Here is a 144179-nt window from a genome sequence, read left to right as displayed (position 1 = left end):
TCTGGGCCCAGACTTCCTGCTGGAACCACGGGCTCAATTGGAGACGCTGACGGACCGCGGACGGAGGCAGGTAAGGGAGAGGAGGGCGGGGGGCGTTACCGGGCCCTGCTGCCGTCGCCGCATGGGCGACAGCGACAGCGGCAGGGCCCGGTAAACCCCACTTACCTTTCCGGCGGAGCTCCGGATCGAGGTGAAGGATCCGCCTTCACCTCGATCCTCTTCGCCATGCTCCGCCGGCCCCCCAATCCTCTTCGCCTCCGCCTTAAGGGCAGGCGAAGCCCCCCGCTCCGCTACTGCTTCTCCGGTCCGATTAGAAGCGGAGCACATCCCTAGTTCATAGCCCAAGTGGGGGCTAGAACCCAGATCTCCCAAGTCAGAGTCCAACACTCTAACCACTACACCACACTGGCTCTCTTTTTGTATAGAGGAATAGTCAGTCAAGTGAGTCTCCACCTCACAGTTCAAAATGGTACAGCCTAGAAACAGCTTTACCACCTTGGGCTGCCCTGGTTGCATTTTGCCGTAGTCTGCTTTGTTTTAACCATTTTCAAATCGGATTAGGTTGGGGGGGATGGGGGGGACGGCCGTGACTCTGACAGTCTGTACGCTCTCCCAGGGGAGAGGAATTGCCTTAAAAAGAAAGTGTCGAGTCCAATCAGTTGTCCAACATGTTTTCCAGATGCATTGAACAACCACCCTGAGGTCAATAACCCTCAAACCGTTGAGAAACCAAATTCCATCATTCGGGCAGAAGAGCCGGTACTTATCGGACTGTGCTGATGGCGAATAAATTGCTTGTTGATTTGCATCTGCAGCCGCTGCCAAAATCGTCATGATTTATGGCAACTAAGGCTCCATGTGACAAAAAGTGAAGGCAGACAGATCCCAGAAGATAGATTACTTACCACCTGCCAGGGCCAGATGCACATATGACGTTGGATGTATTTTGGGACCTCACTGTATTTCGGACATAGCAAAAGGGGTACTTACGGGGAAACTGACAACAGGTTGGAAACAAAGAGTGTCCACTCTACAGGAGCTGGCAAAGAAGGAGGAAGCTAGGACCCAGGACTGGGCCATCACCTGACTTCTCGGTGAGGGTGGAGCTATGGCATTGGATATAAAGGCTCTTTGTTAAAGGCCTTGCAGCCTGTGACTTGATGGGTGATGCAACTGCCATTTCTCTTCCACGATAGCCATTTCCTTTGCTTTCAGTTGGGGAACCATGAAGACGGGTGGCCTTTGGTTTCTCACATGAGTTTTACTAGGCATTACTCAAGGCCTAGTGGGTATGAATCCCTAACTATTGGGTATGAAAAGAGAGAAAGGCAAAATGAGTTGGTGGCCAAACTTAACATGCCAAGCTGGTAATACTGATTCTGTTCAGACAATATGCTAAGCCACAATGGTTAAGCATTCTGAGCTTTATTTATTTATTTATTACATTTATATACTGCCCCATAGCCCAAGCTCTCTGGCATGATGGCTTAGAGTGGTGTGTGAACCATTCCTAATCATGGTGGCTACAAAACCACGGTTTAAATACTCTCACTAACCATGTGCTATAATGGCATGGTGTCTGAACAGGCCCACTGTTAGGGTGACCATATGACTGGGAAAACAAGGATTTGTCGGGATTTTTTAGCAACAAATCTGGGAAGAGAAGGAATTATGAAATTTGAAGGAAAATCTGGATTTTTCCCATCCTCCCCAACGAAAGGGCAGCTCTACTTTAATGGGAATTAACAAAAATGCTTATATCTCCATCATTTTTAAAGATAAAGAGATGAAACTTGGCAGCACAATAGCTTTTATGTAGGGCTTTATTCATACCAGATTTGAATCAGATCCATTCTTCTGTTGATTTTTAGGATTTTTTTTTAAAGTTCAAGGTTTTAAAATTATTGTTTTCAAAAAAATCACTGGAGCCATATCCTTCAAACTCAGGTTGACAAACCTCCTCTTTGGGATCTTGCACCTTTAGCAGTTTCAGCATTGGCATCAAGGGGATCTCCAGTCTTTAGGGGAGCAGTTTCAGCCCTTGGCATCAAGGGGATCACCAGTTTTATGTCTCCAGCAGTTTTTTAAAACAATTTTAAAACCTCAATTTAAAAAAATATATCCTAAAAATCAATGGATGAATGGATCTGATTCAAATTTGGTATGGCTAAGGCCCTACCTAAAAGCTACTATGGTGCCAAGTTTCATCACTTTATCTTTTAAAAAGACAGTTTAAAAAATTAATAATTTTAAAACCATAAACTGCCATGGAGATTCAGACTGCTGAGTAAAAGCTGAGTTTTAGTTATGGTAAATTTCAAGTTGTCTATTTTTGAGGTATTTGTATTACTGTATATATGTATGGATGCTTTCTTCTGATGTATCTGTCATGGCCTTTGGCTAGTACAATAAACTTTGATTGATTCCTAAAAATCAATGAATGAACAGGTCTGATTCAAATTTGACATGACTAAAGAACTACCTAAGAGTTTTCATTGTGCCAAATTTCATTTCTTTATCATTAAAAATTTCAGAGATATAAGCATTTATGTTAATTCCCATTAAAGTACTGCCAGAGGAAGTAAGGCAGGTGGCTACTAGGAGGAGGGCTTTCTCCGCTGTGGCACCCCGGCTGTGGAACGAGCACCCCAGAGAGGTCCACCTGGCGCCTACACTGTATTCTTTTCGTCACCAGCTGAAGACCTTTTTCTTTTCTCAGTATTTTAACACCTAATTTAACAAATTTAAATTTTGCTGTTCTAACTCTGTATTTTAATCCTATATCAATTTCTCCTGTGTGATTTTATCCTGGTTGTGCTTTTTATATTGTATTTTGTATTTGGGTTTTTAGATTGTTGGTTGTTTTATTACAATCCTCATGGTTTCAATTTTTGTGAACCGCCCAGAGAGCTTCGGCTACTGGGCGGTATAAAAATGTAATAAATAAATAAATAAATAAATAAATAAAAAAAAAATAAATAAAGTAGAGCTACATACATACATACATTGTTATTTATTACAGTCACAGACCAGCAAAATCAACACCAAAACATGCAAAGGATAGATTAAAAAAAAAAAGTGACATAAAAATTCAGCTTGGTGAGTTGCTTCTCTCAGAAGGATTGCAGTTTTATTTTTCTAATTTGCATTGAGGTCGTGAGAAACTTAGAGACCCTTTCGGTAATTTGGGAGGACACATCCCTTAAACAGATTAATACCAACGTTGTGGGGCTACATCCAGAAAAGGCTGTTGATAAAGGAAAGATCGACTTTTTTCTGCAATCCTCATACATGTTACAATGCAAAATGACATGTTCAACAGATTCTATTGCTCCAGAACCACAGGGACATATCCATTCGTTAACCGGGATCTTACTAAATCATCCTTCTAGCAATGCTGATGGCAACACATTAAAGTGAGCGAGGGTAAATGCTCTCCTGTACTTGGGAATCATTAAAGCATACAGAAATGAAGCTGCATGAACCATAAACTAGAGCTGCCTTTTGGCTGGGGAGGATGGGGTAATCGGGATCCCCCCCTTCCCGGATTTGTTACCAAAAGTCCTGACAAATCTGGTGTTCCCCTCTCACGTGGTCACCCTAGAGGGGCTCTATGCACAGAGACCCATAGAGCTTCTTCACTCAAAGGGGAGGGTTAGCCCAATCAGAACCCGCTCTCACATAGAGCCCCTTCTCACATGCACTAAGCGCATGGGGCGTGGCTGCTAGGTGCTTCTGCAGTGTGAGAGAAGCTAGCTCATGTGGCCTCCACAACCCTTAGAATCATAGAATCATAGAATAGCAGAGTTGGAAGGGGCCTACAAGGCCATCAAGTCCAACCCGCTGCTCAATGCAGGAATCCACCCTAAAGCATCCCTGACAGAGGGTTGTCCAGCTGCCTCTTGAAGGCCTCTAGTGTGGGAGAGCCCACAACCTCCCTAGGTAACTGATTCCATTGTCGTACCGCTCTAACAGTCAGGACGTTTTTCCTGATGTCCAGCTGGAATCTGGCTTCCTGTCACTTGAGCTCGTTATTCCGTGTCCTGCACTCTGGGAGGATCGAGAAGAGATCCTGGCCCTCCTCTGTGTGACAACCTTTTAAGTCTTTGAAGAGTGCTAGCATGTCTCCCCTCGATCTTCTCTTCTCCAGGCTAAACATGCCCAGTCCTTTCCGTCTCTCTTCATAGGGCTTTGTTTCCAGACCCCTGATCATCCTGGTTGCTCTCCTCTGAACACACTCCAGCTTGTCTGCATCCTTCTTGAATTGTGGAGCCCAGAACTGGACGCAATACTCTAGATAAGCCTAACCAGGGCCGAATAGAGAGGAACCAGTACACCTCACATGATTTGGAAGCTATACTTCTATTAATGCAGCCCAAAATAGCATTTGCCTTTCTTGCAGCCATATTGCACTGTTGACCATATGAAAAGGAGGACCATTTTCTGGAGAGGTGCAGAGAGAGGAACATCAAATTGAATCAGGTTAAGGCCAGATTAAGACTGAAAGAAGTACCTTACATTGGCCACCTGCTGACTGCAGATGGGTTGAAGGTGGACCCTGGAAAAGTTAAGGCAATCCGAGAGATGCCACGACCCGAGGATTTGAAAGGTGTGCAACGATTCTTAGGCATGGTAAACTACCTGGCGAAGTTTTGTAAAGGGTTAGCAGCTGACTGTGAGCCACTCAGACAGTTGACACACAAAGAAGTAGAATGGGAATGGTCAGAGAGTCATCAGCAAGCATTTCATAAAATTAAGGATACTATATCCAAGACCCCTGTACTGAAGTACTACAGCCCAGGAGAACAGCTAGTCCTACAATGTGATGCCTCACAAAAGGGGCTTGGAGCGGCCCTTTTACAAAAACAACAACCAATTGCTTTTGCCAGTAGAGCACTGTCAGAAACAGAGAGAGCTTATGCACAAATTGAAAAAGAACTGTTAGCTGTCCTTTTTGGGATGGAACGCTTCCACCAGCTCACTTTTGGACAGACAGTACATGTCCAATCTGACCACAAGCCACTGGAAACCATTTTGCGGAAACCATTATTGAGTGCCCCAAAGAGGCTTCAAAGGATGTTGATGAGATTGCAAAAGTATGATGTACAGATCCAATATCATCCAGGCAAGCACCTGGTAATGGCAGACACATTAAGCAGAGCATATCTCTCAGAGCCCAGTGAAGATGGTTCAGTTGAAAAGGGCATAGAGTCAATAAATATGCTGCAATATCTACCCATTTCATGGCCACGCCTACAAGCAATACAGGAAGGCACAGAGCAGGATACCAACTTACAGATAGTTAAACGCATTGTCCTGGATGGTTGGCCAGAGACCAAACATCAGCTACCAGTGGAAGCTACACCCTATTTCTCAATGAGAGAGGAGCTCAGTGTGCAAGATGGAATTCTCTTTAGGGCAAACAGAGCTATCATCCCAGAGGCAATGCGCTTGAACATAATGAAAAGGATACACTCCTCACATATGGGAATTGAGAGCTGTCTGAGGAGAGCGAGAGAATGCGTATATTGGCCTGGCATGAATGATCAGCTGAAAACTTACATGGCACAATGTGAGATCTGCAATTCTCTAGGTGACAGACAGCAAAAAGAAACACTCCACCCATATGAGATTCCAAGGAGGCCTTGGGAAAAGGTAGGAGTAGACTTATTCAAGTTGCAAGACAAAGACTACCTCATAACGGTGGACTACTATTCCAATTTCTGGGAGATAGACTCCTTGCTAGATACCCGATCTCGAACAATTATCAGAAAGCTTAAGGGACACTTTGCCCATTATGGAATACCCGATGTTTTATTTTCAGACAATGGCCCTCAGTTTGTGTCTGAAGAATTTAGGGCCTTCAGAGCACAGTGGGAATTTGATCATCAGACATCGTCACCGGCCTATCCCCAGAGCAATGGGAAAGCTGAGTCAGCTGTCAAGACAGCAAAGCGTATTTTGGTCAAAGCCAAGAAAGCTGGGACAGATCCATATCTAGCTGTCTTAGACCACAGGAACATCCCATCACAAGGCTTGGATGCGAGTCCAGCTCAGAGTCTCATGGGTCGAAGAACTAAGACCTTACTTCCAATGCGAGGAAATTTGCTGCAGCCAGAAATCCATAACAGACGAGCTGACTCTATAGCAGAACAAAAATCTAGACAGGCCCATTATTATAATAAGTCGGCCAAAGATCTACCTGATCTACACAGTGGTGAGCAAGTCTGGATTCAGCCAGCAGGGCAAGAGAACAAGGAATGGCGAAAGGCAGAAGTACAAAGGCAAGTGAACACACGGTCATTTGAGGTGGTGACACCAGAGGGTCAAGTCTTCAGAAGAAACCGTAGACATCTGTGGAGGAGCAGCCAGCTAGTATCAAATGCAGGTGTGCAGAACCACAACCAAGAACAGCAATTCCAGGAGGAGAGAGCACCCACTTCACAGTCTGGCCTCCAGGCAAGAGGTCATTCGGAATCCCCTGCCAGAGAGACTGGGGAGATAGTTGAAATGTCCTCACATCCTAGGGATACCCATGATACCGCTTATCACCCCAGAGAAACTACATCTCCTATAGCAAAACAAGTAAGAACTCGAGCAGGTCGCCTGGTACAGAAGCCACACCATCTACAAGACTATGTTCAACTTTTTTGGGGGGTAAATGGAAGTTGTAATGTATTGTTGGTTAAAATAAAAAAAGGAAAGATGTATCAATAGGTAGAACTAAGTGAGACACACAGGAAGTCAGATGGAAGAGGAAGTCAGGGACACAGACTTTGATTGAAGGAATACTCGCCCAATCAGGAGGGGACACAGCAGTCGGTGACTCAGCACTCTCAGGAGTCAGTCAGGGCTGGAGAGAAGTTAGAAGCTATGTTTGTTTGAGGCAATAAAAGTTTTATTTTTATATAATACTGAATTCCTCATTTGCAACAAACCTATCTTTGAAACACTGTATCTTTAACAGTTGCATAGAAAAGGGAATTTCAGCAGGTGTCATTTCTTTATATGGAGAACCTGGTGAAATTCCCTCTTCATCACCACAGTTAAAGCTGCAGGAGCTATACTAGAGTGATCATTTTAAAAGAGGGCAGGACACCTTCAGCTTTACCTGTTGTGATGAAGAGGAAATTTCCCCAGGTTCCCCATATATACAAATGATACCTGCTGAAATTCCCTTGTCTATACAACTGTTAAAGATACAGGAGCCCTGTCCTCCTTTTCATATGGTCACCCTACTTTTGGCTCATATTCAGCTTGCGATCTACAACAATTCCAAGATCCTTCTCATTTGTAGTATTCCTCTCTGAACCTTGTCTGAACCTCCCACTGCTCTTGTTTGTTGGCAATTTGGGCCTTAGGGTGCTTCCATCCAGCCTGTTTCTGCGGTCTTTTAACAGGTGCATTTGGGGACCAGGCCGGAGCCTGCCTGGTGGTGATTTTACAAGGCTCTCTCGCTGCACTCTACACTTTCCCTACGTCTGCCCGTCTCCCACCTCCCCTCGCTCTGGGGATTGCTTGGGGACAGCCATAAATTGAGGCGACGTCATCGCCAGCGCTCTGAGCCGAAAGCAATATTCCCTCAGCGAGGCTTCATTAAGAGGAAATTCATGCCTTAAACACCTTGCTGGCTGGATTTTTGACAAGTCATCGCATTTTTGCCTGCCCTGTTTTATTTTAAAGTCTCTCCGACTGTGACATTGGTGACCTGAGCATGGGAAGAGGCAGAAGGAGGTAGAGCAGGCCTTCGCCGTCTAAGGGGGAGCTTTCCGCCAAGAAGCAGCTCTCCCGATCACCAAGTAAACAAATTTAGCAGCCCAACACTTGGCCAGGGCGAAGGAAGGGCGGTGTCACCTCACCTATGGTTGTGGTGTTGGGTACAACACACCTTTAGCTGCACCGGTTGACCTGTCCGTGAACCTAGAAAGCTACCTGTCCATGGTCCATGGAAAGCTGTATATGTTGATAAAGAGTAAAGCAACATCAGCAGAGATCTCCTATGAACAGTCAACGTAAGAGTATTTGGTGTGAGCTGCAGGTGTAGCCTCCGTAGACACCTGATGTCCCAGGTGCAGCCTAGATGTAACTTTTGCCTTTGAAGACCCTTATTCTAATTTTAGATGTTTTTGACTGGGGTAAGGGAAAGTACTTCATACATTCTCAGTGACAGGGCACCACTGGGTTGGGTCGGATGTTGTTTTTATTCTGTTATTGTTGTGTTTTTAATTACGTTTTCATGAATTTACTTCTTTTCTTGTTTTAATCAAGTTTTACCTGTATTTCTTCGATTGTAAGACACCATCGATTGTAAGACGCACACTAATTTCAGTACCACCAACAGATTAAAAAAAACTTAACACACACCCGCGATTCTAAGAAACACCACATTTTTATTGATCACGATCTTCTCTTAGATTCCCTCCATGACCTTGGACTCTGTGGCTCTGTCTATAACTGGTTCGCCTCCTATCTAGAGGGTCGCTCTTTCAGCGTGTCGGCTAAGGGCAGCTCGTCCTCCTCTTTTCCCCTTTCAGTAGGGGTTCCGCAAGGCTCGGTGCTTGGCCCGTTGTTGTTCTCTCTATACATGCTGCCCTTGGGTAAGCTTATTCAATCTCACAGCCTCCAATATCACCTGTATGCCGACGATACACAGTTATATCTCTCATCTCCGGAACTTTCTCCTGATGTTCATGATCGTATCTCGGCATGTCTTTCAGATATCTCAGCCTGGCTGCTTCATCGTCGTTTGAAACTTAACATGGCAAAGACTGAATTGCTTGTTTCTCCTCCTAAACCTTCTCCTCACCTCTCATTCTCTCTTACTGTAAACGATGTCACGCTTACTCCGGTCAAGGAAGCTCGTAGCCTTGGCTTTATATTTGACTCCTCGCTCTCCTTTACTCCTCACATCGAGGCAGTAGCTAAATCCTGTCGTTTCTTCCTGTATAATATTGCCAGGATTCGACCATTTTTGTCTGTTTCTTCTGCCAAGACTCTCGTTCACGCACTGGTTATCTCTCGGTTGGACTACTGCAACCTTCTTCTCTCTGGCCTTCCTTCGTCTCACATCAGTCCGCTGGTCTCTGTCCACCACTCTGCCGCTAAGATCATCTTCTTGGCCCGCCGCTCTGACCATGTCACTCCACTTCTGAAATCTCTTCATTGGCTTCCAACTCACTCCAGAATCCAATATAAACTTCTCCTGCTGACCTTCAAAGCTCTTCATGGTCTAGCTCCTGCCTATCTCTCCTCTCTCATCTCACACTATCGCCCCGCTCGTGCTCTCCGCTCCTCTGATGCCATGCTTCTCGCCTGCCCAAGGACCTCCACTTCCCTTACTCAGCTTCGTCCCTTTTCTTCTGCTGCCCCTTACACCTGGAACGCTCTTCCAGAACACTTGAGAACTACAAACTCAATCACTACTTTTAAAACTCAGCTAAAAACTTTTCTTTTCCCTATAGCCTTCAAATATTGAGTTTGTTCTGACTCTATACTGTTAGCTTCACCCTACCCGGTGCCTGTTTACACTTCCCTGTGCCTGTTTGCATTCTCCTTCGCTCCTTATTGTTTACTACAACTTATTAGATTGTAAGCCTATGCGGCAGGGTCTTGCTATTTACTGTGTGGTCTGTGCAGCACCATGTACATCGATGGTGCTATATAAATAAATAAATAATAATAATAATAATAATAATAATAATAATAATAATAATAATAATAATAATTTTAGAGATGTTTATATGGGGGGAAAAGTGTGTCTTAGAATCGAAGAAATAGGGTATTTATGATTGTAACCCACCTTGAGTGCCTTTTTTATTTTATTTTTTGTGATAGAGAGGTGGGGTACAAATCAACCAACCAACCAATCAATCAAAATCCCTTATGGGTCAGTTGTTGGGGGCTGCACATTTATTTATTTATTTATTTATTGTTTATTTATTTATCACATTTTTATACTGCCCAATAGCCGAAGCTCCCTGGGCAGTTCCCCAAAATTAAAACCATTCAAAGTATAAAACGAGCAGTATAAAAACATCATATAAAATACAATATAAAAGCACAACCAGGATAAAATCAGCAGCAGAGCAGAACTACAATTTTAAAATGCAAATTTAAAACAGCAAAGTTAAAATTAAATTTATAGACTGTTAAAATGCTGAGAGAATCAAAAGGTCTTTATCTGGCATCTGAAAGAATATAGTGTAGGTGCCAGGCGAACCTCCTTAGGGAGCTCATTCCACAGCCGGGGTGCCACAGCAGAGAAGGCCCTGCTCCTGGTAGCCACCTGCCTTACACATTGGTGGTGGTATGACTGGAACCAAAAGTGGGTAGGTCACCCATCTCTCTCTCTCTCTCTCTCAATTCCTTCCTGGCCAGGGGGCTGCCAGGAAAGGGACATATCACTATTTCCAGAGGTCTGAACTGATATTTATTTTATTTATTTATTTATATTCCATTTATTATTATTAATAATAATAATAATAATAATAATATATCACCCAATAGCTGAAGCTCTCTGGGTGGTTTACAAAGATTAAAACAACGAACATTAAAAACAAGTATATAAAATTTAAAAAGCATAAAAACAGACAATTCCAGTTAAAACGACTATTCTGGGGTCAGTTAAAAAAATATTGTTGTTTTTAACCATTTTATTTGCGAGTCACCTTGAGAGAACATGTCCTTAAAGACAGGATGTAAACAATTCAAAATAAAGTGATGTGAGGCCACTGGGTCTGAAAGGGAGCCAGTCCAGTTCCATTCCCCAGCATGCATAAGAGATTGGTCATGGGGTGGTGATGTCATCTCTGGAGATGGAGCAGAACCACTGATATGGGCACCATGGTTCCTGGAAGGCACAAGCCCAAAAGAGCTCAGAAGAGAATGGAGGAGCAATCTCAAACTCATGAAAGATCTAGCATTCCAAACTGTTTCTCCTGGAAGACACGGTCGTCTAGCCATTCCCTGGCAGAGACATTCATATACTGGGTTTTCCCGCCATGGACATGCAGATTGAGACTGAGGCCTTAGCTAGACCTAAGGTTTATCCTGGGATCATCCCAGGGTCATCCCTGTTCATGTAAATAACACACAGGGGATCCCGGGAGCAGGCAGGGACGACCCCGGGATAAACCTTAAGTCTAGCTAAGGCCTAACTTTCCAGACCAATGGGGTGAGTCTCTGCCCTGGGTCTGAAGAACTGAAGGACAGCCTGCTTTGTCCTTCTCCACTGACCAAAGGACCAAGGGTCCCTGGAAGCCTGCATCCCCAAGTGGGGAGACCAACCTGACCCATCTATTGGCCAGAAAAGGAGCTGCAAGGAGCTTGAATCACCCTTCATGGCCAGAAAGAACAAATACAGGGACTTTGAAACTAAGACCTACTGCCCAAGTTTGCTTTTTTCTTTAATCCCTCTCAAAGAGAGCTCCGGCTATTGGGCGGTATAGAAATGTAATAATTACATAAATAAATAAATAAATAAATAAATAAATAAATAAATAAATAAATAAATCTCCTTCATTTTGAAATAAATAAATAAATCTCCTTCATTTTGTGTTGTGCCTTTTAGATTGTAAGCCTAAGAGCAGGAGCTCTCTTAACCTTTGTAAGCCACTCTGGGGGATCTTTTTAGTCTGCTGAGCGGAGTAAAGACGATGATCATAGAATCATAGTTGAGTTGGAAGGGGCCTACAAGGCCATCGAGTCCAACCCCCTGCTCATTGCAGGAATCCACCTTAAAGCATCCCTGGCAGATGCTTGTCCAGCTGCCTCTTGAAAGCCTCTAGTGTAGAAGAACCCACAACCTCCATAGGTCATTGATTCCGTTGTCATACTGCTCTAACACTCAGGAAGGTTTTCCTGATGTCTAGATGGAATCTGGCTTCCTGTAACTTGAGTCCATTATTCTGTGTCTTGCACTCTGGGATGATCGAGAGTGCCTACCCTGTGCCTGCTTACCCTACCCTGTGCCTGTTGGCATTCTCTTCCCCTCCTTATTGTTTCACTATGATTTTATTAGATTGTAAGCCTATGCGGCAGGGCCTTGCTATTTACTGTTTTACTCTGTACAGCACCATGTACATTGATGGTGCTATATAAATAAATAAATAAATAATAATAATAATAATAATAATAATAATAATAATCATCATCATCATCATCGAGGAGAGATCCTGGCCCTGTGACAACCTTTCAAGTATTTGAAGAGTGTTATCATGTCTCCCCTCAATCTTCTCTTCCCAAAGCTAAACATGCCCAATTCTTTCAGTCGCTCCTCATAGGGCTTTGTTCCAGACCCCTGATCATCCTCGTTGCTTTTCTCTGAACCACCTCCATGACAAAAAACTTATATTAGGGTGACCATATGGAAAGGAGGACTGGGCTCCTGTATCTTTAACAGTTGCATAGAAAAGGGAATTTTGGCAAGTGTCATTTGTATGGATGCAGCACCTGGTGAAATACCTGCTTCGTCACCACAGTTAAAGCTGCAGGACCTGTACTAGAGTGACAAGATACTAAAGAGGACAGGGCTCCTGCAGCTTTATCTGTGGTGTTGAAGAGGGAATTTCACCAGGTGCTGCCTGCATACAAATGACACCTGCTGAATTTCCCTTTTCACTACAACTCTTAAAGTTACAACAGCCCTGTCCTCCTTTCCATATGGTCACCCTACCTTATTAGGGTGACCATATGAAAAGGAGGACAGGGCTCCTGTTTCTTTAACAGTTGTATTGGAAAGGGAATTTCAGCAGGTGTCATTTGTATATATGGAGAATCTGGTGAAATTCCCTCTTCATCACAACAGTTAAAGCTGCAAGTGCCCTGCCCTCTTTTAAATCTGGTCACTCTAGTATAGCTCCTGCAGCTTTAACTGTTGTGATGAAGAAGAAATTGCACCAGGTGCGACATGCATACAAATGACACCTGCTGAAATTTCCTTTTCTATGGAACTGTTAAAGTTACAACAGCCCTGTCCTCCTTTCCATATGGTCACCCTATACCTTATACCTGGGTGAGAAGGAGGTGCCAGAATCCCCTATTGGGCTCCCTCCCTGCCCCCCAACTAGGGCCTGACCATGTAGCTCCTTCACACTACGATGCCAGCAACCAACGTTTCTGCCTAATGGTTCCACTTCCGTTAAGACCTTTCTCTTTGATCCTCACCACTCTCTCCTCCCTGGCTTGATATCAGCTGTGGTCAAAAGGACACCCAAAATTAGCAGGCCACATTGGTGACCTCGGCTCATTAGCCCCTGCTCACTCTTAAGCTTATTAAGTCTATTCCTGGAACTCACTTTCGCTGCTCTCTCCAGTGGCTTTTCCTGTCCAGTTAACTTTGCAGTTTCCTTTCTTCTCATTAATTGGCTTTTCAAGAAGGGTTTGGGCAAACGCAGGGCAGTTGACTTCTGCTAATGAGCTGGCACCAACCACCCCCGTGTTGTGTGGATGTCTTGGGGAGTATTTGGCCCATGTCGCACGGAAAGAAGGGAAGGAAGCTTTAATTATAACCATCAGCTCGGTATAATGAGCCTGGGAGAGCGAGTTCAGTTAACTCCAGTGCTGCCATGCTGGCTAGAAATAAGCCTTCCAAGGTAGGGTTGGAGGAAGAACTTGGATCACGGCCTCTTCTTCTCTTTTTTTAATGTGAACTTACCTGATTTTGTACTTTTGAACCACTATGCAAACTGAAACAGTTATGTTTCGAAATGCACGATTCTGCAAATTTTGCAAATGCACACAGAAAATGCACATATTAGCAGAAAGTGCATATAAAAATATGTAGGTGACAATAATGTTCAATATTAGGAAAATGGCTTGCAAAAACACATAATTGGGCAAAATTGTGTACACAAATACATGTGTAAATGGACATAAAAATGCATATGAATTCTTGTGTGAACACACACACACACACTTATTTATTTATTACATTTTTATATCGCCCCATAGCTGAAGCTCTCTGAGCGGTTAGTAAGAACATAAGTACTCCTTGATCCATCATTGTACTCCTTGACCCATCATTGTCACTGGAGGCCCAGGTGGACTCTGTGGCACGGAGTACTTTGGGTCAGCTTTGGCTGATCCACCAGCTACGGCCTTTCCTGGACAGGGACAACCTAGCCATAGTAGTGCATGCACTGGTAACTTCCTGATTAGACTACTGCAATGCACTCTACGTGGGGCTGCCCTTGAAGACGACACAGAATTTGCAGCTAGTGCAAAATACAGCAGCTAGACTGCTGGCAGGTACATCTTACAGAGCCCACATAAAACCAGTCTTAAAGGAACTGCACTGGCTGCCTATACGCTTCCGGTCGGAATTCAAGGTGCTGGTAACAACATTTAAAGCCCTAAACAGCTTGGGACCTCGATACTTGAGAAAGCGCCTCTCCTTATATATGCCTGCCTGAGACCTTAGATCTGTTGGAGGAGCCCTTCTCGGCATCCCACCAATGCAACATATACGTTATGATGGGACAAGGGAGAGGGCTTTCTCTGTGGTGGCACCCCGACTGTGGAATGCCCTCCCCTTGGAAGCCCGATTGGCGCCAACATTGATTGCATTTCGACGCCAAGTAAAAACATGGCTTTTTAACAAAGCCTTTGATGGTTAAACTCACTGGCACATTGTTTTAACTGTTTTAACTGCATCTATTGCTTTTAAATTATATATTGTTTTAACTTGGATTATAGTTTAATTTGTTTTTAACTGTGTATATTTATTGTTTTATACTGTATGTTTTTATCTGTACGCCGCCCTGAGATATTAGTGATAAAGGGCGGGATATAAATATTATAAATAAATAAATAAATAAATAAATAAATAAATAAATAACATAAGAAGAGCCCTGATGCTGGATCAGACCAAGGGTCCATCTAGTCCAGCACTCTGTCCACACAGTGGCCAACCAGCCATCGGTCAGGGATGAACAAGCAGGACATGGTGCAACAGCATCCTCCCACCCATGTTCCCCAGCAACTGGTGCACAGACAATAACTACCTCGAATATTGGAGATAGCATACAACCATCAAGGCTAGTAGCCATTGATAGCTAGTAGCCATTGATATATATTGTTGTAAGCCACCTTCAGAGGGCTTCTTCCTTGAAAGGTGTCCAAGAGATATTTAAAAGAAATTAGTTCAGGATGGGCAGAACTCAAGATGGAGGGAAAATGAGATAGTGAGAGAAACTGAAATTGACAGATCTATCCATCTGTCTCCAAGCATTATCCCAATGGCAGAGATGTTGGCTTCCTGCACTCTACTTTGACGCTCATGGATGGCCTTAACCTTTTCATGGTCCAACTTCCCCTCAGTCATTGTACCCATACTCTGTGGATTGCCAAAACATGTGGGTAATTAAGATGTGCCGCCATATGCCTGGGCAAAGAGGAAAGTCTTAACCTGGCACCGGAAAGATAGCAATGTTGGTGCCAGGCGAGACTCGTCAGGGAGATCGTTCCATAGTCTGGGGGCCACCACCGAAAAGGCCCTGTCCCTCGTTGCCACACTCCGAGCCTCTCTCGGAGTAGGCACCCGGAGGAGGACCTTAGATGGTGAATGTAGTGACCGGGTATATTCATGTCGGGAGAGGCGTTCTATCAGGTATTGTGGTCCCAAGCCGTGTAAGGCTTCATAGGTCAAAACCAGCACCTTGAATTGGGCTCGGAAACATACAGGCAGCCAGTGCAAGCGGACCAGAGCAGGTGTTATATGGTTGAACCTTCTGGTTCCCGAATTCAATCTGGCCGCTGCATTTTGCATGAGCTGCAGCTTCCGAACCGTCTTCAAAGGCAGCCCTACGTAGAGCGCATTGCAGTAATCTAAGTTGGAGGTTACCAGAGCATGGACAACTGAAGCCAGGTTATCCCTGTCTAGATAGGGGCGTAGCTGGGCCACCAACCAAAGTTTGTAGAAGGCACTCCATGCCACTGAGGTCACCTGAGGCAGGGCATGTGCCTCCAAGTGGAAGCTAAGGCAAGGAATTGCCTAGGGCTAATCAACAGCTCTTGGATTAATCCACTTCATTGGGTTGTCAAGAAAAAAATAGATAGTGGTAATCCCCATATGTACCACCCTATCTTCATCATGGTAAGGAAACCTACACATGTGATAATATTATTTTTGTGAACCGCCCAAAGAGCTTTGGCTATGGGGTGGTATAGAAATATAATAAATGAAATGAAATGTCTGTAATGACTTCACAAGCAAGTCTGCTTGTGATGACTTCAGCTCGTTCTTACAAAAGTCCTGCCCACAATAAATTAGTCTTTAGTCTTCAGGATTTTCTTATTCATATTCATTACTCAGGCATTTTAGGAAGATGATGGAAGGCCTTCCCAGACCCTTGGTTTTGAAATGGTAAATCCACTTTCTTAGGGTGACCCTATGAAAAGGAGGACCGGGCTCCTGTATCTTTAACAGTTGCATAGAAAAGGAAATTTCAGCAGGTGTCCTTTGTATATATGGGGAACCTGGTGAAATTCCCTCTTCATCACAACAGTTAAAGCTGCAGGTGCCCTGCCCTCTTTTAAATCTGGTCACTCTAGTATAGCAAGTGCAAAAGCAAGGAAAACCCTGTGAGGGAGTAAAAAGAAGCCAAAGGCAAAGGTAGAACCAGGCAATCTTCAAAACGAAATATTTACAAAAGTTCGCACCTTGGCACTGTAAATAAACTTTTGTAAATATTTCATTTTGAAGATTGCCTGGTTCTACCTTTGCCTTTGGCTTCTTTTTACTCACTCTAGTATAGCTCCTGCAGCTTTAACTGTTGTGATGAAGAGGGAATTTCACCAGGTTCTGCACATATACAAAGGACACCTGCTGAAATTTCCTTTTCTATGCAACTGTTAAAGATACAGGAGCCCTGTCTTGCTTTTCATATGGTCACCCTAACTTTCTAAAATAGTTATTTTGAAGGATCCAGAAATTCAGACTATAGTTACAAGTGTGTCTTCAACACCTATTGGCTAGTGTCTATGACATCCCCAGTGAAAGATAACACAAGCTGCCTCCTCCTACCATTTTATTGCAACTATCTCCAATAGTTCAGAGGCGTAGTAACAGGCAGAATCAGAACACAGGCATAAAACGAGAAGCTTGGGGCTCTTCAAGGGAGACTGTTTTAAAAAGATAGGTTCACACCTCAGGAGGCATGTCAGCATGGGTCCAATCCAGTATTTGTTTTAGCTTTAAAGAGAGGGCTCATCTCTTGATGAGAACTACTAGAATTGCTACCAGGAAGAAGGAGTGATGGATTTTCTAGGTAGAACAGGATGGGTGAAATTTTACCTGCTGCACCTGTTTGGGACTGGCGGGCAGCAGAAATGATGGAGGCTCAACAAAGATCTTCATGACATGCACATAATGACTTACAAACCTCTCAAGTATCTGTGCAGTCACTGGTCAATCATGCTGTTGTTTGTGGTGGCAGCTTCGCTGGCAACCCGAGACTCAAAAGCTTCACGTTCCAGGCTCCTCATGTTCCTCAGCTGAAAAAGATGTACATGTTTTGGACTGTGTCGCTTCCCCCTCCCCCGGCAGGCTTCGTTTTCCCTTTTGCGTGGAAAACAGGAAATGAGTCAAGGATGTACACGAGGCAAATGGCAAAGAACCGACGTGCAAAACCTGAGAAGATCCAGACATTGGAGGTGTTTATGAACCTTGGAGAAAGATGGCAAGGCCGGGCATCCTCTTCTCTGATGACACGTGGGGAAATGGGTGGAGACAGGTGGAAAAAGCTGGTAGCTAAGGTTTGCCCATGTTTATCTTAGACACGATGGGTTTTGATGATGCCGCTAGCAAGTATGAATGTCCCTCTTGAGAAGCCCCAAGAAAAAGCATGGACCTGGGTCAAAAGTTGAAAGCCAGAAGAAAGTTGTCTAGCTAGATCCACCAGCTTCCTTCTATTTCCATCCTTAAGACATCATTTGCCCATCAAAGAGCTATCATGACATCATCTTTTCTTCCTTAAATATAGAGATGCCACCAAGCCCTTCTCTGGGTAGAACTGGGTGAAAAATACCAAGAAAACACACAGAGAGAATCAAACAAAGCACAAAATAAAATCAATTTTCAAATTAAGAAAACAATATCAATACCTTCCAGATACAGAAACGAGACAATTGATAGGTTGTTTGATAGAGTATATGAACTTGAGCACTAAAAGAGCAGTGCTGGGTAAACCCAAAGGGTAATCTATTCTAGACCAGCATTTTGTTCACACTGTGGCCAACCACATGCTTATGGGAGATCCACAAGCAGGACGTGGTGCAATAGCACCTTCCCACCCAGCAGGCTTACTTCCTCTGCAACTGGAGGTAGCACATAGCCATCAGGATTAGTAGCCATTGACAGCCTTCTCCTCCAGGAATTTATCCAATCCCCTTTTAAAGCCATCCAAATTGGTAGCCATCGCTACATCTTGTAGGAGTGAATTATAGGGCTGTGCAGGGACCACTCGATCCACTCTGGATCCCGATCCGGACCTTCCAGATTGGGTCCGAACTGCTCCGCATCAATCCGGACCTCTTCTGAACAGATCCGGATCTGAATCCGGAGCAAGATCCGGAGTTCCGGATTTTCCCTCATAGACTTACATTGGAAAAGAAAAACTTCTTTAGTTTTCAAGGCAGAATCATGAAAATGGGCACCATGATAGCTTCTAAATAGATCCTTAGTCTTGCCAGTTTTGAAGCAAAACGGAACATCTCCTGATTTTTAGGGATTTTTTAAAGTTTCCCCCCTTTTACAAAACTGCATTCATTTCCGTCATTTTTCAAGGTACACACACGTAACTGGGCAACGTGACAGGTTCCGCATAGGAATTTATACATGCCAACTTTGAAGCAAATTGGATCATCTGCTGATTTTTAGCAAATTTTTAAAGATTAGAGCATTCCCCCCATTTACAAAACTGCATTCATCTCCGTCATTTTTACAGTTAAAGACTGGGCACCATGATAGCTTCCACATAGGACCTCATGCATGCTGACTTTGAAGCAAATCGGATCATGCCCTGATTTTAGCGATTTTTTTAAAGTTAAACCTCAACCACATTCTCCATCAGAAATAAATATGTGTATTGGAAGGAGTGAAAGTGCATCTGAGGACAATATTAGCACTTCAAAGGGAACATTCAAATTCTCATACATCCCTAAAAATCCCAATTCTGACAATGGCACAAAAGACACCCAACAATCCAAGACATACAGATGGAACCCAATTAAACAAAATCCGTACCCCCCGACGCCCAACTGGCAGGTGCCGTCCAGTTGGTTTTCAATCATGTTCCCCCTTGGAACGATAGATACAATGAAAATACTAAAAAAATTAAACATTAAAATCTTAAAAATATGAAAGAGCCAGTTTTATAATCAGAGCTCCAGATTAGAGAAGAGAAAAGTCTTAACCCAGCAGCTAACCATGTACAGTGAGGTCGCCAGGTGGATCTCCCTGGGAACACCGTTCCAAGGGGTGACTATGGAGAGTTCAGAGAAGGGCAACCAGGATGATCAGGGGTCTGGAAACAAAGCCCTATGAAGAGAGACTGAAAGAACTGGGCATGTTTAGCCTGGAGAAGAGAAGATTGAGGGGAGACATGAGAGCACTCTTCAAATACTTGAAAGGTTGTCACACAGAGGAGGGCCAGGATCTCTTCTCGATCCTCCCAGAGTGCAGGACACGGAATAACGGGCTCAAGTTAAAAGAAGCCAGATTCCAGATGGACATCAGGAAAATCTTCCTGACTGTTAGAGCAGTACGACAATGGAATCAGTGACCTAGGGAGGTTGTGGCCTCTCCCACACTAGAGGCCTTCAAGAGGCAGCTGGACAACCATCTGTCAGGGATGCTTTAGGGTGGATTCCTGCATTGAGCAGGGGCTGGACTCGATGGCCTTGTAGGCCCCTTCCAACTCTGCTATTCTATGATTCTATGGAGAAGACTCTTTCCCTGCTAGCCACCCATCACATCATTGCGGGTGGCAGCAGCTAACAAAGAACCTCCAAATCTGATTTTAGCAATCAGGCTGGAATTAATGCCAGATGTGCAGCATGCAGAGTTGACAACACCTTTCAGTCCCTTCCTTTTGTCCCTTGCCCCACTTCAAAAAAAGCCCTATGGAAAAGCAGTCTTGGCATCACTATGTATATGATTGCCGCAAGATTATTTCGGCATGTGGTCTACTAACGCATCACCGCACTGCTGGGCTTATGGAAAACGCCCCACAGAAAGATCGTTGTACCTGATCAGACAACATTTCGTTTCTCCGGTGTTTTATGACTGTGCACCTGTGCACCAGCAGTGTAGAGAAGGAGGTGCTGAAGAAACTTCTCCGAGTCTGGTCTGATAGTTGAAGCTTTATTCAGATACAGAATGAAGCTTCCATGCAGAGGACAGACACAAGAGAACAGGTGGGGGTGAAAGCTACAGCACAGAGCATTTGCCGTGCTCTGCAACAAAATTAAGGAGCAAAGAAAAAGGCCCTAAGATATGGCTTCCACTTTGGAAATGAGAAAGCTATCAATGGATACTAGTCCTGGTGGCTATATACTACCTCCAGTATCAGAGGCAGTAAACCTATGAACACCGGTTGCTGGGGAACATGGGCAGGAGGGTTGTGTTGCACTCATGTCCTGCCTATGGTTTCCCATTGACAGCTGGCACGGCCACTGTGTGGACAGAGTGCTGGACAAGATAGACCCCTGGTCTGATCCAGCATCAGGGCACGTCTAAGTCCTTATGCCTGGTTAATGTATGGCTCCATGATTTGGGAAGCTCTCCTCCCCAATCTCCATAGGCTGAGGCCTGCGAGAGGGACGCACCGAGGGCTGCATCCATTTGTCATGGAGGTGGCATATAATGGGCAGAGTTCCAGACCTCCTGTCCACTGTCTCCCAGTGGAGAATCCTTTTTATAAAAATGACCTTGTAAACAGCTCAGCTTGCGGGATTACAAATCCATTTAGAAAAGAAAAAAAAACACACAACAACAACAGCAGGCCTTGATTTATGGCATGTTTCCTTTTGACACCTCAGGGCACAGCCACGTTCAACCCGAAGTCTGAGACCGCCTAATTCTTTGGCATTTATTAGCTGCATGGAGCAGATTCGGAAGGGATCACTTCATCATCCCCTTCCTTGCTGAAGCGACGGCCTGTATATCTATAACCCATTGGTGTTGACAGTTCTCATGCTGGTGACCTTCGGCCAAAAAACACTGCCAGGTGACCTTTGAAGCACGGCGGGGTGGGGGGGGGAGACCATGTAGAAATTAGATGCTGGAAAGTCCCTTGTCAGCCATCTGCTCAAAACTTTGATTGCTATTAAAACACAGTGGAGTAAAGTAGGGGTTTGCCAGGCCTGAGGTTTTAGGGTTCTCTCCCAGGACCTTCAGGTAGCGAGAGTGTTGGTTCAAATTTGCATTGTCTATAGCCAATGGCTAATATTTATTTATTTGTTTATTTATTTGTTACATTTATATACCGCCCAATAGCCAAAGCTCTCTGGGCAGTTTACAAAAGTTAAAAACAGTAAACATTAAAAGTATACAAAACTTAAAAACATAAAAACTAGAGTATAAAAACAACCGCATTCATTTAAAAACAGCAGTTCTGGGGGTCCGTTAAAAAACAAACTTAGCGTTGTTAAATGGTGTTAAATGCCTGGGAGAAGAGAAAAATCTTGACATTTATTTATTTATTTATTTATTTATTACATTTCTATACCGCCCAATAGCCGAAGCTCTCTGGGCGGTTCACAAAACTCTGGGCGGTTCATTACAAACCATGGTGCCTACAGGCCCAAACAGTGGCTGCACTTGGTCCTCCAAGTGCCTATTATATTACAATATAAACACAGGAAAACATATCTCGATCCTCCCAGAGGGCAACCAGGATGATCAGAGGTCTAGAAACAAAGCCCTATGAAGAGAGACTGAAAGAACTGGGCATGTTTAGCCTGGAGAAGAGAAGATTGAGGGGAGACATGAGAGCACTCTTCAAATACTTAAAAGGTTGTCACACAGAGGAGGGCCAGGATCTCTTCTTGATCCTCCCAGAGTGCAGGGCACGGAATAACAGGCTCAAGTTAAAGGAAGCCAGATTCCAGCTGGACATCAGGAAAAACTTCCTTACTGTTAGAGCAGTACGACAATGGAATCAGTGACCTAGGGAGGCTGTGGGCTCTCCCACACTAGAGGCCTTCAAGAGGCAGCTGGACAACCATCTGTCAGGGATGCTTCAGGGTGGATTCCTGCATTCAGCAAGGGGTTGGACTCGATGGCCTTGTAGGCCCCTTCCAACTCTGCTATTCTATGATTCTATGATATTTGCAAAACACTGAATAATCAAAATGGAAGGGCCCTAAAAATACAAGTAATAAAAATGTTAAGCATTTGTTTAAAACTGAACTCCACCTAGGTTTTGTCACTGGTATTGTTCAGAGGGGCCCCACCCTGATTTTGTTACAGCTGGTGCAAACAGAGGTACTCTGTAGCTTACAATTTTTTCTGCAACTGCCAGCAGCCATCCGATCTTAAGTAGGGTGTCCATATGGAAAGGAGGACAGGGCTCTTTGGATGCCTGCAGCACCTGGTGCTGCAGCACCTGGACAAAGGGTGCAGGTCAGGGCAGAAATGCACCGGGCTGCTCTTGAAGGCTATCCTGATGCTGGGCAGCTTCTCCTGGGCCTGTGAAAGTCAGACGTAGGAACATCCATTGCCCTCATGGGCCCAGGCAGGTTTTCACCCCAACGCTATTACCCTCTTCCATGTGAGAGCCCTGCAGGGATCTGAACTGTGTGATCATGTCTAGGGATGTGCAAAACTGGTTTTGCACAAAACTTGTGTCTGATTTTCATGCACTTCACACACCCCTCCAAAATGTACACACCCGGGGAGCATATTTTCTCCCATTGATGAAAGCGTGTTTGGGTGCTTTTTGGAAATGTATGCATTTTTCAAATGCAGTTGTTGTTGTTGTGCAAATTGCATTGCAACCTCAAACATGTATGGACTTCAACTGCAGGTTGTGTTCAGGTCGGCCTTTGGGTCTGGAAGGTGTGAACTGGCTAAATTCTGGTCAATAACAAATTGAAACTTCTTTCTTATGCCTCCCTAATTATGGTCTCCTTGAGTCTTCTTTTCTACAGGCTCAACATACCCAGTTCCTTCAATCTCTCCTCCTAGGACTTGTTAACCATACTCAAGACCACCTGCATTGCCTTCATAGAATCATAGAATAGCAGAGTTGGAAGGGGCCTAAAGGCCATCAAGTCCAACCCCCTGCTCAATGCAGGAATCCACCCTAAAGCATCCCTGACAGACGGTTGTCCAGCTGCCTCTTGAATGCCTCTAGGGTGGGAGAGCCCACCACCTCCCTATGTAACTGGTTCCATTGTTGTACTGCTCTAACAGTCAGGAAGTTTTTCCTGCTGGCTTCCTGTAACTTGAGCCTGTTATTCCGTGTCCTGCACTCTGGGAGGATCGAGAAGAGATCCTGGCCCTCCTCTGTGTGACAACCTTTTAAGTATTTGAAGAGTGCTATCATGTCTCCCCTCAATCTTCTCTTCTCCAGGCTAAACATGCCCTTCCTCTGAAGCCATTTCAATTTGTCTGTATTATTCTTGCAGTGTGCGGCCAGAATTGGACACGGTACTCCAGATGAGATCTCACTCGTGTAGAATGTTCTGCTTCCTAGCCCAGCATTCTCCAAAGCTCCGTTTGCTGCATTTTGCATTCAGCTTCCTGATTTTGTGTGACCTTCGAGGCCCCTCTGTAAAACCCCGAGTTATCTTTCACCCTTGGCTACTCCTCCTGGAGTGAAATCCTGTCGTGCACGCTGAGAGGATTTGTCAACCGTAGGACGTTTCCTGTTCCTTCTTATCGCCGACTTGCCCTCCACGCCATGTTCAGTGAAAGCAGATTGCACAAGGAAAGGAAGAGACATGGCTTGCCAAGAAGATTGTGGCTTCCCTTCCACGTGGCAATGTTGAATATTCATCATCATTAAATGGCCATCAGCCACCGTCAAGCCCACATACAAACTTTTGGAGAGGCCACCTTTGCTTGGTCCATCTCAAAGAGGATAGTGTACAGCTGGGAAAACATAGTATAAATGGCCAGGGAGTGGATTGTCTCCCTTCCAACGGATAGTTTAGGGGGAGGGAATGCAACACTCTAACCACTACATCACACTATCTCCCACTTTGGATAGCTCCTTTAGAGTTATAACTGGCTCTGACTAAAACCTCCAAATGGACTAAAACCCATCACTCTGCCTAGTGGTAGGACTAGCCTTGGAAAGAGGGGTCCATGCTAGAACCTCTCGCTATGCAGAGATGGCTTTTTCTAGATCAAGGCAATGATATTTCATCAACCCAGATCATGGTCAGGTATGAACTTGTTCATACCAATTGTGGGTTTTAATAAAGAGTTAAATGGGATGAGGCCCTTTCCTTTTGATGCCTCATACTTCCTGCGCTTCTCTTTCAGCAGTCTTAAATGGCAACATATTATTATTATTATTATTATTATTATTATTATTATTATTATTATTTATTTATTTATTTATATAGCACCATCAGTGTACATGGTGCTGTACAGAGTAAAACAGTAAATGGCAAGACCCTGCCGCATAGGCTTACAATCTAATAAAATCATAGTAAAACAATAAGGAGGGGAAGAGAATGCAAACAGGTACAGGGTAGGGTAAGCAGGCACAGGGTAGGGTAAAACTAACAGTAGAAAGTAACAGTAGAAGTCTGCACAACATCAAGTTTTAAAAGCTTTAGGAAAAAGAAAAGTTTTTAGTTGAGCTTTAAAAGCTGCGGTTGAACTTGTAGTTCTCAAATGTTCTGGAAGAGCGTTCCAGGCGTAAGGGGCAGCAGAAGAGAATGGACGAAGCCGAGAAAGGGAAGTAGAGGCCCTTGGGCAGGCGAGAAACATAGCATCAGAGGAGCGAAGAGCACGAGCGGGGCAATAGTGTGAGATGAGAGATGGGCATCTGCCATTGCCCATCTCTATTGTGGGTAGCAAGTGCTCAGTGCTCCCTCAAAGATGGAAGCCTGGGTGAAAACTCTCAGCCTCCACCTTCAACACAGCCAGCAAAACACAACAGGGAACACAGACCCTGAGCTCACATCTTGCTAGTGGGCCGGTCCGACTTGATTCCTTCTGTGCAAATATTTTGACTTGGCCCTTAGGGGATCTATAAACTACCCTTTATTGGGCTCCCCTCAGGCCCATGTTTATAGAATGGAGGCTGTAGTTAAAGGTGCCCCGGGACCTATTGCCTGGCTAACCACCATATTGCTAGAGTAAACACAAGCAACCCTTCATTATGATTCCACAGTCATCGCTTTGGTGAGATTCTTCTCTGTCTTTCCAGTACATTTACATTTTGATCTCATTGTGGGATTGATGTCATTGTGGGAAGAAAAGGGGAGGGCCCTTCTGATATTATCACTACGAAGGCTCTCTTTCTCACCGTGTTGAAAGGGGGAGGGAGATTTATGCACTGCTAGCGATGTATGGTTTCTGTGAAGTCCACCTTTTTGCCTTTGTCTTCTCATCAATAAAGTCAGATTTCTTTTTATTTTGCAAATTTGCAGCAAATTCGCACTTGCACAAAGTTGTGCAAATCCCCCCCCCCAATCTACAAATGGGAGAAATCCTCAGATGCTTTACAAAACATTTCATATTTATTTCATTACTTTGTTGTTTATTCGTTCAGTCGCTTCCGACTCTTCATGACTTCATGGACCAGCCCAAGCCAGAGCTTTCTGTCGGCCGTCGCTGTGGCGTTACACCCCACAAGTCAGTTCCCAAAGGTATGTCTGCAGTTTGTAAGTCTACAACATTGTAGAATGTTGGCCTGAGTGGGCGGAGTTAGAATGTCTTGGGAGGGGGGAGGAGTGATATATAAGGGAAGGACGGAGGGGATTGAGAGATTCTTTTGAAAAAAACTTTTCAGGGAGACTTGTTAGGTACTCTTAGAGTCTTTAGTGCTCTATTATTATTATTATTATTATTATTATTTATTATTATTATTATTATTATTTATTTATATAGCACCATCAATGTACATGGTGCTGTACAGATTACACAGTAAATAGCAAGACCCTGCCGCATAGGCTTACAATCTAATAAAGTTGTAGTAAACAATAAGGAGGGAAAGAGAATGCAAACAGGCACAGGGAAGTGTGGGTCAGTGTAGTGAGTGGTGTCTTTAGAGTGTGGTGTGCACATAGTTGAGGTATATCAATCAATACTGAGAATAAAGAAAGTTCAAGAGTGATTGTGTGAGAAAAAGGAAAGGGCGTATGTGAATGAGTGACCGGATTGTATGAAAGGTTTCAAAAAGGTTTTTAAATGTTGTTATTTGAAACAAAGCTTAGGAACTTTTAAAAATAAATTTTGATTGTTTTGTTTTTAAACTACCACAAAAGTCCCATGTGTCTGTTTGGCATTTATCATCTTACATTTACACATATAACACCCACTCTGACAATCATTCACCTAAGCAGATATAACTCACAGGGCATTATTATATATATTAAAAATCCTTCTCCATTTTAAACCCCTTTCTCCACATAGTTTGGAGGAAGGTGGTTTTTATCCCTTGCCTCAGGCGTATCTAACGGTGGTGCTCAGCTTGAGCAGGGAGTAGCCTCGGCCGAGTCTGTTGTTCAGAGCCTGTGTCGTGGCAGTCGCCACCCCTAACTCCCCCAAGGTCGAGTCCGCCACCTCCAGAATATCATCCATCCATCTTGCCCTTGGTCGGCCCCTTTTCCTTTTGCCTTCCACTTTCCAGGATGATCAGGGGTCTGGAAACAAAGCCCTATGAAGAGAGACTGAAAGAACTGGGCATGTTTAGCCTGGAGAAGAGAAGATTGAGGAGAGACATGATAGCATTCTTCAAACACTTGAAAGGTTGTCACACAGAGGAGGGCCAGGATCTCTTCTCGATCCTCCCAGAGTGCAGGACATGGAATAACGGGCTCAAGTTAAAGGAAGCCAGATTCCAGCTGGACATCAGGAAAAACGTCCTGACTGTTAGAGCAGTATGACAATGGAATCAGTTGCCTGGTGAGGTGGTGGGCTCTCCCACACTAGAGGCCTTCAAGAGGCAGCTGGACAACCATCTGTCAGGGATGCTTTAGGGTGGATTCCTGCATTGAGCAGGGGGTTGGACTCGATGGCCTTGTAGGGCCCTTCCAACTCTGCTATTCTATGATTCTATGATTCCCTAGCATCAGCATCTTCTCCAGGGTCTCCTGTCTTCTCATTATGGGGCTAAAGTACCTCAGTTTTGCCTTTAATACCATTCCCTCCAGTGAGCAGTCTGGCTTTATTTCCTGGAGTATGGACTGGTTTGATCTTCTTGCAGTCCAAGGCACTCTCAGAATTTTCCTCCAACACCACAGTTCAAAAGCATCTATCTTCCTTCGCTCAGCTTTCCTTATGGTCCAGCTCTCACAGCCATAGGTTACTACGGGGAATACCATTGCTTTAACTATGCAGACCTTTGTTGTCAGTGTGGTGTCTCTGCTCTTAACTATTTTATCAAGATTTGTCATTGCTCTCCTCCCAAGCAGTAAACGTCTTCTGATTTCCTGGCTGCAGTCAGCGTCTGCAGTAATCTTTGCGCCCAGAAATACAAAGTCTGTCACTGCCTCCACGTTTTCTCCCTCTATTTGCCAGTTATCAATGTGTGCCCCAGCTCACACTCGCACACACACACACACATACACACACACCTTTGGAGTTCTTCCAAAGGAACTGAAAGTGACTATCAACCAAACTGCCAGACTTGGCTGCCTCCTGCTCCATAAAGCTGAGCCGTGCAAAGCTACCAGTTGAAAATGAGGCACACGCCCATTTTTATAAGCAGGCCGTTTCATATCTGGCAGGCAGGAAAGGACCGTGGAGCAGCCAAAAGGCCTGATTGATGGAAAATTCCCCAACTCCCCGGCTGCATCAGCACTCCAGAGCTTAAACCGTGTCAGCTCATTTTCCCACACCGGCACCTACTTATCTGCCACCACCTCTCGGCATAAACACACATCTCCCTACACCCTCAGTCAGTCCACAAGCAACACCACCCAGGGAGAGAAGGTATGTTTCACAAAGGGGAAGAGCAGAACGGGGACTCCGCCTGGATACAATGCCTGCGCTGTGCAGTTTTCCCAGGGATCTTCCAGCACATCCAACCAGGATGATCAGGGGTCTGGAAACAAAGCCCTATGAAGAGAGACGGAAAGAACTGGGCATGTTTAGCCTGGAGAAGAAGAGATGGAGGGGAGACATGATAGCACTCTTCAAATACTTCCAAGGTTGTCACACAGAGGAGGGCCAGGATCTCTTCTCGATCCTCCCAGAGTGCAGGACACAGAATAACGGGCTGAAGTTAAAGGAAGCCAGATTCCGGCTGGACATCAGGAAAAACGTCCTGACTATTAGAACAGTGCGACGGTGGAATCAGTTCCCTAGGGAGGTTGTGGGCTCTCCCACACTTGAGGCCTTGAAGAGGCAGCTGGACAAGCATCTGTCAGGGATGCTTTAGGGTGGATTCCTGCCTTGATGGTGCTATACATTGATGGTGCTATATAAATAAATAAATAATTGAGCAGGGGGTTGGACTCGATGGCCTTGTAGGCCCCTTCCAACTCTGCTATTCTATGATTCTATGATTCTATTATTCTCTCCTTCGCATTTCGTGCTGATTTGAACAATTTGGCTTTTCTGAGAGTTTAGTTCTTTCACTACAGATCTTCAGAAGAAGCTCCAACCCTGTGAGCATTAGAGCTTTATCACACCAGCGTTATACTGTGCAATCACTGCGAATTGCGTGCAAAGGACTCCGAAGTTTTCCACCTTATAATCTGCTTTGATTGTGAAGTACTCCGAAGTTTTCCAGTTTACAGTCTGCTTTGACTGTGAAGTACACCCATGCATCCTGCTTGAATTGTGCTATAAAGGGAAAAGAATCAACGTATTTTGCTAGTAGTATTCGATCGAATCATTTGTTGTTTTCCGAGCGGCCACTGGGGCACAGGAGCAGGATTTGATATGTTTAAAGAAAATTTAAACAAATGCTTTCATCTGCGTAAGCTTTCAAGATAAAGACATCAAAACTGGCACAGTAATAGATATTAGAGAGAGCTTTAAGCATACCAAATTTGGATCAGATTGGGTCATCCGTTGATTTTTTATGATTTTTTTTACATTTCCCCCCTTAAACCCTTTGCAAAGGATCTTAGGAGCACTGCCACCCGGGATGTAATTTAGCAACAACCACCACACCAGCTTAGTGCTGTAGGGGATAAGTCGAGGGAAACAGGTACGTGGGATGACGCTTCTAGTTTGCACATGCACTCGTGCACATTAGTTAATGTGCATTAGCGCAGATCCTTCTCCAAAATGAAATACCAGTCTGCAAGACTGTGGAGTCCACAAGACTTGGAAAAAGCTGGCATGCTGTGGAACCCACAGGTCGGATTCATAGAAATCTGAACTCATTTGAATCTATTGCAGGTTTCTCTGAAGACCCTAGTCAGGGAACAAATGCTGACAGTGGGATAGGTGAAACCCATGGGTCGATGGGTGACCCACCCACTCTGGGCTTCGGCCCAGCCCATTTTTCCCTTTCTGTCACTCTCTATACCCTCTTTCCCTTTGCCACCCCATTTCCTCTGGCTGAGTTTGGATGACACACTAATCAATGGGGTGGCTGCTGGTGGTAAGAGGAACAGAACGGGAAACAACCGTTGATTAGAGTGTTGTCCGAACTCAGCCTTTCTCTTTCCCTTTCTTACCAGCGGGCTGCCAGGGGAGGGACCATTCCCTCTGGCCATAGGTCAAAACTGATTGCATGCAGATGGCTTTTGAAATTAGGCTGAGGGCCATGTAAATTTAGCTCACAGGAAATTTGGTCCTAAGGCAGGAAACCAGCCCTCTCTTAGGGCCAAAATCAACATCACATGGTAACTTCAAGAATCCTCATTATTTTTCATTCATTCATTCATTCATTCATTCATTCAATCTATCAATCAATCAACTGAGCTATGATACTGTCTGTGTGTTTCCCCAATCAAAATCACACAGCTGAGTAGCTACTACATTGCCCAGTCTCCCCACTGTCTTCTGCCAGGAGTTTTGTAATGACTCATTGGAGCAATTCAATGATTTGATGACTCATCTGTAGCAAATCAAAGAGTACTGTTGATGGAGGTCAAATTGAGAGGTCCTTTCAAACACAAAATTCTTTGACAAAAACTCATTTATTTTTGAAATTTCAACCACACATACATAGAGAGGAATGTTTGCTATTGTGCAAGTAATGGGTTAGGAAAGAAACTATATGAATGGAAGCATATGATGGAAATTGTTGAGATGGTTCTTCCACATTTCGCAGTCACATCTGACCTAAGCCTAACACACTTCCAGACTGTTTATATTCATGGTGAGAACATTTCACCCCCAGTCCTGTCAACAATTATTGTTCCTTGAAAGGGGTGCGGTGGTGGGGAAGTCAATGGTCATACCTGAAGTGATCTCTGTTCAAGGGCATTTTTTCACTTCCAAGGTTTTCTAGAGGTCTCCTCCTCCTGCTCCCATTCTACCCCTTCATGCCTGAGGGCAGAAAACCACAACTGACAACATCGTTGTGAAGATGGTGGACTGTTACAAGATGAGGGATACTTGGTTCAGCAATACTACAAATGAAAAGGATCTTGGAATTGTTGTAGATCACAAGCTGAATATGAGCCAACAGTGCGATATGGGTGCAAGAAAGGCAAATGCTATTTTGGGCTGCATTAACAGAAGTATAGCTTCCAAATCACGTGAGGTACTGGTTCCTCTCTATTCGGCCCTGGTTAGGCCTCATCTAGAGTATTGCATCCAGTTCTGGGCTCCACAATTCAAGAAGGACGCAGACAAGCTGGAGCGTGTTCAGAGGAAGGCAACCAGGATGATCAGGGGTCTGGAAACAAAGCCCTATGAAGAGAGACGGAAAGAACTGGGTATGTTTAGCCTGGAGAAGAGAAGATTGAGGGGAGACATGAGAGCACTCTTCAAATACTTAAAAGGTTGTCACACAGAGGAGGTCCAGGATCTTTTCTCGATCCTCCCAGAGTGCAGGACATGGAATAAAGGGCTCAAGTTAAAGGAAGCCAGATTCTGGCTGGACGTCAGGAAAAACTTCCTGACTGTTAGAGCAGTACGACAATGGAACCAGTGACCTAGGGAGGTTGTGGGCTCTCCCACACTAGAGGCCTTCAAGAGGCAGCTGGACAACCCTCTGTCAGGGATGCTTTAGGGTGGATTCCTGCATTGAGCAGGGGGTTGGACTTGATGGCCTTGTAGACCCCTTCCAACTCTGCTATTCTATGATTCTATGATCATATACTAGAGACAAACAACAGGTGAAGGACGTCACTTGATGCATTCATGGTCATCCAGAGGCATTTGGACCAGCAGGTATCAGAAACAAAATGCTGAAATATTGGCCCTTGGTCTTCTCCAACAAAGCACTTCATACATTCTGATAGAATATTTGGATCATGATTTGGAAATGTTGGAACGGCAGTCAAGGTAGGTAGATGGGGTCTCCATGTTTAGCTTTGAATCGGATTCCAGGTGTTTTGTGAAAATGAGGATTGACCAGTGTTTTAATTCCCAGCTTTGTGGGCTTCCTGAAAGCACCTGGCTAAAGCCTATTAGGTGGCAATTTTGGTGCAAAGTCTGTTTCTCTGTTTTTCCAATGGTGATGGCATCTGGAGGTGGCTGCTGCTTCTTCCCCTGGACCAGGGCGGGTGCTTAAGCTTCTCCGAATGCATGCTCTGTCCTTTCCTTTAGATCCTTCGGTATCCTGGCCAAATGATCTCACTCTGCAAATATCACACTCAACGTTAAAGCTTGAATTGAAGTCCGCCAACTTCATGGAGGTCTGCATTAGGCCAACGCATCAAGCTGTCACCTAGAAGAGGGCTCATTCTCTGCTGCCCCAAGGAGAGGATGGGCTTAAGTTACAAGAGGGCAGGTTTTGGTTGAACATTAGGAAAAAAACCATCTTGATGGAAAGAGAAGTTTGAAAATAGAACCATTGAAGTAGAGGGTGTGGGTGGTCTCTCCTTTCTGAGGTCTTCAAGTCGAGGATGGACATCCGTCAGCTGGGGGGGTTGTGGATAGCAAAGGGAGAGACATTTGTTCACTTCACATTTTAATGTGAATTTACCTAATTTCACTAAGGATGTATAAGAATGTTGTTTTTACTAACAAAACATGCAAGCATGCCCCGTTCTAAACTCCGAATTTCAGCATAAGCTCATGCCCACTGAACATATTTGCAAATTGTTGAACATGTACTCATGTTCATCTTTTCATGATTCTCAGTTTGATTTGTACAAATTTTCTAATTTGAGCAAATTTCGTCAGTAGACCGAATTGGCCCACGTTAGTATATGGAGTAAAGTTGTGCAGATTAGGAGATACATGGAAATTTGGGGAAAATTCTGCAAATTTCCCATTCTGTTGCTGCTGGATTTGAGCAAACTTCCCATCCAAATTGAGTGAGCTGTGATTGCAAGCGTGAATATGAATTGGGCCCAAGTCAAGGGGCGAGCTGTTCAGAAATTATTCAAGCGATCTCCAACATCGCTCCCTCTCCCATCCTAAGTTTCACACTTTCAAACCACTGTGTGAAACAGAAATCCATTATCCTTCAAATGTCCCAAACTCCAGATTTTGCAGTGGAGTCCTTCTGTCGAAATATGTGTTCAAAAATGTGTACATTAGGGGAAATTACGTTAAAAATGCACTATATTAGGGAAATTGCCTGGAATAGGGATGTACATTAGGCAACCATGTGTGCAAAAATTTATTTATTTATTTATTTATTTACTTATTACATTTTTATACCGCCCAATAGCCGAAGCTCTCTGGGCGGTTCACAAAAATTAAAACCACGAAGAGCATAAAAACAACCAACAAATTTAAAACACAAATACAAAATACAATATAAAAATCACAACCAGAATAAAACCACACAGCGTGTATTCAAACAAATGGTCACCAAAAATGCTTATGAATTTGTATGCCAACTTTAAAAAAAAGGAAGCCCAACATTTGGGATAAACTAAAATTAAGAGAAATTCTCAAAATTTGAGAAGAGCTGAGCGTAGGATTGGAAAAATGAGAAACAGATTCTTGATATCCTAGAAGAGAATCCAGGCTAGATTATACAGTAGATCCACACACACACCCTTACATATTTAGAAGTCTTTGTTCTGTGAAGCAATGGCCAATGTATCCGTTTGCTCTTCAGCTGAACCACTTTCCCTTTCTCCTATGTGATTCCACCCCACCCACCCCCGTTTGTTCTTCAGTCATAACATTGAGCAGAGGTGCTAGGAAGAGGCCCTGTCCTTTTGTGTAAACACTTCTGATGAATGACAGCAACTTTGCGTTTCTTGCAAGGGATGAGCAGAAGGAATGTCCCCAAGTCCATTAGCACTGATGGAGGACACATAACAGGAAACGCCACCACTGGCCATGGTGATTAGCGACTTTATCTCACCCTGCCCCACCCCACCCCATTTCCTTTCCTGCCCTCTGCAGTTGAATCGTCAAAGGAAGGTTTCTCCAATCTGCTTCAGTGCAGAGGTGGGGGAGGAATCTCCATTCTGCCCTCTCTTAAAAACACTGGGCTTTTCATCTTGCTATGCATTGAACAATTCTGTTAGATTGGCTTATGGAAGCTTCACATTGAGCCTTTTTCCCCCAGTAGTTTTTGGCCAGAAACTAGCATTCCGTCAGAATGATGTCCAATGTGGAAATTAAGGGAACTTTGGAAATTCCATATCAAACAATATGCATTCATTGGATACCTCTCTACCTGCAAGAATATAAGGGTGGTGTACATGGTTATCTCCCCCCCTTCTGACCCAGGATGTGTCCTCCAATGTAGACCCAGATGTCACAGAGTCTAAAGCCTCCATGACTCCAGTGTTACCCCGGACACCTCCAGAATCTCTGGAAAAGCTACACAAGGCTTTTGGTAGACATAGATCAAGTCAGATCACGCATTGGTAGACACAGACCAAGTCAGGCCTCCTTGTGGATTTTGGGGATCACCACCCTTAAATCAACATTAATGCAAGTTGCAACTGCAATTTACACAGTTAGCACAAATTGTGGCCGGAATTTGCTTAATTTATGCAAAATGCTTAATTTGTGCAAATTGCACATTAAGTTCCCAGATTTTGGGGGAAAGCCAAGCTGGAGGCTCCAGGGAAATTCAGTGAGCCTAAAAAGGGCCAGATTTCTCTGCGATGGCCATCCCTAGTTATCCATGGGAAGGGCGCTGCACAGATGGGATGGCACCCAGAGAAGAGCCTTCCAGGACGACCTTAGCAATCGGGCAGTAACATATGGAAGGAGGTGCTCCTTCAAGTAGACTGGTCCAAAGCCATTTAGAGTTTAAAAGTTCATCACTAACACAAGGGTGACCATATGAAAAGGAGGACAGGGCTCCTGAATCTTTAACAGTTGTATTGAAAAGGGAATTTCAGCAGGTGTCATTTGTATATATGGAGAATCTGGAGAAATTCCCTCTTCATCACAACAGTTAAAGCTGCAGGTGCTCTGCTCTCTTTTAAATCTAGTCTCTCTAGCATAGCTTCTGCAGCTTTAACTGTTGTGATGAAGAGGGAATTTCACCAGGTTCTCCATATATACAAAGGACACCTGCTGAAATTCCCTTTTCTATGCAACTGTTACAGATACAGGAGCCCAGTCCTCCTTTTCATAGGGTCACCCTAACTAACACTGAAGTAATATGTTCAAAATGGCCAGTGCTTGATCTCAGCTGCTCCTTCAAAACCAGGCCTAGACAGGACACCTCCATTTTAATCTCAAAATACCCCTGAGGGGTAGGTGGACAAGCTCAAGGTCACACCGTGAGCTTCATGGCTGAATGGGTGGATGAACTTGGGTGTTCTTATGTGTAGTTTGACAGCGTCTATCTTTTCTCCTAAGGTTGGTAGGTGGTTGTTGCTTGGCTGCTATTGCAATGGCAGCAACTGTGTTGGCAGCATGGCCACCATTTTGTGTACTCCACAATAACTTGGAGTCAGCAATGTTCCATGTGAACAGTGCTATCTCCAGGCTTTTGAGGGGCTTTGAGGGGCTCCTTCTCACTACCTTCGTTATCTGGGCCAGAGTGAGAGACAGGTGAGCAAGCACGTTCCAATGGTGGAGGAGTGTAACAAATCCAGGGGTTTTTTGTCAGTGAGGCCCCTGCTGCAGTGTCAGCTCTTGTCAAGTGCCCAACCATGCCTGGTTCTGGAGCATTCGGTTGTGTACGGCACCCACCACAAAATAATAATAATAATAATAATAATAATAATAATAATAATAATAATTGATGTAGAATTTTTGAGAAAATTCTGCAAAGTGTCCTTCTTTTCCTTGGGGGATGAAGGAAGGAAGGAAGGAAGGAAGAAAGAAAGAAAGAAAGAAAGAAAGAAAGAAAGAAAGAAAGAAAGAAAGAAAGAAAGAGCTCAAAGACTTTATCTGGAAAATGTCTTCTGAGAAGTTTTGGCTGAACTTTAATATTTACCACCTGAGTGGGCACTAGGCCTCTTAGCCCCAGTCCTACTAGCTCCTTTGATCAAAGAGAAATTCTCCCAAGAGAAATGCCTAATCGTCAGTCAAGAGTCCGTCTGCATTCAGCGACCATCCGCTATTCCCAAGTTCAAATGATTCTTCAAACTCTAAGGAAAGAGCTCCTTTTAAAGTAGTAGTTTCTCCTCGAAACAACTTTCCCTTCTTAATCAAGAGACCCGCTATTAGAGATAATCCTTTTACTTCGCCTTGATGACTTTTAGCTTTGAGGTTAACTGTTTAAAAGGCAAACATTCCCCCCTCCTTTCCCCTCACCCTTCACCTTCGCAAGGAAAAAGCACCAAGCGTCCGCTAATATTTATACAGCCTGCCCCAATTCTGACTTGAACAGGCACTAGGGACAGCTGGGGGTTAACCTCTGACCTGCTAACAGGTGTTTACTTCTTCACAGTCATAAAGGTGGCCAAGGAAATTCCCAGATTACAAATTAGAACAGCGGCCATTGTGTGCGTGTGCATGCGCAAAGTTTGATTTAGATATTGAATTCTTCAGAACTGGGGTAGATGGTTTTTTTTATGAAGCCACACCTTTTTTTAAAAAAGGTACATTTAAAATCCCAGGTGAACTCAGTTTGCGACATTTTCCTCTGGGCCTTTAGTTCTTACTGTAAAACCTTCCCGCTTACCCTCTGTTCAGTCTGGAGAAAAGAAGGCTGAGGGGAGACGTGTTATTTATGTATTTATTTATTTATGTATTTAGTTTATTGCATTTCTATACCGCCCAATAGCTGAAGCTCTCTGGGCGGTTTACAAAATTAAGACAATTCAAGTATAAAACAACAGTATAAAACCATAATATAAAATACAATATAAAAGCACAACCAAGATAAAAACAGCAGCAATGCAAAAATACAATTTTAAAATACAAATTTAAAACAGAAAGTTCAAATTAATTTATAGACTGTTAAAATACTGGAAGAATAAAAAGGTCTTCACCTGGCGTCGAAAAGAATATAATGTAGGTGCCAAGTGAACCTCCTTAGGGAGCTCATTCCACAGCTGGGGTGCCACAGCAGAGAAGGCCCTCCTTCTGGTAGCCACCTGCCTCACTTCCTTTGGCAGGGGCTCGTGGAGAAGGACCCCTGAGGATGACCTTAGGGTCTGGGCAGGTACATATGGGAGGAAGCGTTCCTTCAGATAGCCTGGCCCCAAGCCGTTTAGGGCTTTAAATGTTAATACCAGCAGTGTTCAAGTACATTAAAGCTAGGGTGACCATATGAAAAGGAGGACAGGGCTCCTGTATCTTTAACAGTTGCACAGAAAAGGGAATTTCAGCGGGTGTCATTTGTATATATGGGGAACCTGATGAAATTTCCTCTTCATCACACCAGTTAAAGCTGCAGGTGCCCTGTCCTCTTTTAAATCTGGTCACTCTAGTACAGGTCCTGCACCTTTAACTGTTGTGATGAGGAGGGAATTTCACCAGGTTCTCCATACATACAAATGAGACCAGCTGAAATTCCCTTTTCTGTGCAACTGTTACAGATACAGGAGCCCAGTTCTCCTTTTTATATGGTAGGGTGACCATATGACCAGATTTGCCCGGATTTGTCTGGGTTTTTGATGGCAAATCCAGGAGGGGGTGGGAAAAAAAATCTGGATTTTTTTTCCAAAGAGCAGCTCTAATGGGAATTAACAAAAATGCTTATAACTCCGTCATTTTTTAAGATAAAGACATGAAACTTGGCACAATGGTAGCTCTTAGGAAGGGCTTTAGTCATACCAAATTTGAAACAGATCTGGGGGCAGTAGCAAACCCTGTTAACAACAACAGCAGCTTGCAATGAGTGAAGATACAGTCAGAAAAGATATTTGAGGGAAGGGGAGAATGTAACACACAGAGTATAGCAAAAGCTTCAAAGTACAGCAAAACCTACAAAAGTAGGAGTGAGTGAAGTTAATTTCAGATACATGTTCTTTATTTCAGAGATTTTAACATTAAGATGTTATGTAGAACAGATTTGTCTTAAATGTGTGCCGTAAAATCAGACGTGACCAAGGCTATGTTCGGGTTGGCACGCCCCCTTGGTACTGGACATGCCCCCTTGGGGGCGACCATGTTGTCCTCCTTTTTGATTTCCAAAATATGGTCACCCTATTATATGGTCACCCTATGTTCTGGGAGATCAGATTAGCTCCTCTCCTTATTGTCTTCAGACACCTAACCCAAACATTTTTTATTTAAACAGGCCTATGACGGGCGTGGTATACCAAGGGTGGGACTGATGAAAAGAAACAATCCCAACTTCTTTTGGATTGGATCCAGATTCATGCTGGATCAACTGCACTGATGGGAGGTGGATTTTCCAAGCCCTTCTTCCTTTTCAATACAACTGTTAAAGATACAGGAGCCCTGTCCTCCTTTTCATATGGCCACCCTAATTAAAGGGTGCCACAGGGAAGGTGGTCAAGAACTGTTTTCCATGGCCACAGTAATTAGGACCCACAGACATGGGTATATGTTACAGCTACCTAGATTTCGATTAAATATAAGGAAAAACATCCTGTGGGTAACATCTGTTCAACAGTGGAACAGTGTACATACGGAGGTTGTGGGTTCTCCATCTCAGGAGGTTTTTAAGAAGAGGCTGGACAGCCACCACTCATGGATGGTTTAACTGGTTTTCTTGTTCATTACAAAGGTTGGGCAAGATTCTTGGCTCTGTGCTCTGACTTATATCCATCACCTCTCTTTAGTATTAAGCCTTGAGGAGGCTTAGGCCCTCTGGACTTCCTCAGAGGACCACACTCCCTTCCCTTTCCCTCCCAAGGGGTTTATCAGCCTTTTTGCAGAACTTCCCTCCCTCCCCCCATTTCAAAAGGTTGAAATGCCTCTCCTAAAGCTTAGGCCAGATCTACACTTTGTCTCAAGTCATTACAAATGTGGGATAAAAAGAAGGATATAAGTCGATGAAAGTGATCTATGGAATGTGGATTTTGCCCCAACAGTTATCAGTGCACTTCTGTTCTGCTATAAAGGAGTCATGTAGGGCCTAATCTTCACCAAGCAGGATATAGCAGTATGAAAGTGGTATGAAAGCGGTGAGCCAGTGTGGTGATGTGGCTACTAATCTCTCACCATATGAAGGAAACACGGCTTTTGTGTAGCATCCTGTTTCTTAAATTCAATGGCATAGAGAGCCAGTGTGGTGTAGTGGCTAAAGTGTTGGACTGGAGTTGGGAGATCCGGGTTCTAGTCCCCACTCGGCCATGGAAACCCACTGGGTGACTTTGGGCCACTCACAGACTCTCAGCCCAACCTACCTCACAGGGTTGTTGTTGTGAGGATAACATGGAGAGGAGGAGGATTATGTACGCTGCCTTAGGTTCCTTGGAGGAAAAAAGGCAGGATATAAATAATAAATAAATGTGTCAATGGGCACCAACAGTTGTCAGAGCACTTCAATACCACTATAATTCAGTAGTGTGGCTCCTGTCTCTTATATACCTTTTTCATAGTGCAATATCCTGCTTGGTGTAGATGAGGCTCAGATCTAGCCAAAGTCACCGGCAGCAAGAGCTTTAAACTGAAATGTGCTAGCATTCTTGGTATTTTGGGCCTTCCCCTTTTGCGTTTTGCCTTTGGCTCCGCCCACCACTGGAACATGGCTCCCAAATACCTCAAATACTTGAAAGGTTGTCACACAGAGGAGAGCCAGGATCTCTTCTCCATCCTCCCAGAGTGCAGGACACGGAATAACGGGCTCAAGTTAAAGGAAGCCAGATTCCAGCTGGACATCAGCAAAAACTCCCTGACTGTTAGAGCAGTGCGACAATGGAATTAGTTACCTAGGGAGGTGGTGGGCTCTCCCACACTAGAGGCCTTCAAGAGGAAGCTGGACAAGCATCTGTCAGGGATACTTTAGGGTGGATTCCTGCATTGAGCAGGGGGTTGGACTCAATGGCCTTGTAGGCCCCTTCCAACTCTACTATTCTATGATTCTAAGAGCTTCTCCAAAATGGAATTCGGCCCTCAGACTGAAAGAGGGCAGGCACCCCTTGTCACAAAATATATTAAAAGTAATTAATCGTTTTGGCTGGATCAGGAGGATGGTGGTGGGCCCTTGGTTTTTATTTGAATGTTATTTCTTATTATTTTGCAACAAAAATGTAAGACTTTGCTCTCCTTCTTCCCCCCCCCATCACTCGAGATCCTCTCCGAGCCGTCTGAGAGCAGCCAACGCTTTTCCCTACATGAAAGAATAAACATTTAATTTGCGCTGCAGGTTTAGGAGGAAGAATGCTAATCCTGTTAGCACTGGGATAGCAGAAATAGAGCCTAATGCTAGCTCTTCCGCAATGGCAGCCCGTGTGATAACTGTGGCGAGGATAATTCAATTGGGTAGGCCGATAGAGATTTTGCTCGTGGAAAAAGACATCGTAGAGGAGGAAAGAAAAAGGGGGAGGTTAACCCGTCATTGAGCAAACAGTGTTTAAAGTCACGCATAAGCTAGGGTGACCCTATGAAAAGGAGGAGAGGGCTCCTGTATCTTTAACAGTTGCATAGAAAAGAGAATTTCGGCAGGTGTCATTTGTAGGCATGCAGCACCTGGTGAAATTTGCTCTTCATCACAACAGTTAAAGCTGCAGCAGCCCTGACTTCTTTTGTATCTGGTCAAGAGGGCAGGTCTCCTGCAGCTTTAACTGTTGTGATGAAGAGGGAATTTCACCAAGTGCTGCATGCCTACAAATGGCACCTGCTGAAATTCCCTTTTCTATGCAGCCTTTAAAGATACAGGAGCCTGGTCCTCCTTTCCATACGGTCACCCTACAACCCGCTTCTTCGCCTGCCTCTCACTCTGGCCCCGGCAGTAGTGGTGATGTGAATGATGAGCAGAAGATTCCCCTGCCTACTTGCTCCCTGGATCTCTGCCTATCATGCAAGCAAGTGGTAGCCAGAAGGGGTGGGGGGGAGAGAGAGAGGGGGGGCAATAAGATGAGGGCCAATAAGAGCTGAGGACAAAGAGGGTGAGAAAGGACACTCACTGGGGTGATGGCCATGGAGAGTTTTTTTGCCCAGGGGTCCTCTAAGACCTGGAACCAGCTGGATACCTCTTATTGAAGTAAGAATAGTAGAGTTGGAAGGAGCCTGTAAGGTGGACTCAATGGTCTTATAGGCCCCTTCCAACTCTACTATTCTATTTCTATGAAGACCATTTTTCCAACCCCCAAAGATTGATTTGATCTTCAGATGGTTTTTGGGTCCCCGGCCACATGTTGGGGTACATGAGCTGTATACGTTGGCCCAGCACAAGTAAAACTGCTTTCAGTCAGTCAATAAGCCAGTCAATTCATTTATGATCACATCCTACTCCTCACCCAACTCCCAGACATAGGAATTTGACATCTCAGAGTGAACCAGGCCTTGGGGAGGGGTGGAGACACACCGAGTTTACAGAACAGTTCAAATAAGAACACAGGGCCAACCTGGCACCGTGGGAAGCGGCGGAAAGAATAAAGGGAGGTCAGCAGGCTCACGGAAGCAGGAAGAGCTGCCTGGGTTTTGAAGTGTGTGGCATTACTTCAAAGCTCCTGGCATGGGACGGGTGTTGCAAGCATGAATGGGAATGAGGAGGCAGCTCTGGAACAAGCGAAAGCCAAAGAACCCAAGAGCAACTAGGGTGGCCAAGTGAAGAAGAGGCCAGGGGCTCCTCCTGCACCTTCCGGAGTTGTGCAGAAGAGGACGTTTCAGCTTCACCACCTGACACTTCATATTCTACCTCCACATCTTCTACATTCACCTTGTCACCATAATAGCAACCTATGGTTAGACCCAGGATGGAGCTTTACAGCAGAAAGAGCTGGTAGGATCTGGAGGCAGTACAGAGAGCCGTACCACTTTTTGCCTGGGCACAGCAGCTAGCCGTTGCATAGGGTGACCCTATGGAAAGGAGGACGGGGCTCCTGTATCTTTTAACAGTCGCGTAGAAAAGGGGATTTCAGCAGGTGTCATTTGTATATATGGGGAACCTGGTGAAATTCCCTCTTCATCGCAACAGTTCAAGCTGCAGGGGCTATACTAGAGCCACCAAATACAAAAGAGGGCAGGGTTGACCCCGAGATGGAGAAGGGATTTCCTTCTCCATCTCAGGCAGCAAAATGTCTTCGGCCGGCCCTGGTGGTGGGGCGGGGGGCCGTCACGGGTATGGACCACGGGCAGGCCAGATGAGTGTGATTTCATGCGGTGTGCATGCTCACGTTGTGATTGAGTTTGCAATGAACGAATGACAAACCAATTGTTTGGTTTGAATAAAGTACATTAATTGGGTCATGAAGTGGAAGACAACATAAACTCTTACAGAAGGGTGTTTTGTTCAGTAACACTCCTACAGAGCAGTTACAGGATCAAATTTCCAGTAGTGTGTGGGGGGGGTGGGTTCTTGTGCCTCCCCATGATGAGAAATCCCAGACTAAGACTGAAGATTGGCACATTATTATTATTATTATTATTATTATTATTATTATTATTATTATTATTACATTTATATCCTGTCTTTTTTCCTCCAAGGAACCCAAGGAACATAATCCTCCTCCTCTACATTTTATCCTCACAACAACAACCCTGTGAGGAAGGTTGGGCTGAGTGTCTGTGACTGGCCCAAGGTCACCCAGTAACCTTCAAGGCCATGTAGGGACTAGAACCCAGACCTCCCCACTCCCAGTCCAATATTTTAGCCACTACACCATACTCACCTGGCATAAGTTCCATTGAACTCAATGGGTCGTCTTTTCCTGAACCGCACTTTAAATGAACCCAGTAAACTCTACAGCATAGGTTGTGCAAATCTAATTGGTTGTCATGCTGCAGAACGCCAATTGCCTGGGCGCGGAGATTTTTCAATGCCGACCACTGACACAGCCCTGCTTTGGGGACTCCTCTCTCTCCTTGCCCGCGCCACCCACCGCAGCAGGTTATGACATATTTTGAACTCTTGCCAGTGCCATCACACTGGGGATGACTTTTCTTTAACGCAACACGGCAGGATGCTGTTTTCATTTGAGCTGTTTCTAGGGCAACGGGCCTCAAGAAAGCAAATACCGACTACGGGGTGACAGAGGGCAGCAATGGGGAACGTTGACAGCTGAAGAAGTACAGGCCCAGCCATCTGCCCCAGGGACGTGGCTCTCTCGGCTCATGACAGGTGTATTAGAAAAATCCCGCAAAGGGTTGAAACTATGTTTTCTCTTGTCCACAAGATGTGTGTGTGTGTCATAGAATCAAGAGTGTTGGACTGGGAGTCAGGAGATCCGGGTTCTAGTCCCCACTTAGCCATGAAAGCTCACCTGGTGACTGGGCCAGTCACAGACTCTCAGCCCAACCCTACCTCACAGGATTGTTGTTGTGAGGATAAAGTGGAGAGGAGTAGGCTTAGAATCATAGAATAGTAGAGTTGGAAGGGGCCTACAAGGCCATCGAGTCCAGCCCCCTGCTCAATGCAGGAATCCACCCTAAAGCATCCTTGACAGAGGGCTGTCCAGCTGCCTCTTGAAGGCCTCTAGTGTGGGAGAGCCCACAACCTCCCTAGGTAACTGGTTCCATTGTCGTACTGCTCTAACAGTCAGGAAGTTTTCCCTGATGTCCAGCCACAATCTGGCTTCCTGGAACTTAAGCCCATTATTCTGTGTCCTGCACTCTGGGAGGATCGAGAAGAGATCCTGGCCCTCCTCTGTGTGACAACCTGTGTGACAACCTTTCAAGTATTTGAAGAGTGCTATCATGTGTGTGTGTTTGTGTGTTCCACTGCCAATATCCATTGTAAACAGTACGCCAATGCATGTGTGGGAGGTATCGGTCCTGCCTTTATTTTTCAAGGGGTTAGAGATGTACAGATTTTGTAAAATCTATTCCATCTGTGTTTCATGGATTGTCAGACGTCTTTAGTTCCCTCACCTATTCATTGACCAAATCGAATTTAAAAAAACGAAACGAGAAACTAGAGTTCTGTTCTGCTTACATTCATTTCCATTCATGCTAATGCAAATAAGTGCAACACCCTCCAAATGTAAAAGTGGTCTGTAAGTCAATAGAACCGGTGTGAGTCCCCCCCCCCCCCCGCAAAAAAAATGCATCTGCTGCAGACTCCCCAGGTTGGATTCACAAAAATCCATCCAATTTGGATCCACGGTGGATTTTTCCAACAACAGCTCTACCCATGGTAGATCCCTGGAGCATCGTGGATGGAATTGGGAAGAAAGAAACCGTAGAACAAATTTGTAGAGAGGATAACGGCCATCGAGATCAGTTTTGTGGTATGTTCCAAATTAGGGTGACCATATGAAAAGGAGGACAGGGCTCCTGTATCTTTAACACTTGAACTGAAAAGGAAATTTCACTAGGTGTCATTTGTATATACGGGGAACCTGGTGAAATTTCCTCTTCATCACAACAGTTAAAGGTGCAAGTGCCCTGCCGTTTTTTTAAATCTGGTGACTCTAGTATAGCTCCTGCAGCTTGAACTGCTGCGATGAAGAGGGAATTTCACCAGGTTCTCCATATATACAAATGACCTCTTCTGAAATTCCCTTTCCTATGCAACTGTTAAAGATACAGGAGCCCTGTCCTCCTTTTCATATGGTCACCCTATTCCAAATCATGTTGACACACATTTCAAAACTCAGAGATGTTGTTAGGGATATCCTTCTTTCACCTTCTGGATGAAAATTAGAGTCCCATGGGCCATGGCATGGAAAGGGCAATTTGGGGAAATGGATCATAGAATCATAGAATAGCAGAGTTGGAAGGGGCCTACAAGGCCATCGAGTCCAACCCCCTGCTCAATGCAGGAATCCACCCTAAAGCATCCCTGACAGATGGTTGTCCAGCTGCCTCTTGAAGGCCTCCAGTGTGGGAGAGCCCACAACCTCACCAGGCAACTGATTCCATTGTCGTACTGCTCTAACAGTCAGGAAGTTTTTCCTGATGTCCAGCTGGAATCTGGCTTCCTTTAACTTGAGCCCGTTATTCCGCGTCCTGCACTCTGGGAGGATGGAGAAGAGATCCTGGCCCTCCTCTGTGTGACAACCTTTTAAGTATTTGAAGAGTGCTCTCATGTCTCCCCTCAATCTTCTCTTCTCCAGGCTAAACATGCCCATTTGTTTCAGTCTCTCCTCATAGGGCTTTGTTCCCAGATCCCTGATCATCCTGGTTATTATTATTATTATTATTATTATTATTATTATTTATTTATTTATTTATTTATTTATTTATATAGCACCATCAATGTACATGGTGCTGTACAGGCGCTGTACAGAGTACAGGTTGCCCTCCTCTGAATACGCTCCATCTTGTCTGCATCCTTCTTGAATTGTGGAGCCCAAAACAGGACACAATACTCTAGATGAAGCCTAACCAGGGCCGAATAGAGAGGAACCAGTACCTCACGTGATTTGGAAGCTACACTTCTATTAATGCAGCCCAAAATAGCATTTGCCTTTCTTGCAGCCACATCGCACTGTTGGCTCATATTCAGCTTGCGATCTACAACAATTCCAAGATCCTTCTTGTTTGCAGTATTGCTGAGCCAAGTATGCCCCATCTTGTAACTGTGCCTTTGGTTTCGATTCCCTAGATGTAGAACTTGGCATTTATCCCTATTAAATGTCATTCTGTCGCTTTCAGCCCAGCACTCCAGCCTATCAAGATCACTTTGAAGTTTGTTTCTGTCTTCCAGGGTATTAGCTATCCCACCCAATTTTGTGTCATCTGCAAATTTGATCAGCGTTCCCAAATTTGATAAGGGGGCCCGTGGCTCCATCTTTTCCCACTGCCTCAAAGGGCAGTAAGGAACCTCAGGCAAAGACCTAGTACTGCTAACTCGGTGGTCTTCTGCTCTCTCTACATTAATGCTTAATGTGTTAAAGAGTTTGCATTTGTTGCCAAGAGAGGGTGGTCCTCCCTCTGCTTAAGCCATCATAGCCTCTGATGATGTATCCCTCCATGTGTCTGGAGAAATCCCCATCAGTGTGTGGAGCCAAACGCTGTCAGACCCATCCTCGTTCAACCCGTTCAACGAAGCCCACCCTGTTAAGTCTTGTCAGCAGTTACCATTGGGGTCGATCCCGGACCATTATTCCTCCTTTGATTGATGTGGCTGCCATTAACGGGCATTTTGTAGAGAAACCATCGACTCTCCAGGCACAACAGAGGTTTCCACCAGAGATCCGCACAGATCACATGGATGGACCTCCAGCAGTAGAAGGGAGGATGGGAGAAAAGGGAAATGGAGGCAAAAGGCCTCCCTGACTGCTCCTTCACAGCCTGTGCGTCAAATCCCAGCTGGTTCTGGGATATCATTTGTCATGGGTTGAGGAACAGCCATATGACAGACCCATCCCACCCTGGGTGGCCAATTGATCCATCTGTCAAACGGCCCTCGTTCTTCATCGTACTATGGGCCCGCCAGAGGCTGAAAGGGGGAAAAAAAATAACAACCATCTTGTTCACAGCTTGTTACTCTCTCCCGGCAGGAGATAAGGCTGTCAAGAGCATAACCCTTCATCATAAAACTATCTTTGGTGTTTTCTTTGGCACAGGCTGTGGATTGCTCAAGGGAATTAATTTCAGCCCAGATGTTGGAGCCAGGAAAGGTCTACTTCCCTCCATCCTTTTCTTTGTGTGTGTGTGGGGGGGGGACAGCCACACAGCCATCACACCTCCCATTGCCACTGCCAGCTGGTCTGATCCAGCACAGCTCCTCTTACGTTCGTATATCTGTCTCTACATGAATATAAAACATTTTCAGGCATTCTGTATCAAGGAACAGATTGATTTCGTTTCATTGAAAATCTGGAGCCTGTGGTCTTTGACACTGGGTGTGCTTTACCCCAGCCTTCTCCAACCTGGTGCCTCCAAGTTGTTTTGGATCACAACTCCCATCATAAGAACATCAGAAGTGCCCTGATGCTGGATCAGTCCAAGGGTCCATCTAGTCCAGCACTCTGTTCACACAGTGGTCAACGAGCCATCAGCCTGGGATGAACAAGCAGGACATGCTGCAACAGCACCCTCCCACCCATGTTCCCCAACAACTGGTGCACACAGGCTTATTGCCTCGAATACTGGAGGTAGCACACAACCATCAGGGCTAGTAGCTATTGATAGCCTTTCCCTCTAGGAATTTATCCACCCTACTTTTAAAGCCATCCAGATTGGTGGTCATCACTACATCTTGTGGTAGCAAGTTCCATAATTTAACTAGAATCATAGAATAGCAGAGTTGGAAGGGGCCTACAAGGCCATGGAGTCCAACCCCCTGCTCAATGCAGGAATCCACCCTAAAGCATCCCTGACAGATGCTTGTCCAGCTGCCTCTTGAAGGCCTCTAGTGTGGGAGAGCCCACCACCACCCTAGGTAACTATGCACTGTGTGAAGTCCTTCCTTTTATTTGTCCTGGATCTCCCACAGATCAGTTTCATGGGATGACCCCAGGTTCTAGTATTTTGAGAGAGGGAGAAAAATTGGCCCCTGCTGGCAGGGGACGATGGGAATTGCAGTCTTAAAGATATGGAGGTCACCAGGTTTGGCGAGGCTGCCTTACCATCTGACTCAGATTAAGTTCCTGAGTTAACACAGAGGAGGAGAAAGGCAGAACTTTTTAAAAAATGGATTAGAGTGTTTGCCCTCATGCCTCTGCTTCCCAGTGGCATCTGGTTGGCCTCTGCAAAATTGAAGATACTGGACTAGGTAGGCTTTGGTGGACCTTTGGCAGATGGGTCATTCATGCCTGCAATGTTGCATGAACGACCCCTTTACAGCTGCCATTGATGCATTATTAGATCCCCAGAAATCTCTGCACTACCATTGGCAAAAGTTATTTATTTATTTATTAAATGTATATGCCGCCCCATAGCTGAAGCTGTCTGTGCGGTTAACAAATGTTAAAAACAGTGAACATTAAAATAGTATACAAAATTTAAAACCATTAAAAAAAATATAAAAACTGTATCCATTTTAAACAACAACAGTTCTGGGGTCCATTAACAAACAAACGAACTTAGCATATGTTGTTAAATGTTGTTAAACGCCTGGGGGAAAAGAAAAATCTTGACCTGGCGCCGAAAAGATAACAATGTTGGCACCAGGCGAGCCTCATCGGGGAGATTATTCCATAATTGGGGGGGCACCACTGAAAAGGCCCTCTGCCTTGTTGCCATCCTCCGAGCTTCCCTCGGAGTAGGCACTCGGAGGAGGACCTTAGATGTTGAGCGTAGTGAGTGGGTAGGTTCCTGTTGGGAGAGGCTTCCGTCAGGTATTGTGGTCCCAAAATGGCGGCTCACTAAGAGGATGGGCAGCTGCCAAACCCATGTCATGGCTGCTCATTGAGCAACTCTGGGTGAACTTGGATGCTCTGCGAGGGGGGTCCAGGGAGAGCAAGGGGCAACAGAAGCAGCTTGGCAAAGCACCCGGTGAATCCGGACGGTGGTGAATCCACCCAGCCCTATCAACAGAAAAAGGAAATGCAGGCAAAAGACAGGATAAAATTCCACTGACCTTTGCCAACGTTGTGCCCTTCAGATGTGTTGTACTACAAGTTCCATCATCACAACCCAGTCCAACACATCTGGAGGGCAGGAGAGTGCAGAAGGACACACTGCAGCATTGTACACTTGAGGAAAACTACCTTAGTGGATACGTGCTCAAAAACTGGGGGGGGGGGGGCGCAGAGGATTGTTAGGGAGACGAGATGTTTGAGCTTTCCTAAATTCCCTCAGATCAGCTTGCTTCCATTTTTATTTGCAACCTGTTTGGTGGTGACCGGGGGGGGGGAGAGGGGGGAGTGTGCATTTCAAATGGGAAAAGTGCACATTTCTTCACACATTTTTTAAAAAAATGCAGTTTCCCCATTGACTAAAGCGAGAAAATGCATCCTTTTAATCATAGAATCATAGAATAGTAGATTCGGAAGGGGGCTAGAAGGCCATCGAGTCCAACCCCCTGCTCAAAGCAGGAATCCACCATAAAGCTTCTCTGACAGATGGTTGTCCAGCTGCCTCTTGAAGGCCTCTAGTGTGGGAGAGCCCACAACCTCCCTAGGTAACTGATTCCATTGCCGTACTGCTCTAACAGTCAGGAAGTTTTTCCTGATGTCCAGCTGGAATCTCTCTTCCTGTAACTGCAGCCTGTTATTCCGCGTCCTGCACTCTGGGAGGATCAAGAAGAGATCCTGGCCCTCCTCTGTGTGAAAACCTTTCAAGTATTTGAAGAGTGCTCTCATGTCTCCCCTCAATCTTCTCTTCTCCAGGCTCAATACTCTAGATGAGGCCTAACCAGGGCCGAATAGAGAGGAACCAGTACCTCCCGTGATTTGGAAGCTATACTTCTATTAATGCAGCCCAAAATAGCATTGGCCTTTCTTGCAGCCACATCACACTGTTGGCTCATATTCAGCTTGCGATCTACAACAATTCCAAGATCCTTCTCGTTTGTAGTATTGCTGAGCCAAGTATCCCCCATCTTGTAACTGTTCATTTGGTTTCTTTTTCCTAAGTGTAGAACTTGGCCTTTATCCCTATTAAATGTCATTCTCTGTGTGTGTGCATGCATTTCAAAGAGTACATTTTCCAAAAATATATATGCATTTTTTTTTATTGTGACCACACATTTGGTAAGTGCGAACATTCTTCCAAAAAATGTGCTCCCGGACGATACGCTAAGTGAAATTACATTCTCCTACCTCCCTAGGCTCTGGTTCCCGTACCTGAGTTTGGGGAGAATTTTGCTCTGTCAATCCCATTTCTGAAAAACCAAGAACCTTGAACTAAACAGTTGCGGCGCACTACCGTTTGTTCTGGTTACAGCATATCTAGATTGGGCTACATGTGGTAGCATTTTCTCCTGGCAAAACTTTCAGACGTGTCAAGTACAGCTGGAACTCCACTGGAGGAACGATTAAACTGCCATCTGCAACAAATCTTTCCCTGAATTGAAATTGTTCAGGTAGCATTGGGGAGGGGCTGTTGTTTCGTGGCAGAGACCCTGCTTTGGATGGACAAGGTCTGAGGTTTGATCCCCGGCTTCTCCAGGTAGGGAGCCTGGGGAAAACAAATATTGCCTGAAACCCTGGAGAGCCATTGCTGCCAGTCAGTGTTGACAATAGAATCATAGAATAGCAGAGTTGGAAGGGGCCTCCAAGGCCATCGAGTCCAACCCCCTGCTCAATGCAGGAATCCACCCTAAAGCATCCCTGACAGATGGTTGTCCAGCTGCCTCTGGAAGGCCTCTAGGGTGGGAGAGCCCACAACCTCCCTAGGTAACTGATTCCATTGTCGTACTGCTCTAACAGTCAGGAAGTTTTTCCTGCTGTCCAGCTGGAATCTGACTTCCTTTAACTTGAGCCTGTTATTCCATGTCCTGTACTCTGGGAGGATCGAGAAGAGATCCTGCCCCTCCTCTGTGTGACAACCTTTCACGTACTTGAAGAGTGCTATCATGTCTCCCCTCAATCTTCTCTTCTCCAGGCTAAACATTCCCAGTTCTTTCAGTCTCTCTTCATAGGGCTTTGTTTCCAGACCCCTGATCATCCTGGTTGCCCTCCTCTGAACACGCTCCAGCTTGTCTGCGTCCTTCTTGAATTGTGGAACCCAGAACTGGACACAATACTCTAGAGGAGGCCTAACCTAGGGTGACCATATTTGGGAAACCAAAAAAGAGGACACCTAGTGTGTGTGTGTGTGGGGGGGGAAGCAGCTTTCTGAGTCCTGCAGAAAGTACGTTATTCCCCCGCCACCTTAAAGAACCCGATTGGAGTGGAGGAGGGGAAAGGATTTCATTCTGCACCACCACCATCCACTCCAATGGGGGCCTTTTCTATAATGTCCACGAATGACCCACTTTCCCCTTTAAGACCTCAATTGGAGCTCGGGGTGGGGGAATGACGTGCCTCAAGAAAGCATGTCACTCCCTCCTGCCATGCTAATGGCAGCCTTAAAGAGGAAGGTGTGTGATTCCAGGACATTATTGAAAATTATAGAAAATCCCCCCTGACACCATGGAAAGAACAAAAACCAGGACAAATCCGGGGAAATCCTGACAGTTGGTCACCCTACCTAACCAGGGCCGAATAGAGAGGAACCACGACCTCACGTGATTTGGAAGCCATACTTCTATGAATGCAGCCCAAAATAATATTGGCCTATCTTGCAGCCTGAAAACAACAACATACTAGGCTACAACAACAACATACTACAACAACAAGAACAACATACTAGGCTAGATGGACCAGTGTTCTGACTCAGTATAATGGAGGTCCCTACGTGCTTATCTTATTTACCTAGTACATTTCTATCCTGCTTTTTGCCCCTCATGAATCCAGTGAGGCTGGCGACTCCATCTTTGGGATGGTGAATCCGCTCCGGGTTTCAGTCAGAACTCTAAAGGAGCTACCCAAGAGCTCCTTTAGAGTTCTGACTGAAACCCGGAGCGGATTCACCGCCCCACTGACATCAGAGCCACCGGCCTCCACTGCATGAAACTCAATGCCATGTACAGGAGGTTCCCGGGTGGTCTTCCCCTCCAGGCAATGACCAGACCCAGCTCTGCGTAGCTTCATCAAGGAGACTGCATCATTGCAAGGATGAATTGGGTGGGAAAGTACTTCCTACCATTCTCTAATGACAGATCATTTTACTGGGTTCTCAGTCAGGGCCATCATCAGCACCTGGCATCTATGGGCAGCTGCAAAGGCCCCACTGCCCTAGCAGACCCAATGGTTAAGAATGGTCCTGGGCCCTCCACATGAGAGGCTGGGTCTGCCAGCCAGCCACCGTCATCATTACCAACAATGCTTCTGATATAGAGTCATTCCAGGGCTGTGTGGGAAACAGCATCTCCCAATTGAGGGGAGACATGATAGCACTCTTCAAATACTTAAAAGGTTGTCACACAGAGGAGGGCCAGGATCTCTTCTCCATCCTCCCAGAGTGCAGGACACGGAATAACGGGCTCAAGTTAAAGGAAGCCAGATTCCAGCTGGACATCAGGAAAAACTTCCTGACTGTTAGAGCAGTACGACAATGGAATCAGTTGCCTGGTGAGGTTGTGTGCTCTCCCACCCTAGAGGCCTTCAAGAGGCAGCTGGACAACTATCTGTCAGGGATGCTTTAGGGTGGATTCCTGGATTGAGCAGGGGGTTGGACTCGATGGCCTTGTAGGCCCCTTCCAACTCTGCTATTCTATGATTCTATGCTGCTGCCACCACCACCACTGGCATAACCTACCAGCATGGCTCTTCTTATGGGTGCCTAGTGATGCACGATGGGGGAAGAGGGTGGCCATTTACGCCTCACCCACCCACCCAAATTAGAAAACACATACCAAAAAAAAAAAAGGGGGGGACACACAGATGTGTGTCAAATTTGTTTGTGTTAACGTGCATGTAGGGGTGCACATGTAGAAATCATGATTAGAACTTAAATAGATACACAACACATGTCACGCTAATAAGGAAAATTGTAGCCAGGTCCTGATGTTTACTGTGGGTAGACAATTTCAAGCCCACCTCCACCCACTCTCTGTTGTTACGGTTCTTTTCTTTAAACTGGACTTGTACTGGGCAGCCCTTCAAACAGAGGGCACCTTCAAAGAGAGGACTGTCCTCTGTAAACTAGGACACCTGGCCACCCTCGCTCGGGTGGCCAACCACAGTGCATTTTGCTAGGAACCCCCACAGATGTGGAGATGCTTGAATTTATGAGAGAGGGGACAATACTGTCTTCACATCCACTTCCTCCATCCTATGCACACTTTTATAAACCTGTCATGTCCACCTTTAGTCACCTTTTCCCTAACTTTTAAGCTGCCTTAAATGCCATTTTTTGTATAGAAAGGCAGGACCCAAATACAGTAAAACCCCAAATGTTCTCACCTTTCTTTGTGGGGAAAGGAAGACAAAACAACAAAAACTTCTCATTAGTAGTTTCTTATTCTCCTCCTCCCACCTTTCGAAGCTTCTCATGGTTTCAAACTTGCGTTCCCAGCCTTGTGAAGGAGAGATACACCACACAAAGCACATAAACTTGTTTGAATTTCAGGACGGGAAATAGCCGGCTGAGAAAAGCAGAGGCTGAGCCTTCAAGCCCAGTTATCTCTGCACAACAATGTCTCTATCTCCTGGAAAGCTCTCGGTTGACCTTCATCCACAGGTGTTCCCAGCGGTGAGAAGTTCTGAAGAGCACAGCTGTGTGAGGAGGCCCTCGGCCAACCATTGTTGATGGTCTGAAGACTTCACGATCTTCTGGAACATCCTGCCATTAAAACTCACACACAACTTCCTCACATAAAGAAGTGGGACAGAAATACGCAGTTCTTTGCTTGAGGTTGTTTAGGCTAGTGATCACCCTGGTTGCCCTCCTCTGGACACACTCCAGCTTGTCTGCATCCTTCTTGAATTGTGGAGCCCAGAACTGGACGCAATACCCTAGATGAGGCCTTGTCCTCCGATGATGATCATGATGATGATGGAAGACAGGCAGCAGAGCTATTCCTGAAGCTCCTTCGACTCTCCTGGTCTTAAACCATTTAGAGCAGAACCTGTTCTTCCTGGACAACAACTCCCATCATCCCCAATGATGTCTGGGGCTAATTAGAATTTGAAATCCAACAACATCCAGCTTCCCCACCCTGGATTTAGGTCTTTAACACCGCACACTTACACTTTCTTAGAAGTAAGCTCCACTGAAAACAGTGAGACTTACTTCTGAGTAGATATGTGTAGGCTTGTGCTGTAAATGTGATTATTACAAGTTATCTAGTCAGCTGTTGGTCTTGTCTTCAATGGCTATAACCAAGAACGATATTATTATTTAATTTAATAATATCTGAAGGCCTTCCCCAGGTGGACAGATTAAAAACACTTTGGCTAGCTTTCTTGAGCAAACAGGCTCACAAAGTCCACAGATCGGTGGCTGCTTTTTTACAGCACATTTCTGTTTGATTTCCTTTTGCAGCTACTATGCAAACTCTAGGTTGTGGGGGCCCAGGAGAAGGGAAGAATAAAAAGGAAAATATAGGGGCTTGCTGGCACCCCACCGCAAGGTGATAATGCTGAGTTTTAATCCCCAAAGAGGACTTTTTCTCCCTCTGGAAATTAAACCAGAGTGATTCGTCACTTGAATCATATAATCTGATTTTTTTTGTTTTGTTTTTAAAGATACATGCACACACACACTAATAGTTTTACATAGTGTGACCATATGGAAAGGAGGACAGGGCTCCTGTATCTTTAACAGTTGTATAGAAAAGGAGATTTGAGCAGGTGTAATTTGTATGCATGCAGCACCCGGTGAAATTCCCTCTTCATCACAACAGTTAAAGTCTAAGGAGCCCTGCCTTCTTTTGTAAAGCGACCAGATACAAATGAGGGCAGGGCTCCTGCAGCTTTAACTGATGTGATGAGGAGGGAATTTCACCAGGTGCTGCATGTATACAAATGACACCTCCTGAAATCCCCTTTTCTATGCCACTGTTAAAGATACAGGAGCCCTTTCCTCCTTTTCATAGGGTCACCCTATTTTACAGCAATTTTATTATTTGCTCTGTTTTAAATGTATATTTCCATTGTGAATCCCTCAGAGAGATTCTCCAGGGTGATAAAGACACTTAATAAATTAAATAATAATATCGTTCTTGGTTATAGCCATTGAAGACAAGACCAACAGCTGACTAGATAACTTGTAATTAGGGATGTGCTTCGCTCCGATTAGGAGCGTAGAAGCAGTAGCGGATTGGCCTGCTCCGCCTTACCCAGAGGCGGAGTAGGAGCGGACCGCGGACCCCCTAGAAGCAAGGCGAAGAGAAGCGGCCATTTTTCGGAGCTCCGAGTTCAGGCGGAGCGCTCCGGTCGCCATCTTGAAAACATTTCGCCATAGGATTGCATTGCGGCAAATAATCGTGCATAACTACGTTGTTTTTGAAGCTATCATTCTGAAAATTCTTGTGCACAGAGAGTCGTGGATGGGGGTCATTTTGAGACCACTCTCACCTCTCTGCATCGTACGGGTCACGGGCTATATTTTTGTGAAAATCGGGTCAACCGCGCGGCTCAAACTGAGTTTTCGGCTTTTCGCCCATAGGATTGCATTGAGGGAAAGAATCGGGGATAACTGGGGGGGGTTTAAGCTATCATTCTGAAAATTCTTGTGCACAGAGAGTCGTGGATGGGGGTCATTTTGAGACCACTCTCAACTGTCTGCATCGTACGGGTCGCGGGCTATATTTTTGTGAAAATCGGGTCAACCGCGCGGCTCAAACTGCGTTTTCGGCTTTTCGCCCATAGGATTGCATTGAGGGAAAGAATCGGGGATAACTGGGGGGGGGTTTAAGCTATCATTCTGAAAATTCTTGTGCACAGAGAGTCGTGGATGGGGGTCATTTTGAGACCACTCTCAACTTTCTGCATCGTACGGGTCACGGGCTATATTTTTGTGAAAATCGGGTCAACCGCGCGGCTCAAACTGCGTTTTCGGCTTTTCGCCCATAGGATTGCATTGAGGGAAAGAATCGGGGATAACTGGGGGGGGGGGGTTTAAGCTATCATTCTGAAAATTCTTGTGCACAGAGAGTCGTGGATGGGGGTCATTTTGAGACCACTCTCAACTTTCTGCATCGTACGGGTCACGGGCTATATTTTTGTGAAAATCGGGTCAACCGCGCGGCTCAAACTGCGTTTCCGGCTTTTCGCCCATAGGATTGCATTGAGGGAAAGAATCGGGGATAACTGGGGGGGGGTTTAAGCTATCATTCTGAAAATTCTTGTGCACAGAGAGTCGTGGATGGGGGTCATTTTGAGACCACTCTCAACTTTCTGCATCGTACGGGTCGCGGGCTAGAATTTTTTAAAAAATCGGCGGGGAAAAATACCTTTTTCAAAGGGCTGAGGGGCAGAGTCAGCTCCCGGTCATGATGATCCCAAAGTTGGAGGAGGGCATAGGCAAAACAGGTAACTTGGGATTCTGGGAAACTTCTCTTTCTTCATCTGAATGGGCTTTTCCCCGTGTTTTTTAACACACCTCGTAGGGATGTTGTGTGTGGGGTGCCCGATTTTCAAAAATTCGCCAAAAATCAGGGGATGATGGGATTGCTTTGAAACTTGGCGTGCGTGTGTATATCCCCATGAGGTGTCATGGTGCCAAACATGAGGTTTCTAACTTGAACAGAAAAAAAGTTGTATAATTTTTTAGCTTTCAATGCAAGCCTATGGGGGGGGAAATGGAGCTCCGGATCCGGATCCGGAGCTCCGGGCGGAGCGGAGCGGAAGTGGGCGGAGCGGGGGCGGGGCGGAGCGGCCCGATCCGAAAAATGGCGGATCTGCAAGTGAAGCGGAGCGGGGGGTCCGTGCACACCCCTACTTGTAATAATCACATTTACAGCACAAGCCTACACATATCTACTCAGAAGTAAGTCTCACTGTTTTCAGTGGAGCTTACTTCTAAGTAAGTGTAAGTGTGCGGTGTTAAAGACCTAAACCCAGGGTGGGGAAGCTGGGTGTTGTTGGATTTCAAATTCTAATTAGCCCCAGACATCATTGGGGATGATGGGAGTTGTTGTCCAGGAAGAACAGGTTCTGCTCTAAATGGTTTAAGACCAGGAGAGTCAAAGGAGCTTCAAGAATAGCTCTGCTGCCTGTCTTCCATCATCATCATCATCATCAATGGAGGACAAGGCCTCATCTAGAGTATTGCGTCCAGTTCTGGGCTCCACAATTCAAGAAGGACGCAGACAAGCTGGAGTGTGTTCAGAGGAGGGTAACCAGGATGATCAGGGGTCTGGAAACAAAGCCCTATGAAGAGAGACTGAAAGAACTGGGCATGTTTAGCCTGGAGAAGAGAAGATGGAGGGGAGACACGATAGCACTCTTCAAATACTTAAAAGGTTGTCACACAGAGGAGGGCCAGGATCTCTTCTCGATCCTCCCCCATCGCTTCTCGGCCTTTTGGCTAAGATCAAGTGTCGATCCTCCCAGAGTGCAGGACACGGAATAACGGGCTCAAGTGACAGGAAGCCAGATTCCGGCTGGACATCAGGAAAAACTTCCTGACCATTAGAGTAGTACGACAATGGAATCAGTTACCTAGGGAAGTTGTGGGCTCTCCCACACTAGAGGCCTTCAAGAGGCAGCTGGACAACCATCTGTCAGGGATGCTTTAGGGTGGATTCCTGCATTGAGCAGGGGGTTGGACTCGATGGCCTTATAGGCGCCTTCCAACTCTGCTATTCTATGATTCTATGATTCTCTGGTGTGACCTGTATGGGTTGGAAATCTCTGTTCTGGGAGATCAGATTAGCTCCTTTCCTTATTGTCTTCATACACCCAACCCAAACATTTTTGTTTCAGTAGGCCTATGGCGGGGGTGGTAAACCGAAGGTGGGACTAATTAAAAAAAACAGTCCCAACTTCCATTGGATTGGATCCAGATTTATCCTGGATCAACTGCACTGATGGAGGTGGTATTTCCGAGCCCTTCTTCTGAAAGCAGCCCCTCCAGCCCCTTGAAAATGCTATTTTCACAGAGGCAGGAGATCCTGCTAATGGGGGTGAGCTGTGGTGTGTGTGGGGAGGGATCCCAAAAAAACCTGGCAGTGAGATCTTCTGTAAGCAGAGCTATTCTCCCTTCCTATCATGGAATGCAGATGCTGGACCTAACCCATTGTTGCCTGTTTATAGGGGGGAGTGATGCTACTGAGCGCGTGTGCTCTAAAGTTGGAAAAGGCCTCTGTATTCACTCTAATGGGGCAAAGAAATATTCATCAAAAATCAACCGGAGGGAATTTTTAAATAATAATAATAATAATAATAATAATAATAATAATAATAATAATAATAATTTCTTACCTGCCTCTCCCTTTGGATCGAGGCGAGGAACAACATTAGAACAGGGATCAATACATCTTCAAAATTCTTGATTTAACATTGATCTGGATAGGCCTGCCGGAAAAGGCTAGTTTTTAAAGCTGCCTTAAAATCACACAGGGAGTTAATTTTACGAATCTCCTCCGGCAGGCCGTTCCACAATCTGGGGACGACTGAAAGGTCCTCTGGGAAACTGATGTCAGCCTAGTTTTAGCGGACTGAAGTAAGTTCTTCCCAGAGGACCTGAGTGTGCAGGGCGGACAGTACGGGAGAAGGCGATCCCGCAGGTAACCTGGACCCAAACCATTTAGGGCTTTAAAGGAAATGACCAACACTTTGTACTTTGCCTGGAAACTAATTGGCAGCCAGTGGAGTGATTTTAATGTTGGCGTAATATGCTCACTCCTAGATGTACCGGTGACCAACCTGGCTGCCATATTTTGAACTAGTTGAAGTTTCCGAACTAGGTACAATGGTAGCCCTATGTAGAGCGCATTGCAGAAGTCGGGCCTTGAGGTTACCAGTGCGTGCACTACTGTCTTTAGGTCTTCTGACTCTAAGAAGGGGTGCAGCTGGCGTATCAGCCGAAGCTGATAGTAGGCACTCTTGGTTGTCGCATCTATCTGGGCTGTCATTTGGTGCGACGGATCTAGGAGCACCCCCAAACTGCGAACACAGTCTTTCAGGGGGAGTGTAGCCCCATCCATAACCGGTTGACACACCTCCAAACCCAGGTCAGAGCCCTTGACAGCAAGCACCTCTGTTTTGTCTGGATTCAGCTTCAGTTTGCTTTTCCTCATCCAGCCCATTATCGCCTCCAAGCATTCATTTTATTAATTTTCTTTTTACAAAAGAAAAGCCATTCCACCAACTAGAAGGAAGGAAGAGGAAGACCCCACCACTGGATTAATTACTAAGGATTTCCTGACTTCAGAAACTGTGAGCACATATCCTCGCCAGCCTATGTTGTCAGTGTCATTTTGATTGGGAGACATTTATTTTTCTTTTGTACTTTAAACGGCCCTCCTTCCCTCAGTCTTTCACCAATCTTCTTGAAATTTTCAGGTTATGTAAAACCAACACTTCTTTCTGAAACTTGTAAATTTCGGAGAGATTGGTGAAAATTTTTCGATTTTATGAACGTTAGAATTACCCCCTCCTCAATTACTGCTTTATAATGGCGGAATGCAGAATCTACTCATTGCCCTTAACAGCCAATTAGTTGAGGACTTTGCCTCTGGATCCAATGGGACAGATCTTCTAGGGGGACAGGATTAGAGTAGCAGCACAAGATAGATGTTTCCCATTCAGTAGTTTTAACGCCAACGCTGCTAAAAACACTCTTCAAATGGTGATTCTATCACTCCCCCCCCCAAAATATGTTTAGATTCATATGCATACACACATGTAAATAAAGTTGGGTTTTTTTTGGGGGGGTGGAAAGGAAGAGAATGTCAACAGGAGCCGAATGCTGTGACCCCCAAACTTTTGCTTCAACAGCGAGTGAAAATATTTAGTCTGCTGTGAAACGTGAATGTTTGGGAGAAGATCGAAAAGGGTTGGCAATTGCATTCCTACAGCCTAAACCTCCCCTACATTCCCTGGATCTTTGCCAACGGCCTGCTCACTCTCCCCCTTCTCCCCCCCCCTCCCCCAGCCCCCGGCTGTCCTTTTGCGTTTCTCCCCCTCTTTCTAAGAAAGAAATGCCTTCGTGTCTGAAAGGTAACAGATACGTGGCACCATCTTATACCAGCTCCAGAGAGAGAGGAAGGGTTGCGCATTTGCGAGAGACCAAGGCAGGAGATGATGCAGCTAGTTCCACTTTGCGTAGAATATTCATGGAGATCAGGAACGACTAAGGGGGAATGGTCAGCAATTTATGCACTGCCCCACTTTTCTCATGTTAGGGGGCCACGGTGGGGGAGGGCACAGTGCATGACACACACACCCAAAAAAAATCCTGCTGCCAAAATGGTTATACACTAGGTATGTGCACGGACCCCCCCGATCCTCTTCGTGCCCGATCCGCAAATTGCGGATCGGGCCCGCTCCACCCCGCCTCGATCTGCCTAGGGGCCGCTCTGCTCTGCTGCAGAGCTCCAGCTCTGAATCGGAGTTCTGCAGTGGTGGGGAGTGGCGCCAGGTAAGGCCCCCCTCCCTCCTCCCCCTTACCTGGGATGGGCCGCGACGGACGCAGGTAAGAGGCCCCCTCCCCCTTGCCCCCTTACCTGGCTCTGCTGCCGTCTGCAGCGGTGGCAGGGCCAGGTAAACCCCCTTCTCCTCCTCTCCCTTACCTGCATCTGTCCGTGGACCCGCGGCTACTTCAACGGTGCCCAAGGACTCAAACAGGAAGACTAGGCCGCAAATGCGGCCTAGTCCTCGGGCTCCAATGAAGCAGCCCCAGGACTGCGGACGATGCAGGTAAGACCCCCCTCCCCCTTGCCCCCTTACCTGGCTCTGCCGCCGTCACCACACGGGCAGCAGCGACAGCGGCAGGGCCAAGTAAACCCCCTTTACCTTTTCTGCGGAGCTCCGGATCGAGGCGAAGGATCCACCTTCACCTCAATTCGCTCCGCAACGCTCTGCAGCTCCCCCGATCCTCTTCGCCTCTGCCTTCAAGCGGAGGTGAAGCCCCCTGATCCGCTCCTGCTTCTCCGGTCCGAGGAGAAGCGGAGCACATCCCTATTATACACAATCCACTAAGGTAGGTCTCCTGCATTCAGCCCCCATTCATTGTAATAGGCCTGGTAGATGTGGTGCTCCAGATCTTCAATGGCCAGTCCTAAAACAGCAACATGCAAGCCCCTGACAGCTGCCTGATTCTCAATTTGTTCATGGCACACCGAAAGAATGCTCAGGTGCACACTGAAAGGAAACCGACGGAACTGAACTTCTGAGGTCCAACCAGGACCAACAATGGCAGCACTACCCACCATCCGTCAAGCCAAACCACATGCTACGTGCCATAACTTTTGACAAAGCTGGGGGTGGGATCTTTAGCTCTGTGTTTCAGAGTGCAATTACATGAACCCAGTTGAACTTCTGCCTGTCATACAGTATTATTTATTTATTTATTTATTTATTTATTTATTTGTTACATTTTTATACCACCCAATAGCTGAAGCTCTCTGGGCGGTTCACAAAAATTAAAACCATGAGGAACATAGTAATAAAACAAACAGCCATCTAAAAAAAAACCCCAAATACAAAATACAATATAAAAAGTAGGGGTGTGCACGGACCCCCCCGCTCCGCTTCACTTGCAGATCCGCCATTTTCCGGAGCGGGTCGCTCCGCCCCGCCCCCGCTCCGCCCACTTCCGCTCCGCTCCGCCCGGAGCTCCGGATCCGGATCCGGAGCTCCGTTTCCCCTCCCCTTAGGCTTGCATTGAAAGCTAAAAAATTATACAACTTTTTTTCTGTTCAAGTTAGAAACCTCATGTTTGGCACCATGACACCTCATGGGGATATACACACGCATGCAAGTTTCAAAGCAATCCCATCATCCCCTGATTTTTGGCGAATTTTTGAAAATCGGGCACCCCACACACACCATCCCTGCGAGGTGGGGCAGGGGAGGAGGGAGGGAAGGCAGGCAGGCATGCAGCTGGCATTTCTGGGGCATAAGAAGTGAGCCAAGGATAAGCCAGTAATGCATATAAAATGGAATAAATCAATCAATAAACAAAGGAGGGGTGGAATTAAAAGCAGCAGTGGTTGCTCAATAAACAACAAGAAGAACTTTTTTAAAAGGCTATATCTGTCTTTTACCAGCAATAGGGGGACGTGCCCGGGGGAGGGGGAAGTAGCTGCCAGTTCAAGACACTGACAGCCACAGCTCCGAGAAGAAGTAAAACGCTCACTTCGACTCAGAACAGGCATTGCTCCACCACTGAAAAGTGACCATTCACTTCAACTCATGAGAGGCATTGCTCCACCGTTTTACTCTCTTTGGAAGCTCTATGGCCTTCCAGTGCAAGAGAGAGTGGGAGCACGTCCACGATGAGATGCCCTAGGGGAGCTCATCCCCTTGCACCACATCGATTCAGTTGTTCCCCAAGGTTAGGGTGGGGAGCAGTGCTGTGTTTTTCTATCTCTTATTCTTGGCTTAGTATATGATTTCAGGTTGTGTTTGTGCATTTGGTGGGGCTACTGTGTTAAAAAACACGGGGAAAAGCCCGTTCAGATGAAGAAAGAGAAGTTTCCCAGAATCCCAAGTTACCTGTTTTGCCTATGCCCTCCTCCAACTTTGGGATCATCATGACCGGGAGCTGACTCTGCCCCTCAGCCCTTTGAAAAAGGTATTTTTCCCGCCGATTTTTTAAAAACGTCTAGCCCGCGACCCGTACGATGCAGAAAGTTGAGAGTGGTCTCAAAATGACCCCCATCCACGACTCTCTGTGCACAAGAATTTTCAGAACGATAGCTTAAACCCCCCCCAGTTATCCCCGATTCTTTCCCTCAATGCAATCCTATGGGCGAAAAGCCGAAACGCAGTTTGAGCCGTGCGGTTGACCCGATTTTAAAAAAAATATTGCACGTGAACCACAGCACGCAGAAAGTTGAGAGTGGTCTCAAAATGACCCCCATCCACGACTCTCTGTGCACAAGAATTTTCAGAACGATAGCTTAAACCCCCCCCCCCAGTTATCCCCGATTCTTTCCCTCAATGCAATCCTATGGGCGAAAAGCCGAAACGCAGTTTGAGCCGCGCGGTTGACCCGATTTTTTAAAAAATATTGCACGTGAACCACAGCACGCAGAGAGGTGAGAGTGGTCTCAAAATGACCCCCATCCACGACTCTCTGTGCACAAGAATTTCCAGAACGATAGCTTCAAAAACAACGTAGTTATGCGCGATTATTTGCCGCAATGCAATCCTATGGCGAAATGTTTTCAAGATGGCGACCGGAGCGCTCCGCCTGAACTCGGAGCTCCGAAAAATGGCCGCTTCTCTTCGCCTTGCTTCTAGAGGGTCCGCGGTCCGCTCCTACTCCGCCTCTGGGTAAGGCGGAGCAGGCCAATCCGCTACTGCTTCTACGCTCCTAATCGGAGCGGAGCACATCCCTAATAAAAAGCACAACCAGGATAAAATCACACAGCAGAAATTGATATAGGATTAAAATACAGAATTAAAACAGCAAAATTTAAATTTAAGTTAAATTAGACGTTGAAATACTGAGAAAATAAAAAGGTCTTCAGCCATGTTAAAGGCATGGAGGTAGGTGGGGGAGAGAGAGAGAGAGAGAGAGAGAGAGAGATGGCCACCTTTAGTTGAAATGGCAGGAATCCAGATTAGAGAGATGGAGACAAGAGCCTGATTCTCATGGTGTCCTTTTTTGAAATTCTAATAACTACGTATTGGACCTGTTCAGACAACACTCTAAGCCATGGTTAGGCCACAAACCCTTTTCCAGCAAAGGGTTAGTGTGTTTAAACCATAGTTATGTAGAATCATAGAATAGCAGAGTTGGAAGGGGCCTACAAGGCCATCGAGTCCAACCCCCTGCTCAATCCAGGAATCCACCCTAAAGCATTCCTGACAGATGGTTGTCCAGCTGCCTCTTGAAGGCCTCTAGTGTGGGAGAGCCCACAACCTCACCAGGCAACTGATTCCATTGTTGTACTGCTCTAACAATCAGGAAGATTTTCCTGATGTCCAGCCGGAAATGTAGCCATCATGGTTGGAAATGCTTAACCACCATGCCTTAGCATGTCATCTAAACAGGGTCAGTGTAAGCTTCTTTGGCCCTGTACGTCTGTGCTGGCTTCTCACTCCCACCCTGCTGCAACACCCCACTTTGGTACACAGTACTCCCATCCTTTGTTACATGGCCAGAATCCTGTCTAAGGTAATAGGAGAAACTTTGTACAGATTAGAACGTGGCTTCTTGTCCTCTTTTGGAGATGACCAGCTATGGTTCTGTCTGGTGTTAGAAGTAATCTCTGATGCATGGCCAGCAGGAATGCATGAAAGGGCATTCAGTGGCCTTAGGTAGACCTAAGGATTATCCCAGGAAAATGGAGAGATCATAGAATCATAGAATAGCAGAGTTGGAAGGGGCCTACAAGGCCATCGAGTCCAACCCCCTGCTCAATGCAGGAATCCACCCTTAAGCATCCCTGACAGATGGCTGTCCAGCTGCCTCTTGAAGGCCTCTAGTGTGGGAGAGCCCACAACCTCCCTAGGTAACTGGTTCCATTGTCATACTGCTCTAACAGTCAGGACGTTTTTCCTGATGTCCAGCTGGACATCCCTGCCTGCTCCCAGTATCCCCTGTGTGTCATTTGGATGTACAGGGATGATCCCAGGGTGATCCCGGGATATAGGCCTAGTCTAGCCATGGCCTCTGTTGCAGGGTCTAGGGTGTGGAATTCCCTCTCCAGGAAGTCTACTCAGCGCAATCCCTGGTGGCATTTTGACCCTGGCTGAAGACTTTCTAGTCCTGGAAGTCTTTGGGGCTTTTATTTTTCCCCCCTCATTGCCTTCTCATTTTATCAGCGGCTTTTGCTGATGTCTAAGTGTTTTAAATTGTGATTGATTGAAACAATGGGGGTTGAACCTCAGGCCAGTGGGCCAAATCCGGCATGGGGGGGGGGCTTTTCCCCAACCACCAATCATTTACTGGTTTCCCAGTTTTTGTGCAGTTTCTCCCTCATTCGAAAAGGTTTAAATCCCTCTCCTAAGGCTTAGTGTGTGGCACTGTGGACCCCCCCCACCCCCTTTTGCCTTTGATTCCACCCACCACCCACCCACCCATGAGCTTTTCTGGACATCTAAGAAGAACATGGTTGCAACACATCCAGAAATGAGCCACCAGGATGGTGAAGGGTCTAGAAACCAAGTCCTATCAGGAACGGTTGAAAGAAGTGGCCATCGTTAGCCTGGGGAAGAGAAGATCAAGGGGAGACATGATTACTAGGGGTGTGCACTCCCACTCCGCTTCACTTTAAGATCCGCCATTTTCGGATCGGCCCGCTCCGCCCCGCCCCCACTCCGCCTGTGCCCACTCCGCTCTGCTCGAAGCTCCGGATCCGGATCGGAGCTCCGGTCCCCCCCCCATAGGGGGGGTTACCGGGCCCTGCCGCCATCGCCTCCCATGCGGCGGCAGAGCCCGGTAAGGAGGAGGGGGGGCCTTACCTGCCTCCGTCCGTGGTCCGTCGCCGTCTTCAATTGAGCCCGTGGTTCCACCAGGAAGTCTGGGCCGCAAGTGCGGCCCAGACTTCCTGCTGGAACCATGGGCTCAATTGGAGACGCTGACGGACCGTGGACGGAGGCAGGTAAGGGAGAGGAGGGCGGGGGGCGTTACCGGGCCCTGCTGCCGTCGCCGCATGGGCGACAGCGACAGCGGCAGGGCCCGGTAAACCCCACTTACCTTTCCGGCGGAGCTCCGGATCGAGGCGAAGGATCCGCCTTCACCTCGATCCTCTTCGCCACGCTCCGCCAGCCCCCCAATCCTCTTCGCCTCCGCCTTAAGGGCAGGCGAAGCCCCCCGCTCCGCTACTGCTTCTCCGGTCCGATTAGAAGCGGAGCACATCCCTAATGATTACAGCTTTCAAATATCTGGAAGGCTTTTTGTGCGGAAGGTGGAAGCAACTTGTTCTGTGTTGCTCCGGAGTGCAGGTCTAGAACCAACCAGGAGAGTGTTGCACAGAAGCAGTGTGGGTGTTTTATTTTTTTTACTAAACATTACGAGAAACTTCCTAACAGTGAGAACACTTCAGTAGTGGAACAGAGGTGGTGGTGGGTTCTCCTTCACTGGAGGTATTTCTTTTTAGCAGAAGTAGCATCTGTCAAGGATGCTGTAGCTGCGCCCTGCAGTGTAGACCTTGCAGTGAGCAGGAGGTTGGACTAAATGATCTCCGAGGTCCCTTTGAATTCTGCGATGGTCCAAAATTGTATTTGCTCTTCATGTTGAATGAGGTTTGACACGCCTGTTTTAAACTGTGAGATTAGATGCCTTGAGCATTTTAATGAAACGGAATGATAAAAGCATTTTAGCAGGACAAAGAAATAACCATCTCTTCCCATTGCCTCTGTCCCTAACAATGACTGCCTTAGAAGAGATAGCTTATGGGCACAATTTGGGCTCTCATGCCTCCCTATCAGGCCAGCCCCAAATTATTCCAACGGCCCCCAACTTTCTCCATTCCCTTCGATAATAGACCGCGGCGTCCATCTGCATTTTTAAACCATTGTAACTAAGAATCGTGGTATCCATGTGGCAGAGAAATGCCTGCAGGATACGTGATATGAAGGCTGGCCCAAAGCCAAGATATGCTCAGCGGCGGTGGAATTGTTCAAAAGTGTTGCAGGAGGGAAGAATTATAGGTGGGGGGAGATCGGCCGATGTGTCAAAATCATGAGCTGGCATTTCATTTCGCAAATTCTTTTCTCTCCCTCCCGGCACTTTTCGGCCCACGTCTGCTCGGCAGATGCGGGAAAACGCAGGCTTCTGGATGCACTAAGTTCTGTTTCTTTGCCTGGGCTACTCTGGGCATGGCCCAGGGGGGTGGGGCGGGGGTGGGGCGGGGGCCTTTCGCCATGACCAGCCCACGCAGTGATTTCATCGAGTGTCTGGTGGGTCGACCAAATGTTCGTGCAGGTGTGATGGAAAGTCTTTGCATAATATGCATATTAAGGAATACATGCTGAGGGTGATGGTTTGACTAGGGAAGGTTCTCCAGGACCCCTGCAGACCAGGGGGACCCCCAAAATGTCCAACCAGAGAGCAGTAGGGGCAAGCTCTTTCGCTGCCGGAAGCGGGGAAACACATTATTTCCTCCTGTCCTCCGCCCCATCCACCACCACCATCACCCACCCCTGTACACGCTCCCTTACCTTTGCTGCCGCAACCGCTGTGCCACCTCCATGGGGAGCCACGCGGCTGGAAGATGTGGCCTCCTGGGTCTCACTGCCGCAAATGCCATAAGAATGTAAGAAGCGCCCTGAGGCTGGATCAGACCAAGGGCCCATCTAGTCCAGCACTCTGGTTCACACAGCGGCCAACCAGCTGTCAAACCAGGGACCAACAAAGAAGGACATGGTACAACAGCACCCTCCCACCCATGTTCCCCAGCAACTGGTGCACACAGGCTTACTGCCTCGAATACTGGAGATAGCACACAACCATCAGGGCTCGTTGCCACTGATAGCCTTCATCTCCAGGAATTTATCCAACCCTCTTTTAAAGCCATCCAGATTGGTGGCCATCACTACATCCTGTGGGAGTGAGTTCCATGATTTAACTATGCGCTGTGTGAAGAAGTCCTTCCTCTTACTTGTCCTGAATCTCCCACCAATCAGCTTCATGGCTCAGGACCACAATACCTGACAGAACGCCTCTCCCAACGTGAATATACCCGGTCACTATGTTCAACATCTAAGGTCCTCCTCCAGGTGCCTACTCCGAGAGAGGCTCGAAGTGTGGCAACGAGGGACAGGGCCTTTTCGGTGGTGGCCCCCAGACTATGGAACGATCTCCCTGACGAGGCTCGCCTGGCAGAAAAGGATACTAGAAAATAGGGATGTGCTCCGCTCCGATTAGGAGCGTAGAAGCAGTAGTGGATTGGCCTGCTCCGCCTTACCCAGAGGTGGAGTAGGAGCGGACCGCGGACCCCCTAGAAGCAAGGCGAAGAGAAGCGGCCATTTTTCGGAGCTCCGAGTTCAGGCGGAGCGCTCCGGTCGCCATCTTGAAAACATTTCGCCATAGGATTGCATTGCGGCAAATAATCGCGCATAACTACGTTGTTTTTGAAGCTATCATTCTGAAAATTCTTGTGCACAGAGAGTCGTGGATGGGGGTCATTTTGAGACCACTCTCACCTCTCTGCATCGTACGGGTCACGGGCTATATTTTTGTGAAAATCGGGTCAACCGCGCGGCTCAAACTGCGTTTTCGGCTTTTCGCCCATAGGATTGCATTGAGGGAAAGAATCGGGGATAACTGGGGGGGGGGGGTTTAAGCTATCATTCTGAAAATTCTTGTGCACAGAGAGTCGTGGATGGGGGTCATTTTGAGACCACTCTCAACTTTCTGCATCGTACGGGTCGCGGGCTATATTTTTGTGAAAATCGGGTCAACCACGCGGCTCAAACTGCGTTTTCGGCTTTTCGCCCATAGGATTGCATTGAGGGAAAGAATCGGGGATAACTGGGGGGGGGGGGTTTAAGCTATCATTCTGAAAATTCTTGTGCACAGAGAGTCGTGGATGGGGGTCATTTTGAGACCACTCTCAACTTTCTGCATCGTACGGGTCGCGGGCTATATTTTTGTGAAAATCGGGTCAACCGCGCGGCTCAAACTGCGTTTTCGGCTTTTCGCCCATAGGATTGCATTGAGGGAAAGAATTGGGGATAACTGGGGGGGGGTTTAAGCTATCATTCTGAAAATTCTTGTGCACAGAGAGTCGTGGATGGGGGTCATTTTGAGACCACTCTCAACTTTCTGCATCGTACGGGTCGCGGGCTAGAATTTTTAAAAAAATCGGCGGGAAAAATACCTTTTTCAAAGGGCTGAGGGGCAGAGTCAGCTCCCGGTCATGATGATCCCAAAGTTGGAGGAGGGCATAGGCAAAACAGGTAACTTGGGATTCTGGGAAACTTCTCTTTCTTCATCTGAACGGGCTTTTCCCCGTGTTTTTTAACACACCTCGCAGGGATGTTGTGTGTGGGGTGCCCGATTTTCAAAAATTCGCCAAAAATCAGGGGATGATGGGATTGCTTTGAAACTTGGCGTGCGTGTGTATATCCCCATGAGGTGTCATGGTGCCAAACATGAGGTTTCTAACTTGAACAGAAAAAAAGTTGTATAATTTTTTAGCTTTCAATGCAAGCCTATGGGGGGGGGGAAACGGAGCTCCGGATCCGGATCCGGAGCTCCGGGCGGAGCGGAGCGGAAGTGGGCGGAGCGGGGGCGGGGCGGAGCGACCCGATCCGAAAAATGGCGGATCTGCAAGTGAAGCGGAGCGGGGGGTCCGTGCACACCCCTACTAGAAAAGGATACTTGCTCCCAAGTAGCTGTGTATACTAGTCCTGACTGTGCCATGATTTAAATGAGTTTCAAATGCAAAACTGCACAAGCTCAGTGTTTCCTTCTTCTTTTAATCAGGGATAGCAAAGAGTTCTGTGTTGTTGTTTTCGGTCTAACCTATCAGGAACGTTGACACAGTTGTGAAGCACAAAATGGTGGGAAGGTGAGAAGAGAAATGTTACTTGTGTGCTTCACAGTAGACGTAATGCAGTTAAAGAAGGAGGACCTTCTCCTGTGACACCAGGCTTCTAGCTTTCAGACTGCCCAATGTCTTCCAGCTTCTTACCCACCTCCCCGTGTCTTTAGACAGTCCCAAGGTACTCACCCACCCTCTGGGCTGAATGTCTGACAACACCAACCTGAACAAACATCCTTGTATCTTGGCATACGATTGTCGTAGAACACCATAATCTGGTTGAGTTTACAACATTGACTGCTGAGGTTCTCATGGGTGGCCTATCTGGTTCTTAAATCATCTCTTTCTTTCTCTCTCTTCTTACAATTTCCAGGATACATAAATATTACATCCATGCCCGTACACGAAACCTCTCCCCCATGAGAGCTGTCCCAGGTGACTCAAGGAGCTGAGTAAGTTGTCAGAAACATTTCTCTTCTTTGCCCTGATCCCTTTCATTGTAGACAGGTAGACAAATTGCTTCATGAAGGAACTTTGGAACCATCCATGAGAGCATGTTTGGGCCAGGAGACAACCGCTCTGTCTGCAGCATGCCCAGCTGCTTCCTGCCTGGACTTCTTCCCACATATGTTAGTAATGTATTTCTTCTTCTTCTTCTTCTTCTTCTTCTTCTTCTTCTTCTTCTTCTTCTTCTTCTTCTTCTTCTTCTTCTTCTTCCTCCTCCTCCTCCTCCTCCTCCTCTTTCTCTTCCTCCTCTTCTTCTTCTTCTTCCTCCTCTTCCACTACTACTATTTCTTCTTCTTCTTCTTCTTCCTCCTCCTCCTCCTCCTCCTCCTCCTCCTCTTCCTCCTCCTCCTCCACTTCTTCTTCCTCCTCCACTACTACTACTACTACTACTTCTTCTTCTTCTTCCTCTTCTTCTTCTTCTTCTTCTCCTCCTCCTCCTCCTCCTCCTCCTCCTCCTCCTCCCTGTCCAAACACTTTGCAGAGTTTCTGATAGGGCATGAAGGCATCTCAGAAGGAACCTCTCCAACACCTACAATTACAGGGGGCTTAAGCCTTTTAGGGTGAGTGGGCACATTTGGAATGTCGAGGGGATGTCATGGGCACTCTTACAAAATGGTTACCATGGTGAGCATATCCAGTCACAAAACACTAATTTCCCAGAAAAAAAAACTGGTGAGACAAAGCAGAAAGTGACTGGCCCAAGAACTTAGGTTCAAGAATGAGGTGGAGGCTGAGCTCTGAAACAAACAAACAAACACAACCCTCTTCCGAAACCCAATAAAGATGGGGCTGGAAGGCAGCCCTTCACTTCATAGCATGCCATCCTCCCAACTAAAAAAGAAAAATTTTGCTGCGTGGTTTTATCCTGGTTGTGCTTTTTATATTGTATTTTGTATTTGTATTTTTAACTTGTTGGTTGTTTTATGATGATTTTAATTTTTGTGAACCGCCCAGAGAGCTTCGGCTATTGGGCAGTATAAAAATGTAATAAATAAATAAATAAATAAATAATAAATAAACTTAAGAAATAAAATTAAAATCAGGATGAGCAGAGAACCTAGTAGGCACCAAGAGAGGTGCCAGTATAGACCAGGTTGGAGACCCCCAGGGCTACAGGGAAAAGCTCACGTGAAGGACCTAACTTGGAATAATCATTTTCAACTTACTCAGATGACCTGAAACAGAAGTGAGAAGGCAACTCCATGGCAGAGAGACCAGGCTTGCTTTGCATGTCTAAGGGCCCAGAGGCAAGTTTTGGTTGTCTCCCCTCAGCGAAGAAAAGGCCTCTCAGAGAGACAGACTAAAACCGCTTTCCTCTTCCTGGTGATCCCCCAACGCCCATCTGCTCCATCCAGCATGGCCAATGGTTAGAATTCTGGGTGTTGTAGCCCCAAACATTTGAAGAGCACCAGTTTGGGGAAGGCTGGAGTAGACATGGTGTCTAAGAACCAGTGTGGTGTTGTGGTTAGAGTGTTGGACTGGGAGTCAGGAGATCTGAATTCTGGTCCCCACTTGGCCATAGAAGCTCACAGGATGACTTTGGGCCAGTCACAGACTCTCAGCCTATCTTCACAAGGCTGCTGTTGTGAGGATAAAACAGAGGAGGATTATGTACACCGCCTTGAGGTCCTTAAGGAGGAAAAAAGCCGGGTTATAAATGTAATAAATAAATAACAGAAGGACGAAGAGTTTGGATAGCTCCTTTAGAGTTCTGACTGGATCTGACTGATTCAGCGCCCCATTGATGTCAGAGCCACCAACCTCCATCGACATAGTATAAGGCAATTTCAGATGTCCAGGGAGTACCTGACCCTCAATACCAATCACCGGGCATATTGCACTCATGTTCTGCTTGTGGTCTTCTGAAAGGTGTAGGGTCTGAAAGGCCACTGTGAGAAACAGATCGTTGCACTAGATGGATCTTCAGTCTGATCCAGCAAGGTCCTTTGTTTGTTTCCATGCTCATGTTTCTTGAATTATGAGCTGAGTCGCTCTAGGGAATCACAGAAAGTTTCCAAAGAAGTCATGACTCATCCTGGCTCGTCCCACCGCAATCCCTTGGACAGGAACCTCCAAGTTGATCGTCAGAGCCTTCCTTCAGTACTGATACTCAGGCCTAAGCACTGGAAGGAGCAGTAAAGACAGTGCCTCCGCTCATGTGCAGAGTAATTTTCTTTAATTCATAAGTAATGTCCTCCAGCTCATGAACATCCAAGATTAGGAGAAGATAATGAGAGTGCAAAAATTTCCAGCCATGTCTTCATACTAGGGCTGTGCTCCGCTCCGATTCGGATTGTGAGTCTGGAGTGGAGTGACCCGATCCTTCTCTGCCAAAGTTGGATCCGAATCGGGTCGGGGGAGCTGCAGATCGAGGTGAAGCGGTTCACCTCCATCCGGAGCTCCAAACGCAGGTAAGTGGGGGGGCTCACCTGGCGGCGGTGGCGCAGTCCGTGTGACAATGGCGGTGGAGCCAGGTAAGGGGGGGAGGGGGCTTACCTGTGTCCATCACGCTGGACCGCGATGGAGGCAGGTAAGTGGGGGGAGGGGGACTTACCTGGCTCCACCGCCGCAGTCTGTGCAGCGATAGCGGCAGAGCCAGGTAAGGGGACAGGGGGGCTTATTCAGCCTCCATTTTGTCCCCCCTTCCCCACTTACCTGCCACTGCCATCCACCACAGAGGCAAGTAAGTAGGGAGGGTGGGCAAAATCTCAATCCGCCCTTCTGGATCTCGCTCCGTGGAGCAGGGGAGGGTCAGATCGACCCAAAGTGGTTCAGGCCCAATCCAAAAGTTTTGGATCAGGCCACGACGCAGTTTGGGGGTTCGTGCACAGCCCTCCTTCATATAGCCTCCTTTCTTCTAAACACTTATCTGCCCATTCCATCTCCCTCTCTCTCCTAACTGAGCTTCTCTCCAACACATCAGCTCACACCTATTGGACTGAGTACAAGGACTTGAGCTTCCAAACTTGATCTTCCTCCTCTCTTGGCAGCCGCTCTGATTTTCAAGCTTCTATGAGTAAGCCTTCCCCTTCAGAAGATAGGATGTTGATGAACATTCTTTGATGTCCGCACTGCAATTCCTGCTCTGAACATCACGACATCGTTGATCCCCTTTCAGTAGTTGATTTTTCTAAAACCTGGTTTTCAATAGACTCATCATAAGCGCTTTCTGGACCTCTGGCACGAGACGGTGATCTGAACATCTCACTGGAACTAACGGCTAATGTCGTTTTGGGTAACAATGAAACCCTTTGACCACTTGAGGCTCTGATCATTCCGAAGACAGCATTGGCCTTTGTCCCGTCCACATTGGCCACCCCATTTGCTTTTCAGCAGCCAAAAGGGGAACATGATGTCCTTTGACAGCACATCAGAGCAAAAGTTCCGCCGGACCCACTTCTCTTACGTGGAGATGAAAGAAGATCAGGATGGAACAAAGACGTCATTGGGAGGCAGTTGGGAAGCGCTGACTGGGCACTTATTGATGGCTGACTGCACCTTATTCTAGCCTTCCCCAAACCCAGTGCCTTACAGAGAAGAGTCTGGAGAAGAGAAGATTGAGGGGAGACATGATAGCACTCCTCAAATACTTAAAAGGTTGTCACACAGAGGAGGGCCAGGATCTCTTCTCGATCCTCCCAGAGTGCAGGACACGGAATAACGGGCTCAAGTTAAAGGAAGCCAGATTCCAGCTGGACATCAGGAAAAGCTTCCTGACTGTTAGAGCAGTACGACAATGGAACCAGTGACCTAGGGAGGTTGTGGCCTCTCCCACACTAGAGGCCTTCAAGAGGCAGCTGGACAGCCATCTGTCAGGGATGCTTTAGGGTGGATTCCTGCATTGAGCAGGGGGTTGGACTCGATGGCCTTGTAGGCCCCTTCCAACTCTGCTATTCTATGATTCTATGTGTTTGACTACAAACTCCATCAACCCAGCCCGCATAGTCAATTTTGCCAGCCTCTTCTGTGTCCTCAGAGATCGTATTTTTTATTCACCCAACAGGTTCCCAGGGTGTCCTATAAAAGGTTACATTACAATAAAAACAACTGGAAACATACCCTATCCTTGGCTGTCCACGCCCAGAAGGTATAGTCCATAGGCACCTTGCTAATTTTTTTCTTACAAGCACGAGGTAGAACTAATGCCTCAAGTGACTCTAGGGGTATGTCTGGACGGGGCGATATCCCAGGGATTGTCCCAGGATCATCCCTGTGCATCCACATGATGCACAGGGCATCCCGGGAGCAGGGAGGGATGATCCCTTCCTTGCCCCGGGATATCACCCTACCCTTTCATTCCGATTTTTTCCCCACGATCTTGGGATGATCCCGAGACCATGGGACGTGTGGTCCACCGTTGCGGTTTTGTCCTGGCTCCTTGCGAGTAACCGCGAGGACCTGGGACCCGGGCACGGAGCTCTGTGCTCATTGTGGGTGGGATGGTGGGATCAGGAGGTGTGTTTTTTAAAAAAAAAAAAAAAAAAACTTACTTTTTTCGTAGGAGCGCTCCTACACTCAGTATTTTAACACTTAATTTTAACTTAAATTTAAATTTTACTGTTCTAACTCTATTTTAATCTTATATCAATTTTGCTGCATGGGTTTTCCTGGTTGTGCTTTTGATACTGTATTTTGTATTTGTGTTTTTAACCCGTTGGTAGTTTTATTATGGTTTTAATTTTTGTGAACCGCCCAGAGAGCTTCGGCTATTGGGTGTTATAAAAATGTAATAAATAAATAAATAGATTAAAAAACAAAACAAAATGGCAGGCACGAAGTCCTCTTCCTTCCTGGACATCGGACACGCTTGTACTTCCCTTGCTCGGCTCCGTCCATTTTCTTCTGCTGCCCCTTACGCCTGGAACGCTCTTCCAGAACATTTGAGAACTACAAGTTCAACCGCAGCTTTTAAAACTCAGCTAAAAACTTGTCTTTTTCCTAAAGCTTTTAAAACTTGATGTTGTGCGGACTTTATACTGTTAGTTTTACCCTACCCTGTGCCTGCTTACCCTACCCTGTGCCTGTTGGCATTCTCTTCCCCTCCTTATTGTTTTACTATGATTTTATTAGATTGTAAGCCTATGCGGCAGAGTCTTGCTATTTACTGTGTAATCTGTACAACACCATGTACATTGATGGTGCTATATAAATAAATAAATAATAATAATAATAATAATAATAATAATAATAATAATAATAATTGATGAGGGGGACGGTCGTGATAATAAAATCACAAGGTTTGTGATAATAAAATCACGAGGTTTGTGATAATAAAATCACAAGATCATACCCCTCTACCCCCTCGTCTAGACATGCCTTAGGTGATGTGCTATTAAATCTAGGTCTTTGTGCATGCGTGTGCCTGTATGCCATGATTTTAAGGTTCATCAGTTGAGCATTTTATCACCCACTCGCTATTGCCCACTTACGGATGTGCATGCATCCTTTAGATTACAACATCTGCCTCCCATATGCCTCCCACTCCTCCCACTCATTTTTCCATAGCAAAAGAGACCCCTTTTAATCTGACTTTTATAAAAACAACAACAGAACTTGCTGCTATCTCCTGCTGTGTGCAGGAGAAGCAGCGCGATCACAACGACCCACTGAATGGGCCATGTGCACGTTGTTTACTTCCTCTTTCGAAAGAGGAAGTAACGAGGGACAAATGCGTGGGCAGAGAAGCGACGGTAAGGAAACGTGATTTTCCCCAATGTGATGACACTCTTTCTGTGAGCACAGAAAAACGACAGAGTGTAATACTGGGCACAGAATTCAAGATCCTAAAGAACTTAGCCTCCACTTAGAAAAGGAAGCAAATTTCTAGCTCTGATGGACCTTAAAATGCTTGGAAGTATCTAGGCAAGTGCCAACATTTTAGAAACCCGAAGGGTGGTGGAATAAGATGTGTGGTTTGCAATGCCTTGCTCCTCCTCATGACTAGTAAAGCTAGAGCAAACTATGCAAAACAGCAACAATGGCAAAATAATGGAGAGGTACATGTACATGTTGGCATAATTTATATAGGTTGTAGAATTCCATTTTTTTCTGTGCAGTATTTGGATAGCCAGTGTGCAGAATCTTAATATTGTGCATAGAGTAGATGAAAACCCCTGGCGTCCTAAGAGATGGGAAGAGTAGGGATGTCCAAATCAGTAAAACTCAAGCTTGGCAAAAATCTCCAAATTCCATCTTGAATCAAGTTCATACCAAAATGTGAGCTTTTTCTTTTCTTCCTCCATTTTATTTTTATTGTATTTATTTTTTTTATTACAATTTTATACCTCCCAATAGCCGAAGCTCTCTGGGCGGTGGGTATTTATGAAAATCTGTGTGTATTTATGTAGATTTCCCGCCAAAATGGATGCATCGTGCACATCTTTGAAATGTATGCATTTTTCTCCCATTGATTACAGCACATTTGTCACATATTTCAAACGAGGCATTTTTCATGGACGTTTTCCAAATGTACCCATGCTGTCAAATGCATTTTCTTAGCCTGCAAATCACACTGCAAGGTCAGAAATACGTGGACTTCAACCGAAGATTGTGGCCATGTTCATGTTTGATCCGGAAGGTGCGAAGTAGGTAAATCCTGATCAAAAATGAACTGAAATGAATTTCTCATACAGTGAAGAAGAATAGGATTACGATGTTAAAGCACTATGTGCCACATTGTGGATACGAGAGATGGCTAAAAGCCATCTCAGAGGACCGGGTCTCTGCCCTTTACATGGAATCAAAGTAGAGTTGGAAGGGGCCAATAAGGCCATCGAGTCCAACCCCCTGCTCAATGCAGGAATCCACCCTAAAGCATCTCTGACAGATGGCTGTCCAGCTGCATCTTAAAGGCCTCTAGGGTGGGAGAGCCCACGACTTCCCTAGGTCATTGGTTCCATTGTCGTACTGCTCTAACAGTCAGGAAGGTTTTCCTGATTTCCAGCTGGAAGCTGGCTTCCTGTAACTTGAGCCCGTTATTCCGTGTCCTGCACTCTGGGAGGATCGAGAAGAAATCCTGGTCCTCCTCTGTGTGACAACCTTTCAACTCCTTGAAGAGTGTTGTCATGTTGCCGCTCAATCTTCTCTTCTCCAGGCTAAACTTGCCCAGTTCTTTCAGTCTCTCCTTTTAGGGCTTTGTTTCCAGACCCCTGATAACCCTCGTTGCCCTCCTCTGAATCCCCTCCAGCTTGTCTGCATCCTTCTTGAAGTTTGGTACTTCAAACTTCAAGAACTGGACGCTGGACTCAAGATGAGGCCTAACCAGGGCTGAATAAAGGGGAACCAGTACCTCATGCGATTTGGAAGCTAAACTTCTATTGAGGCAGCTGCGGTCAGTAGAGTCTCTGAGATATTGCAAATGGGATGTGTGAAGAAGCTCCCGAAGGAGCAGCCTCAGCCCGTTGTAAAGCGGCAAAGTATTGCTTACGGCCGGTGCTATAAATCCTGCAAACGGGATGTTGGTGACATTATAGACATGTTTTGCTAGGTTTTCAAGCTGAGTGGCAGGCCACAAGCATAATTTATCCCCTGTGATCTTGGTGGGTGTGGGGTGGGAGGCAGGAAAGCCCAAGAAAGGAGCGATCCACAATATTTTCATTTTTATATGAACACACCCTTTTCAAAGGAGCTCAAAAATGTTTTACTTGCGGCTTCTTGGGAGAAGGTGGCATAAGGTCAGCTAGGGAAGGAATTCCAAGGGACAGCAGCCCAACTTTCCCAATCAGGATCAGAAGACTGTCGGCAGGGCCTGGGGTGCTGCAAACATCTGCGACTTTTGGGGCAGAAACGTCCTATTTGCTGTCACAGGTAAGTATCCTGAGCAGGTAGCAGGCTTGTGAGAATAATGTAGGGATGAGCAAATCTGCCAGTTTTGCTTCCTAACACATTTACTTTTTAAAAATAAATAAATAAATCACATTTTGGGCAAATTCATATAGAAAATATATCAAAATGTATTTATCTATTTATTTGTTTGTCACATTTATATACCGTTCCCCATTCAAAATTTCAGAGTGGTGTACAAGATAAAATAAAATAAAAACAGAATAAAACACCTTCAATTAGATTTTTAAAAGAAGCAAAAAGACAAGTGAACCATGAAATTCTTATCACAGCATCATAGAACAGTAGAGTTGGGAGGGGCCTATAAGGCCATCGAGTCCAACCAATCTACACCGGCCAAATTCTATAGGTACAGCTATTCCCAGCATGGAGAGGACTGTGGTGTACAATATCTCCCTGCCATATAGCTCTTCAAGATGAAGAGGCTTTCCAGAAATAAGATGACGTGGTGACCCAAATTGCGCACTAAGTTAGTTGAGTATGTAGGGATTTAAACCTAGAATTTTAAGATCACAGGACTCAAAGCCCTGTCAGTGTTAGTTTATCTCCCACATTCATTTATAAGAAAAGAAAAGAAAATAGCTCAAGTTCTTTTTGTTCTGGAATATGTAGAAGTTTGCAAAATTGGGGAAATTCTTATCGAAACTGAACCCATCCCTAGAATATGCTCATCAAATTGAAAGAAAGGCATCATCCACACCAAGCAAGATATTCCACTATGAAAGTGGTATGAAAGTGGTATACAAAAGGCAGGAGACACACTATTGCTTTATACTGGTATTGAAGTGCACTGACAACTGTTGGGGCCCTTTGACACATTCTGCTTTCATACTGCTATAGCCTGCTTGGCTCCTGTTTTTTATATACCGCTTTCATACCACTTTCATAGTGCAATATCCTGCTTGGTGTAGATGAGGCCAAAGAATAAAAGAAAGAAAGAAAGAAAGAAAGAAAGAAAGAAAGAAAGAAAGAAAGAAAGAAAGAAGCCGGGAAAAGATGCAGAATTATGTAAATTCAGAATAACTATATGCATGCAAAGGGTGACCATATTTTGGAAACCAAAAAGGAGGACAATTTGGTCGCCCCCCAAGGGGGCGTGTCCAGTACCAAGGGGGCATGCCCACCCGAACATAGCCTTGGTCACATGTCTGATTTTACAGCACACATTTAAGACAAATCTGTTCTACATAACATCTTAATGTTAAAATCACTGAAATAAAGAACAAGTGAGAGATTCAATGTATCTGAAACTAACTTCACTCACTCCTACTTTTGTAGGTTTTGCTGTACTTTGAAGCTTTTGCTATACTCTGTGTGTTACATTCTCCCCTTCCCTCAAATATCTTTTCTGACTCTATCTTCACCCATTGCAAGCTGCTGTTGTTGTTAACAGGGTTTGCTACTGGCCCCAGATCTGTTTCAAATTTGGTATGGCTAAAGCTCTACCTAAGAGCTATCATGGTGCCAACTTTCAGCTCTTTATCTTTAAAAATGACAGTTTAAAAAATAATTTTAAAATCTCATTTTTTAAAAAAAATCCTAAAAAATCAATGGATGAACAGATCTGTTTCAAATTTGGTATGACTAAAGCCCTTCCTAAGAGCTACCATTGTGCCAAGTTTCATGTCTTTATCTTAAAAAATGACGGAGTTATAAGCATTTTTGTTAATTCCCATTAGAGCTGCTCTTTGGGGAAAATCTGGATTTCCCCTCCCCCTCCTGGATTCGCCATCAAAAATCCGGGCAAATCTGGGCAAATCTGGTCATATGGTCACCCTACCGGCATGCAGCATGAAATTTGGGTTGCAAAACTTGCACCTCTACTTTGCCAGCAAGTGTCCTGGAAGTGTGATGCCAGCATGTAATATCCACAAAAAAGGCATGATCTTGCATGTCCCCAGACAGACAAACTGCCCCCTGAGAGACAGGAGATGAAGCCCAGAGAGGGCCCAGAACTTAATGGTAGAGCACTTCATTCATTCATTCACTCATTCATTCATGTTCTATACTGCCCTATTGCCGAATCTCTCTGGGTGGTTCACAAATATTAAAAACCATTAAAATACATTCTACAACATGCAAAACCATTCACATAAACACGCACACACACTTTCCCAAAATGTGGCATTTCCGGTTATAAAATCATTCCAAGTAGCAGGGTTTAGAAAGACCCCCACCTTGAGGTTTCGAGGAGCTGTTGCCAGCCAGAGTTGGCAGTGCTAAGTCTGATAGACTATTTTATTTTATTTTATTTATTACATTTTTATACCGCCCAATAGCCGAAGCTCTCTGGGCGGTTCACGAAAATTAAAACCATAATAAAACAACCAACAGGTTAAAAACACAAATACAACATACAACATAAAAAGCACAACCAGGATAAAACCAGGCAGCAAAATTGATATAAGATTAAAATACAGAGTTAGAACAGTAAAATTTAAATTTAAGTTAAAATGGTCTGACTCTGCATAAAGCAAGTGAAGGGGTGGAATTCGAACTCGAGCAGAAGGCCGGCCCCACAGATGTTACAAGGCCACCACGCTCAATCACAATCAGAAAGGAAAAGCTACAAGGGTGTTTGGAGGGGCTCCTGTATCTTTAACATTTGAATAGAAAGGGGAATTTCAGCAGGTGTCATTGGTCTGCATGCAGCACCTGGGGAAATTCCCTCTTCATCACAACCGTTAAAGCTGCAGGAGCCCTGCCCTCTTTTGTATCTGGTCACTCTAGTATAAGTGCTGCAGCTTTAACTGCTGTGATGAAGAGGGAATTTACCTGGTGCTGCATGCAGACAAGTGACACCTGCTGAAATTCCCCTTTCAATACAGCTGTCAGAGGAGCCCTGCCCCCCTTTTCATATGGTCACCCTAATTTATACCCTGCTACTCAGCCGGAGTTTACAGTTGAATAAAAACACAATAGTTCCTACCTTTCGGTTCATAATCTAAACCCGTCTTCCCCAACCCGGTGGCCTCCGGATACATTGGACTAACCCCCCCCCCCAATAGAATCATAGAATCAAAGAATTGCAGAGTTGGAAGGGGCCTACAAGGCCATCGAGTCCAACCCCCTGCTCAATGCAGGAATCCACCCTTAAGCATCCCTGACAGATGGTTGTCCAGCTGCCTCTTGAATGCTAGTTAGAATGCTAAGAGTTGTAGTCCAATGTGTCAGGTTAAGAACATAAAAATGCAAGAAGTGCCCTGATGCTGGATCAGGCCAAGGGTCCATCTAGTCCAGCACTCTGTTCACACAGTGGCCAACCAGCCATCGGCCAGGGATGAACAAGCAGGACATGGTGCAACAGCACCCTCCCGCCCATGTTCCCCAGCAACTGGTGTATATAGGCTTACTGCCGCTGATATTGGAATAATCAGTTTTTGCCTAGTATAATAATAATAATAATAATAATAATAATAATAATAATAATAATAATAATAATTTCTTACCCTCCTCTCCCTTTGGATCGAGACAGGGAACATTAGTGCAGGAATCAACACATCTTTAAAATTCTTGATTTTACGTTAATCTGAGTAGGCCTGCTGGAAAAGGCTAGCAAAGGATAATATAGCAAAGGATATTTCGCAGAGAATTATACACTTCAGTCTACAATGATTACTCTCTCGTTTATTTTATTTTATTTCTTTTTTGTGTGTGTTACGTTCACAAAACCCACCAATGTTCTTTCGGGGTGAGGTCAACTCTTGGGCTGCACCTCCCTCTACTGGACAGCCCATAATATTACAAAATCAACCAAACTTTGCAGGTTTCCTGGAAGCTGGAGTGAATCAATGAACGTCTCTCTCTCTCTCCCTCCCACATACACATACATCCTTCTCACTCTCCGACGACGCTAAAGATTTATGAACTGCCAAGACCCAACCCAGATCAGCCTTCATCGATGGGGGATATTTTGGTCTCTTGTTTGTCCTTTCTGTGCCTCTGCCAATTTCGACTGACAGTCGAGGTCTTTCTTAAACAGGTGTCTGCGTTTTCCCCTCTCGTATGTGGCACTCAAGTTAATCTCCTTCACCACCTACTCTAAATTTTGCCCACAATTCCAACATAGCTGATGTTCGTCAAAGATAGAATTACATTCAGAGCGAGCCAGGGCTTGTAATCCAACGAAATCTGTTATGCCCCGTCTCATTTTCCCTCTTAAGTCCCACGGGGTATTGTGCTAACTGTCATCTGTCTTAAAATTGGACAGGAAAGATGGAATTGGATTTGGAATGTATGACCTACAAGGGAAAGGCTGAACGAAATGAGACAAAGGGAGATTCCTTTATACATTTCTTCAGTTTCTTTGCTATTTATTTATTTATTTGACTTTATAGAGGTACAAGTCCAGAATGTAAGAAGTGCCCTGCTGGATCAGACCAAGGGTCCATCTAGTTCAGCACTTTGTTCACACAGTGGCCAACCAGCTGTCAACCAGGGACCAACAAGGCAGGACATGGTGCAACAGCACCCTCCCACCCATGTTCCCCAGCAACTGGTGTACATAGGCTTACAGCCTCTGATATTGGAGGTAGCATGTAGCCATCAGAATTAGTAGCCATTGATAGCCTTCTCCTCCAGGAATGTATCCACCACCACCCCTTTTAAAGCCATCTAAACTGGTAGCCATCACTATAGGGTGATCACTATATACAGAAGGACGCAGACAAGCTGGAGCATGTTCAGAGGAGGGCAACCAGGATGATCAGGGGTCTGGAAACAAAGCCCTATGAAGAGAAACTGAAAGAGCTGGGCATGTTTAGCCTGGAGAAGAGAAGATTGAGGGGAGACATAATAGCACTCTTCAAATACTTAAAAGGCTGTCACACGGAGGAGGGCCAGGATCTCTTCTCGATCCTCCCAGAGTGCAGGACACGGAATAACGGGCTCAAGTTAAAGGAAGCCAGATTCCAGCTGGACATCAGGAAAAACTTCCTGACTGTTAGAGCAGTACGACAATGGAACCAGTGACCTAGGGAGGTTGTGGGCTCTCCCACACTAGAGGCCTTCAAGAGGCACCTTCCCTCATAGCGGAGATGCTCCAGCCCCTTGATCATTTGAGTCGCCCTTTTCTGCAGTAGGACAAAATGGATATCAAAAACCCAAACTTCAAGAAGTGGTTATGTAACAAAGGCAAATGATGCCATCACTGTTTTAACTGCTTTTACTGCTTTTAAATTATATATTGTTTTAACTTGGATCATGGTTTAATTTGTTTTTAACCAGGCATATTTATTGTTTTATACTGTATGTTTTAATTGTACACCGCCGTGAGATCTTACTGATGTAGGGTGGGATATCAATGTTTTAAATAAATAAACAAATGGTCCAAAAGGTAAATTACAACTTGGTTTACTTTACAAAAGTCAGTTTGGAGTATCTTTACAGAAAGCTTAATGGAGGACAATCCATGACACCCCTCTGTTAACGTAGTACCATAGTTGGAAGGTACCCCAAAAGGCCATCTATTCCAACCCTTAACCCCCTGCCACAGCAGGAGATAGTGAACCAGGTTTCAAAGAAAATACCTTGTTTACCTCTTGCCAGTCTACTTTGATGTGTTAACTTTTCAGCCCAAAATCACATAATTCTGAACCAACTCTGGAGTGAATATCCAGAAGAGATCCTTCCTTCCTCCTCCACCCCCACTGTCTAGCTATATTTCCATTCCAGAAGAATGAGATCCTGGTAGAAAAGCTAATTTTTGATCCTCTGCATATATTTCCATCTTGCTCAACACGTATGACATTATTCACAGGGGCGATCTTTTTAATTTGCTTGAATGTGCATGCGCAGAAAACTGTGTTCCACTTTGGTGCAATTCATTCAAATCACGCTTGGCTGAGCGCCATTCCCAATTCAAAGCACAGACCAGCTTGCTTGGGTCCAGTCTAACTATCACTAGCCTGTGTGAACTGGACTTTGGGTGCAAGCTTATCCCTGTCTAGACAAAAAGAAAAATACTACAACTTCAAGCATGCCCCAACTTGCCTTCATGGGTGGGAGGGTGCTGTTGCACCATGTCCTGCTTGTGGGTCCCTGGCCGATGGCTGGTTGTCCACTGTGCGAACAGAGTTTTTCTGATGTTCTTATGGTTTCCACACAATTGATGGTAGGAAATGTGGGTTTACACAAGCAAGGTAGATTAATGAAGCCTCCACATTCAGGGGCAGTATAGCTCGGATTTCAGGATGCTAGGGGGAGATGACAGGCATGGCCTGCTGCTTTCTCCCCAACCTTTCCTGGGGGCATCTGGCTGGCCGCTAAAGGAAACAGGACTCTGGGGAGCTTTGCTCTGATGTCACAAGGTCATTTTGGTATTTTTATGCACGATCGAGCTGGCCTTCCTGGCCCTGTGAAAGGCACATTGTGCCGATGTGACTGTGCCATGTTTCCAAGCAGCTGTTTCCGGCACAGTCCTGACCAGACTCCTAGAAAACCATGAATTATATTTGCAGAAGAGCAGTAAATGAGAATCAGATGAGAGTTAGTTGCGACGGCTTCCTCCACCACCACCTTCCTTGCACCAAAAGACAAACATAGAATGACTCACAGGATCAGGAGAGCAACACGCAGATTCCCAGTGTCTATTGGAAGAGCTTTGAAAGAAATATTTATCACACCCCTGTGGGAAAAGGAAAAGGAGGTTCTAGAGGTTGCCAACAAAACGGGGGGGGGGGGGGAATGGATGGGTGACTTTTTGGGGGTTTCAAGCCAGCTGTGAGCCAGTGAGGAAGGGATATAGCTGAGTGAATGGACTGTACTTTTGCATGCAGAAGGACCCAGGTAAGGCCAGGAAGGTTGCCTGTCCAGTGGAGGCTGGTGGCTCTGATGTCGGTGGGTTGGTGAATCCGCTCTGAGTTTCAGTTGGAGCCAGTCAGAACTCTGACCATAAGAACATCAGAAGAGCCCTGAGGCTGGATCAGACCAAGGGTCCATCTAGTCCAGGACTCTGTTCACACTGTGGCCAACCAGCTGCAGGACATGGTGCAACAGCACCCTCCCACCCATGAAGGCAGGTTGGGGCATGCTTGAAGTTGTAGTACTTTTGTTTTTGTCTAGACAGGGATAAGCTTGCACCCAAAGTCTAGTTCACACAGGCTAGTGATAGTTAGACTGGACCCAAGCAAGCTGGTCTGTGCTTTGAATTGGGAATGGCGCTCAACTAAGCCTGATTTGAATGAATTGCACCAAATTGGTACACAGTTTTCTGCACACGCACATACAAGCAAATAAAAAAGATCAGCTCTGTGAATAATGTCATACGTGTTGAGCAAGATGGAAATATATGCAGAGGATCAAAAATTAGCTTTTCTACCAGGATCTCATTCCCCACTGTCCCTGTCCAGAACCCTGGAGGAGGCACTGCCAGCCATGGTAAACTGTACACAACACTAGGCCAGCTGGGTCCATGGTTGGTATAAAGCAGCTTCCCAAAGTCCTATTTAAATCAGAACTTTTATTTTAATATTTATTTATATTTATTACATGTATATACCACCCCCATAGCCAAAGCTCTCTGGGCGGTTTACAAAGACTAAACGCAGAACATTGCAAACACATATATACAAAATTTAAAACCATAAAAAGCATAAAAACAGACAATATCCATTTAAAACAACTATTCTGGGGTCAGTTAAAAAAAAACTCAACATATGTTGTTAAATGCCTGGGAGAAAAGTCTTGACCTGGCGTTGAAAAGATAACAACGTTGGCACCAGGCGGGTCTCGTCGGGGAGATTATTCCACAATTGGGGGGCCACCACTGAAAAGGCCCTCTCCCTTGTTGCCATCCTCTGAGCTTTCCTCAGAGTAGGCACCCAGAAGAGGACCTTAGATATTAAGTGTAGTGTACGGGTAGGTTCATGTCGGGAGAGGTGTCCTGTTGGGTATTGCGGTCCCAAGCCATGTAAAGCTTTATAGGTTGAAACCATCACCTTGAATCAGGCTTGGAAATGTACAGGCAGCCAATGTAAGCGGGCTGGAACCATGAGGACTGGAACGTTGTTTTATTTTCAGGGGAAGGGCCGTAGCTCAGTAGAAGAGCACTGCTTTAGACACAGAAGGCCACAGGATCAAGCCCTTGCATCTTCAGGTACGGCTTGGAAAGATTCCTTTCCAAGACCTTGGAAATCCATCATCAGTTAACACAGACGGTGCAGACCTTGATGGACCAAAGTTCTGACCTCAGATAAGGCTGCTTACTCTACGGCTTTCCAAGAACATCAGAAGAGCCCTGCTGGATCAGACCAAGGGTCCATCTAGTCCAGTACTTTGTTCACACAGTGGTCAACCAGCTGTTGACCAGGGACCCACAAGCAGGACATGATGCAACAGCACCCTCCCGCCCATGTTCCTCAGGCAACTGGTATATACAGGCTTATTGCCTCTGATACTGGAGGCAGCACAGAACCATCAGGACTAATAATCATGGATAGCCTTCTCCTCCAGGAATTTATCCACCCCACTTTTAAAGCCATCCAAATTGGCGGCCATCACTACATCCTGTGGTAGTGAGTTCCATCATTTAACTATACGCTGTGTGAAGAATGGCGGCGGCTGTGTGCTCTAAGTTTTGAGAGAGCAGCACATTATTTGAAGTCTCATATCCTAAAATATAGTTTCCAAGCTGATCATACTTCTGCTTGCTTGTCAAAACTTGCCCCCTGGTATGCTAAATTGCCTATTCATATACGCCTTACCCTCAATATTTAAATAGTATAACTAATTCTAAGTGGAGATATGCATTTACAGCTCTTCGGTGCCATTCAATGAACTCAGCAGTGGTTCAGGGACGCTACCAACGGATCCCCTTGGAGGAAAGAGTTTGTCCATGTGGATCTAATATAGTTGAAGATTTAACTCACTACCTGCTTGTCTGCCCAATTTATAAAGATGTAAGAATAGCTTTGTTTAAAGACCTAGGTCTTATACCTAATAGGTCTCATTCATACTTGATTAAATTTTTATTGGGGGATACTACTCCATCCATTTCTGGAAAAGTAGGCTGTTTTGCTTTTAAAGAATCAATTTTAAGGAGGAAGTTTTCTAATGATGATGATCAGGTTTGAAGTTGCGACTGGGGCCACAGCTAGACCTAAGGTTTATCCTGGGATCATCCAGGGTTCTCCCCTGCCTGAGCACTGGATCCCCTGTGTGTCACCTAGATGAACAGGTTTGACCCCTGGACAATCCAGGGATAAACCTTAGGTCTAGCTATGGCCTGAATAGAGTCTATAGCAGCCTTCCTCAACCTGGGGCGCTCCAGATGTGTTGGACTGCATCTCCCTGGCTGGGGCATTCTGGGAGTTGCAGTCCAACACATCTGGAGTGCCCCAGGTTGAGGAAGGCTGGTCTATAGAATGATGTTTTGGGATGATTTTAGTCTTGTAATGTAATCTTATATATTTGCAATATATTTGATTATTCTGTTTTATTTGATTATATATATGTTTGTAATGGCTTTGGCTACACAAATAAATTTCTCTTTACTTCCTTACTACATCTTGTGGTCATGCAATCCATAGTTTAACTATGCACTATGTGAAAAAGTCCTTCCTTTTAGCTGTCCTGAATCTCCCACCAATCTCTGAAACACTAGCATCCTTTTCCTGCTTTATGACATATTCATTCCAGGAAAGGTGCCTCTCCCACATCCTCATCAGAATATCAATAGATCCTGAGTGGATCAGGCCACAGTTCTATCTAGTCCAACTTGGCTAGCTGGGAAACTTATAAGAGGGCCATGCAGATGATGGCTATACAGTGGTGGCCAAAATTGTGGACACTTTTTGAAATTTTCATGTTTTGCAACTTTGCAACTTTGCATGCTTATAGAAAATGTTCTTTTTCATGAAATTCAAATGTTTATATATCAATTGAAAGAGAATTTAATGCTGAATTCAATACACAAAACAGAATGCAAATATCTGCAGTACAAAAAAGGTTATGCTTACTTTAGTCTAAAAACAAACACAGGTGTGATTGAGTGAAGAAGGGGATTGGAATTGCAAACCCCCACTGGCCAATCACAGTCCTTGTTCTGGGGACCAATCACATGGCAGTAGCTGCGATACGTCATGTTTCAAGTTGGAGAAAGTCAGTTTTGCTGTTTGTTCTGTAACTGAAGCACAATTGGACATTGTGTGACTATTTGAAGTATTTCTCAAATTAAACGTGTACGTACGTACATCATAAGTAGAGCAATGGCACTAAAGAAAAAAGTTGATTGGACACCCAGGAAAAGAAGCAGGATTGTCGTATTACGTGAATCAGGTCTTTCAATTGATATATAAATGTTTGAATTCCGTGAAACAGAACGTTTTCTGTAAGCATGCAAAGTCGCAAAACATGAAAATTTCAAAAAGTGTCCACAATTTCGGCCACCAATGTACTTTCAGCTTGAAGCATCTATCTAGCTATAATGGCTAACAGACACTAACAGATCTGTCCTCTGTGAATTTGTCGAATAACCTTCTAAAGCCATCAAGGACAGCTTCCAATAACTGGATCTTGTGGCAGACATTTCCATCAGCTGATTATCCACTGCATGCTGTGTTTGGTCTGTCCTCAGTCGAATGCGGGGACAGACGACTCTGTCACTTTTGGTTTCTCCCTGTTTCTCATTTTTTCCATTTCTAAGTTTGATTTGTTCCAAGCACTGGAAATTCACATGAAAATTTAGACACATTTTTGTGCACATTTTGTGCCTACTACACATTTTTGCGAGCAATCTTCCTAATACAATTTACTTTTTTGAATATACAGATGTTTGTGTGCACTTTCCCCTATACAGAGCTTTTTTTTCCTTTTGTTCACAGTTTTGTATTGGGAACTCGATTGCAAAATTCAGAGAAGGACGAATGTTGAAGAATAACGGGGGTTTGTTCATGTAGTGCTTCAAAAGTGCAAAATCAAGTTCGTTTGCATTGGAATGCAAACCGAATGCATTGCTTTCCCCCATCCCTAACCAAATGCCAGCCAATTTCACTGGACGATCCAGAGGTGTTATAATTAATGTTCTAAGACAGCCTTCAACCTGGGGTGCTCCAGATGTGTTGGACTACAACTCCCAGAATGCCCCAGGCAGCTCTGCTGGCTGGGGCATCCTGGGAGATGCAGTCCAACACATCTGGAGCACCCCAGGTTGAGGAAGGCTGTTCTAAGAGAAGGAGAAACCGATCTTTCTACACACAATTTCCTGGGAATCAGATTCTATGCTGCTCTCCGAACTACAGACGTTACAGTTCAAGATGGCTGCTCTCAGGAGACATCAGTCAGTTCCAAGAAATACCATTAAAGATCTTTTTTAAGAGGGGGAGGGGGGGAGATTCACAAGCAGGCTACCCAGCATTCCACGGGCCGGTCCACTCACCTCATGGAGCGATTTCATTGGGGAATCGCCATCGCTCATAGCAAGTCACTTTTCTCCCTTTCTATTTTCAAATTTCACCTCGAAATTCCTTCGCTTCAACAAAGGGACTTTAACAAACAGCCTTGCTATATATATATTTTTTTTAAGTAAATATAGCAAGTCTCTTCTGAAGGGAGGGAATAGTTTCAAATTTATTATTTCTTGAAGGGAAAATGGTTTAATGCCATGGCAAAATATCAGAGGCGCCATTAGGCAAAAGCGTAGAAAGGGGCGATTGCGCCATAAACTACAAATGGAACAAACTCTTATTTTTATTTGCATTTATAAGCATATTTGTGTGTGCACTCCTTTTTTCCCCCTGGAACGTGCCAGCTTCGCTTGGACAGTTCAAAGCCATATGCGTTAGAACACTTCAGATAATAGGGGCCTTCTTTGCTTACTAATACTCCTAGCCCCATAATGAGCCCGTGCTGAACAGATTTCTTTTACACACTGTAGACTTTTACTCCTTTATTAACTGCGTTTGCTGAGAAATAAGTCAAGATTCCAACAGGCTGTGCCAACCACTCCTGCCACTGTTCAGTACCAGCCAACATTGGTGTGTGTGTGTGTGTCCATTGTAAAGCAACCTCACAGAGCGCTCTTGTTATGAGCTATTTTTCACGCTAGCTAAAAGAGGACACGACTGACCAGATTAATATAAGGGGTGCACGAACAAGTGATTTTCGCACTTGCTGAGAATCTCCAAACATTTCATAAGAGCGTAAGAAGAGCCCTGATGCTGGATCAGACCAAGGGTCCATCTAGTCACACAATGGCCAACCAGCCATCAGCCAGGGGCCAACAAGGCAGGACATGGTGCACCAGCACCCACCCACCCCCTGTTCCCCAGCAACTGGTGCACACAGGCTTCCTGCCTCGAATACTGGAGATACCACACAACCATCAGGGCTAGTAGCCATGAATAGCCTTTGCCTCCAGGAACTTATCCAACCCCCTTTTAAAGCCATCCAGATGGCCATCACTACATCCTGTGGTAGAGAGTTCCATAATTTAACATGCGCTGTGTGAAGAAGTCCTTCCTTTTATTTGTCCTGGATCTCCCACCCAACATCTTCATTGGTATTTTGAGAGAGGGAGAAAAATGTCTCCCTGTCCACATTCTCCACACCATGCATAATTTTGTACACCTCTATAATGTCTCCCCTTAGTCTCTTTTTTTCCAAGCTAAACTATTTCATTTATAACATTCCACCCAATAGTCAAAGCACTCAGTACGGTTTACAAAGACAACCCCCACCAACAGTGACTCATAAGGAAGGAACGCCTCCTCCCATATGTACCTGCCCGGACCCTAAGGTCATCCTCAGAGGCCCTTCTGCATGCGCCCCTGCCGAAGGAAGTGAGGCAGGTGGCTACCAGGAGGAGCAGGGCCTTTTCTGCTGTGGCACCCCGGCTGTGGAATGAGCTCCCTAAGGAGGTTCGTCTGACACATACACTACATTCTTTCAGACGCCAGGTGAAGAAGACCTTTTTATTCTCTCAGCATTTTAACAGTCTACAAATTTAATTTTAACTTGGCTGTTTTAAATTTGTATTTCTGCACTGCTGCTGATTTTATCCTGGCTGTGCTTTTATGTTGTATTTTATATCATGTTTTTATACTGTTTGTTTTATACTTTGAACGGTTTTAATTTTTGTGAACCACCCAGGGAGCTTCGGCTATTGGGTGGTATAAAAATGCAATAAAATAAATAAATAAATAAATAAATAAATAAATAAGTGGCAAAGTGCAGAGGCACATGAGCTGGGTACCATTCTGCTAACCTTGGCCCACATCCAATGTGACCTCTGGACACTATGGACATGCAGAGCACCTGCTGCCCCTACGGACTCAGTCATCCAATCAGTGAAATGGACGCCCATCTGCTACATGCACCAAAGGGCACACAACTCTACATGGCTGATTACAGTGGTCCAAACAGGGTTCAAGAGATGGAACAGTGGAGGTTGTACAGTGATGGAGGGGATGGGTGGGTCGGTGTGTAGGATTTACAGCATCTTAGCAGGTTATGGCCATGTTGGTTTCTGGATCCACTGCATTATGCTAATTGAATCTTTCCCATCACACCCCATTACCCTTCGTCATCCAGGATACAAACAGATCCTTCCCAATCTGGAAGACCTGAAAATTACCTCCATCCCCATGTACAGTTAGACAACATTCTCTATCTATGGAAGGCAGGGCTGTGCATTTATGCATTGTGTTGGTTTTGACAGATCTGTAGGGAATGCAAACTACTGATATTGGAGTTGCTTCCAAGCCTGCTATCAGTTTTTAAATAACTTTTTCCCCCAGTTAAGGTCAGTCATATTGCATGAGTAGTGGCTGGCCACTACGTGCACCAGCTTCTCCTCCTCCCACTTCAGCAGGATCTCCTTAAAACTTAATTCTCAAAATTTGGGACTGTTGGAAAATGAGAAACTGGGAGAAACTGAAATTGCCAGATTCATCAATCTCACACACTATGGAAAGCAGAATTGTGTCCACATTGATATTGTATTTTAAACTAAAACATTTGGGAAGGTATGTGGGGGTGCACGTGCTGGTTTCACAGAACTGTACAGAAGGCAAACTACTGCTATTAGAAAAGCTCCTATCAGATCTGTCCCCTCTTTTGTCCTCTTTCTGGGTACTGCATTTCCTCCCTTTGGAGGATATTATTTATTATTTATTACACTTATATACCGCTCCCATAGCCAGAGCTCTCTGGGCGGTTTACAGAAATTCTAAAATTGAGATAAAAACAAGTATACAAAATTTAAAATTTTAAAACACAGAACATACATACATAAAGCATTAAAAACCGTTTAAAAAACTAAACATGTGGGTGATTAAGATGTGTTGCCATATGCCTGGGCAAAGAGGAAAGTCTTAACCTGGCGCCGGAAAGATAGCAGCGTTGGCGCCAGGCGAGCCTCGTCAGGGAGATCGTTCCATAGTCTGGGGGCCACCACCGAAAAGGCCCTGTCCCTCGTTGCCACACTCCAAGCCTCTCTCAGAGTAGGCACCCAGAGGAGGACCTTAGATGTTGAACGTAGTGACCGGTTATATTCACGTCGGGAGAGGTGTTCCGTCAGGTATTGTGGTCCCAAGCCGTGTAAGGCTTTATAGGTCAAAAACAGCACCTTGAATTGGGCTCGGAAACATACAGGCAGCCAGTGCAAGCGGACCAGAGCAGGTGTTATATGGTCGAACCTTCTGGTTCCCGAAATCAATCTGGCCGCTGCATTTTGCACGAGCTGCAGCTTCCGAACCGTCTTCAAAGGCAGCCCTACGTAGAGTGCATTGCCACCCCCTGCAGTTCTGCAGTGAGCGGTTCCCCACAATTCCACCGTGGCCCAGTTGATTGTCCCAGCTCATTTCCCCAACTGATTTTACAACGGAGAGGGAATTGATTCATTTCCTAACAAGACCTTCCAAACTCAACCATCTGGAGCTGGTCCGCCTTCTGACATCAAGGCTGTTCTGGCTTCTGTTTTGACCAGTTCTATTGGACCCCTAGTACAGGACTTTGTTCTTGCGACAAGGAAGTGCTTGGAAACCAAAAGGCTCTTTATGATAACAGGAAAGTGTTTGCCTATTCAGTAGGTCTTTTTTAAAAAAGCCAAGAAATAAATAAACAAAAAGCCCTGAGCAAATAATGTCACCAGTTCAATGCTTGTACCTGACCCATCTGTGTGCAGAAGGAAGCGGACGCAGGCACGTAAGCACTGCGCTTGGCTTCTGGTCATGATGAAAGTGGCAGATGCCATGAAGCCCAGTGAGAGCATGGTGGCATTTTGCAAAAGGGAGGGAGCGGGCAGAAGTTGCCCGGCAGAAGATGATCACGTCTCACCTATCACGGCTCTCAGCGGATGTCTTCAGTGGACTTTCATTTGCTTTTCGGGTTGCCCTTTTGATAACCGTTTCCGCAGAAGCACTCAAAGACCTCTCAGAACCCCGTCAAAGTGTACAGGCTGTCACCTGGATGTGCGTGTTTTCCTTCTCTTCATGACGTATAGGACTAGTCACTATGGGGGAAAAGAACATGGCAGAGGTTTGTAATGTTTTCATCACAGAATCATAGAGCTTGAATGGACCTCAAAGACTATCTAGTTCAACCACCTGCCGATTCAGGAAATCCACTACTATATCATCCTTGATAGGGGGCCTTCTACCCTCTGCCCCACCAACTTCTGAGGTGGTCTCCTCTACTATGAAACAGCTTGTATCTTCAGGACATTCTTTCTCATTTTTAGTCAAATTCCTTTTTTTCCCCCTTGTGATTTGAACACATGGGTCCAAGTCTTGCCCTCTGGAAAACAAATCCGCCCCATCAGGGTGTGCTTGAACTTCTTTCATATGTAAAGGGCTATATTTCCGTAATTTGTGACTGTAGATCTACGAAAATGAAAGAGCCCCCATCTTACTCTTCAATCTCAGCTCTAATGGAGGAGGACAGATGGCAAAGGTAAGTTCTATGGGTAGCGTGGGCAGTGGCTGCAGATTCTGGGGTGAGTATGGCATCCAACGGACTTCCAGTTGGCCTTGTGACTGGCTTTCCTGTGTGGGTGGGCAGGGGGAGCTATCCCCAGCAGCTGACATTTCTCATAGTGCCAATCAAGCCGTATTGAGGAGTCAGGGAGATGTGTGTGGATACAGGTGTTGCTCATATTGAGAAAGGTCAGGTGACCCATTCACCTTGAGCAGGAAACTGCACTGGGCAGGACAGTCATGGCCCTCCAACCAGGGCCAGCCCTACCATAAAGTAGAGTGAGGTAAGCACTTCAGGTGGCAAATACTTGAGGAAAACAGCAGCAGCAGCCCAGTGGTTTCTCGTGGACAGCCCAGCAGTTCCACTCAATTCCAGGTGAGAGCTGCATAAGCCACACAACGTTTCCTGACTCCCCTCTGTCTAACCTGTTGCCTCAGGTCTGGCGGAAGACACTGTCCCAACCACAGTGTAGAAGTAAAACCCAACCGTCTAGGCAGCTTCTGTACATGAACTATGAGAGGGAAGGACAATCTTGTCTTTCACCAACAGCACCAAAATGTCTTGGACCAGCCCAGCCAATGATGGGATATCTTGTCCAATTGGACCTGGAAAAGCAAGCTGAAGTTCTCCAAGGGAGCCATTCTGCTTCCTTCCCCAGGATCTTCAGCCCATTTTCTTTCTTTCTTTCTTTCTTTCTTTCTTTCTTTCTTTCTTTCTTTCACAGCTCACCCATTTCTAGGAGGACAAGGCAAGGCTCAAGTGCCATGGGGAGGAGAGGAAGGGAAAGGTTCATTTTCATAGAAATGGCCCTCGCTTAAAAGGTTTCCAGGCACTTTCAGATAAGCATCTGCCGCTGCTTCCTCTGGGCCCACGAGCTAACTGAAGTGTTTGCCATTTTTCATTCATGCCTGTTGAGTCAAGTGGGAACAAACTCAAACAGAGGGTCCGTCCAAGTGTACCGAGGAAAAACAAACAGGCGTCTGAGATAAGGAGAGGTTTGCTACCAGCAAGATAAGGCAGGCTGAAAAACACCTGTTTTCAGGACATCGGCTGTAGAGGCCATGGAGAAAGAAGAGGAACCCACATGCTAACGGCTAACCCATTGCTTGGGAGGCTGTGCATTTTCATTGATGTTTTCCAAAAAAGAGAGAGCCCAGAATCCAGGAAAGAACTGGGTACCCCCCCCCAAAAAAATCTACTTATATATTCTACTTTTTGTATATCCATTAATTAAATATTTTTAACAACAAACAATGTCAAACAATAAGAATATAAGAACATATGAAGTGCCCTGCTGGATCAGACCAAGGGTCCATCTAGTCCAGCACTCTGTTCACACAGTGGCCAACCAGCCATTGGCCAGGGATGAACAAGCAGGACATGGTGCAACAGCACCCACCCATCCATGTTCCCCAGCAACTGGTGCACACAGGCTTACTGCCTCGAATACTGGAGATAGCACACAACCATCAGGGCTAGCAGCCATGGATAGCCTTCGCCTCCAGGAATTTATCCAACCCGCTTTTAAAGCCATCCAGATTGGTGGCCACCACTACATCTTGTGTTAGTGAGTTCCATCATTTAACTATGTGCTGTGAGAAGAAGTCCTTCCTTTTATTTGTCCTGGATCTCCCACCAACCAGCTTCAAAGGATGACCCCATGGGGTTCTAGTATTTTGATAGAGGGAGAAAAATGTCTCCCTACCCACATTCTCCACACCAGGCATAACTTTGTACACCTCTACCATGTCTCACCTCAGCCTCCTTTTTTCTAGGCTGAACAATCCCACCTGTTGTAACCTTCCCTCATAGGGGAGATGCTCCAGCCGCTTAATCATAGAATCATAGAATCATAGAATAGCAGAGTTGGAAGGGGCCTACAAGGCCATCGAGTCCAACCCCCTGCTCAATGCAGGAATCCACCCTAAAGCATCCCTGACAGATGGTTGTCCAACTAAATCATTTTAGTTGCCCTTTTCTGCACTTTTTCCAGCTCCATAATATCCTTTTTTAGGTGTGGTGACCAGAATTGTACACAGTATTCTAAGTGTGGTCACACCATAGATTTGTATAAGGGCAGTATGATACTGGCTGTTTTATTCTCAATTCCATTTATTTATTTATTTATTTATTTATTTATTTATTTATTTATTTATTTATTTATTTCATTTTTATACCGCCCAATAGCCGAAGCTCATAGTATTTCTTATAATACCATGCATAGGGTTGTAACTAACTCTTGCCCCTTCTGAGTTGCAAACCAAATATTCCACCCAACCTACCAATGTAATTAACAATGCATACCACTGTTCAAATTCTTGCAATATCCCTACTCTCAACTTGATGCAGTCTACTCTACCATTTCAGGCCTCTATGACCTCGTTAGTCTACATGTGGACTCCAGGTCTCCATCTGCAATTCTGTGGCTCACATATTTATGTTACAGAACCTCTTCATTGTTTTCAACATCCCTCTCTTTGAGAAACGTGTCCTATGGAAACGGATTAAATAGCCCCAGAGCATCATGTAGCCTAAAACCCAAATGCATTTTTAGGAAATGTCATAGTCACATTGCAGTAGAGATAGCTGCCATCTTCTGCATCATTTAAATTTTTCCTCATTCTGTCATATAGAAAGGTTTCTAACGTATATCCATTTTTGCTGTGTGGTTTTATCCAGGTTGTGCTTTTTATATTGCATTTTGTATTTGTGTTTTTAACCTGTTGGTTGTTTTATTATGGTTTTAATTTTTGTGAACCGCCCAGAGAGCTTCGGCTATTGGGCGGTATAAAAATGTAATAAATAAATAAATAAATATAAATAAACAAGAATTTTCACTTTTTAAAAAACAACAACACCCAACTGATTATCACCACTTGCTTTCCCCATCTGCTGCTGTAGCAACATTCCCCACCTGCCTTCTTTCTCCTTCTTAGAGTGATCTCAGCCAACCAAGGACCAGATTACGTACACGAAACACCCCCATACTATGTAGCTAATCAGATCCGGCTATTCTGATTAACAAACTAGCTAAAAGTGGGCTAGATGGAACAACTATTAGGTGGATTCACAGTTGGCTACAGAATCGGACTCAAAGAGTACTTATCAATGGAACCTTCTCAAACTGGGGAGAGGCAACGAGTGGGGTACCGCAGGGCTCAGTCCTGGGCCCAGTGCTCTTCAACATTTTTATTAATGATTTGGACGAGGAGGTGCAGGGAACGCTTATCAAATTTGCAGATGACACAAAATTGGGTGGGTAGCTAATACCCTGGAAGACAGAAACAAACTTCAAAGTGATCTTGATAGGCTGGAGCGCTGGGCTGAAAACAACAGAATGAAATTTAATAGGGATAAATGCCAAGTTCTACATTTAGGGAATAGAAACCAAATCCACAGTTACAAGATGGGGGATACTTGGCTCAGCAATACTGCAAACGAGAAGGATCTTGGAATTGTTGTAGATCGCAAGCTAAATATGAGCCAACAGTGTGATATGGCTGCAAGAAAGGCAAATGCTATTTTGGGCTGCATTAATAGAAGTATAGTTTCCAAATCGCGTGAGGTACTGGTTCCTCTCTATTCGGCCCTGGTTAGGTCTCATCTAGAGTATTGCGTCCAGTTCTGGGCTCCACAATTCAAGAAGGACGCAGACAAGCTGGAGCGTGTTCAGAGGAGGGCAACCAGGATGATCAGGGGTCTGGAAACAAAGCCCTATGAAGAGAGACTGAAAGAACTGGGCATGTTTAGCCTGGAGAAGAGAAGATGGAGGGGAGACATGATAGCACTCTTCAAATACTTAAAAGGTTGTCACACAGAGGAGGGCCAGAATCTCTTCTCGATCCTCCCAGAGTGCAGGACATGGAATAATGGGCTCAAGTGACAGGAAGCCAGATTCCGGCTGGACATCAGGAAAAACTTCCTGACTGTTAGAGCAGTACAACAATGGAACCAGTTACCTAGGGAGGTGGTAGGCCCTTCCACACTAGAGGCCTTCAAGAGGCAGCTGGACAACCCTCTGTCAGGGATGCTTTAGGGTGGATTCCTGCATTGAGCAAGGGGTTGGACTCGATGGCCTTGTAGGCCCCTTCCAACTCTGTTATTCTATGATTCTATGATTCTATGTGCTGACCCTGCAGAGGGCAAACAAAGCCCAATGCGAGCAAGGGCAACGCCTCCTGGATTGGTTGCTTTGTCTTCCTAGCCAATCAAAGTCCACAAGGTGAACAAGACGATGTCACAGAGTGCAAGCTAAAGCCAGTTCCAAGCAACGGTTTCTAAAGACGTGAACGCTTTTATCCCACTCTGCAGCGATCTCGCAAAGTCAAGGAAAAGGAGGCAGGAGACCTTGAGGCAATGAATGGTTTCCACCCCTTTACATCAGTCTGATGTCCTAGAGCAAGGGTGGGCAACCATTTCCCACCCAAGGGCCACATGTAGTGGCCAGAGGCTGCATGCTGATGGTGGGAAAGGCCTGATCTCCTCTCCTCCATGCACTCTCTCTCTCTCTCCCTCTCTCTCTAACACAAACACAAACACACACACCTAACATCTCTTGGCATGTTGAGACATGTTCCTCCACTCCCCAGCTAATTAGTATAAGAAATAGCCGGAGAACCACACACACTTAAGTTCCCAAGGATCGCTTGTGGCCCACGAGTCGCCCCTACAAGCCCTTTATGAAAACAACAAAAATGTTGGACCTTTTCACCCAGGCCTCCATCCCCAGTCCTCCTGAAATGGAGCTTCCTGTTTGGCCATCTTATTCAACGGGGAGTCCTGCTAACAAACTCGGAAAACCCCGCCCTTAAAAAACGTTGAAAATTCACTGCATTCATAAAGAGCTCGGTAAAAATGATCCAAATCAACCTAGATGAACAATATCCCCAGAAATAGCCATGGTAATGGATTGGATCCAGTCCAGGCCGTCGAAGGAACCAGAACTGCATCCCTGCCATGGCGTTCCAACTCTTTCAAACGCCTTTCTCCCCATAATTGCCCTATAAAGAATGCAAGGAAGTTTGGAAGAGAAAAAGGAACGCGCTCAATATGGGAGGTCTGGGCCCCGTTCATTTGTAAATACCCACATAACCTTTTTCTTTCTTTCTTTAAAGTTCTCCTGCATTAATTTTTTTAATATCGTATTTTCTCTTCTGGAAAAGAAAAAAGAAAAAAAAGGAACACCCACAGAGATCACAGGATCTCAGAAATAGAGTGAAACAGAGTCTGTCTGTGTCCGTGTACATACACATGTGAGTTCATCCCTATGTTGCGTCATTGTACATCAATTTGATCGTGATGGAGTAACCCATGAAGCTGCGTTACGCTGAGACTGTTGGTTCGGCAAGCCTAGGAGTGCTGACTCAGGCTGGTGACATCTAAGGTCTCAGGCTGTAACTGTTTCTCAAGAATTGCTCTTCACATCAGGGAATACATCTGGATCCTCATGCATGAAAAGACCATGTTCTTCCCACAAACTGTGGCCCCTCATGTGCCAACACTATTGCAGTAGGTTTCACATCAATTGTACGGAGGACCACTAGTCTAACTAGCTTGCTTGTTGTGATCCATTACTCTTTTCATTTTATGATGACCACGTAGAAGATGTATGAAAAGCTTATGATTAAAAACGTAGCTCTACACTCCCTAAACAGGGATTTTTCAGTAGGGATGTGCTCCGCTTCTCCTCAGACCGGAGAAGCAGGAGCGGATTGGGGGGCTTCGCCTCCCCTTAAGGCGGAGGCGAAGAGGATCGGGGGAGCCGCGGATCGTTGCGGAGCGGATTGAGGTGAAGGCTGATCCTTCACCTCGATCCAGAGCTCTGCAAAAAAGGTAAGGGGGGTTTACTTGGCCCTGCCGTCCTCGGGCTCAGTTGAAGCAGCCGCGGGACTGCGGACAGATGCAGGTAAGGGAAAGAAGGGAGGGGGGGTTTACCTGGCCCTGCCGCCGCCGCCACCCGTGCGGTGACGGCGGCGGAGCCAGGTAAGGGGGCAAGGGGGAGGGGGTCTTACCTGCGCCTGTCGCGGCCTGTCACCACCTTCACTAGAGCCCGCAGCTCAACCAGGAAGTGTAGGCCGCAATCGGGGCCTACAGTTCCTGGTTGAGCCACGGGCTCTAGTGAAGCTGGGATGGGCAGGGATGGACACAAGTAAGGGGGAGGAGGGAGGGGGGCCTTACCTGGCGCCACTCCCCACCACTGCGGAGCTCCGCAGCGGAGCGGAGTGGCCCCTAGGCAGATCGAGGCGGGGCGGAGCGGGCCCGATCCATAATTTGCGGATCGGGTGCGAAGAGGATCGGGGGGTCCGTGCACACCCCTATTTTTCAGGGAGGTAGTACCTTGCCAAATATGAGTCCACAGCTAAGTTTATGTCCTTGAAATTGCCAGCTTTTTGTTCCTCTATTTTTTCTGCTCTGAATTGGGACATCTTTACTGTCTCTTGCACTGAGAACAGTGTGGGTGATGGGTGAATAGGTATGGCTGCATCTGAGAGAGAGAGAGAGAGAGAGAGAGAGAAAGGGATAACTCAACTTGTGATGCCTTTCTCCCCATTTCAACCTTCTTTGACATTATTACTATGCAGAGAAGACATTATTGTGCAATGTCTAGAGGGCATATAGCACGGTATGAATGTAATTCAACTTTTAAGTGGGAAAGCGCAACCTCAGCTGTACAGGAATCCATGTGTGGATTGTGCCCAGGGATTTGGCAGTTCCATGGTCAAGATTACCTACTGGGCTATAAAGGCGCAAGAAGCAAAGAAAGAAATCCGCTCTCTAGAAGCCCAGGAGAAAAGGAGTTAACATCTCCCAAATCTGCACCCTGAAACCTGAGCAAAGGGACCAGTTCTTCCCTTGCCATCTTTTATGATCTTTCGTCAGCTGCAGTGAGGCAGACGTTAAACAGACCCCCAGAGTTGGTTTGGAAATTATTTTCAAATGGACCTGGAGAATAATATAACATTGCACATGAAACGCTCAAATTAAAATCCTATTATAATGAAACCAAACGGGAAAGCCCGGGGGGACGGGACGTAACAACAGGCTTGCGGGAAACACACTCTTTCGAGTTGCGAGGATGGTCCCTGGGGAGAAAGGCATCTGGTACGAACATCTGAGCTCAAAACTCTTCCCACCTGTCCCTGGCAGAGAATCAAAAAGCTCTTTTACTTTTTGCCAGGCTCTCAAGAAACCTCTCAGGCAGAGGACCCCGTAAAACAGCCGCTAAGTGACTTTCCACCCGTAACCCAAAGGCATGGGTTCTCGCAAATCACCTGCTAGCCAGTGTGAAGACAGCGGCTGGGTCAACAGGTTCAGGCATCCAGGTTGTGTGCTTCTGCCAGCAGAACCAGCCCGTGGAACAGTTTCATTTCCTGTTCAATAAACAGGAAAAGGGTCTAAGTTTCAGATCAGGAAGGAACATTGGGGGAAGCAGAGCAAAGGCAGCTGGGAGGCAGACTTAGGGATGTTGAAGAACTCCGCAGTGGAGTCAAGTGAATTTGGATTTCTAGGAATCTGACCTGCAGCGGACAAACTTTTTCTAAGGCCTAGCTAGACCTAAGGTTTATCCTGGGATCATCCCGGGGTCAGGACACGGAATAACGGTCTCAAGTTAAAGGGAGCCAGATTCCAGCTAGACATCAGGAAAAACTTCCTGACTGTTAGAGCAGTACGACAATGGAATCAGTTACCTGGGGAGGTTGTGGGCTCTCCCACACTCGAGGCCTTCAAGAGGCAGCTGGACTACCCTCTGTCAGGGATGCTTTAGAGTAGATTCCTGCATTGAGCAGGGGGTTGGACTCGATGGCCTTGTAGGCCCCTTCCAACTCTGCTATTCTATGATTCTATGATTCTATGTAAATGACACACAGGGGATCCCAGGAGCAGGCAGGGGCGACCTCGGGACGATCCCAGGATAAACCTTAGGTCTAGCTAAGGCCTTAGTCACATGGACTTGCAGATAGGTTTTTCACTTTTGCATGTGCGTGGGGGAAGATTTGTGTTGATTCACATTAATGCTATTTCACATTCACTAATGGAGATTAGCGGAACAGCGCAAGTGCGCATTACCGCGGATGCGAATTAGCACAAGGAGAATGACATTTTGGTTTTAAAAATCCGATTCTGTCAATGAATGGAGGATGGAAAGAAAGATGCCTGACAAGCCATGAAACAGAGACGGATCGGGTTGTACAAAACCCTTACATCTCTGGGAGGAGCTGCCGTGCAGGCAAGAGTGGGCTGAAGAAGAGTTATGGAACGGAAATGGGAGATGTATTCATTTACTTATTTCACACGTCCCTTTGCTCTTCCTTCGCGAAGCCTGCAGACATCGCTCAGTAGCTTTCAATCGAGGTACCAATCAGGTCTACTGCTGTAGCTTCACCAACTCACCGCTGAATCCTTATTCTGCAAGGGTAGCTTTATCAGGGGCTGTTATCTAAATGGAGCCTCCAGGTCCTGTAGTAATAGCTCTTAAAAGCTTGTTTGGCTGACTTAGTCCAAAGCCCATAAAGATCAGTATTCTGCTATCAATGGCAGCTAGACACATCTATGCCACTGGAAGCTAACCACAGAGGTATACTTGCCTGTAAGTGAGAGTCTCGCTAGCTGATACATGAATTTCAATAAGAATTTGGTCCGGAGACCAAATCCTATGAGGAAAGGATACTTTTAGTTGGGAACTAAAAGAAAAGTGAGTTGGATACGTCCTCCTCCGGGTTCCTACTCCGAGAAAGGCTCGGAGTGTGGCAAAGAGGGACAGAGCCTTTTCGGTGGTGGCCACCCGACTATGGAATGATCTCCCTGACGAGGCTCGCCTGGCACCAACGCTGCTATCTTTCCAGTGCCAGGTTAAGACTTTCCTCTTTGCCCAGGCATATGGCGGCACATCTTAATCACCCACATGTTTAGGTTTTTTTTAACGGTTTTTAATGCTTTATGTGTGTATGTTCTGTGTTTTAGAATTTTAAATGTTGTATACTCGTTTTTATCTCAATTTTAGAATTTCTGTAAACCGCCCAGAGAGCCCTGGCTATGGGAGCGGTATAGAAGTGCAATAAATAAATAAATAAACAAACAAATCCTGAAGAAGGGACATGGAAGGAGACCAGATGACTGCCATCTTCAAATTTTTGAAAGGCTGTAGCATGGATAGAGCAAATTTGCTTGCCGTTGCTCCAAAGGGAAGACCTGAACCAATGGGTTTAAATGTCAAGCAAAGGGATTTTGGCTGGACCTTTGGAAGAAGTCCTGATGTTATGAGCTCTTTCACAGTAGAATAAACTGCCTCAGGAAGTGGTTGGCTTTTCAGGGATGCTGCAGGAAGCAACTCCAACTCTTAGCTTCAACTATCTTGCATTTATCCCCCCCTTCCCAGGCCAACCCTCCCCCCCCACACACACATACAATTCACAGACGATTACAATAAATTAGGATAAAATATATCCGAAATGAAATAATAAAACAAAGAACACATGACAAAAATGAAGTACACAGCACCAAGAATAGGCATATTTGGACCCTGTAGAAAAAGTAAGGTCCCGAAAGTCTACCCAAACAGGAAGGTTTGGTCGCATACGGGGCCCGTTCAGATGTGTACCACGGTTTAGTCCTCGAGATTAAAGGCTTCCTCTTTGGGCTTGGAATAAACCGCTGTTTCCCATCACGTCTGAACTCTTCCACACTCAGAGTCACCCCTTTCAGTTTGAAGGGAGTGTTCCTAACAGAACCGGGTCATTTGGGAAGGTCCATCTCGACTCGGGGACTGTTTGCTTAGTAAGAGAACCTCCTCCGAAAGTGGAACTCCATCCTCTGTTTCCAGGACTGACTCGTTTTGTTCAACCACAGGGCCCGCTTGCTCCTTTAATTCCAGCGGAGTTTTGTAGGAATACTAAGGCAGGGTGGGGTGGAGTGGGGATCCCTAATTTACTATAACTTATGCTTTGAGGGGGGGCAGGGAAGTGTGAGGGAAGGAGAGAAAGGAGCTTTAAGACTAGCTGATAATGTCCGGTTTTGTTCCGGGCCTTGAATGTGTTTTTAATTTAGCCATTTATATGGTTGTTTACAGCCATGAAGTCACAGATACAGACAGGGAAGGTAATTGCGGGCACAGATGTCTCATGCTTGCCAAGTACTTCCCTTCCATTACGGCACATTTGTTTGGTGCTTGTGCCGCTGCCAGGCCACCTGATGCCAGAGGCGGGCGGGCGGGCGGGCGGGCGGGGTGGGGGAGCTACGCGAAGCAAAATAACGCTTCAACCCGAAGGTTGCTCCAAAGAGAGATCTAATAAGGCTCCAGCAGGGACGTGAACACTGGCATTTGGTTTTCGGAGAAACGAGCGAGCAAGCAAGTTATAAAAGTACAGTTAAGAGGGCAGAATCATAGAATAGCAGAGTTGGAAGGGGCCTACAAGGCCATCTAGTCTAACCCCCTGCTCAATGCAGGAATCCACCCGAAAGCATCCCTGACAGATGGTAGTCCAGTTGCCTCTGGAAGGCCTCTAGTGTGGGAGAGCCCACAACCTCCCTAGGTAACTGGTTCCATTGTCGTACTGCTCTAACAGTCAGGAAGTTTTTCCTGATGTCCAGCTGGAATGTGGCTTCCTTTAACTTGAGCCCGTTATTCCGTGTCCTGCACTCTGGGAGGATGGAGAAGAGATCCTGGCCCTCCTCTGTGTGACAACCTTTGAAGTATTTGAAGAGTGCTATCATGTCTTCCCTCAATCTTCTCTTTTCCAGGCTAAACATGCCCAGTTCTTTCAGTCTCTCTTCATAGGGCTTTGTTTCCAGCCCCCTGATCATTCCGGTTGCCCTCCTCTGAACACACTCCAGCTTGTCTGCGTCCTTCTTGAATTGTGGAGCCCAGAACTGGACGCAATACTCTAGATGAGGCCTAACCAGGGCCGAATAGAGAGGAACCAGTACCTCATGTGATTTGGAAGCTATACTTCTATTAATGCAGCCCAAAATAGCATTGGCCTTTCTTGCAGCCATATCACACTGTTGGCTCATATTCAGCTTGAAATCTACAACAATTCCAAGATCCTTAGAATCATAGAATCATAGAATAGTAGAGTTGGAAGGGGCCTACAAGGCCATCGAGTCCAACCCCCTCCTCAATGCAGGAATCCACCCTAAAGCATCCCTGACAGATGGTTGTCCGTTTGTAGAATCGTTTGTAGAATCGCATCCTCGCTGTACAGGGATGGGATTGCACAATTTGGGGTTCCCAGTGCCACCCTCCCACCTCAGCATTCCAATGCAAGGGAGAATCAGCAAGCAAGAAATAGGGGGCGATAAGGCCAGACAGTCCCCCGCCCCCGGCAATGCCATCCCTGAGTGGTTTTGCTTTTTCTCCAGCTGGCCTTCAAAAATCAGAAGCCCAGCCAAATTGGGTGGATGGGTGAGATGGTTTGAAGGATTTTGCAGAGGAGAAATCAGTGGCCATAAGCACTATTATTGCACTCCCTCTGAAAGATCAGGTTCTAGTTTGGGGGTACTCTTACATCCACCTCTGTCGCTGGAGGCTCAAGTGGCCAGTGCCCCGGAGTGCCTTTTACCAGCTTTGGCTGGTTTGCCAACTACAGCCTCTCCTGGACAGGGATAGCTTGGCCACTGTGGTACAGGCATTGGTAACCTCAAGATTGGACTACTGCAACGCGCTCTGTGTGGGGCTGCCCTTGAAGCTGCTCCGGACGCTGGAGCTAGTGCAGAATGCTTCAGCTTGGCTGTTGTCTAGAGCTGCCCCTTTCCAGCATGTAACTCCTCTGCTGAGGGAACTGCACTGGCTGCCTATTTGCTACTGGGCCAGGTTGAAGGTTCTTGTACTTGTGTACAAAGCCCTAAACAACATGGGACCAGGATACCTGAGAGAGCGCCTTCTCCTTTACCAACCTGCCCGGTCACTGAGGTCATCCGAGGGCCTGCTCCTGGTGGTTCCACATAGATCCATCCTCCAATTGGAGTCCACCAGGGGAAGAGCCTTCAGCGTGGTGGCCCCCCTCCTGTGGAATTCCCTGCCTTTGGAGGTCAGGCAGGCACCAACTTTGTATTCCTTTCGGCACCTCCTGAAAACATCATTGTTGAAGGAAGCCTTTACTTAATGATCAGCCATGGTTCACAGTTCACCTTTCATTTTGCTTTTTAAAATCTATTTTAAGGTGTTTTATTCTGTTTTTATTGATTTTTTATCTTGTACACCGCTCCGAAATTTTGAACGGGGAGCGGTATATAAATATTGTAAAGAAATAAAATAAATCAATAATAAATTAAGTAAGCACCCACCAACCTGGCTCAGAAAATGCCCTCAGCTGCATATCCCAGTTCTTTCAGCAAATGTGGGCTTGGGTATATGCATTTGCCAGTAGAAGGTCTAATTCAAACTTGAGTTAATTACTGGTTTGTGTTGAGTCTGCGCTTGCTCATGGAAGGTATTCCATATCGCTTTTGGAAATGTTGGCATTGCAGATCTTGGTTTCTGGGACACACCAGAGGAGGTTCTTCTTCGGTTGGAGCAGATTTGCACCCCTGGAAAAAAGTTCATTGGAAGATGTTGCTTCTCACAAGTTCTGATCGTCACTGCTTGAGGTTTGGCATTCTTCTCCAAAGCTATATTGGGTTTTGTTATTATTATTATTATTATTATTATTATTATTATTATTATTATTATTTATTTATTTATATAGCACCATCAATGTACATGGTGCTGTACAGAGTAAAACAGTAAATAGCAAGACCCTGCCGCATAGGCTTACATTCTAATAAAATCATAATAAAACAATAAGGAGGGGAAGAGAATGCAAACAGGCACAGGGTAGGGTAAACAGGCACTGGGTAGGGTAAAACTAACAATATAAAGTCAGAACTGAGCTTCCAAAGTAGTGCGCCCTCCTGTCCTCTGGAGGGTGAACTCACAACCATTAGATCAATATGAGCAAAGGATTGGATTCCTAAATTGGATGTTGCTGCTGTAGGAGAAGGAAGGGGAGGAAACGTCAGCCCTACAGTTGCAGGGTCTCCTTCTGTAGAGGCTAAGCTACAGAAGAAGGCACCTCATCTTGAGTATTGCATCCAGTTCTGGGCTCCATACTTCAAGAAGGATGCAGACAAGCTGGAGCGTGTTCAGAGGAGGGCAACCAGGATGATCAGGGGTCTGGAAACAAAGCCCTATGAAGAGAGACTGAAAGAACTGGGCAGGTTTAGCCTGGAGAAGAGAAGATTGAGGGGAGACATGATAGCACTCTTCAAGGATTTGAAAGGTTGTCACACAGAGGAGGGCCATTCTCTAATGATAGATCATTTTACTGGGTTCTCAGTCAGGGCCAGCATCAGCACCTGGCATCTATGGGCAGCTGCAAAGGCCCCACTGCCCTAGCAGACTCCATGGTTAAGAATGGTCCTGGGCCCTCCACATGAGAGGCTGGGTCTGCCCGCCAGCCACCGTCATCATTACCCACAATGCTTCTGATATAGAGTCATTCCAGGGCTGTGTGGGAAACAGCATCTCCCAATTGAGGGGAGACATGATAGCACTCTTCAAACACTTAAAAGGTTGTCACACAGAGGAGGGCCAGGATCTCTTCTCCATCCTCCCAGAGTGCAGGACACGGAATAACGGGCTCAAGTTACAGGAAGGCAGATTCTGGCTGGCCATCAGGAAAAACATCCTGACTGTTAGAGCAGTACGACAATGGAACCAATGGCCTAGGGAGGTGGTGGGCTCTCCCACACTAGAGGCCTTCAAGAGGCAGCTGGACAGCCATGTGTCAGGGATGCTTTAAGGTGGATTCCTGCAATGAGCAGGAGGTTGGACTCAATGGCCTTGTAGGCCCCTTCCAATTCTACGATTATATGGCTTTCCTACCTTCGCCCAGACACACACAATTTATTTATCTTTATTTTATTTGACATATTTATAATCACCCCTCCCATCCAAGGCAATATACAAGATCCAGATAAAAAAACAGCAGTAAAACAATATGAAACTCAACTGTAACAATGAAAGAGAACCAGAAGCTGCAGCATTCATCACAATAAAATCAGAAAATAGTGTTTCAACTGTTAAAGCAGCCTTCCTCAACCTGGGGCGCTCCAGATGTGTTGGACTACAACTCCCAGAATGCCCCAGCCAGCTCGCTGGGGCATTCTGGGAGATGCAGTCCAACACATCTGGAGTGCCCCAGGTTGAGAACCACTGTGTTAAAGGATCAACAGAAAAAAAATAGTCTTCAGATAATAATCTTATTGGGAAATATTTGATGAAAACCAGAACCTAAGTAAGAAACTGAAAGTTAAGGGCAAATAGCATGTGAGGCATTTGAAAAAGACAATACAAGGAATACAGTAACGGCTGATGTTGGAGCACAGAAGCCAGTACAGAAAGGAACAGAAAAATAAGACATAGGAAGCTGCCTTATTTATTTATTACATTTATATCCCGCCTTTTTTCCTCCAAGGAACCCAAGGTGGTGTACATAATCCTTCTGCTCCTCTCTATTTTATCCTCACAACAACAACCCTGTGAGGTGGGTTGGGCTGAGAGTCTGTGAATGGCCCAAAGTCACCCAGTGGGTTTCCATGGCCCAGTGGGGACTAGAACCCAGATTTCCCAACTCCCAGTCCAACACTCTAACCACTACACCGGCTCACAACTGCCTTGTAACAGAGCACATCCACCCAGCATGAACCAACGTGTACAAGCATCCAAGGTCCTCCAAGATTCAGCATCCAAGAGTCCTCCTTTAGATACCTCCTCCAAGGGAGGCGACAACAGAGAGAGCCTTCTCGGTGGTAACCCCCCCACCTTCCATTATAGAATGATTTCCCCGACAAGGCCCGCGTGGTGCCAACGGTTCTCTTTTGGGCACCAGGTGAAATCTGCTCTCTTCTCTCAAGCATTTGGCAGCATCACGAGTTTTTAAATCAGATCTTGGATTGTCTTTGGCTGGTTGTTGAAAACTTGTCTTTAGATATGTGCCGTCTCTGTGTACGTGCTCTGTTTATATGCTTTTATGTAAACTGTTTTGCACTTTGTATGCTGCATTTTTTAATGGTTTTTAATTTTTGTGAACCACCCAGAAAGCTTTGACTATGGGGTGGTAAATAGAAATATAATAAACGAATGAAGTGGGACCATTGCCTTATCTAGCGGGGTACTGCCTGCTCTTCTTCAGGTTGCCAGGTAGAAATCTACCTGTAATCCTTTTAATGGGAGATTCTGGGCCACTTCAGCATGTGAACCCTATGCTCTACCAGTGAGCGAAGGTCCCTCCCCAAGTTCTCGATGGTTTCCCAGAACAAGAGAGGAAATGGAGAAAAGGGAGATATAATTATTGGCGGCTTTGCTGACGGGAGAGAGAAAGGTTTAGGGATTGAGTGCGGTGAAGAGACAACTTGGAGGAGGAAAAACCTGCCACGGGTTGGGAAGGGAAAAGGCTTTAAGGGCAGCAGGCAATTACGCACTTGAGGTGCACAGGGCCGGGCAGGAAAGCTGTCCCCAAACTCAAGACATGTTTCCAGTGGTCCGGTCCAGATTCTCCCGAGTTCTCCACATCTTCAGTTTTACCAAGAGCGACTCTGCCGTTTTGACCACATTGTCTGCCGCTGCAGCCAAAGCCAACAGTGGAGAGGAAAGGGAAACCCTTACCCCAAAAAACAAAACAAAACCAGGAATAATCTTCGCGGCCGCAAGACAGGTGGGGGAACGCCACAAATGAGAGGGGAGTGGGTCCAAAGGAAGGCCTGTTCTTCAGCTGGCCATATTGGAGAAGAAACCTCACTGACAGACAAAGGGGGAGATTATCTTATCAAAGAGAGATTCCTGGCCCACCACATGCTGCTAGCTGTCTGAAGCATCCCTACCATTTTCTAATGCATCGCATATTATCATGCCCTGTCTGCGTTCCTGGGACATCTCAGAGCCGCGGAGATCCAGATGGTTCTTATTGAGGCCTCTGTCTCGGCACGTTAATGGGAGCTGGCTTCGGATCTTGTTCCTCAAGCTGGGCGTCTCCTCTCACAAAGCACCACCATCTTCCACCCATCTGAAACAAGGACCTTTGATTTCCATCCCTCCCCCCCCCCCCCTCCACAAAGGCTCACAAGACAGCTTCCGAGCTCTAAGCAGAGCACTAAAATGTAAGGGGCAGAAAGCCTCTCTTGCTAAAGGCAGCACAGCCCTGCGCTACAACTTTGACCGTGCATCACTAGTGCTGTGCGCACTGAGAAAAATGGAATTCTGTAATGTATAGCAGCAATTCTGCAAATTGGTGTAGTTTTGCATAATTTATTATGATTTGCTAATCATGGGGAGAAACAATGATCTACGCAGGGAATCAATGCCTGTTGGGACTGGAATTCCCAACTGGGAATTCCCAACTGGAATCCTTCTTTGGCTCACGTCTTTGGCCGGCGAGATCACATCACGCCAGTCCTTTTACAACTTCATTGGCTGCCAGTCCAGGTCTGGGCCCGATTCAAAGTGCTGGTATTAACATTCAAAGCCCTAATCTGTTTGGGGCCAGGTTATTTGAAGGCACGCCTCCTCCCATATGTATATGCCCTGACATTAAGATCATCCACAGAGGTCCTTTTTCGTGAGCCCCTGCCAAAGGAAGCGAGGCAGGTGGTTACTAGGAGCAGGGCTTTCTCCGCTGTGGCACCCCAGCTGTGGAACGAGCTCCCCAGAGAGGTCCGCCTGGCACCTACACTGTATTCTTTTCATCGCCAGCTGAAGACCTTTTTATTTTCTCAGTATTTTAACACCTAAATTTAAACTTTGCTGTTTTAATTCTACATCAATTTCTGCTATGTGGTTTTATCCTGGTTGTTTTCTCAGTATTTTAACACCTAAATTTAAACTTTGCCGTTTTAATTCGGTGTTTTAATCCTATATCAATTTCTGCTATGTGGTTTTATCCTGGTTGTGCTTTTTATATTGTATTTTTGTATTTGGGTTTTTAGATTGTTGGATGTTTTATTATGTTCTTAATGGTTTTAATTTTTGTGAACTGCCCAGAAAGCTTTGGCTATTGAGCGGTATAAAAAAGTAATTAATTAATTAATAAGTAAATAAATACATATCTCTGGCTTCTGAAATATCCCTAAGTGTTGCTCACATATTTTAAAGCATTTTTGCAGACAGAAACTTGCTTTAAAAAAATGAAAGGTGACATTCTGCTTTAAAAAAATGAAAGGTGACATTGGCTGGACTGGCAGCCAATGAATTTTTTGTATACTTTTTAAATTTTTTGTATACTTTTAATGTCTACTATTTTTAATTGTTGTAAACCGCCCAGAGAGCTTCGGCTGGGGGGCGGTATATAAATGTAATAAAATAAATAAATAATAAATAAATTCTGAGGAACTTGGCATCTCCGCTCAATGCTAGACCTGGCATCTTTTCTGCTGTTTTGTAGAATCACAAAATACATTGAGCCCTCTGGCGTACCATGCACGGGACTATGGAGAACAAGAAAAGTAAAAGGCACAGACAACTCAGCAAATGTGAATAGTATGGGTCAGATGCAGGACACACTATTTATATAGCATCATCCATGTGCAAGGTGCTTCACCAATTACAAAAGGGTAGGTCCTACCACAAGGGCTTAACCATTTAAAATCTGACACAGGAGAGGGAAGTTGGGGATGAAGGGGAAACAGACACAGTAGTGAACAGGGGGGGAAGAATAGAGTTATTTCAGTTACACAGTTTTAGTCTTGGTTTCAGTAGAATACGGCCTGTGACAAAGGCTTCATTGGAAAAGTGGGTTATTAGAAGGGAGAGAGAGAGAGGAGGGAACCTAAAGAGAGACAGTTCTAGGCATGAGAGAGGGAGGGGTTCTTTGAGAGAGCAGATCTTTGGATAGCTGAAGACCGTACAATTGGAAGACCAAATGAGGATGGAGGCAGGTTTGCATCAGGATGTGAGCAGCGGGGCCAGGGCTGGGGAAAGACCATCTAACCCTGCTTGAGAAATCTAGAGATGGATGGCAATGGCTTCATTTAAATTTAAGTTAAGAGAACAACACATCTGAGATTTGCGTTGCTCCTCTTGACAGAACATGAACTACCTATATGAACACAACTGAGAGGGAAAATGTGGGCTCTCCCACCCTAGTGGCCTTCAAGAGCTGGACAAGCATTGAGCAGGGGGTTGGACTTGATGGCCTTGTGGGCCCCTTCCAACTCTGCTATTCTATGATTCTATGAAATCCTGCGTGAACTGTGTTGTGGGAACGCCACGCTCATCATGACCCTTGAGGCATACATTCTATGGTAGGGCTGTGTGGGATACCAGAGGTTCTCCAATACCTGCAAGCATTTCTATGAGAAAATGCAGTCCACCATTCCAAGAGTTTCCACTATTTTAATAACAGGAAAGATCACATTACAGTAGGTCAACTGAACACCCAAATTCAAACTTGGAAAATTGTTTTGAATATATTCTAGTTGGGGTTGTTCAACACCCTCCAACACCCTCCAAGGTTACGGAATTGAAATCCAATCCTCGACATTTGCAAAAATAAATGCAATTCCTCAAAATATAAAAAAGATACTTTTTTAAAGAGAAGAAAAGGGAAGGAAACAAAACCTAACAAAAGTGCAAGTGCTATGTACTGTCATTTCCCCCATATTAGTGTGCTAGTACAATCCGATTTTATACCATCTAGAAGACGGACAGGCCACTTCTATTCATTTCTATGGGCTTGTATTGTGCATCAATATCAGGCAGCCAAGATTTCAGCAGTGGAAATAACTACACTGTGTTACTGGTACACCACAAATCAATTGGATTCGTTTGCTTAAATATGATTTGTTCTAATCCATTTCAATTGCAAAATGCAAATCTTTAGGTGGGGTTTGTGTGTGTACGTTTTTAATAGGATGAAAACGATCTAACCTTTCCCTTTAAAAATAATAATCCCTAAACAGGCATCAATTTATTGATTCTTTTCGCTTCATTTCCAGAAATATTTGGTAATTTTTCCCACCTTGTTTTAAATTCTGAAACCCTTGCAAGAGAGGGGAGAGCCGTGAGTGTAGGGTTTGTAGTTTGCTATAAACTAAGATCATCATCGTAACTGTACCAAAGTCATGGGAAAACTAAAAATAAATCATGGAGAGTTGACTCAAGCCTTCAGAATTTCAGGAAAACGTTCTGACTTCTTTCTTCCCAAACCTCATGAGTACTTATGAAACCTAAAACTGTCAAAAGGGCAGTTTTATCTTGAGTAGTATACAAGATGTTGCAGATAGCACCAGTTCCTGCACCAATTCTAGAGTCTTCAAAGCCTTTCCATCTATGGAAATTGCTTAGTGGTGTAAGAACCTGACGCAACGTACGCTGCGCCCCACCACCCTTTTGGCAATTCCAATCCATGCTGAGTAAGGAGAGAAGCTTAAGCCAAAATGGCAGATCAACCAATTTCAACAACTTAGCAACTTTTCACATGGTAGAATTTGCCTCCTGGTCTCAACTTCTATCACCTGTTCCTTACAATTTCGCCATATTTCTTGCCCATACTCTTGCAAATTATGGCACATGCAGAGTTTAGTCAGAGATAGTATTAGTGACTGTGGTGCCACAACACACTGATGTCGGCAGTGAAGATTCCTCAAACTTACACGTTTATTTGATCATTCTCGTTAGAATGTGTGACACACTGGGGGAATACCGGGGGTGCCTTAGCAAAAATCATTGGCCCATGATGCTGAGTCTGGCCCTCATGTTCAGCCAACTGGAATGAAGGAGAGGTGGGTAGTCAATGGCTACGAATGGCGAGAGAGTGTTTGCCCGCTTTCTGACCTGCTTTGGGGGCGAGTTTGCCACGTCTGCGGATTTGAGGAGTGGGAGTGGAAGATGGTGGGATACGAAGGCCGGGAATGTGGAGGGGGCTCCGAAGCGTGTGGAGCTTCAAAGTTTGGGGAAGTGGAACTTGTGTGGAGCGGCTTTTCAAAAATCAGGGCCTTGTTAGCGGCAGGAAAGGAGCACGTGGGATTTTATTGATTGTTTTAGCTGTTTTAAATTGTTTAAAATTTTTACGTATCTTAATTTTGTAAGTCGCCTTGAGTCTTTTTTTTTTTTAAAGAAAGGCATCTAAGAAATTTTAATAATAATAATGATCATGAACACAAAGGATCTTTATGGACAATACATTAATAGTCAAAATAAGAGAGTCTTGTAAACGCAGATTCTTCTCACATTAAACACAAAGGTAACTTATAACATATAAAGCACCAATGAAGTATTTGGACTGCATCATTTACTGCACTGCATATAAGACTTACCTGTATATTACAATGCATGGAAAAATGTCCCAGGGTATCAAATGCATGCCAAGATACTCAGATGTAGCATACAAAAGACCCGTAAACCAATAATTAAGAGTTTGGGAAACTGGAATGGGCATTAACACAATTTAAGGATTTACAAGATGGTGTTGTGATTTGGCTTCATTATGAGGCCTGATTTATGACCTCAAAGGGTGCTTGGCCCTATGATGGTTGTATTCCCAGCGGGCTATTCTAAATATGTTTAATGGCTTTGCTACTTAATTAGTATAACTGAAACAAAAATTGCATTAGATGTAGTAAACCAACTCATAATGAGTGCCTCATACAACACCAAGGGTTGGAGAAGTTCCCCTTCCCCTGACTAAATAAAGGCAAAATTCCAAAGAGATCAGACCTTATGCCCGAATTAAAAGAACACCAACAACAACACATTTACATCATGTTTACTTGGCTGCAAAAACATCACTAGATCAATTGGCTCCCAACACCGCAATCCTATGTACTCATGAAACTCATGGAACTCACTTACATGTAAGTTCCATTGAACTCAATGGGGCTTGCTCCCCCAGATACATCTGTATAGGATTATAGCCAAAGTAAATAAAATGGCATACTCTATAATTGATGAATTGAGCTCTGGCCAATGAAAGCTCATGCCACAATGAGCTAGTCATTAAAGTGTCAAAGCACTTCCTAGCGTGTAGGCAAAACGGAGTTCAGGGGAGGTGCGTCATTAACATTTCTGTCCTCCGCAAACCGCCCCCCTTTGGCAATTTTCCACTTCCCTTTACAAAAAGGAGCATGGCAAGAGGAGACGTGTCCCCATTGCTGAAGAAACAAGGTCAGTCTCTCTCTCGGCCTGATCCAGTGATGCATATGGCTGATTAGTTAGGATGGAAATGTAATGGCAGATGCTTATCTGAATACACATCCCATTGAAAGTAAAAAATAGTGTCAATGGATGACACCAATGTTGTGTTTCTTAGAAAGCTCTTGCTTTCGATGAGAGACAAATGACGAATGCCTGCTAGGTAATCCACAAAGCTTTTATTAAGCAGCAAACATCTCTTCTACCTGAAGAGTGTCTAATCTCTTGGAAACTTCCCCCTGGGCAAAACTATGCAAACTAAGCGAGACAATTGTCCGACCAAGGAGAACAGGAAGCTCCTTTCCAAACGCCCACTTGGTGCGGAGACAAGTCCTGGTGCAATCTTAGTCGGACCAACTTTCTCACACCTTCCTTCCGCTCTGTGCGTTTTAGCTTCTGGCGGACCTTAGAATCAGCTAGCTTGTCGGGGTGCTCTCCTCCAGAGGAAGGCTCACTTCCCACCGAGTGTGTAGGATTTGGCCTTGAGGAGATAAGCCCTGGAGAGGGCTGACTCCCAGCTGGGGTATCGCCCTTAAGAGCTTCCTCCCCCACTGGTACAGGCTGGCTGGTGTCTGGCGCCACCTCTTCTAGGTCCGAATCTGATTCTGATTGATTACCTGAAACACCTTCTCCCAAAACAGGGGCAGTAGGGTCAGACATGACAACCGATAGCCAGATGTGCATCTGAATATGGAGGTTGTCCATATGTACTGCACTAATTCCAAGGGAATGTGCATACCCATTCATCCACGTAGTGTTCCAACAGTCATATGCAGCTATGGGTTGTTAGATCTGGTTCTACTGAAAGTCTTGCAGAGCAAAAACAAGCTGTGGGAAGTTGGCACCATTGGCTAGGCAATGGGATATACTCCCTTTTGCCCCTCCCCACATTCAGAGGGAGGATCAAGGACTTTGTTCTCCAACAGGGACATTGTTACAGAGCCAAAAACAATTAGCCAGGTGACACCATGACACTGTCATGTTCACTACCTGATCCATGGTTGGGTGTGATAACAGGGCTCCCTGAAGTCTGAGGCAAAGGGCAAAATGCCGCCTTCCTCTATTCCATATACAGAAGCCAACTGGACTGTCAGTTAATTTTTAGTTAAACATTGGTAACAGAACAGTACCCTCCACCACTGAGGTCAAGAGGCCAGCATAAGGTGCGTAGTGCAGGCCGTGGGGTGCACTTGCCCGTGCTCCCCACTCCTTAACTCACTATGACTAACAGCAGGGCCCTGCCTCATGCGACCACACAGTAAAAGAATCCCTTTGATTTAAGAAAATGAAGCAGCAGCAGATTTAGATAATAACCACTGTGACCTAACTAGGGGGTTGGACTCAATGGCCTTGTAGGCCCCTTCCAACTCTGCTATTCTATGATTCTATAATAGCACAAGAGTGAGAGCAGTGCTTGACCATCCACTCTTGTCTCATGAGTCTCCCATTTTCCCTCCCTAAAATGACAGTTCCTGCACTGAAACACAAACGTCACAAAAATTTGGCACTGTTGTGGGCTCTCCCACACTAGAGGCCTTCAAGAGGCAGCTGGACAACCCTCTGTCAGGGATGCTTTAGGGTGGATTCCTGCATTGAGCAGGGGGTTGGACTCGATGGCCTTGTAGGCCCCTTCCAACTCTGCTATTCTATGATTCTATGATTCTTTAAACTACTCTTCTGCAGTTTGCTCTACAACTGCAATTAGCAGGCAATATTCATTAGATTAAGATTAAAATAGAACTAAAACAGATTTCTGCCTATAACAGCCTTCAGTGAGTCCACCAGGCCTTCAAGCTGAAATGCAAAAAAACCCAGAAATGCACTAATTTAACTTCCGATTGCACCCAGACTCAAATTCCGGTGCCACATAAATAACTCAATCCAGCCCGAGGACCCAAATGTTACTTCTGGATTCCAACCTTTTCATTAGGTAACCTCTCCAGCGCTAACAAATCTGTATGTGTACATTCAACTTTTAGAATGCAAAGTAGTTGGACATAAGACACATAAGCATGCTTTAGGGTATTCCTGCATTGAACAGGGGGTTGGACTCGATGGCCTTGGAGGCCCCTTCCAACTCTGCTATTCTATGATTCTATGAAAAATGAATACAGAACAACAGCAATAAACCGCTGTGTTCAACACCATAGAGACCAACGAAAAATGCACTATATTCCATTTCTTTGGAAATGAAAGTGTCTGTAAAATCGTATCTAGCTAAATAGGTTTTAACCCAATAAGACCAACGGAGTTCCAATATTATTTACAGACATTCCTCATCACCATTTCACTTATTTTAAATATGTAAGGCGGTACACAGGTACGGAACGCTGGCTTTTCAGAGGCTGGGCTCATCCCTTGCCTCTTCAATACCGGTTCAGAAAAGGCAGAAGAAACAGAAGAGGGATTTCACTTTGAGAACTGACAGGTCAATCTAACGAAGTCTACAGGTGACTGCCACTAGCTTAAGTGGTTTGCAAAAGGGAAGTAGGCAAACCGAGGGCAGATACTCTATAAATGGCTACTAGTCACGATGGCTAAATTGGGCCTCAGAGGCTAATACTGCCTCAGCATTAGGCAGCATTAGCTCTAAATTATAAGATGCCAGAAACAAGCAGCAATGGAAGGTTTTTTGCCTCCGCATCCTATTCCTGGGCTTTCCAGGAGCACACGGATGGCCCCCGTTGGAAGCAGAATGCTGGCCTTAGCTGGGTCCAATCCAGCAGGGCTCCTCTTGTGTTCTTAGGACTACATCGACTTAAAGCGGTTCATTGATCACATGCTGTTAAAGGCCAAAATCAGCCAGTCACTCCCTTTATGGCAGAATAAATGAAGGCGCAGCGAACTATGTAAATTGTTAATAATCGAAATCCGTCGTTCAACAGGCCCAATTAAGGGACAAATGTGCAAGTCATGCTTTGCCTTCTTTTCCACAAGGGCACTCCAGAATGCTCCCCAACTCACCACTGGGTAATTCCATTAATCCCCTTGCATCACAGGAGGACGCATTTGTCCTCCTCAAAGTCTCCCGTGAACACACAACACGGTATTCTCAAATCTGCTGGAAGTCAAGAGCACAGTCCAATTCAACTGCAGAGATGACGCTCTTACTTATCCTACCGCTGAACACAACATCCCCTTAATTCAGAAAAGTCCTCCCCAAATCACCTCCTCATTGTTCGATACCGTTGACTCAGTATCCCAAGGCCCTCTTTGAGAGCTACGGCAGCGACCACAAACAACCACGTCAGAGATGGCGCGGCTCCAGAAGAGAGCTGCAATCTCTGCCTCGCACAGTAGGGACTAGCGCCTTGCGGCTGCTATGTTAGCTTCTTCATTCTGCGGTTCTGCTTGTCAATGTTCATCGTGGCTCGATCTGCAGCAGAGGTGATGACGTCGAGGGCCTCATCCTGCCGTTCCAGCTCCGTCTCGGTTTCCAAGGCCAGGCCCTTGAGCTTCCGGAGAATCTGGAAAGAGAAGATTCACGGAGATTCGCTTGTCAGAACCACATGCTTTTTTGTGAACCGCCCAGAGAGCTTCGGCTATTGGGCGGTATAAAAATGTAATAAATAAATAAATAAATAAATGCTTAAAATGTCTCAGCAGTTTTGCACCAACTCTACAGTCTCCTTCCACACAAGCTTGCAAAATCTTCCAGATTATTATTTTTTTTAAACTCAGAATAAAATACAAAAATAAAATTAAAAATGCACGGTTGGAAGGAACGAAAACTTATCCACAACAGCCTCCTTACTAACACCCCCCCTGCAAGTTATTAGCCTATTATTTTTTTACTTGCCTACTTTTTACTCATAAGTAAAAAGCATAGAATCATAGAATCGCAGAGTTGGAAGGGGCCTACAAGGCCACTGAGTCCAACCCCCTGCTCAATACAGGAATCCACCCTAAAGCATCCCTGACAAGTGGTTGTCCAGCTGCCTCTTGAAGGCCTCTAGTGTGGGAGAGCCCACAATCTCACCAGGCAACTGATTCCATTGTCGTACTGCTCTAACAGTCAGGACGTTTTTCCTGATGTCCAGCTGGAATCTGGCTTAGTGTAACTTGAGCCCGTTATTCCGTGTCCTGCACTCTGGGAGGATGGAGAAGAGATCCTGGCCCTCCTCTGTGTGACAACCTTTTAAGTCTTTGAAGAGTGCTCTCGTCTCCCCTCAATCTTCTCTTCTCCAGGCTAAACATGCCCAGTTCTTTCAGTCTCTCTTCATAGGGCTTTGTTTCCAGACCCCTGATCAACCTGGTTGCCCTCCTCTGAACACGCTCCAGCTTGTCTGCGTCCTTCTTGAATTGTGGAGCCCAGAACTGGACACAGTACTCAAGATGAGGCCTAACCAGGGCCGAATAGAGAGGAACCAGTACCTCCCGTGATTTGGAAGCTATACTTCTATTAATGATGATGATGATACTTTTACAAATGGCGGGCTAGAAATGCAGTACGCTGGCAAGGAGAAAGAGCTCTGTCTCTCCCTCACCAGCTCCCTCGGCTTCATGGAAGAAGTGAAGCCCCTTCCTTGGTGGGCAGCACCGAAGACGGGAGTGTGGGTGACAGTAGGGTGCCATCCTCTGTCCCACCTTTGCCAACTCTCTTACTCATGTGGAGGGGAATCCACACTTTTCACAATGGCAAGCAAGTGAATAGCTAAAGAAAAGACGGATGGAATTGTGCAATTAATTCATTACTTTTTTCTGGTGGGGTTGGAGGGGTGGGTGGGTAAATCAGATGGTGATGATAATGGCTTGTTGGACAGGGCAACGTAGATTGGGCAATTCTATCATCTAAGAATCAATACTATAAATTTGGGGAGATGATGGGGTACCAGAAAGTCACCTAGTTGAATCCACATCTTATTTCAGGGTATCACATGAAGGAGTAAGACGTGCCCTACATCATGAATAGGCAACCCCAAAGCTGCAGGCCTAAGCTGCACTACCAGGCTATTCATAGATTCATAGAATAGCAGAGTTGGAAGGGGCCTCTAAGGCCATCGAGTCCAACCCCCTGCTCACTGCAGGAATCCACCCTAAAGCATCCCTGACAGACGGTTGTCCAGCTGCCTCTTGAAGGCCTCAAGTGTGGGAGAGCCCACAACCTCCCTACATAAGTGGTTCCACTGTCGTACTGCTCTAACGGCCAAGAAGTTTTTCCTGCGTTCCAGCCGGAATCTGGCTTCCTGTCACTTGAGCCCGTTATTCGGTATCCTGCACTCTGGGATGATGGAGAAGAGTTCCTGTCTCTCCGCTGTGTGACAACCTTTCAAGTATTTGAAGAGTGCTATCATGTCTCCCCTTCAATCCAGCCCTTGACGCTGTTCCCAAGCCATGTCCCCCCTGCCCCCTTCCCCGTTCACCAGTGCCTTGGCCAAACTGGTTCTGCAAAATCACCCGCTGAGCCGGGTTGCACCCCATGAGCACAGCTCTGCCAGGCTCCCACCCAGTCTGCCTTGCAAAAGCACGGAAGAGCTGCCTTCCCTCTCCCCTCCCTAGTTCTCAATTCCAGGCGCCCCGCCTCCCCCAAACCTACCCAGCAGCTGAACCAGCTTAAATGGTGACAGTGGGGAGACCCACTGGGTACACTGCTCAGAGGGTGAAGGCAAGACAAGACTGGGAGGACGTGGATGGCGAAAGAGGGCCAGGCTTGACCATCCACTCTTGGCTCACGAGTCTCCCATTTCCCACAGCCAGGTGAGTGACGCCCAGCCCCGCACATCGCATTTCCTGCTTCCTCCCTCCGAAAGCTGCCTCGGTGGTCGTTCTGGCCTGTTAGCACTCAAGGACGTTTGGGAAACATCAAAAGAGCTCAGTGCTTTGGGAACCATAGGTTCTGGGCGGCCAGAGCCAGCCAGCCTTCCACCCACCCGCCCTCCCTCCCCTACCGAAGCTGTTTGATGTGACTCGAAGAACTTGCAGGCGATGGTCTGGATTTATGGGGGAGGTTTGCTCTGGGGAGCGTGGATGGATCGAGGAGTGTGGGGAGGGGGGCTTGTGAGTTTTGTCTGCACCCACTTTGACCTTGGGACCCTGGAAAGTTCCCCATCAGGAAATGCAGCCTTCGGACTGAAAAACGTTTCCCACGCCTGGTCTCTACTTGGGATTATTTGGGGAGATGGCGTGTCCACCCGACCCTGGCTCTGAGAGAATCTGGCTGGTTTCGAAACGTATTTGTACATGCGTAGGTACATATGCACATGTGTGCGCACACATACACCCTGAGCTTTGTTGCAAAATTAACACATTGCAATCTGAACAGACAGCATTTAAAATGACTTACAGTGCAATCCTATGCACAGTTACTCAGAAGTAAGCCCCACTGTGTACGTCCCACACACAGGTATGTGTGTGCATAGTACTGAAGCCGTAGTCACTAAAACATCAATTTCCTTTGTTGTGTCATGCTACCTTTTCTCTCTGCAACTCAAAGGCGACTGAGGCACAAGCAGCAGTAAAAAGGGAAACTAATCGTTTAAATCCCTTTATTTTCCAGCAGAGAATCCGACGACAGCAAAATTAGCTCCTCTTCTAGCATGCTTACAGACTAGGACTCCTTTAGGTGCACGTAAGAGTTGCCGTCTGAGGAGGGCTGAGCCGGTTACATATGCTTCATCTCAGACACGGCCATGTCAGAGCCACTTGGAAACATGATGGGGTCTCTGAGGCCGGGCCAAACCTTTAGGCGGGAGGGTGGAGAGAGGTGGAGAGAGATGGGAGATGGCTATTTTGGTGGAGTGAAAGGATGACAAGACGTCTAGTCACTGATGCTCGGCCTCTGCCAGCTTGCTAAAAGATTCAGTGTCCTTTCTGCCAAGCCCTAACTTGGGCAGAGGACTGAGGGATTTACAAGTCAGCTCAGAAATGAAACCCACATTTTAATGAACAACACGCTAGCATGCATCAGGTAGCCGGCAACGCAAGAGCTGATCATTTATCATGAATCAGAGAATCTGTTATCCAAACCAGCTAATTACAGGCATTCACCAAGTGTCCCCATTTAGCCTCAAAGCAGCATACCCTTGACAGTGCAATCTCATACGTGTTGACTCAGAAGGAAGGTCTGCTGCATTCAAAGGGGCTCACTCCCTTGTAAGCTAATGTGGTTAGGATTGCAGCCTCGTTTATCTGAAGGTTTTGCACCCCTATCTCCCGGCTCGGTCTTTCAGGGACTGCTTTATGACAGCAAATTCTGTGCCAAGTCCAAAATTTAAACCAGCCTTCCGCAACTCAGTGCTCTCGAGGTGCTGAACTACAACTCCCATTATCTGCAATGCACTCCACATAGGGCTACCATTGTACCTAGTTCAGAAACTTCAACTAGTTCAAAATATGGCAGCCAGGTTGGTCACCGGTACATCTAGGGGTGAACATATTACCCCAACATTAAAATCACTCCACTGGCTGCCAATTAGTTTCCGGGAAAAGTACAAAGTGTTGGTCATTACCTTTAAAGCCCTAAATGGTTTGGGTCCAGGTTACCTGCGGGATCGCCTTCTCCCATACAATCCGCCCTGCACACTCAGGTCCTCTGGGGAGAACTTACTTCAGTCAGCCAAGACTAGGCTGATATCAGTTTCCCAGAGGACCTTTTCTTCTGTCGCCCCTGGATTATGGAACGGCCTGCCGGAGGAGATTCATAATATTAACTCCCTCTGTGATTTTAAGGCAGCTTTGAAGACTAGCCTTTTCCGGCAGGCCTACCCAGATCAATGTAAAATCAAGAATTTAAAAAAATGTGTTGATTCCTGCACTAATGTTGTTCCCCGCCTCGATCCAAAGGGAGAGGCAGGTAAGAAATAAATATTATCATCATCATCATCTTCTTCTTCTTCTTCTTCTTCTTCTTCTTCTTCTTCTTCTTCTCCACCATCCCCCCAAAATGTGCTTTAAATATTGTTGTTTTTAAACACAATTGTTTAAAAACACAATTGTTGTTTTTAAATGGATACTGTTGTTTTTATACTGTTTTTTATGTGTGTGTGTGTGTGTGTGTGTGTGTGTGTTTTAAATTGTATACTTTTAATGTTCACTATTTTTAAATGTTGTAAACCGCCCAGAGAGCTTCGGCTGTGGGGCGGTATATAAATGTAATTAAATAAATTAAATAAATAAATAAATAAATAAAATAAATAAATAAATATTGCTGAATATTACAGGAGACAAAACGGCTGCCATTTTAGAAAACAAAACAGAAAGGTAAGAATACTTTCGTTCCATCTCTGTGATGAACACCCCCCCAAAACACCAGGGTACCATGTAGCGGCTGGCCATTAGGAAGTCCTTACTAACTACTGGAGCTCTGAAACAAGTGACTTTAAGAAGTGTGATTAAACAAAACCAGTTCACTACGTCAATTTGGATCAACTCAAACCAGAAGATACGAGTGCTGCTTTAGACCGCACTGGATGACTGTTTGAATGTGCCTAGTACTTTCTATGCTGGCTGGGGTTGGCTCCGTAGAGGCCTTTCTCAGTCCTCATACCCAGGATCTTTTCAGCACACTAGCTGTACCCGGCGTAACATATGCTGTTGTAGCGTATCTTAAAGTTTATTAATTAAATATCATCGCAGGGGCAAGGGCTGCTTGGAGGCCACCGATACAGCACCACCTGGCAGATCTGGGGGGCAGGGAGGTCGGGGGGGAGGGGGAGCAGGTGTCCCCCTCTCCCTGGGATTCCTGTCAGCGTTGGGCTGCCTGCCCAGCTAACATGAGATTAGGCTGGGGCCGGGGCTTGCAGCAGGCGAGCAGCCCCCCACCCGGCCACCAAGGGCCCTGGCCGTGCCTCGCTCATGCTCCGGACCGTGGTGCTGTCCCCTTCGTGGGGAGGGGGAGCGAAGAGGCAGAAAGGGGGGTAGGACTACCTTGTAAAGCCTGGAGGGGCTCAGCGAGGGGCTTAGCAACCTATATCAGCTGGCGTTACACGTTGTTACTTTTGCTTAGCAACCTGTGTCAGCTGATGTTACACGTTGTTATTGTTGCTTAGCAACCTGTATCAGCTGAAGCCTTTACGGAAAGTGTTTTATATATATATATACTGTGTGTTTTACTTGGGCAAACTGATAGAACAAGTGCTGGGGGATTCTGTCCAACAGGGTCAGCCTAGCTGCTCTTGTTACCATCCCTAATCATCCTCACAAGTCATACCCCAACTGATGGTCCAAGAAAACAGAGCTGGGTCGGTCCATATTAACAGGGGCATCAGGAAATTGGAAAGGCCCAGGAGGCAGTGGGGGAAAGCACGGAGGTTCGCTACCCCCAAGTCTCTACGGTCTGGAGATCTGACAACATCAAGAGGCAGCTGGGCAACCATCTGTCAGGGATGCTTTAAGGTGGATTCCTGCACTGAGCAGGGGGTTGGACTCGATGGCCTCAGAGGCCCCTTCCAACTCTACTATTCTATGGTTCTATGATCACTCCTTTGGCAGAAAAAACAAAATGAAAATAAGAGCACACTGGATTTATTCTGCCAAACTAAGTCTAGCGAACAAGATCTCTCCCTCTCTCGTCAACCACAGACCTTAAGCTAATATTATCCCATCTCCTCCCACCTTCACTGACATTATGTCAGCCCTGGGTAATTGGTAGACAGAGGCACAACCACAGAAACTCAACAGGGGCCCCTTCCCTAAATTTATGGACGAGTTAACAGAATGCTCCCAACACAATCCCAAAAAACCGAGCTTTTAACTACACTGGTATCCTGGTAAAGTCAGGTTCAAGCACCCACAGTATATCACTTTCCAGATCCAATGAGAAGGACTTTGTCTTCTCAACCCACCATTTTGAAATCCATGTCTCATGGAGTTCCTCAGGACACATCAATGAGGAAGATCAGTGGAGAAGCTTCCCTAGAAGACCACTTGTCCTCCACTACCAATCTTCCCCTGCAACCATAGGAGGTAAGTGAATTCTACAGCAGTTATAGGAAGAAGACCTCCAAATGTTTTGGACTCCAATTCCCAGCATACCTGACCATTGGCCATGCTGGCAGGAGCTTCTGGGACTTAAGTCCAAAGCATATGAAGGTCTACCTTCTGCCCAATCCTGTTCTAAATCGGACATGCAGGACAGATGGGGCAATAGCGCAGGACCCAGACAGAGCACAACATGTACTTTGGTTGTGTCCCAGAACATGTGGCAGGTATGTAGTGGTTTCCTCAGCAAGCAAGCTGATGTGAAAAAGGTCACCTGAAAGTTTGAACGCCATGGTTTTACTACCACCTAAGTGATCAGTTGCAAAGATAATTGCAAAGAGAGCCAGTGCAGTGTTATGCTTAGAGTGATGGAATGGGACTTCAGAGATCCGGGTTCTAGCCCCCACTCGGTTCCTCTCTATTCGGCCCTTGTTAGGCCTCATCTAGAGTAGTGCATCCAGTTCTGGGCACCACACTTCAAGAAGGATGCAGACAAGCTGGAGCGTGTTCAGAGGAGGGCAACCAGGATGATCAGGGGTCTGGAAACAAAGCCCTCTGAGGAGAGACTGAAAGAACTGGGCATGTTTAGCCTGGAGAAGAGGAGATTGAGGGGAGACAGGATAGCACTCTTCAAATACTTAAAAAGTTGTCACACAGAGGAGGGCCGGGATCTCTTCTCGATCCTCCCAGAGTACAGGACACGGAATAACGGGCTCATGTGACAGGAAGCCAGATTCCGGCTGGACATCAGGAAAAACTTCCTGACTGTTAGAGCAGTGCGACAATGGAACAGTTACCTAGGGAGGTGGTGGGCTCTCCCACACTAGAGGCCTTCAAGAGGCAGCTGGACAACCATCTGTCAGGGATGCTGTAGGGTGGATTCCTGCATTGAGCAGGGGGTTGGACTTGATGGCCTTAGAGGCCCCTTCCACTATTCTATGATTCTATGAAGCTCACTCGGTGACTCTGGACCAGTCACTAACATACCCCATGGGGCTGCTTTGAGTATAAAATAAAGAGGTGGGCTGTGTAAGCTATGAGGAAAACGGGCAGGATATAAATGTAATAATCAATAAATAATTGTTGGCTACTTCTTTGAACAGCTTTTGGGAAAATCTTTGCCAAGTTCCTTTCTTTAAACTGATTTCCCAGCACAGCTCCGCCATTCGGCTCAGACTTCTCGCTGTCTGCGTCCATGGAAGTAAAGCCAAGGTAAAGTTAGGATTGTCAACATGTGACGCTCTCGCCTTTACTGCTCAATCGACAGCCGCCCATGTGGGACCCTAGAGCGAGGCTTTACCTTCTAGCAAGAGGGGACCGCACCAATCAACACACACACCGCAAGCGTCTCTTGCATCTCGTCTCATTTCAGGGCATCTTATTGCCTCTGGGTAAAGGAAAACTCTGGCTCTGAGGATACCTAACAGGTGTTGCATTGCTAGTCTGTAGCCATCCACCTCAGACGAGACGTAAATGAAGACGTGTCCTCTCTCAACCACTCACACCTGTTCTTCCGCCCTGCCTCTGACAGTAGATGAAGGCAACGCTCTCCAAAAAGATGGTAGGACCTCTCTGCCGAGTGATTAGCAGCTAAGAGCTACTTAGAAGCAAAACCAGGGCTTAATTGTTGAAGTGTGGCCACCAATCTCTTGAGAACCCTGTACGAGGCAAAACAATTATTTTCTGCCTTTGTAATTATAAAGATGGAAAAAGTATGATCTGCCTAAAAGCTCCGGGATTGCAGATCTCACTACAAGCAGCCATGGGGAGTCCTTATCACAGAGGGGTAGGCAACGTGCCGTCCTCCAGATGTTTGGGACTTCAATTCCCATCATCCCTGACCATTGGCCATGCTTAGGGGAGTTGTAGCCCAAAACATCTGGGGGTCACCAGGTTGCCTGTCCGTGCTCTATTGATTTTAGACATGTCCGGGCCATCAACGGTGGCTCACACTGGTCTTGGCCCCAAAAGATGAACTACTTCTCCCCAAACCCAGCAGCAGCTTGGCTTATTTTTGAGCCAGATTTGAATGCCCACCACTCAAAAAGCCCCGAATACCCTGCCTTCCGTCCAACCCTCCTTTCCCTTTAAACTCCAATCATTGGCTGCAGCAGTGTTCCAGCCACGGCAAGAGGGAATTCTCTTTCAGCTTTTCCTCTCCGGCTATGCAGCGCCATGGGATGAAACACCCTCGGGGTCCTTCAGGAAAACGACCATTTCCAAAAGCCACGGATACCTTTCAACCTGGCAGGCAGCTACAGAGTGCACCAGCTGCCAGAGAGAGGAGAGATTTCCCTCCTTCTCCCCCCCCACCCCCCTCTCTCTCTCTCTCCTGCTTGCCCAGCCACGAAGTGGAGTTTAAGGGAAAGGAGCTGTGGAGGATCTAGGATCTGAATGAGTGGGTAAGAAGGGATTAAACTGGGAATTCTTCTCTGGTGTGGATTTGAATCCAACCCACAGAAGAACTCAGAACCTGTAATGCAAACATCTCCTTTGACAAGAGCATTAATTGCCCAAGAAACTCGTCACAAAGCTCTGGATGACCAAATCTCACTGGCGTGTTTAACTCTTTTCCAGAAAGCCAAAGCCTCCGCCGTCATCCCAGGAACCTAAGCAACCACTGCATTACTTTGCGGGTAGGACGTATTAGCCTACTCAATGCGAGGGGCACTTCCTCAAAGAAAGAACCCCTATTTCTGCCCCAGCTGAACAGAATTTGAGTTCAAAGGATAACATGCTTTTATGCTAGGCACAGGGTTTCCCAACTTGGGTGACCTCCAGATGTGTTGAACTGCAATTCCTATCATCCTCAGCCAGCATAATTGGCCATGTTGGCCAGGAATGGTGGGAGTTGAAATCCTACACGTTTGGAGGGCGCCTGGTAGGGGAAAGCAGTTCTAGGAAGTGGAGACTGCATTCTGCATGCACAGATTCCCCCATGGGAAGGCGCCACAAAACGGCTAGCGCCCCACACTTCATAGGGTGCTATGGTTTGCTTTGTGCTTAGGGAGGGCAACTTGTGGCCACCCAGATATTTCGGCCTACAGCTCCCATCAGTCCTAGCTAGCAAAGCCACTGATAATAGACGATGGCAGTTGAAGGCCAAAACATTGGTTAGCCATCTCTGCTTTGCACTGTAGTCCTTCTTTCAATCACAGGAAGAAAACTTCGTGTCCTGAAGTTGAGGAAAGGGAGGCTGTGGAAACACTTCACATGGCTTTATGGGACAAGAGAGGCCGCGAGCTGACGGCTGGAAGGGAGAAAACCTGCAAGGGAGTGTCGGAGGCTGGGCAAATATTAGCCAGGGGGTCAAAATGCCAGGCAGATAAGAACACCCAAGGCGCAGGGTGGGTGTAGACCAGACAGTGGTGAGGTGGATTTCACATTAGTCAAATTGAGCTAAATATTTGGATGCAACCTGCAGTTTTCTTCTGCTGTCATATACATTCGGATGCTTTGGTAAACCTGTGTTAATTAGGACTGGCGACAAGCAAGTGTCGCTCTGGGTGTAAAAGAAAAAAAACTTTGAAAAATTTGAAAACACGTTTTGTTTAGTTTTTCCCTGGGGACTGTTTTTGTCCCGGGGGGAGGGGGGGAGAGAGAGACGACTTTTTCCCTCCAGTTTCTTTCACCCTGTTTTTCCCAGGCCTTCATATCTCTCCCTCTGCTCATGTCATAGAATCACAAAATAGTAGAGTTGGAAGGGGCCTATAAGTCCATCAAGTCCAACCCCAGAACTGGCCAGACCCGATCCGGTCAAATACCCGATCCGGTCTGGAAACAAAGCCCCATGAAGAGAGACTGAAAGTACTGGGCATGTTTAGCCTGGAGAAGAGAAGACGGAGGGGAGACATGATAGCACTCTTCAAAGACTTAAAAGGTTGTCACACAGAGGAGGGCCAGGATCTCTTCTCGATCCTCCCAGAGTGCAGGACACGGAATAACGGGTTCAAGTGACAGGAAGCCAGATTCCGGCTGGACATCAGGAAAAAGTTCCTGACTGTTAGAGCAGTACGACAATGGAACCAGTGACCTAGGGAGGTGGTGGGCTCTCCCACACTAGAGGCCTTCAAGAGGCAGCTGGACAACCATCTGTCAGGGAAGCTTTAGGGTGGATTCCTGCACTGAGCAGGGGGTTGGACTCGATGGCCTTGTAGGCCCCTTCCAACTCTGCTGTTCTATGATTCTATGAATACAGGTGGGAAAGGAAGACCATATCCCACCCAGACGTATCCACGCAGTGCTTTACATAGCAAGAAAGGCTAAAGCCATGAAACAGAAAACAGAATCAGGATAAACCAATATGTCTGAGCGAAGGAACAAGGTGCAGACCGAGCACCTTGCTTGCCTCCGCTGCCTTTTGGCATGAGATGCCCCCGACGTACCTGCTTCAGTTCCTGAGTTTCGGCCTCTGACACAACCTGCTGCTGCAGCTGAGCCTGCTGGCTGCCACCTGCACCTCGAGAGGAGGATGGTGATGATCCAGATTGCACCATGCCTCCTATCAGTCCTGTAGCTGCGAGAAGAAGAAAACAGGTTGGAATCCAAAATGTGCTCCATACATTTCAGGGAGGGGGAAAAAATCCAAGTTCGAAGTATTGTATTCTTTAGGGGGAAGTCCTTCCTACGTAATGGTAAAGCTGCACTTTAACAGAAATGTGGGTTTGCTGCCAAGGTTTGCAGCCCTGGGTGGAGTGGACCCGTCCCCACCACCCACCTACACACAGGCCAATAGCATGCCGGCCAATTTACTCTGCATCCCTGGCCCAATGCCACATGACTGGCGGATGCAGTTGCAGGCGTTGAAGGAAAAGCACGGCGCAGTGGTGCCAGGAGACAGAGTAAGTTGTACAACACCGGCCTTGCCCAACAGATGTGTTGGACTACAAGCCTGCAACACCCACTATTCCACGGCCAAGCTGGCCGGAGACGGTGCCACTTCCAGTCCCAACACACCTGGAGGGCACCTGGCTGGGAAAGGCTATATCTTAGAGGGGAGGGGGAAAGTCTTGACCTGGGGCTGCTGTTTTCAATGACAGACCTGTACCGCTTAGAACAGGTAGAGTTCAGCCCTGTGAAGGAGGGGGGGCCCTTTCAACAGTGTCTGCGCACACCCAAGCGAAAATAAAAGATAGCCACACAGTGACACCTGCTGGAGCCTCCATTGCGTTCACTTCACAAGGTCATGCAGCAGAAGGACTACAGGGCATGCAGCAGAAGGACTACAGCAGAAGGACTACAGAGGGATCAGGAAAAGAAAACGGCAGAAGGGCAGCGGCATTGTTTTAAAAACTGCGCCACGGTCGTTTGCTTATATGGGGCAAGGCCTGCTAAGCCGGACGGCTGCCCCCTCCTGCTGCCTGTGCACCAGCTTCCCAAAAGGCACCAGAGTTGACTGCTGTTGGAAAGAGGACACTGGACAAGATAGAGCTTTAATCGGATGCAGCAAGACCGGTTGTCGCAGCAACCTGCCGCCGCTTCTTCACGTTACTTATTATTTATTTATTGCATTTTCATACCGCCCAATAGCTGAAGCTCTCTGGGCGGTTTGCAAACGTTAGTTTCACAGCTGAAGTGAGATGCGCGTGGCCGCCTTCCAAAGACGGAGGGCATCTTCTGCTTTAACGCCAACGAAATGTGCCGGGCCCTGTACAGAACACATAAGAACATAAGGAGCCCCGTGCTGGATCAGACCAAGGGTCCATCTAGTCCAGCACTCGGTTCACACAACGGCCAACCAGCCATCGGCCAGGGATGAACAAGCAGGACATGGTGCAACAGCACCCTCCCGCCCATGTTCCCCAGCAACTGGTGCACGCAGCCTTACTGCCTCGAATACTGGAGGTAGCACCCAACCATCAGGGCTAGTAGCCACGGATAGCCTTCGCCTCCTGGAATTTATCCAACCCCCTTTTAAAGAAACGGTATCCTCTCTGGCGGGAAGCATATCTATTAAGACGAAAGTTGATATGGGGTTGGGGGAGGGAGGAGGTCAGGAACTAACAAGTGGGGAAGGGAGAAAATGGGTGGGTCTGAAAAATCCAAAGCAGAACACCGGCGGTGCCACGGATAAATGGGCGACGTGCACCAAAAATGCAAGCTGGCTCTCCCGTGGTTCTTGCTAAAAATGTCCCAGCCATTGCTCACCTGCGCCAAGGCTTTCCGTACATGGATAATGCTTGGAGCAAGCAAAAAGGTACCAAAGGGTCCTGATAGGGAGATCGGTACAGGCCACAGGGAAATAGGAAGGAGAGACAGTCTGGGCTACTGTGCTGGGGGAAATCCAGCAGAACAGCCCTTTCCCCCTCCCCTGCCCCAAGTCTGTTGGGGTTGGAGGAAGGAGGCCCCCATTACTGGCAAGCTCTTGCAGCTCTGAACTTCTCCTTGTTCCGTCAACTTGGAAGGCCGCCTTAATGTTTCTATAAAGCTGCAACGCCGATGCCCTTTCCCTCCTCTCCGATGAATCCAACCCAAACAACCGGCAGCAGATCCCCTCGAAACCACCTGCAAATGCACTTAGCCGGCCGGCCAACCTCCGAACGCAAACCGGATGACAAACCGGGGCGCCCGGCGCAAATCGACAGGGTAGCACCCGGGTGGTGACTCCTGAAGCAGCAGGCCACCTGTGGTTTATTTAAAGCGCCGGCTCCGATTGCGGTATCTGATACCAGCTAAGTGTGGCAATTAAAGGCCATTATTTGCAATGCAGATAGTTGTGGGTGCTTAGCGCCAGACGCAGCTTGCGCTTCGGATGCTCTGAACGCACACAGGCACACACACACACACGCACGCACGCACAACAGTGGTCCACGCTAGAAGGGCAGAGGACAGCAAATTTTTGGAGGAAGCCGCTGCTGCTGCCCGATTGCGTACGCCACCAGCACCGCGACAGCTGTGGGGCAGCGGGCCAGGAAGTAGGTTGGAGGCTGAAGCTCGCTCGGGGTTTCGGAGGAGCCGTGCCAAAACGTCTGGCCCTGTGACAGAGCCTGCTCCCCTGCTCCAGATTGTGTTACTTAATGTAAAAGGCAGACACAAAAGCTAAAGCTAAAAATACAAGCCTCTAAATCCCCACAGGAGTAATTACTGCAAACTCTTAATCCCCTGGAATTATTTGGTTATCGCAGCGTTAGCTCCTGAGCTGGGACCCGGGCAGCTTTGCTACAAGAGAACCATTCATGCCAGTATAAATTTAACCGTGTCTGAAATCACCAGCTTGTACCCAGTGAATCAAACTGCTGGTACAGGTCCTAACACTGTAGACTTCCACAGTAACACACCGGCTGCAACGAATTTGTGCATGCACCAGGGAATTTCTGCCTACTTCTATTAAAACACACACACTCAACACACACAACCCCTTAGCTGCTCGGTACATTATCCTGTTTAAAAAGTGGCCCATAGTGGGAAGCAGGCATGAAGTAGATGTGAGTGTGGGGTAGTGGCTAAAGTGCTGGACTGGGACTCGGGAGATGTGGGTTCTAGTCCCCCCTCGGCCATGGAAACCCACTGGGTGAGACTTTGGGCCAGTCACAGACTCTCAGCCCAACCTACCTCACAGGGTTGTTGTTGTGAGGATAAAATGGAGAGGATTATGTACACCACCTTGGGTTCCTTGGAGGAAAAAAGGTGGGATATAAATGTAATTATTATTATTATTATTATTATTATTATTTATTTATTTATTTATTTATTTATTTATTTATTACATTTCTATACCACCCAATAGCCGAAGCTCTCTGGGCAGTTCACAAGAAGAAGAAGAAGAAGAAGAAGAAGAAGAAGAAGAAGAAGGAGGAGGAGGAGGAGGAGGAGAAGGAAGAGAAGGAGGAGGAGAAGAAGAAGAAGAAGAAAGGGAAGAAGAAGAAGAAGAAGAAGAAGAAGAAGAAGAAGAAGAGAAGAAGGAGAAGAAGAGAAGAAGGAGAAGAAGAGAAGAAGAAGAGAAGAAGGAGAAGAAGAGAAGAAGAAGAAGGAGAAGAAGAGAAGAAGGAGGAGGAGGAGGAGAAGAAGAAGAAGAAGAAGAAGAAGAAGAAGAAGATGATGATGAAGAGGAGAAGAAGAGGAGAAGAAGAAGAGAAGAAGGAGAAGAAGAAGAAGAAGAAGAAAGGGAAGAAGAAGAAGAAGAAGAAGAAGAAGAAGAAGAGAAGAAGGAGAAGAAGAGAAGAAGGAGAAGAAGAGAAGAAGAAGAGAAGAAGGAGAAGAAGAAGAAGGAGAAGAAGAGAAGAAGAAGAAGGAGAAGAAGAGAAGAAGGAGGAGGAGGAGGAGGAGGAGGAGGTGGAGGAGGAGGAGGTTCACTGTAGGGCAGCACCTTCTCAGATCACTGGAGGCCCTACTGGAACACTGTCTTGGGCACAGAAGAAGAGCCGTGCTGGATCAGACTGAAGGCCTCTCTAGTGGCCAACCAGCTTGCCTCTGGGAAACCCACAAACAGGACATGAGTGCAATAGCAGATGATGATTTCACATTTCTGGGTTGCCGAATCGACTTAAAAGGGTGATTCATCAAACATCCGGCTCTCGAAATAAAAGTCATCGTTTCCTTGAGAGAAATTTGTTATGCCTCCTTACTAAAAGGTGGCAGGCCTTTTCTAAGGCAGAAAGGAGTTCGGGGCTGAAGGAAGGCATGCACTCAGAGGCAGTTCACAAAAGCTTTGCTCTGTCTAGCTCCAACTGGGTTGAGCATGAAAGATAATAAAAGACATGCAAGCCCTCCCATGCTGCTGGTAGGCACTTCACCCATTACCCTTTAAATTTAAAAGAAAGATACACAAGCATCAATGCACAAGTTACAAGTAGGGCACTGGGAGGAGTTGTGGCTCTCTGCCAGGGGTACACACAACAGCAAAATGTGCTTGCCATCTGCCTTGGGCAAACATGCCCTGAGTTAAGGAGGGCGCTCTGTTTGACAAATGATCTTTAGCCTCTAGTGTTAAGAAGCCTGAAGAATCTCAGGGGATGACATTCCATAGGGGAAACACAACAGAATTGGACGCCTTTTCCTCGCCTTCTTGTTTCATCATCTCCTGCATTTCATGTTTTCATTTATTTTCACAGTAATGACTGCAACGCCCATGCTTTGCATGAAGGCAGCCCCAAATTCCACCTCCAGAGTCTCCAGTTAGGCAGATCTCTGGAATGCTGATCAAATTTGCAGATGACACAAAATTGGGTGGGATAACTAATACCCTGGAAGACAGAAACAAACTTCAAAGTGATCTGGATAGGCTGGAGTGCTGGGCTGAAAACAACGGAATGAAATTTAATAGGGATAAATGCCAAGTTCTACATCTAGGAAATAGAAACCAAAGGCAGTTACAAGATGGGGGATACTTGGCTCAGCAATACTACAAAAGAGAAGGAGCTTGGAATTGTTGTAGATCGCAAGCTGAATATGAGCCAACAGTGCGATGTGGCTGCAAGAAAGGCAAATGCTATTTTGGGCTGCATTAATAGAAGTATAGCTTCCAGATGTTGCAAGGTACTGGTTCCCCTCTATTCGGCCTTGGTTAGGCCTCCTCTAGAGTATTGCGTCCAGTTCTGGGCACCACACTTCAAGAAGGATGCAGACAAGCTGGAGCATGTTCAGAGGAGGGCAACCAGGATGATCAGGGGTCTGGAAACAAAGCCCTATGTAGAGAGACTGAAAGAACTGGGCTTGTTTAGCCTGGAGAAGAGAAGATTGAGGGGAGACATGAGAGCACTCTTCAAATACTTAAAAGGTTGTCACACAGAGGAGGGCCAGGATCTCTTCTCGATCCTCCCAGAGTGCAGGACACAGAATAATGGGCTCAAGTTAAAGGAAGCCAGATTCCAGCTGGACATCAGGAAAAGCTTCCTGACTGTTAGAGCAGTACGACAATGGGACCAGTTACCTAGGGAGGTTGTGGGCTCTCCCACACTAGTGGCATTCAAGAGGCAGCTGGACAACCATCTGTCAGGGATGCTTTAGGGTGGATTCCTGCATTGAGGAGGGGGTTGGACTCGATGGCCTTGTAGGCCCCTTCCAACCCTGCTATTCTATGATTCTATGATAAGTAGGGCGGGGTGAGACCCTTCATAACTTTCGCATGAAGCTCTTCCCTAAATCATGTTCCTCTTTCCTATAAGAGCCCCAAGGATAGAGGCAATAGGGAACCCAACATGACTAAGGGCACAATTCTACAAATGTCTAGACAGAAAAAAAAGTCCGATAACTCCCAGTATTCCCCAGCCAGCACAACCTGGAGTTTTAAGACTTTTTGGCATCGAAACATACATCCTAAGAGAAGCAAATCCTGGCCTGCTTACCAGGAAGGATGTCCTTACAATAAAGAGGGCTGGGCAGCAAAATTAACTCCCCAGCGCACTTGTGGTCCATGACTTACTCCAGAAGCCTGCTAGATTAGCAACTGCTAAGAATTGATGAGTTCTGTTATGCAGAACACATGCTTTGCTTGCAAAAGGTTCCATACAGAGCTCTGAAAGACTCCTGTCTGAAAACCTGGAAGAGCTGCTGCCAGCCAGTGTAGCTAATACTGAGCTAAATAGACCAATGATCTGACTCGGTATAACACAGCTTTCTACGTTCCTATGAACAGAGACGGTTAGAACAACAACAGAAGGTAGTGTTAGTGTCGTGGAAATGTGTGAATGGGCTGTTTTGTCTGTGCCCACCCTGTTTTGATGTAAGCCCTTTCTATTAGAAATTAAGTTCTATAGCAATTTGATGCAAACTGTAGCTGAAAATATATTGAGCAACACTTGCTCAACCAACAAGAAGTGTTGACGCATTAGTCAGAGTGTGAGCCTCCCAGCAAGGACAGGAAGAGTAGTAACCACAAAGGAACAGATGTTCCAGGATTGCAATACCCATCTACGTATTGGTTTTCTAGTCTTAGAATTATCTGCACTTTGCACATGCATAAATGCCTTCTCACAAGACGGTGTCAACACCTGCAGTTAGAGGGTAGAGTAAGATATCTGCAAGGCAAGATAACCAGAAAAGAAACAGATAAAGATGTATTTCCTGTAACTATTGCAATACCCATATATGTATAGTATTCTAGCCAGAGAAGTACTCAAACTCTGTACATGCCTAAATGCTTTGCTTCTCATTGGTCATTGCATTGCAGAGCTGTATTATGACTGGTAAGAAAGTTCCACCATTGTATCTGGAGGGAACTGATCCTATAAATATGTTAGCCTTTCCTGAAATTATTGAGCAGTTCCTCAGGTCTTCTGAGACTTTCACCTTGCAGCACTGCAGGCTGCTTGTAATAAACCTTCTAAAGAGAGAGAAACTGTGTCTTGAGAATCTGTGACCACCACTCAGCGAACCACGGGGACCCGCCCTTTCGGGTTCCTCCACAGTTAGGTAGGTGGGGAAAGCACCCAGACATCCTCACCACATAACGTTGATAGAATCGCTATGCATTTCAACTCACTGGCTGATCCTTGGGAGTTTACATATGCTGGTGATCCCCCCTTCATTTTCGCTGAGAAGCCTGTGGCTCAAAACCTACTAGGATATTGCCAGACACAAGGCGCCTTGTGTCTGGCAATATTCTAGTAGGTTTTGAGCCACAGTGAGGATCATTTGAGATGGCAAGAAATTCTTGACCGTTTCGTTTGCTACTGTTTAAACCACTGGCCGACAACCCGTTCATGGCAACAAATGCGTTATTATCCTCGCCAAAGGAAGATTTGGATTTTCAAGCGCAACCACCCATTCCTTTTCTGCATTAGGGGCTGTTGAAAGATGGGTTGATGATATGGTAAGGGAAACGTACGCAAAAGTGTTGCATTGCAGATCGGGGCAAAGAAGTGTTTCCATGCCAGCAAAGTTTTCACACTGCCAGTTTAAACGGACAGAGAAAAATAAACGATAGCACTTTGCAATTAAAACTGTGGGTCTCTGGAGTGAGTTCGTAAGTGAGCAGAAACATGGACTTCACAGAGCTCCAAAATGCTGCTAAGAGACTTGTGTAGCCTAACACAGTGAGTAGATTTTAGCAGGCTTTAGCTGACAAGAGTAGACCTCGTTCCCTCGATGGGCCTCTCATCGTTATGTCACCCTTTTCTCATAGGCTCTTATCTCAAGATGAGCTGGGAGTTCTTCATTCCTAACAAGGCACTAGGAAGGCAATTAATTTCCCGTGCTTAGATGTTTTGGGAACCTGCGAGAGGGACCCCCGCCCCTGAGAGGAGGGAGGGATGCAGCCTGTCAGCTCCTGAGAGAGAGGCAGGCAGCTCGCAGGGGAGCCTATAAGATCCAACGCACAGGCTTCTCGCTCTGGCCTCGCTTCAGGAGGAACCGTGCAACCGGCCTAGAGAATCTGCTGTAGCTCAAAGGGGCAGCTTCCATCATGGCCCCCCTGTAGACACCCAGCTAGGAAAGCTTGATTAGCTAGGAGGTGCGAACTTTATTTGCATGCATATATTCTGCTTCCATTTTCTATCAATAAACTGCCGTCTTTTTGCACAAGTGGCTTTGATTCATCTTAATAACCAAAAGAACGTGACTGATGACTTGGATCTGACAGAACCAGAACCCAAACTCAACACAGTCTCTGATTTTGATAACTTGGGCACATCACTTTAGTACTACAAAGTGCTCTTTCAGGGGGCTGGTTCAACTAAGGACTTAGCTAGACCTAAGGATTATCCCAGGCAAATGGAGGGGTCATCCCTGCCTGCTCCTGGGATCCCCTGTGTGTCATTTGGATGCACGGGGATGATCCCGGGACAATCCCGGGATATAGGCCTGGTCTAGCCATGGCTTAAGAGTCCTGGGCACACAACTCAAACTATCCACTTTTTGATCCGAGTCCATCGGTCAGGAGTTTCAATCAGAAACAGACAACAGCTAGTCATAAAGCAACGATGATGTGTTTGTGCGTTACTTAACGTAAGAACTTTGTCACAAGTCTCTCGCTAGCTTGGTGCACAAATAAAAGAAACACATTCCATGTCCGGGCCCGATTCAAAGTGCTGGTATTAACATTTAAAGCCCTAAACGGCTTGGGGCCAGGCTATCTGAAGGAACGCCTCCTCCCATATGTACCTGCCCGGACCCTAAGGTCATCCTCAGGGGTCCTTCTCCGCGAGCCCCTGCCAAAGGAAGTGCGGCAGGTGGCTACCAGGAGGAGGGCCTTCTCTGCTGTGGCACCCCGGCTCTGGAATGAGCTCCCTAAGGAGGTTCGCTTGGCACCTACATTATATGCCTTTAGACGCCAGGTGAAGGCCTTTTTATTCTCCCAGCATTTTAACAGTCTATAAATAAATTTTAACTTGGTGTTTTAAATTTGTAATTTTGCATTGCTGCTGTTTTAATCTGGTTGAGCTTTTATATGGTATTTTATATTATGGTTTTATACTGTTGTTTTATACTTTGAATGGTTTTAATTTTTGTGAACCGCCCAGAGAGCTCCGGCTATTGGGCGGTATAGAAATGTAATTAAGAAATAATTAATAATAATAAATAAATTTACGTGCTTCGTACCTGCCCTACACGCTTTAGGAAAATGAAATATTTTGTTGATGGAAAGAACTGGGGGGTGGGGGGCGGAGGGGGGGGTGGAGAGAGATACCAGCTGGTAAGGTGCGGTGTTTGACTGCCATCTAGTGGCAGAGCAACGTCAGTAGGAAAAGGACATACAGAATGGAAGAACCAGGAAGACGACAGGAGCAGCTTTTGATGCAACTGCAAAAGTCAGAATTTCCACCATCTCTTGCTTTCTATTATTGATGTTCCTACTTAAACCATAAAAAAACCCACTGATGGGAGAGAGTGCGGGCAGGACATCAAACTCTTCAACTCATTGACTCAAGTGTTAAAACATAGCAAAGCAGATGAAGAGAGGGGTTCCCCCCCCCCGGTTAGTTTTTTGCTTTCTTTTGCTTTTTTAAAAGCGAAACAAAAGCAGTTCTTTATGTAATTGGCGGTTATCACGTCAGGAGCTCTGCAGCCATTTGCCAGGATGCAACTCGGTGCTTGATAAACAGCAGGCTGTTTTTCCTCTGGGTCGTTAATGCCGACATTTTAGCGCCAGGTGCCTAGGAGTTATACTTCCTTGTAAATTAACAAGCTTTCCCCAGCACCGGACCTCTGCGACTGGTCAACAACAGAACGTTTTAATCCCTGCTGAAATCTAATTTTAGCAAAGGGCACAACAGAACACAGCGTCTTAGTTGGCTGGCTTGTGGCTGCACTGTAGGTTTTAAAGTGCTAGGAAATTGTCTTTTAAGCACAGTGTGCGGAAGAAGCACCTGCTGTAGGAAGACACACGTAGCCAAGGACCGGGTGGTCTCCAGGCACCTAGACATGTAGAGGTTGGAGCAATAAAACCTGAAACGCTGTGCTTAATAATCGCGCCAAATACACAACTTAATATGCAGAACTTGTGCTCACAGCAGCAACGCTGAGAATTTCCACGCCTTATTTTTTTGCAGGTAACCTTGCAAGGACAGAAGGGAACCGCTCAGAGAGCTTCGGCTATTGGGCGGTATAAAAATGTAATAAATAAAAAAATAAATTGAAGGAAAGAAGGGGATATGAAGCAAGTTGACAGGAGGGAACGGATTGCAAGCATGTAGAGGAGAGGTGCGTAAGGCACAGATACCACTGATCACTGGGGGGGGGGGGGCAATGATTTCTGAAGAAGGGAAAAGGGATGACAAAATTAAGATACAGGAAGCTCACAAACCTGGCAGAAAGCATGCAAGCTGCAGTATGCGGAAGGAAAGCATGAGACACAGACTTGGGTGCGCAACAGGATGGGCTCTCATTCCCCAAATTAGGACGGGGCAGGGGGCCTTGACGGAGGGGCTTGGAAACCCTGAATTTAGGCAGAATTTTAAGGTGGAACACTCATAGAACCATAGAATAGCAGAGTTGGAAGGGGCCTACAAGGCCATCGAGTCCAACCCCCTGCTCAATGCAGGAATCCACCCTAAAGCATCCCTGACAGATGGTTGTCCAGCTGCCTCTTGAACGACTCTAGTGTGGGAGAGCCCACAACGTCCCTAGGTAACTGATTCCATTGTTGTACTGCTCTAACAGTCAGGAAGTTTTTCCTGATGTCCAACTGGAATCTGGCTTCCTGTCACTTGAGCCCATGATTCCATGTCCTGCACTCTGGGAGGATCGAGAAGAGATCTTGGCCCTCCTCTGTGTGACAACCTTTTAAGTATCTGAAGAGTGCTATCATGTCTCCACTCATCCAGTGGGACTCCGCCAAGACTATTGTAGGGACTCCCCAGTGGGCCCTTTCTTGCATCTATAACCCTGTTGCCACAGTGGAAGGGGAACTACAACAAGAAGATTTTTCATAAGGGCTAAGGAGGCTGTGTTTCACCAACATGGCACAGTTTGCATGACACAACAACCCAGGGGTTTTTTTTCTGTTGCTTTTAGACACTGGGCCCAGTCAGAAGACACCTTAAACCACGGCTTTAACCATGGTGGTTAACCAGAAAGCCAGGCTGTGTTCAGAGGACACCTTAAACCACGGCTTTAACCACAGTAAGGCCTTTTGCTTTATTCACCATGATTAAAACCATGGTTTAAGGTGTCTTCTGAACACAGCCCAGCTTTCTGGCTTAACCATCATGGTTAAAGCCATGTCAGCTAAAAGGGGCCACTGGGTTATTGTGAATGAATGAAAAAAGGCGAGCATGCCGGCTGCCGTTGCCCAATTGCTCCCAATGCATGCAGGGGGGGGGGAACACATCCATGCCTGGGTTGTTTGGCATTGCATCCAAACCCAGACTTCTGGCTTGTCTCTCCCCTGACAAGCCAGAGAAAGAATCCAAAAACAAATCATGAGGTCTTTCTCTGGCTTGTTGAGAAAGAGACAAGCTAGAAGTCTGGGTTTGGATGCAACACTAAACAATGTGGGGGTGTTCCTGGGTTGGTTAGCCTCTCCAGCTTGCAGCAATTAAGCAGTGAGAGCCTGCTCGCTCACTCGCAGAAACTCGAGGTTTAAAAAAACGACAACTTTGAGTATTTGTGACGTGCAAACTGGGTCTATAAATCGGGAAATCCCTGGTTTAAATTTCACTGAACCCAAAAGCACATCTGCAACGGAGGGACAATGATACAGACCTACCTTAATACGACCGTCAAAAGGATTGCTGAGATTCGAAGTGCTCTGAATATTCTAGAGTGCCGAATAAATGTCTATTATAATGAGCCCCACTATTAATAAAGGCGTATTCTTCATAAATGTATTCAAATTATTTGAAGAAGGGCAGCTCTGCTGATTAATGGACAGGGCTACTGATAAAATTCCCCTTTTGTCCCTTACCTGTTTGCCAGATGGAAGTACCAACACCTTCCTGGTGAGCCTTCCTTGCCCCGACAAACCCCAAAGCATCCTCCATGAACTGCATTTTCTTGCTGAATTGCATCTCCAAGATCGGGATGGCTTCCGGCATCTTTGCTGACAGCAGCCGATAGCTGATGTCTGGTTTCCCGATGAACCTCTGGCGGATGCTGATTTCATACGGCGAATGAACTTTGACATCGTCCACGTCCTTCTTGTCAAACCAGTGAAGCAGCTGGGAACTGGAGTTGCTGATCTCCAGGCCAGTAGCCAAGAGAGCAAGTTTGCCTGGTTTAACGTTAGAGTCCGTCCTTTCGGTGATAATGACAGGGATTTCTATTATTACTCCATCCTTGTTTCCAGAATCAAGAACGGTGGCGGATTCCTTTGGCTTTGTCCCGTCTAATGGCCCCTTCAATAGTTTGCCAGCAAAAGGCCACCAAGCTGGAGATTCCAGTTCTGACAATAACCTAACAAGAAGAGAAATGCCACAGGTTCAAAACCAGGAATATATATTGCATCCAGTACTGAGCGTAGCCTCGTTTCCACATCATAAGAATATCCAAATTGCCTAGATGTGTCTAGATGGTTTATTTCCCACAGCAGCCTGCCAGATTCCTCTGGAACGCCACATGCAGGGCACGAAAGCAATGGCCATCTCCTATTTGTCTCCAGTACCAGGTCGTCAGAAATAGAAAACCTACCACACACCTAACAGCAATTGATAGATCATTCTTTAAAGCCATTTAGGGTGCAATCCTATCCATGTTTCGTCAGAAACAGAAGTCCTACAACTCACAGCATTCCCCCGTCTGAATTTATACTATTTTGGAGAGGCCATGCTAAAACATTTATACTGAATCTTAACGGAACCTTTTGGGGCTTTTGTTTAATTTGGCAGTGTGTAGTGTTGAAATTCAGAAGGAACTCGTAAGCAAATATACATGGGTCAAACAGGTCCACTGACAAAAATCCATCTATTTCCCTGCCCCCCCCCCCCCCACTAAAATATTAAGCCAGAAATGTGGCTTACAATTACTTGGGAGCAAGCATCTTGAATCTGTATATAACACTTTCGCTGAAAATGTGTTTCAGAAGTCAATTCAGAGATTCACTGCTAATTTTGTGATGTGTACACCCATTAGCCGACAGGTGCTCTATTGTCACTCTGCTTGTATTCACAAACTTATATGTCCTAAAAGCCCATTTTAAAAGCTTACTGGGAGAAGAACTTTAAAAAATAATCCAGGGAATTACACAGTCAAATCATTTCAGTAGTTGCTTTAGAGGAGCCTTCCTCAACCTGGGGCGCTCCAGATGTGTTGGACTGCAACTCCCAGAATGCCCCAGCCAGCTAACTGGGGCATTCTGGGAGTTGCAGTCCAACACATCTGGAGTGCCCCAGGTTGAGGAAGGCTGCTTTAGAGGATTTCTGCGCTGCAAAAAGTAGCTCTGAAACTTCTACCAAAGAATTGGAGCAATGAAATTTTGAAACCCTGGTAACACACTACCATCTCACTGAAGTAACACGCCAGCAAATCTGGGATTGGCACATCTGGATGACATCACCTAGGTGAGTCTCTGGCCTGTCATGAACGCCTCGCCCTCCTTCGGGAGCTAGTACAATCCAGTGAAAAGCATTTGGGATTTGGACAATCCTGGATTCAACTTCCAACTGAGCCACAGATTCTAGGGATGGACTTCAGAAAGTAACTTCTCTGCTGCTAAGATTAAGTTATTTAGTTAAAGGCAGGAGCCAAAGTTCTGTGAACCTTGTTTCATAGACCCAAGGGCGCTTAGGAGTCGTGTTTCTCCAGTAGCAGCCTTCCCGTGCCACATGGCACACTGCTTTTAAAATTGAGAGGACTTCCAAATATAATTTATAACATGATATGGCCATCAGCTGTTTATAGCAAAGGGGAAATGGCGAAAAGTTGTGAATGGTTTATGCCGGTTCTAAAAGAGTAAGCCTAAAGTAGTTCTTTGGATCCCAGCCAGTCTCTCTTATGTCGGTTTCTAATGCTTTCTCAAGCTTTGCCAGATTAAGTACACGCTGAACTATGCTGAACATATTTTCAAGAGCTTTTCTCTGCAATCATGCAAGCCAGGAATTAGATTTTTTTTTAAAAAAAAAGAGCATGAGAAAAATCCTGCTGAATCAGGCAAAAACATCCCATTTGAAACGACGAGTGGCCGGATATACCCTGAGAACACTCATGAACAGGGCATGAAGCTCTCTCTCCTACAATTTGTCTCTCTCCGCAAGAGAGCATTCAGATGCACGCTGTCAACGAACCTGAAGTTTCTATCTAGCTGTCATTGTTCAGAGCCAACGATCAACCTGCCCTCCCTGAATTTGCCTAATCCCATTTTGAGTCACCTCTAAGCTGTGGCCGCAGCACTTCGGGTGACGGCAAATTCCCTAAGATAGTTATATGTCCTGTGGCAACGGAGACCACCGACTCCCGCGCGATGCCACCCTAATCACCTCCCTGGAGATTCCCACATCCCACTCCATTTTCTATCCGTGTGGAGTCAGTCACATGCTCCCCTATACCTGTCTGCCACATCCATCTCCGATTCAATCTTGTTCAGCCCCTTCATGATGTTATCGAACTGTTCTCCTTGGTGCTCGAGCACCTTTGCCGTGTCTTCCAGGCGTTTCTGAGACCCCATCAGCAAGCCGGTTAGCTCCTTCCCCTTGGACGTCTGTGGACAGGTGGCCCGAGCCGCTGCCCCCTCAAAGGACAGCAGCTGCTCCCTCCAGAAATGCTCAAGGACGTTGAAGACCACATTCCGGTTGGGTTGAAGAGAACTGAACCAGTGCTTGGTGCTGTTCTCCAAAACAGTGAGGGAACTGAAGATGAAGTTGGAAGATTCCTTCTTGATCTCACTGATGCTGGAAAGATGGAAGCTGGCCAGGAGCTCTCCAGATTTGTCAGCTGTAAATCTGACCGAAATGGGCGTCAGCGAAAGCTTGCCAGGAACCCATCGTTTTTCAGAGTTGATGTAATATGAACAGGGCCACGTATGGATGCGAATGTCCTCATTCATCACCTTTTTGCTTGTTTCCTCTTCTTCAACGCCAATGGAACAACCACCGTCTAAACAAGGAGCAAACGGAATGGTTCAGTCAATAACTAACGGCAGTTTAAGAACTTTTGAAAACCTACTGCCTGCTGCACAATCTTCACTTGTCTTCAAGACACTGCTGTGAAGTGTCACCCATAGCTTACAAGAAAGGTTTGGGACCGAAAGGTACGATCCGTGACTGCACTGAAATTTGAACCCAATGATCCCAAATCCAAACCCTGTACTCTATCCAGTGGAATACACACGTATACTCTCAGATGATTCCAGGACCTAGCATTTCGGGCAACAGAATGGTGATTTGGTAGATAAGCCCGGGGTTATGAATATGTGAAGCTGCCTTATTCCATCAGGTCACATAGGCCAGAGCCCATACTCACTACTAGTAGCTGTCTAAGGCCCCAGAGAGACATCACTTTCTAGCCTTGCTACCCAATATGTTTCTTAACTACAGATGCCAGCGTGTGAGCTTGGGCCTTGTGTAAAATACTCTATTACTGAATGAAACCAAGTGAATACGTAGTAGACTAGAAATTCAAGGCCTGGAGAACAGAACGGAACAGTGGCACCGCCACAAGCCTGCTTTCCACCAGAGACACTTGAGAAAGGCTGTCTTTTGTTATATGGCAGGGCCAGGAAACCTGGTGCCTTCCACATATTTTGGACTACAGCTCCCACAAGCCCTGGCCAGCATGGCCAATACACAGGAATTATGGGAGCTCTAGTCCAGAAATCTGGAGGGCACCAA

The 144179-nt window shown here is 46.0% G+C and overlaps 1 protein-coding gene across 2 annotated transcripts; it reads right to left on the bottom strand.

Annotated features, from left to right (window-relative positions):
- Nucleotides 1–64008: 64008 nt before the first annotated feature.
- On the bottom strand, nt 64009–143440 carry SNAP47 (synaptosome associated protein 47). Of its 2 annotated transcripts, XR_010025262.1 has the most exons (5): nt 142899–143440; nt 140324–140811; nt 128427–128557; nt 116407–117590; nt 64009–64019 (listed from the first exon to the last, which is right to left on the bottom strand). XR_010025262.1 is itself a non-coding variant. In XM_063122862.1 (4 exons), exons 1-4 carry the CDS (start codon nt 143393–143395, stop codon nt 117444–117446), a joined length of 1263 nt encoding a protein of 420 aa, XP_062978932.1. In that variant the 5' UTR covers nt 143396–143440; the 3' UTR covers nt 115632–117443. The 2 variants fall into 2 exon arrangements, 1 of the variants encoding a protein (XP_062978932.1); XM_063122862.1 differs by lacking the exon at nt 64009–64019 and having other exon boundaries at nt 115632–117590.
- Between the last annotated feature and the right edge of the window lie 739 nt (nt 143441–144179).

Source organism: Elgaria multicarinata, chromosome 1, assembly GCF_023053635.1.
Source record: "Elgaria multicarinata webbii isolate HBS135686 ecotype San Diego chromosome 1, rElgMul1.1.pri, whole genome shotgun sequence".
NCBI classification, from domain to species: domain Eukaryota; kingdom Metazoa; phylum Chordata; class Lepidosauria; order Squamata; family Anguidae; genus Elgaria; species Elgaria multicarinata.
The sequence above is the reverse complement of the archived record's forward strand: the minus strand, read 5'-3'. Positions and strand labels throughout refer to the sequence as shown.

Bases quoted from the DNA above. Each gene is read 5' to 3' on its own strand.
- SNAP47 (XM_063122862.1), bottom strand. From the start codon at position 143,395: ATGAATGAGGACATTCGCATCCATACGTGGCCCTGTTCATATTACATC. The intron at 140,812-142,898 runs GTATAGGGGAGC...TCTTCTTGTTAG, and splicing joins GAGATGGATGTGGCAGACAG to GTTATTGTCAGAACTGGAAT. The intron at 128,558-140,323 runs GTAAGGGACAAA...TTCTTCTCGCAG, and splicing joins TACTTCCATCTGGCAAACAG to CTACAGGACTGATAGGAGGC.